Source organism: Pinus tabuliformis, chromosome 2_2, assembly GCF_031772625.1.
Source record: "Pinus tabuliformis cultivar Carrire ecotype Pingquan chromosome 2_2, CPIR1, whole genome shotgun sequence".
Taxonomy (NCBI): Eukaryota; Viridiplantae; Streptophyta; class Pinopsida; order Pinales; family Pinaceae; genus Pinus; species Pinus tabuliformis.
The window spans coordinates 752,619,101-752,763,279 of record NC_142300.1 but is presented as its reverse complement, the minus strand read 5'-3'; the positions used below and the strand labels follow the sequence as shown (position 1 = coordinate 752,763,279).

The 144,179-nt window shown below is 36.7% G+C and overlaps 1 protein-coding gene and 5 pseudogenes across 2 annotated transcripts; 5 read left to right on the top strand and 1 right to left on the bottom strand.

Annotated features, from left to right (window-relative positions):
• Positions 1-46,016: 46,016 nt before the first annotated feature.
• Positions 46,017-50,697, top strand: LOC149194885 (ABC transporter B family member 15-like; annotated as a pseudogene). Its single transcript, XR_016254570.1, has 7 exons — positions 46,017-46,352; positions 46,436-46,490; positions 46,607-46,785; positions 46,974-47,434; positions 47,532-48,072; positions 48,452-49,342; positions 49,863-50,697. The product of XR_016254570.1 is annotated as an ABC transporter B family member 15-like (transcript).
• LOC149194884 (putative multidrug resistance protein pseudogene) lies at positions 50,667-51,324 on the top strand (annotated as a pseudogene).
• A 21,441-nt stretch (positions 51,325-72,765) lies between these two features.
• LOC149194882 (ABC transporter B family member 15-like) lies at positions 72,766-114,181 on the top strand (annotated as a pseudogene).
• Positions 74,809-76,086, bottom strand: LOC149194883 (serine carboxypeptidase-like). The gene is made up of 4 exons (XM_089407955.1): positions 75,994-76,086; positions 75,594-75,852; positions 75,296-75,429; positions 74,809-75,209 (listed from the first exon to the last, which is right to left on the bottom strand). The coding sequence occupies exons 2-4, from the start codon at positions 75,703-75,705 to the stop codon at positions 75,060-75,062; spliced, it is 396 nt and encodes a 131-aa protein (XP_089264081.1). The 5' UTR covers positions 75,706-75,852; positions 75,994-76,086; the 3' UTR covers positions 74,809-75,059.
• Positions 114,182-118,345: 4,164 nt separating the features above from the next.
• LOC149194881 (floricaula/leafy-like protein FL1 pseudogene) lies at positions 118,346-120,251 on the top strand (annotated as a pseudogene).
• A 275-nt stretch (positions 120,252-120,526) lies between these two features.
• LOC149194880 (ABC transporter B family member 15-like) lies at positions 120,527-133,815 on the top strand (annotated as a pseudogene).
• The last annotated feature ends 10,364 nt before the right edge of the window (positions 133,816-144,179 follow it).

Here is a 144,179-nt window from a genome sequence, read left to right as displayed (position 1 = left end):
TGACATAATCAGTCTTTGATTGGAGGTTAACAAGGAGCATGTTGCGTAAAATCAAAGTAGACAGACAAAATTTTGGTGGAACCAAAAAAAATATTGTGTAATGTTCCAAAATTAAATAAATAGTTATATGCAAAGTAGAAATGATTTACAGCACAAAAATTTCAAAGAATCAACAAATGCTCATAAAAACTCTGGAATTAAGAACCAGCTGAGTCACTTTAATTATCAATGGAGCAAGTACAATAGTATGGAGAAATGCACCTGGGCTTTCCTCAATGGCAAGTGTGATAGAATTCAAGTGATAATACAATGATCTCAAATGTTGGAAATGATTGCTCCTCTAATGCTCTGGCTGCCCAAAAAACTTCACTGCTACCTGAAAATGGATTGCAAGAAACTCCTCCTCCAGTGCTGAGAAAATGATGAAACTTCGGCCACTAACTCCTTAGAAAAAACCCACAAAAACCCCTAAATGGTTTGTCCCAAATTGGACTTCCTACAATTGACCCCCAAAGGCATTATTCAATTCCTAGCAATTCTACACTGTCTACTGCAAAGATACGGCTTAAAACCCCACCTATGATGCTCAGAAAATTATGAAAATTTATATTTTGGATCCATGTCGAAAACCTAGAAATACTCAGAAAGGATTTTAGATGGTGTAGACTTCTGGAATTCGACCCCCTTAAAGCCCAACCTGAACTACAACTACAAAATAAGACCTGTTGGAAACTGCCTGTAAATCCTGCTGGAAATGCTCCCAAAGTGCTCAGTTGACCCTTACTATCCATTCCCTAACTTCCCGAGTGATATCTTACCCTAAGACACCTGCTCCTAAGCTCCACAAAAAAAAATTGAATGGCCTCTGCACTGACCCCTAGCCCGGAAATTTGAACTGTTATAATTTTGGCTCTGCTAGCCGTAAACTCAGCAATAATGTTGGTTCATTGATGCTATCTTAGGTCTCTAACTCTCTGAAAAACAATATGATCTATTATGGCCTCTATCTCCCTCTATGTATTCTCTGGCTACCTAGAAATATGCAATCCATCCTCTGCACTAGTTGGTGGTGTTATGTCACTGCCTTAGAACTCCTGAAATCCTTGTAGAACTACCTTTCTAGGGCGGGCATGGATGGTCCCATGAAGTAGAGGTTGAATCTCACACTTTAGAGATTTGTGGCTAAGCAGTCGGTTGACTCAGCTAAATAGTAGAGTGAGCAGTAAAGTGATTTTGTTTGCAAGATGTATGAATGAATCCAAAAATGAGAGCTACTCCCTCCTTATAACTCCTTGGGCATCCCTTGCTTCATGTGGGCCCCTCCAACCACCTATTCGAATTTACCTCCAAGTTATTCAAATGGACCAATTTGAATTCCAATGTGGGTGGCCCCCACATTCCACTAGCAACCAAATTAAATTAAGTCGAATTGCCTCCTAAGTCCTTAAGTAAAAAATGATGGGTTCTCTTCCCTAGCCAAAATTGTGCAAAATTGTGTAGCAGCACCCTATTACAAATTTGTTTGAGAAGGGACATGACAATCCTCCCCTCCTAGATGTTGCTTTCCCTTAATCAACTTCAAAGCTGGGTGCTCCAATATGTGCTCACCCTCCCAAGTGGAATCCTCATCTGACAAGTTCTTCCAACGCTCCAAAAATCGCTTGTCCTCAAGCAATGCATGAACGAGCATCCTCTCTAACTGGTTCTCCCCACTATCACTGTAACATATGGCAGGCTCCCATATGTGCCACTAAATCATCCTTGACCTCAGTATTGTCCTGATATGAAAGAATCCTTCAATACCAGGATTCTAGACCATCTTGTCCAACATGAATCTCCCCTCACTCGACTCACTATCTTGCCCGGTGCAAGTACCAGAAGTCCCTTGCTCCATCATTGACTCGTTAAAGCCCAATGGAAGATCTGTATGAACTCTCCCTATAGTAGTTGGCACATCCCTAAATGTTATTGAGTTGTGAAGAGCTGTGATGCCACAATTCCCTGCTAGTCCCAAAGTGGTGCCACCATGTTGATGCTACGCTACTCTGATTATGTCATACTCCCCATCATGTACAGACAGTATCCTCCTCTCTTAGAACTCGATTGTGGAATACTGAAAGAGGCGAGACACATCCTTCCTAGGCATCTCCATGGCACCAAGTTCTACCCATCCAAATCTAACTCCAAACTTATGCATCAATAGAGAATATCTGCCTCCCCATATGATGAAACCCTCTATGAACCCCCATGTGTCATCCCAAGAGTGAACTATATCACTCTCTGTCGCGACTCCTCTCATCACAAGTGATATAACCATCAACTGAATCCCTACATCCCGTAGGCAAACCTGCTGTGGAATAGCCCTAACAACTGATGGAATCCCTTTGGCCCTCATCTCTAGTCCCTGCATGCCACCCATATATAGGCTCCATACATCATGAATTAATCTAAGGCATGCTAAAATGTTTGGTGCCTACCATCGTGTAGTAATAATGACCACTGGAAACCACGGGTGCAAAATAAATACCCCCTGAATGCAACCAATATATGGGTATCTGATATGTGTAATTGACTTAGTGTATGCGGATCCATCCTGCTCCCCCCAACCATCGCCACTGGTTTGACTACCCACACCCTGGAGAATTTGTCGATACAATGTCGGGAACTTGGATACATACTGGACAACTATCTCAGACGTACATGTTATCCTTTGCTCATGCATGGTCCAGACATGCCCTCTGGATATAGTAAAACATGTCTCCCTTGTGACCAACTCCCGAGGCATAGGATCAATGATGAATGATATGCCATCCCTATCGGTGATCACCTCATCCCTCGACCTATGGCTATCAACTCACGCATCGAATCAATGTCCCCGCTGAGAAGTATCCCCTCTACCACTCCAAGTGTCATCCAAATATCTTGGGTGAGATCCTCATCCCCTGCTGCTCGTGCTGAAATGGCCAAAGGAAAACAACCAAATTTCTCATTCCTGTAAGTGATGTAGAAGAGGGTCGGGAGTGTGAGTCCCTGCGGATACCATCAAGTATTGCTCATCTGTGTCCCCATAGATCTTGGGTGAACTACACAAAAGTGAAGAACCCCCATCTCCATGCAAGGCATTGTCTAGTGGCCAGCTAATGCCTCCTCTAAAAAACTCCTGCCAGAGTATGTTGATCAACTAGTGATCCCGTCTACAAATGTCATACCAAGAAAACCAAAATAATTTGTCCATAAATTGTTCAGCCACTGGTGCTGACCGAGACTCCCCTAGCGAATTTTCATGCTCAACTGCTAGGTCAACTGCACCATCCTAGTTGTAGTCAATCGGCATACATGGGAAATGATAGGCAGTCCCTCCGAGATCCCAGTTCCAGTTGAGTCTTCCAGCATCCCTAGTGGCTGGAAACTCCTACAGCTCAAAATCTCTTGCCACCCAACCCATAAAGAGGGATCGAATGCACAAACTCCCGCACATAGAACAACCCCAGCATGCGGGTGTTGCACCCTATGAAAATCAGGTCATTACATCTTGCTATCCTAGTCAATACATACAATCTTACTAGGTATCTCTGTCTCCCTTTGTCCAATGGGCCAAGGTAACCTAACAGTCTTGCCAGCCCCGTCAATGTATGCCTGAACAGGGTTTCTCTCATGCTCCAATGTGCACTCTAGCTACACCAGTAGGGAATCCAACTACTCCCCAACGTGAGACAATTTTTCCATGGACTAGACATAAACTGATCTCATGCCCTCTAGCTCCAAGTTCTGCTGTAGAATTGCCTTTTGCACTAACGCGACCTTCCTTTTTAATGCTAGAAGGTCAGCCTGAAATGGATGGAATTTTCGTAGGCATCTATCACCTATAAACTCAGTCACGGCTCTAGATACCTCAACAAATTTTGGCATCTCGTCCCGGGATGGAACCCTCTCAACAAATGGCTCTATGCGAGTAGGATCTATCCTCTCCATTAGGGTGTCAACTAGGGCTATCAATGAGGTCTCTAATAAATGTGACTCCTATGCCACACATGGTATATTGATGTGCTCCTCACCATATTGTGGGCTCTCAGCATCATGCTCAACCTCCTCCTCAGACTCCTAAAATCTAAAGCCAGGTCTCCACCAGCAAAACCACCCCCTGGTCTCATCCTGTAACCAACTTTTTCTGATATGCTCCTTTTCAGGAGATCTGGTGCTCTGATCTGGTCAAATTTCCCCACATGATGTAGATGGATACACCCCCACAACCTAATCACCTATAACGTCTTTGTTGTAAGGGTGAGGATGGGTTTGGTCTATCACCCTCATCAACTAGGCCAACTTATCATCATCCTAATGAATTCTACCCCAAAATTTCTACATATTGGATTTCCCTTGAGCCATGGTTTTGTCTCTGGTTTCACCCGTCATTGTGCACACATAACCATTAAGATTCCATGATCTTATGGCTAATTTCGCGTATCTGGGTCAATATCATCCTCGTATACCAATGTAATGTTCCAAAATTAAATAAATAGTGATATGCAAGGCAAAAACGATTTACAACACAAAAATTTCAAAAAATCAGTGAATGCTCATAAAAACTCTGGAATTAAGAACCATCTGAGCCATTTTATTAATCAAGGGAGCAAGTACAACAGTATGGAGGAATGCACCTGGGCTTGCCTCAATGGAAAGAGTGAAAGAACCTAGGTGATAATACAATGATCTCAAATGTTGGAAATGGTTGCTCCTCTAATGCTTTGTGCTTACCAAAAAACTTCACTACTGCCTGAAAAGGGACTACAATAAACTCCTCCTCCGGTGCTCACAAAATGATGAAACTTCAGCCACAAACTCCTTGGCCAAAACCCACGAAATGCCTGAAATGGTTTGGCCTAATTTGGACTTCCCAAAATCGACCCCCAAAGGCACTATTCAATTCCCAACAATTCTACATTGTCTGCTGCAACTATACGGCTTAAAACCCCACCTCTGATGCTCATAAAATTATGAAACTTTATATTTGGGATCCTTGTCAAAATCCTAGAAAAATCCAGAAAGGATTTTCACTAGCTTAGTCCTCTGGAATTCGACCCCCTTGGAGCCCAACCTTAGCTACAACTGCAAAAGTCAGCCTGCTGGAAACTGCCTGTAAATCCTCCTGGAAATGCCCCCAAAGTGTTGGGTTGACCTTGCTATCCAATCCCTTACTTCTTAGGTGAGCTCTTGGCCTAAGACACCTAATCCTAAGCTCCACGAAAATCTGTTGAGTGGCCTTTGCGTTGTCCCCTAACCCAACAATTCGAAATGCTAGAATGTTGGATCTGTTGGCTGTAAAACTTAGCAATAATGCTAGTCCATTGCTGCTATCTCAGCTCTCTAACTCTCCGACAAACAATCTAATATTTGTTGGCCTTTATCCCCCTCTATGTATTCTTTGGTTGCCCAGAAATACACACTCCCTACTCTGCGCTAGTTGGTGGTGTTGTGTCACTATCCTGGAACTCCTGAAATCCTTGTAGAAATACCTCTCTAGGGCAGGCACGGATGGCCCCCTGAAGTAGAGGTTGAATCTCCCGCTTGAGATATTCATGGCTAAACAGCGGGTTGACTCAACTAAACAGCAGAGTGAACAGTCAAGTGATTTTGTTTGCAAGATGTATGGATGAATCCCAAAATGAGAGTTTCTCCCTCCTTGTAACTCCTTGGGCCTCCCTTGCCTCATGTGGGCCCCTCTATCCACCTATTTGACTTTCCCTCTAAGTTATTCGAATGGGCCAATTCAAATTCCCATGTGGGTGGCCCCCACATTCCACTAGGAACCAGATTAAGTCAAATTGCCTCCTAAGTCCCTAAGTCGAAAATGATGGGTTCTCTTCCTTAGCCAAAATTGTGCAAAATTATGTAGCTACACCCTGTTACAAATGTGTCTGAGTAGCCTCATTAGTGGGTGAAATAGGTTGTTGAACCTCCTTTAAGGTTCAACCTTACCAAGGAAATGCAAACATGTAACGAGGCAAAGATATATTTCTTCATAGCATAATGGGGTGTTTCAAGCTCAACAAGACATCCATAAGCGCCACCAATTTATGATGCTATGATAGTCTTTGATGAGCCATTACCTAAAGGGACTCTAAGGGAGGTAAGACCATCCAAAAAATATTGAGGAGTTATTGAGATCTGATAAAAAATGAATAAGCTATGGAAATACTACATAGGATGTTTGACCACTATGCACAAGAAACCACTCATGTCGATGTATAGGACCAGGAAGTTTCTTCCATGTAGGTGCCTCTCAGAATGCTAAATCACTTATTTCACGAAAGGCACAAAAATTTGAAATTTAGGTTCAGTGCTCAAATCATAGATTTTTATATGGACAATACTATACTAGATAATAGATTTTGGTTTAGATGTAACTATCCCAACTAGGAAGACCTAGGTGTTTATGGGAAATCCTAAGATTGTATGGCCACCAATCCAATTGTTCCTTGAAAATCAATATTTTTATATTGCCTATTGAACAATTAGCACATGTTGAAGTTAATATTAATGGAATGAAGATTTTGGGAAACTTTGAAGTCATTGAAATTTTAGATGATATAGACCCTTATCCCGCATTACATGGTATTGATTGGACATTCAATAACTAGATTATTATTAACTTCAAGAAGCAGTGGATGATTTTTGAAGCTAGATATATTTGGGTGGTCATGCCATTGGATCCTGTGGGGGACTTCTAAAATGAACCTTTCAGAGAGGACCTCGACATGGTCAACCTCAATAATTTCTATAGTATAACTACATAACGTGCCAATTATGTCCACCCAACTAGAAATGGTACATTGAGTTGGTGTAGTATGAATTCATGTTCATCAGATTCAGATGAGGAAATTGGAGAATTGGCAGCAATGCATCCACAAGGATTCCACCAAAAGATATTTTGATATTACTAGTTCTATGTAGTGGATTGACACAAAATTTGAGAGCCTCCCCATTTTGATGGGTAGATTGATGTCATTAATTTTTTTTAAAGAGTTTGAAATACAAGTACCAGACCATATCAGGTTGTCTGCAATATACACTTCTCTTAAGGCTAGTCCCAAGGAATGGTGGGCAAAAAACAAAGTGCACACTGAGATGTGGCAATAGTGCAAGCACCTACTGTAAATCAGATTTGGTTTGGATGTAGGAGAGTACACATAATGATATATTGGTGAGGAGTCCCCATGTAATATTCTAAAGGTGGAATTGGTGCACCATTTTATGCACACATTGGATATTGTACCACAAAATGGGGACATAATTTTACAGTTGGGATGAGGCACTACAAACTGGGAAGAAATGGAAGAATGTTTTATATTGGATTTTTAATCTAAGTTTGGTTATCCACTGATAGATGAGGCTCTATACATTGTCAAATCTAATATCTTTACACTAGAGCCAAGGATAACACTATGGGAGGTGTCATTTTTCATTTCACTAGAATTTCTAGACTTCCAATAAGTTGGTAGAGTGTTATGGCATGGAAAAAAAGGCTGAAGATGACAAAGATCCTATGGATATAAATATCCTACAACATAAGGGGGAGTGATAGGTGACTAGGCAACAACTAGACTCTATTGTGCCAAACTATATGAAGCCTCTCAAAACACATAAGGTAAATGTTAGTATCAAGGAAAACCCAGAGTTCATGGTGATCCAATATTATTGGGACTAAGATATTATCAAAAAAAAATCGACCTACTAAACATCAACATTTGTTACCCAATACTTTTTTAGAGATGAAGGGTATACTGGGCAAGCTAGTATGTCAAATACCCTATAAGATTAATCCCATTTATAAGTATAAAGTTAGGGAGGAGCTCAAAAGGAAGCTAAAAGTGGGTATCATAGAGCATGTTGAAGATTCATAGTGGATAAGTCCAATCCAATGGTTGTGCAGTTGAAAAAGGCAGGAGAAATTCAAATTTTTGTTGAATTAAGGAAGCTAAATGATGCATGTTCCATGATTCACTCCTACCTTATTTATGGATGTGGTCTTGGAGAATATTGGAGAAAAGTAATATTATTCATTTACAAATGGGTTGTCAAGGTACCACCAACTTAGAGTTTCTATTGACCATTATAATACAACATTTGCAATAGAGTGAAGCTTGTTTCAATATATAGTCATGTCATTCATGTTCGAGAATGCAACAACAATGTTTTCCCAAGTGTTGGTGGTGGCCTTTAAAAAATTTATTCATAATTTTTTGGAATTTTACCTTGACGATTAGAATATTTTTAGCCTTTACCAAAAACTTAAGAATGTTTTGTGACTTATTCTCAATAGGTGCATACCATTGAAGATTTCCTTGAACTTGAAGAAGTGTATTTTTGTTCACCAATGGGAATTATGCTCAGACATATAGTTTGTAAACAAGGGCTACTAGTATATATGATGAAGATCATTGTGATAGTGAACCTCCCACCTCCACTGAAAACGCATCAGTTGTACGTGACCCCAAGACATATTGGGTACTTAGATAGTTTATGTGTGGATAAGCATAGATCATTGCAACATTGGAGAGGCTATTGAAGAAGGATGCTAAGTTCAAATGGACCGAAGAGCATTAGGAATATTTTTATACAATAAAGGAAAAGTTAGTATCTACATAAATCCTAATGTTTCTATATTAGGAAAAATAATTTCATTTTCATGTGAATGCATCAACAGTAGCACTAGCTGTGGTATTGGCATAATTAGGGGAAGTTGACATAGACCATCAAATTTCATTTGCCAATAAAACATTTTCTACGATGGAGAAGACTTATACCACTATAGAGAACGAAGGTTAGGAAAATATTTACACACTATAAAAGTATACACACTATCTATTGGATTCAAATTTCAAGCTATATATAGACCACTCTACATTATGATACCTCGTGAACAAGCCATTGTTGGGGGGGAGGATACGAATATGGTTGTTTTTGTTTCAATAATTTGATTTTGAAGTGATTGTAAATCCTAGTAAGTTGGATTCAGGGTTGGATCATTTTTCAAGGATCAATTCAAGTGAGGAGTCAGGAAACGTTAAAGATGGCTTGCCAAACATGCAATTATTTCATGTAGAGATGGTGGAAAATAAATATGCTGAGATCATCTAAATTATTACCATAGGGATGCAACCACAAGAGTACACATTTCCACAAAAAAAGCAGTCGGTAGTCAAGGTTGCAAACAATCAGCTCATCATTTGATTTCTACAAAAATTGGGCACAAATGAAATCCTCTAGTGATGTGTATTGGAGAAGAGGAGGCCCACCATGCTAATCAAGGAACATGTAGGTGTGGCTGGAGGTAACTATGAAGGAAAATATATCATGTAGAAGATATTGTGCATGCATTTATTATGGATAACTATTCATTTTAATGTGAAGGATTTTTTTCATAGTTTCAATGTGTGTCAAAGGGTGGGTAAACCTTCGGGATGAGATATAATGTTTCTCCACCCGCAATTGACTTTACAACCATTTAAGAAGTGAGATATTGATTTCATTGGGTTGATAAATCTGCCAAAAAAGAGGACTGGAATGTGATACTTTATCCCTGCAGTGATCCGGATTTGAACAGGAACACAAAAAATTATATATATAACCATACATGTAGAGAAGCAGTGGAAATAATACTTCATTTCATTAATGTAAAATACTGAAATATGCTTACAAATAGAAATGGAAATAAACCAACTAAGGCGATGGTAACTTTATCTCTGAGAAGAGATGTGGTGGCTACATGCCTCTGAACTGAGTTACAATGAGGGTTTGAGGCCTATTTATTGTTGAAAAACAATGGAAAACCCTAAACATCAAAAAACCTAACCCTAGGAGATGAAACGCCAAACTGTGGGCCCTGTTTTGGGTAAATTGGTACATCAACTTCCTGGGGTCGTAACTTTGGCATACGATCTCTGTTTAACACGCACAATAGCTCGTTAGAAAGATCTATCCGAGAAATACAACTTTGGTAAGAGTAACATCGGTCCATGGACCCATTTTGCTCCCAAATTTCCCAAAAAACGTCATTTAGGGCCTCAAAACAGCTCCGAAAGTTCAGGACCCAAAAAACTGCTAAAAATAGTAAATTGTGCTACAAATAAGAAAACTGAAAAACTAACAGAGACAGTTGTGGGGTCCAAGTGGGATAGGTGGGTGGCCACCAACATCCACCTAGATCATTCCTCCCCCATTAGGAAGCAATGGTCCCCATTGCTTTGAGTTCCTCCTTGAGATGAGGAAACTTCTGCTGAGCTGGGTCCCTGGTGAGATGTTCTGCAATCTCTGATGTGTCCAATAATGGTGGGAAGCATGGATGAGGGCGGTACATATTGAACACTCAGTGCAAGCGAAGAAATGGGGGAATGATGTGCTCCAAAGCACTGTTTCCCACATCCTTGGTAATGGTGTAAGGACCATGTCAGAGTGGTCAGAAATTATGATGGGCTCTTGTAAGGCGTTCTCTCTGCAAATGTAACCAGACTGTTGCCCACCTAAAATTTGTGTGGTACCCCTGTGGGTGAGGAGAAGTTGTTCCTATGTTCTTTCATGACCGTATCCCTCTGCTACATGGAGGAACCCTTCGCGGGGGTCATGGATGTGACAACGATCTTCCCCTTACTTTGGGAGCGAACTAGACAGAGAATGAATTTCCTAGTCTGGGAGATGAGCTTGTTGTCTTTCTTGGTAGTGATCAAAGAGGTGGCGGTAGGTGGGGCTACCTCCTATATCCTGTATAATGAATTACACAAATAAATAATGACAACACGAGGCCTTGACTCATACACAGTATGTCGCCTCCACAAGTATGGATGGCCTGGTAATACATCACAAACATCAAGAGGTGCAACATCACACATTACCTCATTTGTAAAGGGCTTGATGTTGTAGTGAAGGTGGCACTGATGACAAACTCGGATATCTCGTCCTTAGTGAATCCACCTGATACTTTATAACTGCGGGTGTGGTGTAGTCAATATGCCCAACCGCTTCACGACCTCTGCTGAAATGAGGTTCTTTTGGCTCACACTGTCAATAATGAATTGCAGCGGCAAACCCTTCACCCACATCTGTGAGTGAAAAATACACTCCCCCTCCTCTGGATCTTCAGGCTCATTCTTCTGGATCTTGGCGATGGCAACAGTGGCGCTGGGCTCTGCGTCAGTGATCTGCTTCCCTTTGCCATTCCACTTGTCAGGTTCTGACTCAGGGTTGAAACATGCATGTAATTTAGAAGCCTTCATCTCGGCCACCAACGACTACTTGGTCTGACACTCACTTGTGTTGTGAGTGGGGCTCTTATGGAACTCAGACCACTTTCCTGTGTCCTTGTTTAACTTCGTGTTGTTGTTCTTTTCTTGCAGCTTCGATGGGTTGTCTTGGGTCACCCCGCCTTGGCTTTGTCCTTTGTTATTCAGATTCGCAGATCCAAAGTCTCACTTCTTTTGTTTAAACTTCTGATCGATTTCGACAATCTATCGATATGTCGTGCCGACCGAAGAGATGTTCAAGAACTCCATCTTGTCCTAGATGTACCTGTGTAGGCAGCTATGGTACTTGAGTACCAAATGCAGCTCAGAGTCCTTAATACTCAACTGTGCGAAGGGTATGAAAAAAGTTTTTGAACTCCAACACATCTTGGTCCCTTCCCTACAACAGTGTGGTCCACTTTATGTATTTGTCCTCATAGCTTTTTACAGGGTAGTATTGCTCCTTGATGGCATCCTGGAATGAATTCCAAGTGGGTGCAGTTGAAAATAGTGAGCTTGTACTTTCATCCTTCTATTCGCAGTAGGTTTCCCGCCAGTCCTTGACATGGGGGGATGCTTTGAGAAGAGCGAAAATAATCTTTTCCCGAATGGAAAAATCATGAACAGAAAAAACCCTTCTAGTAGATTTAACCATTTATCTACAGCATATGTATCTGTTCGACCCTCAGAGATGGGGATTTCAAAATTAACTTGTACCTTAAAGGGTGTGGCGTTTCCAGAGTAGCTATTGGAAGCCGATGCATCGCCTCCGCATAGCCATTGTAGGATCTGAGCAAAGTTGTCCATCATTGCATTCCTTTGCCACTCGAGGGCTTCTTCAAGCAAGATCTTGATAGGATCTCCTAGCCCCTCGTTCTTCTTGTCTTCCTTCATGGTAGGCCGTCAGGATTTGCGAGGCTGGTCTTGAAAAGGTTCGACCAGTTCATGTTCTAATTCCTTATATCCCAACCTCATTGGGGACATGCAAAGAAAAATAGAGAAAATGTAGACCGCCTCTGATACCACTGATCCATATTTAAACAAGAATGCAACAAATTATAGATATAACCATACATGTAGAGATGCAGCGGAAATAATACTTCATTTCATTAATGTAAAATACTGAAATATGCTTACAAATAGAAATGTAAATAGACCAACTAGGCCGATGGTAACTTTATCTCTGAGAAGAGATGTGGTGGCTACATTCCTCTGAACTGAGTTACAATGAGGCTCGAAGGCCTATTTATTGTTGAGAAACAATGAAAAACCCTAAATATCCAAAAACCTAACCCTAGGAGATGAAACACCAAACTGTGGGCCCTGTTTTGGGTAAATTGGTACATCAACTTCCCGGGGTCATAAATTTGGCATACGATCTCTGTTTGATGCACACAATAGCTCGTTAGAAAGATCTATCCGAGGACTACAACTTCGGGAAGAGAAACATGGGGCCATGGACCGACGTTCCTCCCAGATTTCCCAAAAAATGTCGTTTAGGGCCTCAAAATGGCTCCGAAAGTTCAGGACCCGAAAAATTGCTAAAAATAGTAAATTGGGCTACAAATAAGGAAACTAAAAAACTAAGAGAGACAATTGTGGGGGTCCAAGTGGGATAGGTGGGCGGCCACCAACATCCACCTGGATCATGCAATGGATTATCTAACTAGATGGGCTAAAGAAACACCTTTCAAACATTATGGTGTTGATACTACTACCAGATTTTTATTTGAGAACATCATCACTCACTTTGAATGCCCCAAAGTTTTGATTAGTTAGCAAGGATTTCATTTCTTTAACAAAAGCATTGAAGCTATGATAGAGAAGTTCCTGATAGACCGTCAAAAGAGAATTCCCTATCATCCATAATAAAATGACACCATTGTGGCCATGGACAAAATTTTGGAAATTCTGCTAACAAAGGTCTATAATGTGAATATAGATGATTGATAATTAAGGATTTTTTTAATTTTTATGCTCCTACTTGAACACATCCAAGAAGCCCATAGGTCAAACCCTTTTTGCTTAGTCTATCGATAGGGAGTGGTAATGCTACTGCGATTTATAGTCCTTAATTTATGCATTACTGTAGTGACAAGACCAATAGATTCTAGCGCAATCAAGAAAATACCGATGAAGCTATTTCAACTAGAGGAAGATCAATTTATAGAAGGATTCTAACAAAATGTGAAAAAGGACAAATAAAAGGCATGGTGTGATCACCATATTAAGTGAAAATAGTTCTAGTTTGGTGATCTTTTGTTGATGTATGAAAACAAGTTTTTGAAACACCCTAGGAAGTTCCAAATGCATTTGCTGGGACCTTATGTTATTTTCCATGTCATAGATGCAAGGGAGGTTTAATTGGAATAGTCAAATGGAGATCCCCTAGATGGATTTTTTAATGGAACAGGTTGAGGTTGTACAAAGACAACAACTCCTTGACCCAAGCATACTTTGTGTGTAAAAAAAATATTTAATTTTGTAATTTTATTTGTGTTTTTATGTTGTATCAATGTAATAGAGACCATGGGGAATGGTGTGATAAACCTCGCAAAGTAAATATTACCTTTTATAGTAAAAGTTTGGCACATTATGTGTTGGAACAAAATGCAATTAGGAGAACCAGTAGTCAAAGAAATGCATAGTATTGGTGATGACTAGAATAATGGATTACAACTAGCAGTTAGCAATAATAACATAGAATGGAAAATGTGTAGAAAGAAGCACCAACAAAAGCATCTGCCACCAGCTTGGATTGGACACCATGGAGCTCAATGATGAAAAAGGAAATAAAGTTAATTAAAGAAAAATATAATCTATATCAATAGCTTTGTCAGAAAAGCTTCTGACGTGACTTCAAACTTGGAAAAAACCACAAACAACATTCACCCTCAAAGGACCATGCTATGTTAATTTTGGCAAATCTATGGTGAGGTAAGGTGATGGATTCCTAAAATTTAATGTAGCTAAAGATGCATTCCAATAGTATAATTCATTAATATTTCTTTTGTTTTTAATTTCATTTTCACACATTTTCGAACTGTATGGCTAAGGTAAGAGTAGAGAGTCGAGCATGTTCCATAGACTACATATTGAATTGTAAAACATACTTCTCAATTTCCAAGCATTTCCACCATGGGATCCTTGTTAGTCCTAAATAAATAGAGAATGAGTGTCATTGGTAGCGTGCCATTTCCATAGATTGTGGCAAACTCAAAAATTCATTTGCCCAAGGAGCCTAAGTGTCAATTTATTATAGCCCCAATTCTAGAGGGAATTATAAAGGAAGGGTATACTTTTGGGATGGTATACAAGCTCAAATACAATGACCATGATGAGCAGGCTCTCAAGAAGTTCTCAGAATTCAACCTGGAACACTATGCATAGAAAACTGAATAGTTGGGTTAAGCAATGGTGATTGGAGTGTTGTAGTGGGTCGTCAGACAAAAAAAGTCTAAGATTTTGAACCTATTAGACATTCCAAATTTTGATTGAAGTCAAGAAGTAAACATTTGTGTGATTTTTGTTGATTTGAATACATGTATTTTTCTATTGGTCGATGAGACAATATAGATTGGCATTAAGTTGATTGTTAAAATTACAATACTCCTGATAGATGGTGAGGACCCAGAGCCATTATTTGACAAAATTCATGAGGAGATAATGGCTAAATAAGTCAAAGATAAGTTTTATATATAGCATGAGAAGTACAAAGTGGATATTTACAGAATTGAAATAGATTGTGTGTGGTTTTCCAATAAGATGATCACATGAAATTTGCTAAGAAAGTGCAAAAAGCATCAATTCCCAGTCAATGTAGCTGTAGCTACTATAAAGTGCATGGAAGGGGTACAAATGAAATGGGATATATTCCTATTGAACCTGTTCAAGTAGGATTTTATTGACATGTAGGACACGAATAGATACATCCAATACTCATGGTTATTGATCCTAATTGTCCTTACTATTTGGTATCTTCTTAAGGATGTCAGTTTTCCCTAATATTGACAAGATGAACTTTGTCACACCCAAGTTTGGATCCTTATGTTATGTTGCAAATAAGAAGAGGCAACATCATACAATTTTTATTGTTTTTATGTGGAAAGAAATAATTATCCATATTTTTAGGAAAGTACCGTGCATACCAGTACAAATTGTTATTTCTTATGGTGTAGTAGCACATTTCCATGCCACCCTACACTTCATGTACATCCAAGCCAATGTTGACTTAGACAAAATATGGCTAGAGTGTAGTTATAATATTGATGAGATTACTATGTCTCAAATCATAAATGAGTGGCCAGAAGAATGGCTGGTATCGGTGCATGATATATCAATGTCTGATGTTGTAGTTCTTAACACACAAAAACACATCGAAGATGTGAGCCAAAAAAAAATATAGCTTTAGAGGTTAAGTAGCTAAATGTCCAAGAAAGAGTTCTAATTATGCCCCAAAGAGTGACTCATCCAGAGCCCTAGCCATATAAATGAAGGTAGGAACATCCTACCATGCCACTCTGAGAGCTCAAGGAAGAGGAAACTGTACCAAAAAAATAAAAGAGGCCACTCACTAGCCAACAAAAGGATGTGAGAGAGAATATGAAATCTAGTATGACAATAGTGATTGAGCCAATTTTTTTCTGATGAATTCTTGGAGAGATTTGTGGCACAATTGAAGGAAGTGATGACGTAGGGGACTATGCCCCTTGTCACCACCACAAAGAAGGTCATTCAAGAGCAGAAGAAGTTGTAAGAAAGCATGGTGTAGTAGGTGGAATAGTTGTGTCTAATTATAGAGGCTTGTAAGGTGACATGAACTATGTTGCTAGAACCAACAATAAAAATAGAGGAATCTAACACACACACTATGCCAAAGACTCAACCGAAAGCATCGTAGCCCTCTAAAACACCCTCAAAAATCCACACATTAGTCATTCCACTTGTTGCAGTCCATTTCATGGACATTAAAGTGCAGTAGTGTTCCCATGTCATACCTTAAGTAGACATGATTATTTTACAATTACTAATGTTAATTTTACATCCTTTACAATATCATATTGCCAGGAGATTTAATTTCAAACACAAGCATCATCAACGAACCTAGTCAAAGTAACCTCTGGGCACTAAGCTTTAAAAGAAGCGAAACCTAACTAAAAGAGTAAGGCAAGAAAGGAAAGGAAAGAGAAGTGGTCCATCAATGGGATGTTAAAGTAGTATACATCAACATTCTAGGTGTTCCTATCACTACAACAAAACCAACGATTAGTGTCCCTTTTTACTTCTTTTTTTGCATCTAGAGCCCATTTTTGGTGCTATTTGCATCCATTTATCAAATATGGTGCAAAACTTGACACAAAATTTGCATCAAGTTTTGCACCAAATCTTACACCAAGTTTAGCACCTGGTATTCCGATAGGTTTTGCACCACGTTTTGCACCAAATTTTATGCCAAGTTTTGTGTCATCCTTTGCACCAGGTTTTGTTCTAGGTTTTGCATCAATTTTGGCATCTATTTTTGTTTGACATACTTTTGCATCCTCATTTGCATCCACTTTTTGCACCTACACTTGCATCAACTTTTGCATCGACTTTTGCATCCTTTTTTGCATCCTTTTTTAAATCATTTTTTGCATCCATTTTTTCATCCATTTGTGCATCACTTTTGCGCCAAGTTTTACATCGAGTTTTGTGTCTAGTTTTGCATATAATTTTGCATCTACTTTTGTTGCATCCACTTTTCCATCTTGTTTGGCATCCACATTTACATCCTATTTTGCATCTATTATTGTACCCACTATTGCATCTAATATTTTTGTGCCACAATTGGCGCCTAGTTTGGCACCTCCTTTTGCACCCACTTTTGATTATAATTTTGCATCCACGTTTGCATCCTCATTTTCATCTAGGTTTTCATCAACTACTACATCTATTTTTGCATCCCTTTTTGTATCCAATTTTGGACCAGGATTTGCATCGAGTTTTGTGTCTCGTTTTGCATCTACTTTTGCATCGACTTCTATTGCATACACTTTTGCATACAATTTTGCATCCACTGTTGCACCCATTTTAAATTTCACTTTTTGCATCCCTTTTTACATCTTCATTTGCATCATACTTTGATTCTTTTTTTTCATCTATCATTACATGCACTTTTGCTATGCCATAATTCGCACCATGTTTTGCACTCACTATTGTATCCACGTTTGCTTCCAATTTTGCATCCATGTTCACATCCTCTTTTGCATCAAATATTGCATCTATTTTTGCATCCACTTTTGTGTCAGGTTTATGCATTGGGTTTTGCATATCGTTGTGTATCTACTTTTGCATCTACTTCCATTGTATCCATTTTTTTCATCCAATTTTGTTTTTCCTATTGCATCAATGTTTGCTTCCACTTTTACATCCATTTTTGCATCTTATTTTGCATATTTTTTGTCTATTGTTACATCCACTTTTGTTGCACCATATCTTGCGCCTACCATTGCAACCACATTTGCTTCCACGTTTGCATCCACATTTGCATCCTCTTTTGTGTTCAAGTTTGCATCAGATATTGTGTATGTTTTTTCATCCCCTATTGTATCCACTTTTGTTTCATCCATTTTTGCATCTACTTTTGTGTCCGTTGTTGCATCCACATTTGTTTCACCACAGTTTGTGCCAAGTTTTAGACCTACCATTGGACCCATGTTTTCTTCCACTTTTGCCTTCATGTTTGCATCCAAGTTTGCATTGACAATTGCATCTACTTTTGCATCCACTTTTGTGTTAGGTTTTTCATGTTGTTGTGCATCTACTTATGTTGTATCCACTTTTCATCCAATTTTACTTCCATTGTTGCCCCCATTTCTATGTTCGCTTTTGCATCCCTTTTCCAACACTCATCATATTTTCTGCATTGATGATATTCCTTATGGCATTGATAATTATGAACAATTGATGACAATGTCAATAATATTGACAATGATGAAAATGAAGATGATGGCGATGACATGAATTGTGATTATGATGATAAAGACGATAGTGGTTACAATGACATTAATGATGATGATGGCAATGACTATGATGATGACGACGCTAATGACCTTGGCGAATCTTCCCAATTTTAGATGTTGTCATTGTCATAATCATAAGCATTAGCTTTGGTGTCATCATCATCATTTTCATCTAGGTCATCATCAAAAACAATAATGGCATGAATGATGATGATGATTACAACAATGTTGATAGAAATTGCATTAATGATGATGATGGGGATGATAAAAATGACAATGACGATGATAATGGTGGTGATGATGATGATCGTCGATCATCTCTCAAAAATAGAGTTGTTATTTCTCTTACGTATATCATTGTGTCCTAAACAACCCTTTTCTAGCACTGATCACATTTTTTGGGTTGATGATATTTCTTACAACGTCTATAATTATAAACAATTGCAAACAATGTCCATAATGATGATGATGATGGAGCTGATGATGATGGCATGAATGGTGATTATGATGATAATGTAATGATGGAAATAACGATGACAAGGATGATGGTGATGATGATGACAATGATTATGATAATGAGAATGAACAATTACTAGTTTCACTACCATCTTCTGGATACATATTACTATCATACTTTTTAAATTTTCTGTCTCTCTTGAGGTATCTTACTATAATGGTGTTGTCAACACTAGAAAGATATCTTGTTGTAATGGTGGTTCTAATGTTAGCACTAGCAAAGTTTTTGTTAAATTTTGGTTAAAAAAAATTGATTTATGCAATTATTTTGACAATCTATGTAAAAAAGTAAATAACATCCAATTATTTTGACTGTAGTCCCATTGATTATCATGAATTCACCAGTCTGAAGACCATCTTCTACATACATATTATTATTAAACTTTTTGCATTATATCCCTCTTATATCTTGTTGTAATGGTGATGTTAGTATTAGCACTAAAAAAATCACTAAATTTTGGTAAAAATAAGTTTATCATTTATTTATTTTTAATTTGGGAAATTTTTGTTTTTATTTTTTTTGTTTTTAATTCTATTTTTATGCAGTTATATTTTTTTTGGTTGAATTTTGGTAGTAACTAGTTTTTGGTCGAATCATATGTATTAACCATGTTCTTTATGCTACAAGTCTAATTGCTGGGACAAAATTGCTCTTTCAAATAAGTTTCAAAAGCTATTTTACATCCATTGTTGCATCCATGTTTACACCCACTTTTACATCCCTTTTTGCATCCTATTTTTCATCTTCATTTGCTTCTTTTTTTGCATCTATCATTACATCTACTTTTGTTGTGACAAAATTTGTTCCATGTTTTGCACATACTGTTGTACCCACGTTTGCTTCCAATTTTGCATCCATCTTCACATCATCTTTTGCATAAAATATTTCATCTATTTTTGCATCCACTTTTGTGTTGGGTTTTGCATCTCATTTTGTATCTTCTTTTGCATGTACTTCCATTTCATCCATATTTTGCATCCAATTTTGTTTCTCATGTTGCACTCGTGTTTGCATCCACTTTTACATCCCTTATAGCATCTTGTCTTGCATCTAAGTTTGCATATTTTTTTGTGTCTATTATTACATCCACCGTTTTGTGCTATTATTTGTGCCATATCTTATGCCTATCATTGCAACCCACATTTTCTTCCACTATTGCATCCATATTTGCATCCTCTTTTGTGTCCAAGTTTGCATCAAATATTGTTTATGTTTTTTGCATCCCATTTCGAATTTACTTTTACATCCACTTTTGATTTGTCTAGTTTTGCAACTAATTTTGTGTTCACTATTGCACCCATGTTTGGCCCATGTTTACATCCCTTTTTTCATCCAAGTTTTCCTCCTTTTTGCATTCAGGTTTGTGTCCCTTTTTTTTTACATTCATTGGAGTATCCACATTTGTTTCACCACAATTCATGCTAAGTTTTATGCCTACTATTTTGCCCATGTTTTCTTCCACTTTTTCATCCATGTTTGAGTCCTATTTTGTGTTCAAGTTTGTATGAACTATTGCATCTACTTTTTCATCCACTTTTGTTCAATTTTTCTGTCTTGTTCTGCATCTACTTATGTTGTGTCCACTCTTCATCCAAATTTACGTCTATTTTTACCGCCATTTTTTTGTTTACTTTTGCATCCATTTTCCAACACACATCATATCTTTTGCATTGATTATATTTCTTATGACATTGAAAATTATGAACAACTGATGACAATGTCAATAATTATAACGATGATGATAATGAAGATGATGACGATGACATGAATTTCGATTGTTATGGTAATGACAATGATGATAAAGAGGATGGGAGTTACAATGACAGTGATGACGATGCTAATGACCTTGGCCATTCCTCCCAATTTTTAAATGTTATCATGGTAAAAATCATAATAATTATCTTTGGCGTCATCTTCCAAGTCATCATCATCTGATCATCATTATCATTATTTTCATCTTGGTCATAATCGACAACAATAATGGCATGAATGATGATTATGATGTTCATGATGAAGATGACAAAAATTATGATAAAACTTATATTAGTTATGATGATGGGGATGATGACAATTATAATGACGATGATAATGGTAGTGATGTTGATGATCATCAATCATTTCTAAAAAATAAAGTGGTTATTTTTCTTTCATATATAATGTGTCCTAAGGTTCGTGATATTTCTTATGATACCTATAATTATGAACAATTGACGACAATATACAAAATCATGATGATGATCATGATCATGAAGAAGACATGAATGGTGATTATGATGATAATGAAATGATGACAATAATGATCACATTGATGGTGGTGATGATGGAAATAATGAAGATGATGACCCTCCCTCTAAACTAGCGAGGTACTCATAATGAGACAAAAAAGTACTCTCAAGTTGAAATATTCATATAAGAAGGGATCTAGATTGATAAGCATCAATGATGATTTACATCATCATAGCCAAAATTTTCAAAATAGTAAGGCCTTGACTAACAAGTTTATCTCTCCATTAGATCAGAGCACAATGTTGGGAGGCATAAATTTGGACACCACTGCCTTTCAAGGCACTTACCCCACCAAGATGTTTACCAGGTATGTCCTCACATGATCATTTCCTAATCCACTATCATAATATTTGACACCAGAAAATGTCAATCCTCATGACTATTCTTATCTTGGATTAATGTACTTGACTTATGGTGATTAGTCCTAGTCAATGTCCAAATTCTCAAAGAATATTGGTCCCAAATGTTTATCCAATCCACCATTATCCCTACTAGTGCCTTTACTAGGCTTACGATTGTTAATCCTAGCCATAGTACATGACACATGGATAACATGGTGTCTACCCTCACTCCCTCTCAACCAGGGAGGAAACATCCACAAGCATAAGATTTTCTCAAGAATACCCATCATTTTCGTAGAGAATAACATCATTAATTTGTTTTCATCACATGACGACTTTATGATTAAGCATTCATAGATTTGTGGCAAAATATTTCCCCTTTTGTATTTGTGATGGAATACAATAAAAAAGTGAAAGCCAAAATCATTAAACATACACTATATTGATTTATCTAAGTCTAAACTCTAAGGTTGAAGTGAAAATTCATGTAAATCTTATATCTATGAGTTGTGCCAAACTTATGAAAACCTTATTCCCTAAGTCCTATATATAAGAAAATGAAAAATAAAGAAAAATAAGGGCCAATAAATGGTAACTCATGTATTCACTCCCTCTCTGGAAAATATATGAATATATACACTCCTAGTCACACTTGATCACATGTATGTGATGGTTAAGTCATGAATTCTTCTTTTCTCCTTGCATTTTCACTTCATCATTTAAGCACCTAATTGAGGATCTATGGAATGTTTGTTTCCTAAGGCTTTCATGTCTGCTCTTGGTTTACTTATGTCACACTACTGTCAATTTATTTGACAGAGTGAAATACATAAGTTTGTGGAGTTATTATAGAGGTGTATTGAGTTCGTAACCACACACACATGTATTACATCTCATTGATCCACATGTGTGGGTTGGAGAATCATTTCTTGACAACTTTAATGGAGACTACTTTGTGGCTTTAATGGTATAGCTTACAAAATATCTTGTTAAACATTTCGATTCATTCTTTCTTTTCCTCGAGACACTTATAATATTGAAGTCACTCCCAACAATCCATGGAGATAGGGAGTATAAATTACTTGTGCTAGAAATGGAATTGAGAAATAGAGGTTTTCCATTTGCGATATTGGAGTCATAGACATTGGATACATGGTAGTAGTCCTCAATGTCAATTAACTAAAATTGTATTGTCATAATGCGAAAACAGGTAAACATATTGGTAACCTTGATGTCTTAATCATTTCAAATAATAACCATTCCACCCAAGTATCTCTAAGCATCAATCACTACTACTTGGAAATTCCTCCCCCATTTTCTAATTATATGAGGTTGAACCTCACTTAATATTTTTTCTTCTTATATCAACATTATTTATGGGTGCTTTGCATACCATTTTTTTTTTAGGAGTTTGTTTTCGCTTACTATTGATTCCCCTCATGTTCCAAGACTATTTTCATCAAAAATTTACATAGAAAGAAAGTATAAAGTGACTAAAAAGAAACATGTCTCAAGATTTAAGTGCTTGGACAATTCCACTTCATGACTCCTATATTTCCTTAACCTGGGACCAAATGGTGAACTTGATGGCCTTAAGGGAAATTGATCAATGAAAATCTAAAAAAGAGGTGATTTTTGACTTTATCACATATAATTTAATATACTAAAAAAATATCCATAACAATTTCATCAATCAATGAATCATTAAAAAAAATATCCAAAACAATTTCATCAAGCAAAGAATAATTGCATTATAAAATACAATCTATAAACATTTTGGGAAAGTTTTTCTAAAACATGCTTAAAAATCAGCATATTTAATATTAATATTTAACAATAATATGGACAATAACACATTTTGATAAATTAAATAACATATTATCAAGCCTAAAACTGTCACTAACTGAAAACTACAAAGCATGCAACTAATGGAAGTGACCACTCAAGGCCACCACAAGACAATTAATCTATTAAGACCAAGATTAATGGGGACAAAGATCTATAAGGGACAAAGGAAAGCCTATTTTAACTTTATTGTTTTATTAGCCTGGTTCAAGATGAACATTTCAAGATATCATGAAGAACGTAATTAGTTTTATTGCATTAAGAAAACCCAAGCACATTCTATAACTTAGCAAGAAAGAGATGTATAACACCCATCTCAGCAACACGACATATGACATTAAGTTACTTTACTATATATAATTTAAACTCCTATCATAAAATCACAAATTTAGCATGAATGGAATGTTTAAAATCCATTTTTATAAAAACAAAATATAATTTTTCTTATAGAAAAGTATACCAAAAACTAAATATATTTTTCTAGAAAAAAAAATACTAAAACTAAATATATATTTAAAAAAAAACTAAAACATAAGCAAACTAGAATTTGAATTTGACATTCTTGGTCACTTTCGGAAACATATGGTGGAATGTAATCTCTTTATCCTCATCTTTAGCTTTTTCCTAAAAAATAAAAGCATACAAAAGTGGGAAAGAGCCATAAAGCATGGGGAAGCTTTTTCCTAAGCACAAAAGCATCTAAAAAGTGGAAAATTCCTTTTTTATATGAGGAAACATTATTCACCCAAAAGATTTTTCCCAAATTGAACTAATGAGGAATTTTGGAAATCTTCATAGCCTCCACTTTCCTATATATTAGAGGCTTGGCCATTGAAAAAATGATGGGAATTTTGTATTGTCACGCTCTTGAGATCTGTCTTGAGAGGGAGAGTTTTGGAGCTATGAGTTGGGGGAGGTGATGTTGCAACTATATCTGATTGTTGTAACTTTCCTCCAACTCCTTTATTCATATAGATCAGGGAAAATTTTAGGGGCTAATATTCGCCCATGGGCTAATTTTCTATACTTTTTCCAAAAAAAAGATTCTCTAATTTCCATTTTTTGTAAAAATGATTCGCCCAAATTTTATAGAATGAAATTCGTTTACCCTAAAAATCTCCAAAATTATATATAAACTATGTAAAAATATTATAAATTTAAACATTTTTACAAATATCTCCAAACATTTTATAGATTTCATATTATGGACTAGTGGGATTCGCCAAGGTTTCTAAACTTTAAGATAAATTTCCATCCATAAAATTTTCCCTGATATAGATCAATTGTTCTTCCTTCCATATGTTTCTATTCATTCTTTACTTCTTCTATTTAACTAATGTATGCATGGGTTTTTGGTTTATATTTATTTATTCAATAATATTTATATGTTTTTTATAGTTTTGATTATTAAGATATTATGTTGTGAAGGTTGCTTTATTCTCTCTCTTTTGTGTAGGACCAAGCTTTGGTGCTAGCTAGGAGCGCTTCTTGGCTATACGAAAAACTCCAAGAAGACCTGCATGTGAGGACTCACAAGGATTCATTCTCTTTTTCTTAATCTATACTCTACATCTTGATCTACTAAGAATCCTAAGCCTTAGAACAACCTTTCTCTTAATTGGTTTGTCCTAGGTTTTTGAGATAAACTAAGAGGGTTTTGTTTTCATTTAACCATGCATTAAATCCTACAGCAAAATGATATTTAGAAAATTTAATGTATTTCACTATGTAAATGAACTTAGTAAAATGAACCCATAGAGGTGGTCATAAATGGAAATAAAAGTAAAACTCTAAACAAGAAGCCAAAAGTGGATTTAACCATGGATGAAAAATTGGGAGTAGAATTGGATGTTAAACTAGCCATCAAAACAATATGCAAACAATGACACAAAAAGGTTTTTAAAGTAAAATTAAAAAAGGGTGCAACACTAGACACAAAGAAGGGAACAAAATAGGGCATATGAAAGGATACCGAATTGGGTGCAAACAAAGATGCAAAGAATGGTGTAAAATATGCAAAAAGGATGTAAGAAAAGACACAAAACAAGATGCAAAATGTGACTAAAAAATGGTCAAACCAAGGATGTCAAAGATGATGCATAACTAGATGAAAATTCCAACTAAAATCTAGGTGCAAAATGAGATGCAAATGTGGACACAAAATGTGGCAGAAAAAAGGATGCAAATTTGGAAGCCAAAAATGATGAAAAACTAGATACCAAAAAGGATGCAAATTTGGACATAAAAAATGGTGCAAAATTGGACACAAAAGAAGAAAAAATGGTGCAAAAATGGGCATAAAAATGGCTCAATTTTGGATGCAAATTGAGATGCAACATTGGATGTAAAATGATGCAACAAATCATTCAAAACTTGGTGCAAAAACAAATGCAAAAGTAGACGAAAAAATGGCTCAAAAGTGAATGTAACAATAGACACAAAATGGGATGCAAAGGTGGATGCAATATATGGTTCAACATAGGATGCAAATTTAGATGCTCAAAAGGATGAAAAATTGGATGCAAGAAATGGTGTTAAAAATGATGCTAAATTGGATACAACAAATGATGCAAAATTAAATGCAAAATATGGTGCAAAATAGGATGCAAAAAAGGGAGATAAATAAAATACAAAAGTGGATGCAAAAAATGGTGCAAAAATGTATGCGAAATTTGGCACTAAATCAGATTCAACATATGGTGCAAAATTGGATGGAAAAGATGGTGTAAAAAAAGGCACAAAAATTGGCACAAAAATAGATGTAAAAATAAGTACAAAATTAGAAGCAAAAGATGGCATAAGACCAGATGCAAAAATTGACACAAATTGGATGTAAAAAAATGCGCTAAATAAGATGTCAAAGATGGTGTAAAAATCGATGCAAATTATGACACAAAAATAGAAGCAAAGAATTCCACAAAAGAGGAAGCAAAAAATGATGCAAAAATAGATGCAAAAAAAGGCACAAAACTAGAAGCAAAACCTATTGTAAAACCAAATGAAAATCTTGGTGCAAAATATGATGCAGAAAATGATGGAAAATTTGGCGTTAAAAAGATGCAAAATTTGGTGCAAAAAAGGACGCTTTAAAAATTGTACAATAGAGTCAGATTTAGCGCCGGGTTGCTCATCCCAATTGTGAAAAAATGCACTAAAATCTGGTGCTAAATCTGGCGCAAATTTCCTGTTTTGTTGTAGTGTATGGAAGTGGATGTTCTACGTAAAGAGAATTTGTTAAAGATAGAAGCAATCATTCATGGCCTAGAAGAAATTTTGGATGAGTTAAAACTACAAATTAAACCAACTACCCCAATAGAGGAAACTAATAGGAGGGAGAAAGTGCATGTAGATTCAAATCATTTGAAAGTTCATAGAACAAAGAACAAAAGTGTGAAAAACTCTATGAATCTTGCGTTGAGCTCTTGAACAAGCTGCCACATAGTGTTGAGATATTATCGTCTCCCCAGAGTCACACCACATTGTGTTGTGGTGTATAGCTTAGGAATATCTAGATTGGCTTTATTTGTTGTTTATTTGATGGAAGATTTCAAAATGAAGCTTAAGTTTTGGTCATCCCACATCTAGAAATAATATTTTCGCTTAACATTCTTATGATGTTAATTGTGTTTCATTCTTTGACTAACAACTCTTTATGTAAGATTACATTACAACAAATAAGTAACCATGTATTAATTTTTCTCTGAAATTATATATGACTGTGAAATTCAAAATTAAAAATTAGTGAGAAATCCCATGTCTCACATTTAAGACACATATATTTCATTTTCCCCTTTGGGTGTCACAAGAAAAGAAATAACATGTCGAATTTTGATTATAGTCATTATGTTAAACCACATATGAATGCACATTCTGTGCTCTTTCCACAATTAATCACTATTAGAAAATCAACAAAATTGCACTACATGTAATACAAAATTCATTAACACTAATTAATATTGAATGGTTTGCATGGGTGTATGGTGCACATAGTAAAGCTTCAAGTCTTTATAAAATATGTTTAAAAATTGTTGTAATTTGAGAGTGGTTTGGGATAATGGATTTGGGGGAAACACCATTACATTAGATCATTTATTGAGCTACATTTATGATGATATTGGGTAGGAGCATTCATAACCCTTGTGTTTGACATGAAATTTGAAAAATAAAAGGTGGATGAAAATGGAGAATCAAGTTTTACCCAAATTAAAGGAGAAACTAAGAATTCCTTTAAGCCAAATAAACCTTCATGGATGGTTAAGCAATTACTCATTCAATCATTAGAAAACATATAGTTCTGAAATTTACTTGTTGCTTTAAAACCCTTGCAAGAAATATCAAGATAGCCAAGATACTCTTCAATCTAGCTTGATAGACCTTAAAAATTTGAAAAAAACCATCATACTAATGCCATAATTCATTTCAGCCAAGATTTTAAAACAATTTTACACAATTCACACAACAAATCAGGTTATCAATCAAAGTTCCATGAAAATTGCATAAACTTGCTTCATATTAGTAGTAAACTTCAAAATAAAAGGTGAGATGAACACATACACGATGAGAAATTATAGAAAACCCAAGAGTTATTTAAGAATTCTTCCCCAAAATTGCTTCAAGACTTCCAAATAATTCACCAAAAATTTTAGTAGAGTTTCCCAACAATAGAGATTCTCCCCTCACATTTCAAAATAAGACCTATATATAGGAATTCCAAGAGCTTGGCCCTACTTTAAGCTACTAGTGTTATATGAAAAAACTCTCAATTTTTTTACAAAACTACCCACTGTATTGTAACTAGCATCTTCTAGAAATTTCCTTTGGTATTTGTTGGTCGTAAAGTGGGCCCCTTCAGATTTTCTTTAATTCACGTTCTCTCTCCTTGCTAGGCGTAGAGTTGCCTCATACCGTTGTGGCCTTTGTGTATATAACCAGTCAGTATACCTCACACATGCGATCCCACTATTCCTCGGTTGGGACTTCAATATCTACGATGGGTTTTTAGCAGTGTTCCACAGGCACGCATCCCCCAAGGTGGGGTGCGAGGGGGTGTTCGCACCCATGCACCCAGGACGGGGAGACTTTCGGGGGTGTGTTTTTTATCAGTGTGGGAGACTCGACTCCCCGAAAGGGGTACTTATGGGCGTCCCCCGAAAATAGGGTTCTTCTAGGCATCCTCTTCATTTTTGTCTAATAACCCTTTATATATAAAAAAATGAAAATTAATTTAATAAAAAAAAACTAAACTAAAAATGAAAATTAATTTAATAAAAAAAAACTAAACTAACAAATAAAAATAACATGAAAAGTTAGGTTTCCTTTTCATTCTAACGCCATTTCATTCTGCTCCCACTTCTAGCTCTGTTGCCACAGCTGAGCGCATTTTTTCTTCCGCCATTTCACTCTGAGTCTGCTCCCACTGCGCCCACAAGAGCTCACGCCTTATCCTCCCTCTGTTGCTCGACCTGTCCACGCAGCGGTTGCTGCTCCACCAGCCCTCCACGCAGCATTGCTGCTCCACACGTGACGCATCTGCAGACTGCTCGCAGCTCCACTACCCGTCCACGAAGCTCCACGCAGCAGACTGCTCCACGACCCATCGGACCTGTCCATGCAAGCAGACTACTCCACGACACATAGCGCTGCTGCTCGAGACTCCCGCCGGACCTATCCATGCAGCGCTGCTACTCGAGACTCTAGGCAGTTGCTGCTCCAGACTCCATGCAGCGCTAAGCCATTGCTTCGCTGCTCCACACAACACTACTACTCCAGTCTCTAGACTCCACGCTGCTCCAGTCTCCAGACTCCACGCAGTTGCTCATGACCCGTCTAGACTCCACGCAGTTGCTCCAGACAGTGTACAGTGAGTTTTGCTGCAATTTTTTTTTCATGTTTCAGTGTTAAAGTTTTATCATTTATGTGGCATTAAAAAACTCAGAACTGTAAATTGTTTGTCAAATTCACGATTTAAATTTTTTTGAAGCAATATCAGTAGTAATAAAAAATAAAAATTAAGAATTTTAATTTCTGTGAACTTAGAAGTTAGAACTATACAATTTGGAAACCAGTTGGCACTAGGCAGTAATCACTTAGAGTTAGAATAGTTTCTGTTTAATAATTTTAAATTTATAATTTATTCAATTATCAATTTTATAAATTGGTTACTCAATTTTATAAATTATCAGTAGTTTTAAATTTTAGATTTTATGTATTCGTATTACTATTACTAATTATTTTATTTAATACGCTTTCATTATTGAACAATGAATATGAACATGAAAATTTCAAAATTATATATATATATATATATATATATATATATAATTAAAAATTATATTGTATATATCCGGAAGTCCCCGTCCCCCTAAATTTCCTTAAAATTTGAGGGTACTCCCACACGTCTCCTTTGTGCGTCTCCCCCCACCCGCGTCTCCCCTTACCGGAGACTTGGTGGAACATTGGTTTTTAGTTGATTTCACCTTTACCATTGGATAGCCTCTTCAATGTTAGCAGTTGTTGATGTTGGAATTTTCTGATAAATTCCATAACAGACAGACAAAAATCGCACTCTGTTTTTACACAGAAAAACAGAAAAATCGCTTGCTGGAAACGGTGTTTCAGCAACACAGTTTTTTTTTCAGTCGCTGAAACAGGTGTTTCAGCAACGCTGATCGTGGTGTTTCAGCAACGTAAATTTTTGACGTCAAGTATTTTTTAAGTTACGGTGTAACAGCAACAGGAAAATAACTTGCGTTTAATAAAAGTAAACTAATTGTTACAGGAATTTCATAAGAGATTGTGCTTAAAAAAAAACGTTGCTGTTTTACACAAATAAGATCTGTGTTCTTTCTTAGTAAACAAACATAAAACAAATTACATACAAATCTGCACTGCTGTGCATTTTTGCCTTTCCGCTCTCTGCTACACTGTTGCGTTTACACTGCTGTGCACTGCCGTGCCTTTCTGGAAGAATTTATCTTCACGCTGCTGCGTGCTCTTCTCTGCTGTGTATCACTCTGCTGCTACAGCTGCTAACTTTAAAACAGAACTGCTGTGCGGTATTTATATGCTGAAAGATATTTGATTAAAACAATAAAATATTACAAAATATCTTCTAATGTTTATCTCAGAATTTATTGCAGCAAGGCGGTGATGCCTTTATCAAAAACAAGTCGGCTGTCTGCAGGGGAAATCAACTGAAACTTTAATGCATATTAATGTGCAGAAATATCAAAGGTGACTTGGCTGCACCGAACAACTTGTAACATTTACTGCAAATCAAATTCCTGTGCAGTTGTTCATTGTTGCAGTTGGAATTAAATTCCAACACTCCCCCTTAATTTCAACTGCTGCATACCCAGACATTTTCTGAAATGATCAAAACCTTTCTTTGCTAATGGTTTTGTCAAGATGTCTGCAAGCTGATCCTCTGTTCTGCAGTGCTGCAAAACAATCTCACCATTGTTAACCAATTCACGTATGAAGTGATATTTGGTGTCTATGTGCTTTGTTCTTTTATGAAAAACAGAGTTTTTAGACAATGCTATTGCTGAGCTATTGTCACAGTAAATGGTTGTGCCATTTTCTTGTTCATGACACAAATCTTTGAGAACTCTTCTCAGCCATACTGCTTGGCATGCTGCTGCTGTTGCTGCCACATACTCTGCCTCTGCTGTTGACAAAGCCACAACTGGTTGCTTCTTGGAAGCCCATGAGATGGCTCCCGATCCCATATGAAACACATATCCCGATGTGCTTTTCCTATCATCAACACTTCCAGCCCAATCACTGTCAGTGTAACCTGTCAACATGAAACTTTCAGAAGAGGAGTATAAAATACCAAACCCCTTCGTTCCATTCACATACCTTAGAATTCTCTTGGCTGCCTGCCAATGAGTCTCTTTCGGTCTTTCCATAAATCTGGAGATTAAACTCACAGCGTGCATAATGTCCGGCCTAGTTGCAGTCAAGTACATAAGGCTGCCAACTATGCTCTTGTACAATTTTGGATCAAAATATTTGTTGCTGTCTTCTTTGGTTAATTTCAGCCCCACTACTGTTGGAGTCACAGCAGCCTTGCTGTTCTGCATGTTAAATCTCTTCAAAACAGCTTCTACATATTTATCTTGAGAAATGAAAACACCATTTTCACTTTGGTCTACTTCAATTCCAAGAAAATATCTTAAGAAGCGTAAGTCAGTCATTTCAAATTCACTCTTCATGACTGCTTTAAAATCAGCAATGAGAGAAGCATCATTGCTAGTAAAAATCAGATCATCTACATATAAAACAAAAATAATAATCTTACCGTCATTCTGCTTTATGTAGAGTGTGGGTTCACCATCACACTTAGCAAGCCCATTCTCAATCAGATAAGCATCAATTCTGCTGTACCATGCTCTTGGAGCTTGCTTCAGCCCATAAAGAGCCTTCTTCAGTTTACAAACTTTATGCTCTTGTCCTTCAACTTCATAGCCCAGAGGTTGATCAACATAAACCTCTTCTTTTAACACTCCATTCAGGAATGCAGATTTAACATCCATCTGATAAATCTTCCATTTGTGTTGTGCTGCAATAGACAACACTGTTCTGACTGTTTCCATCCTTGCTACTGGTGCAAAGGTTTCATCATAGTCTCTGCCTTGTTGCTGCTTGTAGCCTTTCACAACAAGTCTTGCTTTGTGCCTGTCAATCTTACCTTCAGCATTGCTCTTGGTCTTATAAACCCACTTAACTCCAATGGCATCTTTGCCTTTAGGGAGATCCACTAACTCCCATGTTTTACTCTTCTCAATTGCACCAATTTCTTCATTCATTGCTTCAATCCATTTATCTTCATTTACAGCATCTTCAAAATGGATTGGGTCATCAATATGACAATACAAAGCAAATAATGAATTCAGACCGGTATTGTTACTTACCTCTCCTTGTTCATAAATCTCATTCAGATTTCTGAATCTTGGTCTTCTTGGTGTACTTGGAGATCCATCCGAACTTGAGGGTGTATTTGATCCCTGTGGTGTTTCAGCAGTAGCTGTTTGTGGTGTAACAACAACTGTTCTTCCTTGACTTCTCAAGGCTGTTCGGATTCCAGCTTGTGGCGTGGTTTGTTGTACTTGCTGTGGTGTAGGAGGAGCCACCAAGGAAGGATTATTTGCTGCTGTCCCTTCCTCTTCTTCTTCATGAGACACTATTGTCTTCACATTCACTGTTTTTTCCAAGCTTCCATCCCAAGCTTCATCTTCAATGAACTGCACATCTCTGCTTACTATTAACTTCTTGGTGGATGGATTATAGAGTTTGTATGCTTTTGACTCATCACAATAGCCAATAAAGACACACTTCTCCCCCTTACTATCAAGCTTTTTTCTTAGCTGATCTGGTACATGTGCATATGCCACACAACCGAATACTCTCATGTGAGTGACAGTTTGCTTTTGACCACTCCATGCCTCTTCTGGTATTCTGTTCATGACAGCTTTAGTTGGGCATCTATTCAAGATGTAGACTGCGCAAGTAACAGCTTCTGCCCAATACTCATACGGCAAGTGTTTTGCCTTCAGCATACTTCTGACCATGTCAAGAATGGTCCTATTCTTTCTTTCAGCAACACCGTTTTGCTGAGGTGTATACCTTGCTGTGAACTGCTTTTGTATGCCATTCTCTCTGCAAAAACGCAGAAATTCTTGGGAGATGTACTCTCCTCCTCTATCTGTTCTGAGCACTTTGATATAATGTCCACTCTGCTTTTCAACAAGAGTTTTGAAGTGGCGGAATTTCTCAAACACTTCACTCTTCTGTTTCAGCATATACACCCATGTCTTTCTGGTGTAATCATCAATAAAAGTTAAAACATATCTATTTCCAGCAAATGATGGTATTTGCATCGGTCCACACACATCAGAGTGAACAATTTCCAAGGGTGCTTTTGCCCTTATACTCTTTCCTGCTGGAAAGCTTTCTTTGTGTTGCTTGCCCAAGATGCAGCCTTCACAAAGGCTGTCCGGTTTCTCAATCAACGACAATCCCTTTACCATGCCCTTTCTGTGCAACAGATTCAGGCCTCCGAAATTGAGATGTCCAAATCTCAAATGCCACAACCAATTCACATCTTTCACATGTTCTTGAAAGACTTCTTGTGTTACAGCCGCAATAGTTCTGCCTTCCTTCAAATCTGCCCTGAGTTTGAGAGGAAACATTCTATTGCTGGTCATCTACACCTGTGCAATGATCTTCTTACTTGGAGGTATGTCTCTGATAGTACACAAATCATGTTTGAAGAACACGTTGTAACCTTTGTTCATGAGCTGTCCAATGCTCAAAAGATTACATTTCAGACCAGGTACATAGTATACAGCTTGCACAGTCATCTGTTCTCCATTTTTTGCTCGGATATTGACACTGCCCTTACCCTTGACAGTTATCTTATCATCAGTCCCTGTTGTTACCTCAGATTTCACATTTTCATCCAGATTGGCAAACATTGCAATATTTCCAGTCATGTGATTACTACAACCTGAGTCTAAGAACCAAAAATCATCTTGTTTGTCTTGTGCTATGTTACATGTTAACAGCACATTCTTTGGGTTCTTATCTTCTTCATTTGCAAAATTAACATTCTGCCTATTGTTCATGTCATTTTGTTTTTTCTTGCATTCATTGGCATAGTGCCCAAATTTTTTACAATAATGACATTGGACTTGGGATTTGTCATACCTTTGTCCATGAGCTTGCTGTTTGCTTGAACCTTCAGCTTGGTTCTGATTGCAGCTCCTTCCGCTTGTGCTAGCTGGATAATTTCTGCCTCTGTTTTGGCTTCTTCCACGACCTCTGTAATTTGCTCTGCTTCCACCTCTTCTTTGGCCAAAAGACATCTGAGTCTTGAATGCTTGCTCAAAAGAGGAATCTGTTCCTCTACTCAGTCTGTGTTCATGAGACAACAGAGAAGCACTCAGCTCATCTACCGTGAACTGTGAGAGATCTTTTGTTTCTTCTATTGCCACCACAATAGATTCAAACCTTGAGGGTAAACATCTCAAGATTTTCTCTACAACCCTTCTATCTTCAAGAATCTCACCATGAGATCTTATCTGGGTTATCAAGCCAATAACCTGGGTGAAGAATGAATCTATCGTATCAGATTCCTTCATGCTGAGATTTTCAAAGTCTCTCCTCAACATCTGCAACTTTGCAGTCTTCACCTTCTCCATACCTTGGTAGGCAATTTGGAGAATATCCCATGCCTCCTTAGATTTTGTTGCTGCTGCAATCCGCGGAAAAACACTTTCATGTACTGATTGGAAGAGGAAAAAGAGGGCTTTGGCATCCTTCTTCGTGTCACTCTTCAACTGGTCTCTTTCTGCTGCTGTCAAAGCAGCCAGTGCTGTTGCATCTGCAGGTTCAGCATAACCTGTTTCAACCAGCTCCCATATTCCTTGAGAAGCAAACAATGCTTTCATTGTTATGGACCAATAACTGTAATTTTTCACATTAAACTGAGGCAGTTAGGGATTTGTCAAACCTGTTCCAGCATCTGCCATCTTAACCTGTACTGGTAAAGAAAAGGTACTGACTGTATTTTGAAAAACAAGCAAAAACTTTCTCTGCTGAAAAAATCTGCTCAACAAACTTCTTACAGCTCCTACAGTGAAAAACAAGCTCTGTTTTTGACTCACTGAGTGCCTAGACTAGCTCCGATACCATGTTGGAATTTTCCGATAAATTCCATAACAGACAGAAAAAAATCGCACTCTGTTTTTACACAGAAAAACAGAAAAATCGCTTGCTGGAAACGGTGTTTCAGCAACACAGTTTTTTTTTCAGTTGCTGAAACAGGTGTTTCAGCAACGCTGATCGTGGTGTTTCAGCAACGTAAATTTTTGACGTCAAGTATTTTTTAAGTTACGGTGTAACAGCAACAGGAAAATAACTTGCGTTTAATAAAAGTAAACTAACTGTTACAGGAATTTCATAAGAGATTGTGCTTAAAAAAAACGGTGCTGTTTTACACAAATAAGATCTGTGTTCTTTCTTAGTAAACAAACATAAAACAAATTACATACAAATCTGCACTGCTGTGCATTTTTGCCTTTCCGCTCTCTGCTACACTGTTGCGTTTACACACTGCCGTGCCTTTCTGGAAGAATTTATCTTCACGCTGCTGCGTGCTCTTCTCTGCTATGTATCACTCTGCTGCTACAGCTGCTAACTTTAAAACAGAACTACTGTGCAGTATTTATATGCTGAAAGATATTTGATTAAAACAATAAAATATTACAAAATATCTTCTAATGTTTATCTCAGAATTTATTGCAGCAAGGCGGTGATGCCTTTATCAAAAACAAGTCGGCTGTCTGCAGGGGAAATCAACTGAAACTTTAATGCATATTAATGTGCAGAAATATCAAAGGCGACTTGGCTGCACCGAACAGCTTGTAACATTTACTGCAAATCAGATTCCTGTGCACCTGTTCATTGTTGCAGTTGGAATTAAATTCCAACAGTTGAAAGTTTGTCTTGTAAAAATCTACAAGGATCTCCTCTAACGGAATGTGCTCCCCATCTGTATCACTTCGACTATCCTTGGCAAGACATAGGGTATATACGATAAATTCCTTGGGAAAGGGATCTCCTTGTTCATCGATGAATTGCGGTAGACCCTTCTCACGTAACCCTTCCCACTCCTCAAATTTTTTCACCTCCTCTGCAATGATGTTGTCATTTCCTCCAGTTCAACTATCACCCTATGCTTACTTTTTAGATGAACCACTTTGATGGCCAAGCGGGCACGATCGAACCTCTCCTTCATGACCTCCTCTTTCGTCATTTGATTTAAGAAATCGGCTATTACTTTGACCTTGCGTGAGTTCGTTCCAATATGTTCTTTGACCATCTCTATTTCTTTGTGAGTTGTCTTTACCATCTTGATCTTGTCTTGCGTTAATTCCAGCTGCTCCCATTCTTTACTAATTAGCTTAATAACTTCCTCCGAGACCAAGTCTTTAACTCTTTTGGCCAAGACATTGTCAGCATTATCCTTCACCTGTAGGTATGAATGAACTTCCAATCTTTAAATGCGCTATTTCGCTCTACAAAGCTCTGCTTCTGTTTTATTTGGACTTTGCCTCAGCTCTAGGGATGATGGTTGGCCCCCTTGAATTCTTCACCTTTAGTTCTGTTACAATTCTCATCGAGAGGATAAAATTCCATGGAGTGTATCAACCTCAAGACTTGGAGGCCACAAACAAAGTACCATGTGTCTTGGTTCGTGAATTAATACGCCAATTCGTAGTTTGGTTTATAGGGAGAGCACAATAGTTTTCTACGTGGCCCATCTGCTTCGCAAGCCTTATTTATTATGTTATAGATTAAATACGCGGGGCAATATATATCCACTATTAAATCGATAGAAATAATGTACAACAATGACTATATACTGTACCGCACATTTATGGATTCGATAACATAGTAAATAAGGCTCTCCCATCTGCTCTGCATACATCAAATTGCATACGGTGACCCATTAAAATTGCTTAGAGTTTTCCATTAATGAACGTAGGTACGGGATATTCCGGTTTACAAGGAGAGACGAGCATGTTTCCAGTCAGAATTATCGATTTTTTGTGGTCGTCTGTTCTTTAAAAACCCTTTTGATCAACCCCTTTTCGATCTATGAGATGGTAGGTTACGTATAACGAATGGCGATCAACCCCTTTTCGATCTATGAGATGGTAGGTTACGTATAACGAATGGCAAAGCTAGTTGATTCCTTATCCAATCAGATTTTCCAAGTTAATTTTTTAATACTAATACAATTAGATTTTTCAATTGAATTTTTTAATTAGGTTGTTAAAGAAATGTGTAAAAAATTATGGTTTATGATGATATGGTGTACCGTGGAAACAAAAGAATAGAGGATAAATAATATGGGGTAGGCAAGTAATAAATTTATAATTGTTATATATGTGTTTTATACTTATTGAGTTTTAATTAGGAATATTTTTGGTAAAAATTTTATGAATCGTTTTTAGGGTAGATGTATTTTATTGGAAATTTGAATAAATATTGAATTATAATAAAGTTTGGTATTTTACATAGACAAATACCTAATGTCACTATTGATTGTTATAATGTATAATTTGGTTTGATTAGATCAATAAATCATTCGTATCTAAAAAAATGTATGTTTTACTAATTATTATAAAGTAAAATTTTAGTTGTTCCAGACAATGAAAATATAAATCTATATTTAAGAGAATGTTTGCATATTCTTCCTATATGACTCTATTTAATGTGGAATTTATATAGTTTAGTCTACTCTTTAATTTGAATATTTGCAAGAATGTTTGCATATACTTCATATATGACTACATTTAATGTGGAATCTATATAGTTTACTCTGCTCTGTAATTTGAATGAAAATTCAGTTTATATTACACATCATATAATACATAGCCTAATTGTGTATATGGATGAATACAAAGATTCTCACAACATGCTATTCTAATGTAAAACTATGCATCTTATTTTGCTATATTACAACAATTTTTGAAAACGTTTTTGAGATTTTCAATATTATATCGTAAATTTCAACTTTTTAAAATATTGGAAAAATAATATATTCAAGTCTTTACAATATGTCTACACCAAAATCCTTTCCATACTGGATTTTAAGCAATCGAATTTCTTTCGTATAGAGTCTAATTCAAATTCAAATTCGAACTCCAACTTGGTAACTATGGTTTGATTAAATTTTAATTTAAGGAACATATATCCATCTTAAATGGAAATCTAACATGAGCCTAGAGGGATCCAATTTATTCACCTGCAAATTTTTTTATGAGCGACTTTATTTAAATATTTTGTATAGTTTATTAATTTATTTTTATTTTTAAAATTTTATTTGGGTAGGCAGGAGTAAAAATCAACTTTGATGACAATGGCGAACAAGGTTACACATCATACTGGGATGTAGAATGAGCCTCTTGGTTCGAAAGGTCAAATAATCTAAATAAGTTAGATTTTAATTTTAGTTCATTTGATTATTATTTATTGTGATTCATATAAATTTGGTCCCCTAGATTATGTAAGGAATCCATATAAATTTGGTCCCCTGGATTATATGTCAGAATGGTTCTGATAAAATAATAAACTAAATTTTCCCTTCCACTTTGACATACCACGATGTGTTTTTATGATTTCAAAGTTAGGATAAATTTTCTTTTAATATTTAAAAATTAATGGATTTTTAAAGCTAATTCTATATTATTTGTTATTGTAAAATTTTAATTTTATGATTTCAAAGTTAGGATAAATTTTCTTTTAATATTTAAAAATTAGTGGATTTTTAAAGCTAATTCTATATTATTTGTTATTGTGAAATTTTAATATATTAAAAATTACATTTGTAATGGTATTCTATTTGATTTCCTCACCTAATATTCTTTGTCTTTATTTTTTTGAGAATGCATATCACAATTTAGTTCCATAGGTAATATTTATAGTTTTCTTGAAATTCTTCTATTTTCTTTTTTGTTTAACTTATTTATAGAATTTTGAGAATGCATATCACAATTTAGTTCCATAGGTAATATTTATCGTTTTTTTTTAAATTCTTTTATTTTCTTTTTTATGAACTTATTTATAGATAAGGGAACTTTGAGAAAATATGTATGTGTATATTAAGTTTTTTTTTTTTGTTTTTGTTTTTTCTTTTTTCTTTTGTAAGGTTTTATGTTAAAATTTCAAATCTATGTTAAAAATAAGTAGGCGCTACTTATAATTTTATAAATATGTAGTGAAAATATATTTTTCTTGTACCATATAATAACAATGGTATAAAAGAGCCCATGGGGCTTTGGATTGATGGTGAATGGGTGCATTGTTAAGGCACTCCTTGTGATAGATCATTGGTTCAAATCCCCTGTGGCAAAAAAAAAACAATGGTATAAAAGTATTCATTATTAAATATATTTGATCATTTATTATATTTATTATTTATAAATTATATTAAAGAAGGTGAACAATTGAATATCTATAGAAATTGAAACTATTAAATTTTAATTAAGATCGATGATTAATTAAAAGTGATGTTTTATCTTATATGGTTGGAGAAAACAAAAACATGTGTGAATGTTCATTAGAATATGTTGTGAGTGTTCTCTAGATTTTTCTTTTCCAGGGAAAAAAAAATTATTTTTTAATATTTATAAATATATTTAAAAAAATATATTCTTTTACACATTTAATAAATACAAACATTTTAAAACTTTTATTCAACCCATATATAACCAATAATAATTTAATATTAATAGTGTATTCAAACATTTTATAAAACATATATATATATATATATATTTTAAAATTTACAATTTATTGAAATATTTTATATCTTTAAATCTTATTGTTTAGGATTTATTTTTTAAATATATTAAATAATATATTATAGAACATCTAAAATATAATTTTTATTTTATTTATAATTTACATATGAACATATTAATTTGAGGGAACATGGATCATATTTTTAAATTTTAGCCCAGAAAAACGTAAAAAAATCATACAAGGCCATTTCAAACTCTACAGGATCTTAAAACAATTATTAAAATTCCATGCTCTTGTGCATATATCTATATTGGCAAAATTGGTAGATCCTTTAAGCTATAAAAACACATATTTCCCAATGATCATTTCGATTCATGGTGGGCCTTGGGGTTTATTAAATTACATGCTTTTGTGGATATTTTTATATTGGCCAAATTGGTAGATCCATACATATCATTTTGAAAATTAGTTTTTGTTGAACATACTTATAAATCCAACCACCTCATATTCTTTGGTAAGCTAAAACCCTTACCCCTTGCTCCCTTCCATTCCACCCAGATCATCCACTAAGCCCTCAAACTTTGGATAGCTTTAATCATAAAGATGGATACTGTTAGATTAGAGCATACATAACACACAGCAGATTTACAATCAGAGACTTAGACGATAATAACAGAGAATAATTCATAGAGACATAAAAATGGAGAAACGACAAGATTACTCAATCAAAAACAACAGAATAGATAAAACAATCATCGGACAATAGAAATCACTTAGCGTTACATAACAGGCTTGGGCCTTACTTTCCTTGGCCAAAGAAATTACAAATTTATAGAGGCAGAAGAAGGATCTAGAATCTTGTATGTGATTCAAATGGAGATCTGGAATGATCTAGAAACTAATGGCAGTGTAGAAAGATCTAGAATCCTAGAGATCTAGAAAGATCTGTTCTAGAAGGATCTAGAATCCTGCGTGAATTTGGCTTCACACTTAACATTCTCCCACTTGAAGCCAAATAAGAGTCATCAAGTCACATTGAGTCCTACCATGCCTCTACATAACTCATGTTTATTTCGTGGTAGAATCTTAGTGAGCATATCAGCAGGGTTCCTATCTGTGTGGATCTTTTCTAAGGGTAACTGTTCTTCCTCCAACACATGCCGGATCCAATTGTACCTTAAGTCAATGTGCTTGGTTTTTGAATGAAATGTTGGGTTTTTCACCAAGTGAATGGCACTCTGACTATCACAATATAACACATACTTGTCCTGCTTTATTCCTATCTCTCCTAGGAATCGTTGCATCCACAACATCTCTTTACAAGCTTCTATTGCAGCTATGTACTCTGCTTCTGTTGTAGAGAGGGCTACTATTCTTTGTAGCCTTGACACCCAAGATACTGCTGCACCTGCAAATGTATACAAATAACCTGTAGTGGACTTTCTGGTATCCATATCTCCAGCCATATCCGCATCTGTAAATCCTTCAAGCACAATCTCATCATGACCAAAACATAAACAATAATGACTAATACCCTTGAGATACCTCAAAATCCATTTTACTGCTTGCCAATGTTGTTTGCCTGGATTGGCAAGGAACCTACTCACTACTCCCATTGAATATGCAATGTCTGGTCATGTGCATACCATGGCATACATCAAACTGCCAACTACTGAAGCATAAGGAATCTTGCTCATCTCTTCTTTCTCCTTGTCATCACTAGGACATAATTCAGTACTCAGCTTGAAGTGGGCTGCAAGGGGTGTACCAACTAGCTTGGCATCCTTCATATTAAACCTATCAAGCACCTTCTTCATATATTTTTCTTGTGACAACCACAACCTTTTGTTTTTCCTGTCATGGATAATCTGCATGCCCAATATCTGTTGTGTTGGTCCCAAATCCTTCATTGCAAATTTGCTACCCAAATCTTTCTTCAACCTATTGATCTTATTCTTATCATGCCCAACAATCAACATGTCATCCAAATATAGCAATAATATGATATACTTTCCTTGATCATACCTCTTAATATAGACACATTGGTCAGCTTCCAACCTCTGAAAACCACGTTCCAACATAAATGAATCAAATTTCTTGTACCACTGTCGAGGTGCCTGTTTCAACCCATAAAGACTCTTCTTCAACCTACACACAAGGCCTTCTTTGCCTTTTTCTATGAAGCCTTCTGGCTGCTCCATATAAATTTCTTCCTCCAATTCACCATGAAGGAATGCAATTTTTACATCTAAATGTTCACATTCTAGGTCTAAAGTAGCAACTAGACCAAGAATGACTCTAATGAATGACATTTTAACAACAAGTGAGAAAATTTCAGTGAAGTCAATACCTTCTTTTCGGGCAAAACCTTTCACCATCAGCCTTGCTTTATACCTCTCCTTTTTTCCGTCACCTTCATGCTTAATCATGTACACCCATTTGTTTTGTAGAGCCTTTCTACCTTTTGGGAGGTTTACCAACTCCCAAGTTTTATTTTCCTGCAAAGAGTTCATTTCTTCTTCCATTGCTTTCTTCCATTCTTTATTGTGCTCGACTTTACAAGCTTCTTGAAAACAATTAGGTTCACCTTCATCAGTCAACAAAATATAGTCTCACCTTTGTGAAGGCTTATGAGGCCTAGAAGATCTGCGAACCAACTCTGGTGGTGCATTATCAGGTTGAATCTTCGGTAAAGGTTCCTACAAGATCCCTTCTTCTTGTTGTTCATACTTTTCCACTTGTTTTTCTTCATGCTCCTGAATTTGATGTTCATTTTCTTGTATTGGTGGTATGTTTTCCCGTTGCTCTTCAAACCTGTCAATAATGTTCTTGACCTCCAACTCACCTACAGTCCGCTTGAACATTTCTGACTCATTAAATATAACATCCCTGCTTCTAATAATTTTATGTTTGACTGGATCCCATAGACGATAACCAAAATATTCATCTACATATCCCAAAAAAATGCATTTCATAGATTTATCATCTAGCTTAGTTCTATTTTCTTTGGGAATATGCACGAATGCTTCACATCCAAAGATTTTCGAGTGAGAATAATTCAAATTCTTACCAGTCCAAACTTCTTCAAGGATACCACCATCCAAGGTTGTAGTTGGAGATCTATTTATGAGGTAGCAAGTAGTCCTAACTGCTTCAGCCCAAAAATTCTTCTCCAAACCGGAATTGGACAACATACTTCGCACCTTTTCCATACTGGTGCGATTCATCCTTTCTGCAACACCATTTTGTTGAAGATACCAGGCACAGTCTTCTCATGCTTTATGCCAAACTTGTTACAATATTTCTTAAATGCATTTGAGAAATATTCTCCACCATGATTTGTTCTTAAACACTTCAACAATTTGTTAGTCTCTCTTTCAACAACAACATGGAATTTTTGAAATATTCCAAACACTTCACTTTTATTTTTCATAGGATATGCCCAAACCTTCCTGGATGCATCATCTATAAATGTTACAACATATGATGCTCCTCCTAATGATTTGATGTTAACAGGCCCAAACATATCTGAGTGTACCAATTTTGACTCATTTTTCTTTCTGTCATGGCCACCTCTAAGGAATGAAACCCTTCTTTGTCTACCATATACACAATGCTCACAAAAATCAAGATTGTAGGATTTCAAACCTGGCAATAAATTTTTATCAACAAGGATTTTTAAACCCTTCTCACTCATGTGACCGAAATGCTTATGCCACAGATCTATTAAATTTCCTTCTTTTGTGACAACAACCAAATCTGATTTTTCTATCATTGTCTTCAATGTGTATAATGTTCTTTTCATGGGTCCTTTGGCCACAACCAATGCACCTTTGCTAATTTTCCAGCCTCCTTTTCCAAAGCTTGTCAAATAGCCTTCATCATCCAGTCGTCCTATAGAGATTAAACTCATGCACATTTCTGGTACATGCCTGACCTGTTTCAACAATATATCTTGTCCATCTTTCATATTGATCTGGACATCTCCCACTCCAACAATACTGCAAAAATGACTATTCCCCAAATGCACTCTACCATAATCATTAGGATGATATGAAACAAAATTATCTTTGCATGGGGTTACATGGTGAGATGCCCCAGAGTCAAGGATCCAATCAAAGCTACTGCTAGATGTATATCCACATGCATCCTCTACTGAAACAGTGAAAAACTCATCACCATTTGTGGCTACAACAGTAGTCTCACCTTCATTTGTGTTGGATGACTTTTGATTTGTACTAGACAGTCTCTGATCCTTTTGTCCTTTCTTCCAGAATCGACATTCTTTCTTCATGTGCTCGGGTTTGCCACAATGAAAGTAGATGATTCTACCTCTCCTTGATTTTGATCAGCCTCTCGATCTTGATCGCCCTTGCCGGCCTCGATCCATTCTCCTACCACGATTAGCTAGAGCTAGAGCCTCTCCTCCCTGGCTTTCCGCAATTGATATGCGTCGCAGCTCCTCATTCATTAAACTGGAACACCACGTTTCAACTCTAATCTCCACGGATCTCCACTTTTCAAACTCTAGCAACACGTACAGATCTCCATGTTTCAAAATCCAGCAACACGTATGGATCTCCATGTTTCAAACTCTAGCAACACGTTTCAACATAGGTCCACGACCTTGTTTTTCTTGCAGCAACTATCTTTTAGTTCCAGCGTTCCTCAGCTATTTCCTGGATAGATCCTTCAACAGCTCCAGGGGTAACAACCAACGTTTTAACGAACGCTGCCAGAGCAAGGGGATGGCACTAAGCGGCTTGCACAGTGGATATTCGACCCTAGCTCTAATACCACTTGTTGGAATCACGATTGCCGTTACACCAAAACCCACAGGTGTTAGTAAACAAACACATCTCTAGTGTTAAGCACATGCCACGAAACACACGGGGAGCGTTGAATTATCCTTCTACACCACCATTAACGGGGAGCATTGGATTATCCAATTCCCAACAATCTCCCCACCCCCAACGCGAGCCAGGTGTGTTTCAAACTCGAGACCTTTGGCTCTGATACTACTTGTTAAATCAGAGCATACATAACACACAACAAGTTTATACCCAGAGACTTAGATGGCAATAGCAGAGAATAATTCACAGAGAAAAATAAATGGAGAAACAACAATATCACTCAATCAGAAACAATGGAATAGACAAAACAATCACCGGAGAACAAAAATCACTTAGCATTACATAATGGGCTTGGGCCTTGGCTTGCTTTCCTTGGCTAAAGAAATTACAAATTTATAGAGGTAGAAGAAGGATCTAGAATCCTATATGTGATTTAGATGGAAATCTGGAATGATCTAGAAACTAATGGCGGTGTAGAAAGATCTAGAATCCTGGAGATCTAGAAAGATCTGATCTAGAAAGAACTAGAATCCTGCATGAATTTGGCTTCACACGTAATAGATACAAGTTAAGCCATTCTTTGAAGTCTCTCATTTAAATGCTTAATCTTTAATATTTAACCTCAAACCCTCCACTCTCATTAATTTCTCAAATTAATTTCCTCTTCCTCTCCTTTCAAGAAATTATTGCATGCCATGTTAAAAAACCCCAAAAAAAATTAAACTCCTCTCTTATTTACTTGTACTTACAAACACTGCCATTGTTATGACACATTTATATTATTATAACTTTTTTCTTATTTTTTAAAATTTTAATTATATTTTATTACATTCCACATTCTCCTAATAAATCTCTCTATGGAGGTTCTTTGCACCTCTTCGTACTATTGAGGTTCTTTGCACCTCTTCGTAGAATTGCTAGTATACATTAACCTCTAGTTCAAATTAACAAAACAAAACGAATTTTGAACGGTAGATCAATACATCACAAATTGTACTCCTCTTCGTAGTATTTTTAAATTTAACAAAGTCCCCTTTTTCCTCATAGTATTTGAGGAGGTATCAAAGATGTCCAATAAACTTTCGGCTCACTTTAAGATTGATAAGACATCAAGAGTTATCGGATCTCACTACGACGAGTGGTATGCACATTCAATCTACCTGTCCAATGTTTATTCCCGCCGTACAAAATCTCCTTTGTCTCAAGACTGTCTGCTATCATCCAGTTTTGATCCTGCTCGCCGTTCAACTCGTCTTATATAGCACGGGCCATGATCTGGCCACTGCCGTTTTGCTATTAACTTTTAAACAATAGTTGTATGCGTGTAACCAATCGGATTCATTTTTTATGTTTTTTGTCGTTGGTAATTGATTCCTTGTCGTCCATGTACAGACCATGAGAATCATACTGCATCAGTGATTTGGAAAATTAATAACCGTAAATAGTATTAGAATGAGACTATCAATGACATCTCTAAAAAAAGATGTGTTACAAAAGGAAACAACAATCATATCGCACTACTGAAAAGGAAGATTAATACATGTAAATAATCATGGAATGAATCTATAAATAACATCTCTCAAGAATGATGTATTACACCATTGCCGGCAAACAATCTGCGAAAAACGCCTATTGCCCTCATGTCTGTCGTTGCCCTGATGGCTGGCCGTGTTAATACCCACCAGGAAGGAAGTTCAGGGAATTCTACAGGCAGCTGCTTGTCATTATTGAAGATTTTCAAATATGCGGATTGTGCAGATGTTTTCATGATGGTTTTAGGCACCTTGGGTTCAATTGCTGACGGATCCCTAGCCGGCGCTGGAGTCTTGATTATCTTGAGTAGATTAATAAATAGTCTCGGATCTGATCCACCAGCTCTGAAACATGGTGATTTCGTGAATACAACGAACAAGGTAAAACATCTGCAGATTATTTATATGTAAGCTTTGGGTTCTCTGTGTTCAAATTTAATAAAACTGTTGTGATCATGATGCAGCAAATAGTGCCTTTTCTGTATTTGGCAGCTGGAGTATGGCTTGCAGCGTTTTTAGGTGATGTCTACAATACCTTCAAAGAGTTTGTGCAGTTCAATTTTCTATGTGACATAATATTGTGTCATAGGGTTTAAGGTTAGAATAATATATTGAACATTGGCCTTGCGTTTCAGAGGGTTACTGCTGGACAAGGATTGGAGAAAGACAGTCATCTGTGCTGCGCAGAAAGTATTTGAAAGCTGTTCTTAGGCAGGACGTTGGATTTTTCGACACCAGAGGCACGCATGTTGCTGAGATAGTTAACAGTGTTTACAATGACATCCTCGTCATACAGGACGCCTTTAGTGAAAAGGTTTGATTTCATTATTCCATACATATAAAAAATATAGTTCAAGTAGCAATATGTATTACAAGTTTGTTCTTGTGCATTTAAGAAAAAATCAGTGATTCTTTGTTAGAAATTTAATTACGCGGATTAATGTGCATTCAATGGTTGTAACTGGGTGGATTCTAATACATCTCTTGTGGGAGAGTTTTCAGCTTCCCAATTTCGTCATGAATTTGTCAATTTTCATCTCTTGCTATGCGACTGGTTTTTATTTGTCATCGGGGTTAGCGTTGATGACATTGCCCCTAGCCAGTTTATTGATCGTAGCAGGGCTGGTTTACGGTCGAACGCTGATAATTATAGCGAGAAAGATCCACGCAGAACACACAAAGTCTAGTATAATTGCAGAGCAAGCGGTTTCTTCTATCAGAACCGTATATTCATTCGTTGGAGAAGCAAAGGCCATGGCTGACTTTTCATCAGCACTTGATGTAACAGTAAAACTTGGGCTTAAACAAGGACTTGCCAAAGGGATTGCCATAGGTGGCAACGGATCATTAAGTTATTGTTTATGGGCGTTCATTTCATGGTATGGAAGCCGGTTGGTGATGAATCACGAAGTTACCGGGGGAAAGATTTTTGGTGTAGGATACTGCATAATCCTTGGTGGACTGTAAGACTTACAACATATATCCCTTTTTAATTGTCTTATTTATTTATGCCTCCTTTATCCGTTTGCTGGAAAACATAATAATTAGTCTCAATTTCAGGTCTCTGGTGAGCGCGCTTCCAAATCTCAAATACTTCTCCGAGGCAGGCGTTGCTGCTATTCGCATATTTGAGATGATTGACAGAGTACCAGAGATAGATTCAGAGGATGGGAAAGGAAAAGTTTTGGAAATTGTCTTCGGTGAGGTCGAGTATCGCAACGTTCAATTTGCGTATCCATCAAGACCAAATAACATGATATTTCAAAAATTTTGTCTCACTATTACGGCACGCGAAACATTGGCTTTAGTGGGTAGCAGTGGATCCGGAAAATCGACAGCCATTTCATTATTAGAACGGTTCTACGATCCAATTAAAGGCGAGGTTCTTCTGGACGGAGAGAATATCAAAGGCCTGCAACTGAAATGGCTGCGTAGCCAAATCGGGCTAGTTAGTCAAGAACCTACTCTGTTCGTCGCTTCCATTCGAGACAATATTTTGTTTGGAAAGGAGGATGCGACAATGGATGAAATTGTTAGTGTTGCAAAAGCTTCTAACGCCCACAACTTCATTATCCAACTTCCAAACGGCTATGACACACAGGTTTGTCTTCAAGTTTTGTAAAAGCACAATTCATGACCATAGTTATATTTGGTCAATGTAGAATAACGAGTATTTACCTCCCAACGAATCAAATTGCAGGTAGGAGTGTTGGAAAAGCATGAATTTTCATCCCATACTTGTTTTATAAAATTTAATGCTAAAATATCACATATTTTATTATATGGGTTATTAGGTTATATGGGTTATTAGGTTCTTACTCTTTAGCTCGAAAAAAAGTCAAGATAGCTCAATAAAATATTCACCATAGTTTTATTTTGTCAATGTAGAATAATGAGTATTTACCATAGTTATATTTACCATAGTTATATTTGTCAATGTAGAATAACGAGTATTTACCTCCCGACGAATCAAATTGCAGGTGGGAGAAGGTGGTGTGCAGATGTCCGGAGGGCAAAAACAGAGAATAGCCATCGCTAGAGCGTTGCTGAAAAACCCTTCCATTTTACTTTTAGACGAGGCCACCAGTGCTCTAGACGCAGAATCAGAGAAGATCGTTCAAGATGCGCTTGGTAAAGCCTCTATTGGACGCACTACGGTGATTGTGGCTCATCGTCTCTGCACTGTTAAAGGCGCTGAGAAAATTGCAGTGATGCAAAATGGTCAAGTCATCGAATTCGGTGCACAGCACGAGCTCATTAAGAAACCAAATGGGGCATATACAGCTTTAGTGCAACTACAGCAGAGGGCCACATCACATGATACTATTGCTCTTAAAGATGCAGCAGATGCTTTAATGACATCCAGAATAATTAGCGAAAGCTTAGAAAACGGATCACCTGCTTCAAATCAATTTCATAGTTGCATATCGAGCCTCCAACAAGAACAACTACTCACTGATACAGAGTTGAGATGTAGAACATCATCTTCCTTTTTGAGTTTGATTGCATTGAATCTTCTGGAATGGAAGAATTCCCTCATGGGCTGTGTAGCTGCGTTTGGATATGCTGCAACGCAAATAGCGTATTCCCTCACTGTGGCAAGCATGATTTCTGTGCTCTTTCTCAAAGACCGAGACGAGATCAGATCTAAAGTAAGAATTTATTGCATTCTTTTTGCAGCCCTTGCAGTGCTTGTTTTCACAGTGAATTTGGTTCAACATTATAACTTCGCAGTGGTGGGCGAACTTCTAGCAACAAGGATCCGCCAAAGAATGCTTTCAAAAATTCTTACATTCGAAGTTGGCTGGTTCGATATTGACCAACATTCCAGTGGAATTGTTTGCTCAAAGCTGACCAAGGAAGTTAATCTGGCAAGTATTCACTTATTCATGTATTTCTTGATATATTCTTTTTTGTTAATTGTTAGGTGTGATGGTCAGCGACTCAGCTTGAGTTCCGTTCAGTTCTTTGAGTTTTAGTTTAGTTTACTTTAATAATTTATTACTACTGGTCTGTAGGAAGTTCGCTTCACTTCTCTTTTCGAGTTCATTTTCAGTCTTCTTTCTCGGCCTCTCAATCCTTGTCATGGTATCAAAGCTCTGAGGTTGAGTAAGACTCAAACATTGAAAATTTGAGATGGCAAGGTTGAAGTTAGTATCTTGTATAGTTAGTTTAAGTTCAGTTCATCTAATCCAATTTATTTGAGTGATTAATCATTTATTAAATCTGTAATCTATTTAACTATTACTGATTAATCTGAAGAAAAGCTCGTTCCACCTCTATTTCTATTTTAGAGCTCATTCTCAGTCCTCTTTCTCAACGTCTCAATCCTTGTCATTATTTCTGTCAAATCCATCTTCAAACGCTTAACTCTGTCAACTTGCTGTGCAGATAAGAGCCTTGGTCGGCGATCGTGTTTCGCTTCTAGTGGAGTGTGTCTCTGGACTTATTATAACTGTTACTCTAGGAATCTTTGTAGCGTGGCAACTTGCTATTGTGTTGATAGTTGTGCAGCCCCTGATGGTGCTTTGTTTCTACGCTCGAAAAGTCGTCCTTAAGAGCGTTTCGGCTAAGTCTATTAAAGCGCAGGCTCACGGTAGCCAGGCCGCATTTGAATGCGTTACGCATCACAAAACCATAGCCGCTTTTTCCTCTCAACAGAAAATCATAGATATGTTAGACTCTGCACAAGCAGCTCCACGTAGGGAGATCAATAAACAATCATGGTGCGCAGGTTTGGCTCTTGGAACTTCCAAGGTCATCGAAATATGCTACTGGCCGCTTGTGTTTTGGTACGGAGGGATTCTGATAGGGCACGGAGTCATCAGTTTCCATGCCTTTTTATTGAACCATTTTATTTTTGCAAGAATGGGTCGAATGATAGCGGATGCTGGAAGTATGACATCAGACCTGGCCAAGGGATCTGATGCTGTCACGTCTGTTTTTGAAATTTTGAACAGAAATAGCCTTATAAACCCGGACGACCATGACAAGATGAACCCAGAGAAAGTGGTAGGCACTTTAGAGCTGAATAGTGTGGACTTTGCTTATCCAGCTCGTCCAAATGCCATGATCTTGAGAAATTTCAGCCTTAAGATCAATGCGGGGAGCAGTTTTGCTCTAGTTGGAAAAAGTGGGTGTGGTAAGTCCACCATCATTGGATTAATAGAGAGGTTCTATGATCCGCTGAAGGGGATGGTACTCATAGATGGCCAAGACATCAAAAACTTCAATTTGCGGTGCATGAGACAACACGTAGCTCTTGTAGGGCAAGAGCCAACCCTGTTTGCTAGGAGCATCCGCGACAACATTGCGTATGGTAAAGAGAATGCAAGTGAGGCGGAGATAGTAGAGGCAGCCAAGGCTGCCAATGCCCATGAATTCATCTCGTAAGTGGACTGAAATAAATCATGTTAACTAAATTAGACTGCAAGATTATCTATGCAACTTTTATTAATGGATTGTGTGCATTTTGAATATATATTTCAGGTGCTTGAAGGATGGATATGAAACATACGCGGGGAACATGGGAACGCAGATGTCTGGTGGGCAGAAGCAGAGAATAGCCATAGCAAGGGCAATTATAAAGAATCCAAGAATCTTGCTGTTGGACGAGGCAACGAGTGCATTGGATGCTCACTCGGAGAATGCGGTTCAGGAGGCGTTAGATAGAGTAACGGTTGGACGAACAACCGTCGTTGTAGCTCATCGGTTGACCTCAATTCGAAACTCTGATTGTATAGCTGTTATTGACGGAGGGAGGGTTGTTGAGCAGGGAAATCACTCCCATCTCTTGACCAAAGGCGAAGGTGGTATATATTTTGGATTTATAAAACTGCAGCAACAGCGTTAGGCAATCAATATTTAAAGTTTGAGACGAAGTTGTAACTACAATAATTAAGACAATGGGTCCTATTTCCATGGTTTGGATGGTAGGATGATATGCATGTATCATTACCTCAGGGCTGGGCAATTTTTGATGTTGAGCAACAACCAGTAACTTCCACGCCATTAACTAGAATCATGTCATGTGATTGATGCAAAACCATGCCATGTGAGTGATGCAATAGAAGTGATCGTATTTTAAATAAGATTGGGACCCTCGAATCTTTATATTATTAATACACACTAATAGCTACACTAATACTTACAAATCCCTAGTGTAAAGAAAACTGCTCGCCTCACAGTGCACTATGGTTGTTCCTTGTCAGTGTACAATGTCTATGTACCAAACATTTTTGAGAGAACTGTCGAATGCTCATATGCTGTTATCTTTAAATCATAAGACGTGGATGTAATCGAAAATCTTACTATTTTAAAATGTCGCTCACACATGTTAATGTGTAAAATTGCGTCCTCGATGGGCCAGTGTCTTCCGAAGTCATCTCGGACAGCATAGAACCCTGGATTTTAAAAATAAAATGTATAAACTGATTCTTTTAGGAATGGTAATTATCCATTCAAGGAAGGAAGGTTAGACAGCTTAAATTTCCTGCAGCGACTGTTTCTTGGGCTCTTCTTTTAGTTTGTCAGGTTGAAGTGCCAAACAGAGGTAGTTTCATAATCAAGTACTCGTTGAAGTACTAAATAAGGTAGTTAGCGAGTCGAATGGGTGACCCCATTATTATTAAATTTTTATTCTCTTGATATCGGTAACAAAATAACTCTCAAATACAATTAATGATTAAATAAAAAAATTAAATATTAAGTAATTAATTTATCATTTTTAATATTAGCAAATTTATTATTGTATATATAAATTTGAAAAAAATAAAATTGTGGGAATAAGTTTTTAATGATGATGATGATGATGATGATGGTTAACGTCCACTCAGACCAAATTGGTCTATCGGACCTACAATTTTCTTAATTTTTACTTGTCTGGCTCCTCGTCTTTCTTGGCGAGATTGGTGTTGTAGCTTTCTTTCTTTTCTCTACGGTCTTCCAACTTCCTTTGTCTTGCATCTCCTTCATCTCTTCTGGTTCTTGGGACATTGGTGTCTTAGCTTCGCGATCTATTGTGTTCGTTCTTTTGAAAATAGTCGGAGAAGAAGTTTGGTTTAGGAGATCTGCTTTGTTGTTAAATGAAGATTTATTTTCTGCGGTATTCAAATCCTCATAACTGTTGATTTTTTGGGGCGGGCTTTCTCCTTGCTTGTTTTGAGAGTTGTTTCCTTCTTCCTTGATTTCTTGTGACTCATTTTCTCTAGAATATTCTTCTTCTTTGATGACAGTGTAGTGTTCTTTTTGTGCTCCTTCCCACCATGTAGATCTGTGGTGGTTTTTTCTAGCAAAATTTTTCTCAGAGGCTTTTGGGCAATTTTTGGCTAGATGCCCCGTCTCAAAGCACGATCGACATCTGAAGAGGACACTTTCATAATCAAGCTTCTGGTTCCACACATAGTCTTTACTTGTTAGGTTTATTTCAGCTGGGAATTCGGCGCTGAAATCCATTTCCACACAGATGCGTGCATAGGTGGTTCTGGCATATTCCTCTGTTTCTGGGCACCTGCAGTAAAATTTCCCAATTGCATTTCCGATGGCTTTTAGCGAGGAGAGATTCCAGAGATGCAAGGGTAGGCTTGGCAATCTCACCCAAACTGGTGCTGAGGTTATTACTGCTGTAGAGGGATCGAATGATGGGTTCCATGGCTTCATGAATAGGCCTGATTTTTCCCAAAACCAAGGGCCGGAATCTAGAATACATTGTCTGCTTTCAGGATTTTCAAAAACTACTATAAAGAAACCTCTAGCACAGGGGTAGATATTAATTTCATCAGAAATGATAGGCTTCCATACCTCCGAGATCCAATTGTGGAGTGCTATCAGCGGCGGCCAAAAACCATTGAACCGGCAAATTAGGGCACTTTCGGAGAACTTCAAAGCTTCATCGAGTGAGTCCTGGACCACTTGGATAGTGGGAGTTGGGGCTTCACTCACGATATGGGCAGGAGATTGCCCTTCAGAGGCGGATGAGCCACCAGATATTTTTGCGAAGCTCGGAGCCATATTTTACTTGCTCGTAGAACGCAGCCGCAGACAAATAAGACAGAAGATAAGATTAGATCTAGATCTGACCGCATAAATTAGCTGCCTAGATCTAGCCTCAGATCTAAAACCTAGCCGTGAAATAAACTGTAAATGCGAGCAGGCCCCAGATCTATACCGCAGATCTGCACCAGATCTATACTGCAGATTCAATTCAATGCCGCAGATCTATATCGAAAGCTAAAGAAAGATCTCTTCCTAATCGTGGGAGAAGGTATTAATTTAATTTAGGATTCTTTTCATCATAAAAACTATACCGAAAGCCGAGCAAGAATTTGCAGATCTATACCGAAAGCCTAGCAAGATCTGCGTGCTAGTTGGTTTATATGTTTTCCAATAAATCGCAGATATATATATAAGAGGAGATCTGCGAAAGAGATCTCAGAAAGCCCGATCTGCGGAAGAGGAGATAGGAAATCTGAGAAAGCCCGATACTTCCCACCGAGACTTCTGGAATCCCACCGAGACTTCTGAAATCGTATTTGAGACTATCAAGTCTTCTGAGATCTGCGGAAGAGGAGATAGGAGATCTGAGCCACCGAGACTTCTGGAATCCCACCGAGACTTGTGAAATACTTCTGGAATCTCACCGAGACTTCTGAAATCGTATTTGAGACTTATCAAGACTTCTGAGATCCGCAGAAGAGGAGATAGGAGATCTGAGCCACCGAGACTTCTGAGATCCACAGAAGAGGAGATAGGAGATCTGAGCCACCGAGACTTCTGAGATCCGCGGAAGAGGAGATAGGAGATCTGAGCCACCGAGACTTCTGAGATCCGCGGAAGAGGAGATAGGAGATCTGAGCCACCGAGACTTAGATAAAGGAATGCACAATGTATTTAGCAATTATAAACAAGTTTTACATAGTAGCTAGTATTTATGGCTTGTTTTAGATATAGCTAAATTAAAGTAAAAATATTGATTATATAGTACCTATTACTTGTAGCTTGGTTTAAATATAACTAAATTAAAATAAAACTATTAAATTTAAGTTAATGTTAAAATTTAGAATTTAATCAATTTAAATTTTACTCATTGGTAAATTAAAATATTTTATTAATTGTTTTTCTACATTCTAATGGTGAATAATACAGTGCTGCCTAAAATATTTTTTTTTAAATAATTTCTATATATTAAATATACTTATTTAAAAATATTTGATATGAATTATTCAATGCTTTAAAATCTTGATATTTTAAAATTCTGAAGTATCAAATTTTATTTAAAAAAAAAAAAAAAACATTTTAATATTTTTTCTCGAATTGTCGTGGTGGTTCCATAAATACATACTTTAAATGATGCTTCGAAAAAGAAATACATTTTAAAAACTTGTCTTACATTCTCATATTTCTAGGAGTTCCATAATTACATAAAAACATATTTTAAAAGTGTTAAAATATATATTAGCTCACGATTTTAATATTTCCCAAAATTCAATGGATTTCAGAGATTTGTGTGAAATTCTCATAATTCGAGAAATGCATAATTATATGAAAACCACATGTTTAAGCTGCCAGCCTGCTTTAATTCACAATTTTAATTTTACCCTTTTATGGACATCTGTTCCCCATTACCGCCGATTGGACCAAATGGATCTGTACTGGTAATAAGGTAAAGATAATAAAAACTTCAAATACGAGTCGATGTTTGTAAGTCTTAAGAAGGAAAAAGAGACACTGAACACATTAACACCGAGGAAATGAATGTCCTATCAATGTGAAGAGAAATACTAGATATCGATCGGTATGATATCGATAGATACCGAAAATAAGGTAGACGACAAGGTGCTTGATACAATCAAACATTATCGAAAATGGGGTTGACAACAATTTCATATTACTTCCACTAACATTGAACGATTCATATAACTTCCACTAACAACTCACAAATCTCCAATTCGTATGAACCTTTCACCAGTCTTATTACAGATATGAAGGAACATTTTTTAACTCACAAATCTCCAAAGCAAGATTCTTATGAACCTTTCACCAGTTTTATTACAGATATGAAGGAACACTTTTCTTTTATCCCTTGAGACAAGTTTTCTCATTAAAACTTTGTCGATCTTTTTATAAAAGTATGTAATTATATAAAATTTTGAATAAATATTTTATTATTTTAATAATTAATGTTAAATTGTTGTGATAAAGTATTATAATTATCATATATATATATATATATATATTTTAAGACTGATCACTTTTATTATTTTATATAGATAAGGTTTGTGGTTGTGGTATATCTATAGAATCATGGAGGAAGATTGAGCTGATCCAAAAGCAATTTATAACCTAAAACATCAAGATTAAAGGAAATAGTCCCCACTTTATCTGCTTGATTGAAGCTAGCCTTTCTCGTATTGAAAGCATCACCATGTTTTGGTATATGATGTATAAGAAGAAGCTTTACAACATGGAAGTCAAGAGGTTCCCCAAAATTGCTTCGAACTCTAGCTAGATCCCCCACCTTTGGCTCAAGCGAGGCTAACATAAGGATGCCTGGTCTTGGCTCAACCATTGCGAGGTAAATGATGAAATGATCTTGGATAATAAGGATAATATTAAAAGTACCATTACTTCTAAATTTAAGTATAAGTTGTGGGATGATAAGGAGATAAAGCAAAAATGGAAGCTAAGGTATTATAAGGAGGTGATTGACCCTAATCTTGATAATGAGAATTATCATTTTGTTTTGACTAGTGCTAAGAAGAAAATGAACATTACGAAGATAAGAACTACTTCTCATGAAATTTGAAGGGAAACTAGATGTTAGTCAATTCCCAAAAGAACTTGGGACGAAAGAGACTCTCCCCCTTGCAATACTAAGATGGTTGAACAATTTAAAAGAAACACATTCTCTTGGATTGTCCAGCTCTTACTCACATCTGTTCTCATTTCCAAAACCTTTTCCAGACTACTAAGCTTCGCTTCTTGACTTGTTAAGACAACAAAGCTATAGTGATCTAGGAATGCTTCTACCCCTTCTTTTTGGACATATAAAAAAATATTAAAGAGTATCAACTAATATCTTACTTTCTTAAGGTAGACCATATTGGTCTTGGTGGTGGTGGTCATCGTCAATTAATTTAAAAAGTGTAATCAATATATCTGCTACGGAAAATATCTCTATTATCACACATATAAGGATTTCATGTCTCTACAATTTCATGTATGGTTAAGTCATAATTTTAAAAATGTATTAATTTTGAAAATATTTTGATATTAAGATTTAATGTAAGCGTATGGAGAATACTACAAGTAAATATAAATTATTATTATTATTATAAAAAATATAAAAACATATAATAGATTTTGAATGTAAGTATGAATGTCTCAATACCCTATTTCTTTGAAAATGTATTATTTTTAAAATAGTGATTATATTTAAACTAGCTATAATAAACACAATATTGATCTTTTTCTATACGCGAACACCCACGGGGATTTGAACCCATGACTTATAACAAGGAGTGCCTTAACAATGATGATGATGACGATTAATGTTCACTGAGACTAATGAGGTCTTTCGCACCTTAAGAAAGAAAGAAATTAATTCAAACTTTTTAAAATTGTATTTTTATGATTGAAGAGAAGGGAGAGAAGAGTTACTAGATCACTATAGTTTCGTTCACTGAACAAGTCAACCAGGTTGGTAGTGTGGTAGACGTTTTGGAAATGTGAACGGATGTGAGTAAGAACCGAGCAATCTAAGAGAAAGTGTTTTTCATCTTCAACCATCTTAGTTTTGCACAGTTTACAGATTCTTTTATCCCACAATTTTTTAGGATAGACCAACTATGAGTTTCACTTTGAAACTCATAGGAGTTAGTTCTTACCTTTGCAATGTTCATTTTCTTCTTAGCACTAATCAAAACACCCATTTATTATCAATTAAAAGCTTTATAAATTATATTATTAATATTTTAAATAGTTATAATATTTTAATTTTTTAATAACTTTATATATTTATATTATCATATGTTTTCCAAAATATGATAATATTTTTAATAATATAAATATCTTATAAGATGATTTTTCCACTCTAATTTAATAATACAATTAAAATTGAACATTTATTTTTGGGTTAATTATCATATATTTATATGTTAAATATATTTATAACATTATATATAAAATATAATTAGAAATATAACCAGAAGGATTTAATGTACAATATTTAAAAATTTTCTATTTTTTAATTTATTTATTACCATTAAAAAATAAATTATAAATTAGTATTAAATTTTCATATTTTAAAAAGTGATTATGAATATATAAAAGTGAACATTTTTTAAAATATTAATATATATTAATTAATACCTTTAACATTTTGTGTTACATATAGTGTAAAAATTATTATAATTTAGTTGTTAAATTAGTAGCAAGGACAATCTCTAATGTAAATTGACTTATTATTATTCAAGAGAAAGCATGCCAAAGCATGTAGAAAAATAATTTGTTAGTTTTCAATAAAAATATGTTTTCTTTTAATTTTGGTTCATCAACTTATTTCTTTATTTTCAAGAAAACAAACTTTTAACTAAATCTAGATAATTTTAAAATATTTTAAAAATATATATAAATATTAATATTAATATATTTTCAAATATTAATATACATTACCTTTTAATTTTAATATTTTCCCATTTATTTTATAGGATTTTAGAGAAGTTTCATGTTTATTAAAAAAGGAAAGATGCTTTCCGTTAAAATTCCATATTTTGCAAAATGAATAAATCTTTTTGTTAAAATGATAAAAGACAAAATTTATATCTTTTTGAGAAACATAAACACAAGAACACACAACATATTTTCAAAATGTCAATATAATTAAGTCACAATTTTAATAGTGTACACATTCAAGACATTTTATAAATTTGTGTTCAACTGTCATATTTCGATAAGGGCCCATGAGGACGTAAATCGTTGAATTCTCATATTCTAAGTGGAGCCACATTCTAAAAATGTTAGATATACGATAACTCATGATTTTTAATATTAGTTAAAAAAGTGATTTTTATTGACCTATGCTATATTCTCATAATTTCCCCTTTCCTCACTTTGTTGGTATTGACGGTAATAATAACAAGGTCAACTGGTGTAGCAGCAGTCCCTGTCGATGTGCAATTTCAAAATAAAAATGCAATTTGAAAACAAAAATGGAATTTCAAAACATAATTTTTTGGTGCTTGAATGTAGCCATGAAATTGATAAACAAATAATTTGGTAAATTATTTGAAATGTTTTGTTGTTGGGATGTAGAGATGAAATTGATAAATAAATAAGTTGGTAAATCAATGTTCAAAACAGTTTTAAGTTGATTTCTTTAATTTGTATTTAGGATTTAAATTTCAATGTGCTTTATATATACGTCGCACACAACTTAATGGTACCACATTAACGTTTCAAAATAATAATAAGTACACTTTACCTTTACCTTGTATTAAATATTGAACAACGTTTCAAAAAAATAATAAATATGTTGTCGTTTTCCATATTACGAAATATGACTCATATATTATATGAGGCAGTGTCAGCAGAAAATCATAATTATGATTAACCTTACATTGGAAAATGTCTATGAACGCAGGTCCATACGTGAAGAAAAAGATAACCACGTGGTCGTTCATTTGTATGTACCCAACAATTGTCTTCGCATGGCACATACATGAAACAAACAATGTTCTCGCATTGCACTTACATGAAACAAACAATGTTGTCAAATGCCATTTCCATGAAATGAGAAGAATGAAGATAACAACATCCATTATTATTGACAATCTTTTTCTCTCGGCCTTTTGAATCTTTTTCTCTCGGCGTTTCCTCTTTGTGTGCAGCGGCCATTATTGACGATCGTTTATGGCTATGTTCCCTTCACCTCTATGCGTGTCTGGTGTTCATCGTTCACCTCTCTACACCATTGAAGTTCGTGTTTATGTTACAATTAGTGTTCTGTACCCATGATTTTCATATTGTCCTAGTGTTTCAAATTTTGTTTCATTTTATTCACTCTGATGAATACAATTATCATAAATGCCTCCAAGATTGACAACTTGTAGCCTAGGCTTAAACATGTAAATTTCATCAATCTTTTTGAGGTTTTCATGTTTATTTTGGCTTGTTAATGCATTATTTTTGTACCACTGGAATTTCCTGATAAATAGTTTGAAAGGATTTGATGGTCAGATGATAAATAGTTTGAAAGGATTTGATGGTCAGATGGTAAATAGTTTGAAAGGATTTGATGGTTAGATGTCTCTAAGAACTTATTCTCTTGCAGATTTTAAGGACATTAAGCTTTTGCTCTTGCATATTTTAAGGACATTGAGATTTAAGAACACTGAGCAGCATATAATGACTTTTAGTTTTAAAAGCAATTTGAATACAAGTTGCCCTTCAATGGATCTTGGAAGAAAGATCTTGATATTTCTTCTAGCAACAACATTTCTGGACATGTACACCTTCCTTAGCTTAGTGTTCTTAGTTGAACACTAAAATCCTGGGCATGACTGATTCATTCTGCAAAAAAACCCATTTATAAACTTAATTACATGTGATAGAATAAGAATGAAATTATCTCCAGTGGGTCCATGGTTCTGTCATCTATAATTTTCTTTTGAGAATGTTACCGTCAAGAAACTTAATTTGCTTTATTATGGATTATGGTTAAAGCTACGAGTGACAGAAGAAAAATGTGAAATTATGATATTTTATAAATTATGTTCTTGACTCTATGGTCTGAAGATCTTACCTCTGCTCTGCTGGATCTTTCCTGCCCTATGCGTTGCTAGATATGTTATGCTTTGTTGGATATGTCTTTCCTGAGTTGGTTGATCTACTCTAACTGATTGATAGACCAAATTGCCTTATTTGCCTGAGGTGAGTGACCTACGTTACACACTAGACTTGAAATCCACCAAGCAAAGGGGTGTTGTTGCTTTATGAGAAAGCTTCATTCTCCCTTGCTTCTAGTGTTTGAACAAGGGGGTGCTTACATTAACACTTGAACAGAATATGCTACAGAATCTCTTCAAATTCCAACTTGGTTTGCTACTACTAGCTATTGAACTGGAAGAGAGGCTTCAGGCTTTGCTCGGTAAATTGAATCAATAGGTGATGCAACCACCTTAGTTACTTACTATGCTTCTAGTTATTATGCTAGTAATTATGCGCCATGCGAAGCTAGTTGTAGACCCACCAATTGAAAAAGGAATCCCTAGGATGGATGATCCCCAGTGGTTTACTCTTGGGATTCCCAAGCTATGTGGATCCGCAACTCTCGCCTTCACTTTGGAGTATAGTTTCCCATAAAAAGTGAGAGCTTATACTACCCAGCCCTCTCTTCTCCTTTCTTTTAAACAAACCTTTGAGCGAGTTGAGCTACAACAGGAGAAGGAAAAGGAGAGGCAACTTTGTGCCCAAACTCAAATGAAATTAGGCCTTTTTATGGATTTGCGCTGATGATATAAGCCATAGTAGAATATTGGAGGTATTCAAATACAAGCAAGGTGTTGAGGTGACAAGCGAGGAAGGTTAAGGTGTTGAGAGGTAGGCGAGGCAGGTGCAAGTTAAGGTGTTGAGCGGTAGGCGAGGCAGGTGTTGAGGCAGCAGGGGATGCCTGCAGCTGTAGGCATAAGTCTGTATATAAAAGAAAAAAATAAAAAGAATCATATTAAATGTTTCAAAGTAATGCTAACTTTCAAGTTAGCATTAGTTCAATTTCGTAAAGGTTTAAACTCAAATTAATGTGGGTTCTCCTAAGTTTTAATAAAAATCACAAAAACCATACATTATGGTCAGTAATAAGAGGTCCAAACTAAAACTTTGCCTTAAATTTTGTTTTATAGAATCATTTTGTTAAAACTTAGGTTAAAATATTGAACATGTCAGTTGTCAACATGAATTAATGTTGGGTCAACCATTACTGATCGCTATAGTCCCTGCTATGCCAAAGGAAGGGACTAATAAGGTATATATATATATATGTGTGTGTGTGTGTGTGTGGGGGGGGGTGTGGGGGGGGGGGGGGGGGGGTGTTGAATGATGAATATATATGGTTGCATGAATTTGTTCCTGCAATTGGTAGGGTAACAAAACCGTGACACTTTGTATGACATAAGGAAATGGGATATACGAAACCTTTCGACAAAGAATTTACTAACTCAATTTTTATGTAACTTTGACCATCTTGAACATGTTTCACATGGGACCTCAGGCTAGGTATTCAAATTTCCTTTAGTAACATTGTTTATGTTTTATTTAATATTTTTAATTAATCAATGCCCAATATTATAAATAAAAAACATTTACTTAGGTTGACTCTTATAAAAAAGCAAATGAGCTTTGTAAAATTAAAAATTAATTTAATTTTCTCGAGTCTTATAGTAAAATTAGCAATGTCCAAGTGAATAGATATTCATGATTAGGGTCTAGCTCGATAACATGATCTCTTCCAATTTAAAATTTTATGGGAGGAAAGATGAATAATATTTTCTCTTGTATTTTTTATTTATATTTACATTTAATTTGACTTTTAAAATATTTGTTACATTATTAATTTTCTAAATTTCTTTATTAAAAAAAAATTAATAACTGTATAGTGAAAATTAATCATCATCATAATTATAATTAATCTCTTCAATTATCATAATTATAATTAATCTCTTCAATTATTTTTAAAAATAATGTAATAATAAAAATACATAACAATTTTTATATTTTAAATATAATTTTATTATTATATAAATTATTAATTAATTTTCATTATAATACTTTGTATTTAACTTTTTTATGATATATTCTATTTACATATGAGACATAATACGATGTCATAATAATTCAACTATAAAATAATTTTATTTGTGAGTGATTAGAAACTTCCACAATTTGACATATTGTTAAAGATTTCCAAAATAAAATTATGCAACATGTGTCATTTGTCCAATAATTTTATTTACTTTATTTTTATAATATATTTTAAAACTTTCAAATAATATTTGTTTTAAATAATAATAATTTTTCTTAACTTTAAAAAATTAAAAAATAAATTAAATAACATAAAAATAAATTTTTATACACATCTATTAAAATAAAAAAAATGTACTCAAATCACACAGTTGAAAATTATCAAATTTAAAAATAAATTAAATAATATAAAACTAAAGTTTTGCACACATCCATTAAAATAAAATGTACTCAAATCACACAGTTGAAAATTATCAAATTTAAAATCATTCAAACTAAAAATTCTCAAATTTACATAAATGTAAAATTAACATAACAAATTTAATATATATATTTATAAATTATTATAAAAGAAAAATAAAGCTTATTATAAAAGAAATTAAAATAAATTGCATATAATTTTAAAAACAAATCTCTTATATTTAAAATTAAAATTTATTTTTGAAACAAATAAATAAATAAATTTCATATTTATACAAATATAAATTTTTAAAAATAATCTAATAATTTAGTTTTTAAACGCACAAATTTAATTATTAGTGATTTATCTTAAATTATTATAATTTTTTTAGTATGTTTTTTTAATATTTATTTCGACTAATTTAAGGGAGACCTAGAATCAACTTTTGTTAATATCAGTATAACACCAAAGGTGTATCTAACAACATACAAACTAAACCAGATATAGCTCAATCATATTATTTTGACAAGAACCAAAATCTTATAATTTAAAAAAATCTGCTCCTTGAACTAAAATTTTAACAAAACAATATGACAATACTGTTGGAATAATCACCGCACCTCTATAGAATCCGTAATTTCCACCCTGGGGATCCTAGTTACTGGCTTGTAATGTTTACCAATCACCTGCGGGTTTTGGTGTAACGGCAAACCTCCACATGGTATCAGAGCCTGGACCCAGGTTTGATTCCCCCGAGTTGCGTTTGAGGGGAGGTGTTGGAAGAATCACCGCACCTCTATGGAATCCGTAATTTCCACCCTGGGTGTCACGCCCCCAATTCTTTTTTCGTTAAATTGGTCAGGTGCGGCACCGCCTAAGTAATTAACATCTTCCATTGCTACTTAATTTACGAATTACGCCTTAACATTCATCTTAAACATGAATAACATATTAATGTGCGAAAACCATTAAGATAACAACATCATAGAACAACAGCATGAACACAATCATATGCAAGAGAATTCTTTTATTATATATGAAGAATTTTTACAAGTGACCGAGAGCTTGGCTCCACCGGCATTTTACCCAAGTCAGGCGCCCACCCGTGCAAGAGCGCACGGTGGTCTCACCACGACTTAACCAGAATATAATACAAGTCTCCTTGCCGAGTTGGGCGGGCGCGCCCGTGCACAACCCACCGCCCAAACGTAGTCCAAACTCGCCTTAATCTTTTGGCGGGCGGGCGCCTTAGAACGCCCTCCAGCCACACTTCGACTGAACCATAACTCGTGCCAAAACTCATGTAGCATGCCCGGCGGGCGGGTGCATTAGCGCTGCCCTTGCTGCAGCGCTACTCCCTTTTGCGCACTTCTTCCTTGTTCGACCGAACCAAGTGCGATGTCCACAATGCCATTCTTCATCGTTTGTTTATACGCTAATGAGCGTGGAGGTCGCGCCCTTGGCTGACCCTCCGTTCGCTCCACCAACCATGCGTTCACCAAATGGTTCGAGTGCCTTTGTTAGGTCGGCCCGCCCATGGTGCGGGACCACCCCACAATTCTCCTTCGTTTGCTTCACTCTTCCCCGGTTGGCTTATGAATGAGCCCCTCCTAGCTCGCCCCTATAAAATATGGAGCGCCAACATCGCCTATGCCTTATCCATTTCGTCCTTGGTCGCCCACGCGGTTCTGTCATGCCTTAGTTGCTTCGTGGAGCGGGTGGAGCGTGTGCCTAGTTGCCCACCAACCGCAGGGTGTTACATCCTCCCCCACTCGAAATCATTGTTTCCCTCGACAATCCCGACTGCCTCAGTAACTTCCATTCATACTTCGCAATCTTCTTCTTCCATCTCCAAAGAGAGTCCTCCGATTCCTAGCTTTCTTCCTCCGGTGCATTCTTCCATCTGACAAGATACTCCCGTTTCATGTGGCAACCAATCCCCGTAGTTCTGTAACTCAAAATCTTATCCAAATCCAGTCCTGGCTTGTCCACAATCTCGGCTAGTCCTCTCGGTAGTTCAACCCTCTCTGGATGACCAGCATCAAGTCTGCATCTCTTCAACTGACTCATGTGAAAAACTGGATGCTTCATGTGCATATGGTGCGGAAGCTCCAGCTCATAAGCAACTTCCCCCACTCTCTTCTTCACTTGGAATGGTCCCTCATACTTCCGTGTCAATTTGCTCGCAATCCCCTTGGTTGGCTAAAACTGGTCCCCGGTAATCCTGAGAAACACCATATCTCCCACACTGAAGTGCGCATCTCGTCTTCCTCGATCAGCCCATTTCTTCATTCTCCTTGCAGCTTCGTGCAAGTGCAACCAAGCCAACTCCAAGGTCTCATCCCAAGCCTTCATGAAATTCTTCGCATGAGGACTCCTCAAGAAACCTCCTGTCACTATGGTATGCGATGCAACCGACATCTGCCCATTTACCAACTCAAATGGACTATACCCCGTCGCAGAACTCTTTTGAATATTGTAGTTGAACTGAGCAATATCCAAGAGTTCATGCCAATTCTTCTGATCAGCCGTCACATAATGTCGCAAGTAGTCCTCTAGCAATGCGTTGATCCTCTCGGTCTGCCCATCTGTCTGCAGATGGTAACTCAAACTCATCAACAACTCTATCTTGATAAGTTGAACAATGTCGTCCAAAATCTGCCTGTAAAACGTGGATCTCTATCCGACACGATGCTTAATGACATCCCCCAATACTTTACTATGTTCTTAAAGAACAATTCCGCAGTCCGCTCGGCTCCATAAGGTATCTTTGTTGGAACAAAGACAACATACTTGGAAAAACGATCAACCACGACCATTATCCCATTATACCCCTGAACCTGTGGCAACTAAGTGATGAAGTCCATCGAAGCACTCATCCATGGTCTCTCAAGAATCAATAAAGGTTGCAATAGTCCTCCTTGCCTCTAATTATGCAATTTGTCCTGCTGACAAATGATGCACGTATGTACACACTCCTCTACATCCCCTCGCATCTTCTCCCAAAAGAATCCTCTCTCCAACAATGCCAAAGAACGACGCATCCCTGGGTAGCCGGCCCATGGTGAGTTGTGGCACTCCTTCAAAAGGTGTCTCCTGATTCCAGATGACTTTGGAACATAGAGTCGGTTTCCAAAGAACAAGAACCCATCTCATAGAAAGAACTTTCATGTCTTCCCCTCCTTTATCTGCTTCACCATATTCTGCACCAAAGTATTGGTTTCAACACTTTCATTGATCTTATTATGCATCTCTTCTGACATTTGAAATTGACTCCTACTCCTAGCAGCCCGGTCTTCTCCTTCCAATGCTGCAAGTTGTCCCTTCCTGCTAAGGGCATCTTCTACCGCATTGTGTCTTCCTGGTCTATACTCGATAGTCATGTTGAACTCTGCCAAGAAGTCCTGCCAACGAGCTTGCTTTGCAGAAAGCTTCGGTTTTGATGCAAAATAACTTACTGCAACATTATCAGTATTCACAACAAACGGCTTCCCAATCAGGTAATGCCTCCGCACATGAAGACAGTGAATGATTGCAGTCATCTCCTTCTCATGGACCGGATACCTTCGTTCTCTATCCTGCAACTTCCGACTCTCGTACGCCACCGGATGCCCATCCTGCATAAGAACCCCTCCTATGGAAAAATCTGAAGCATCTGTGTGTACCTCAAACGGTCTCTCGAAGTCAGGCAACTTCAGTATTGGTGTTGTAACCATCCTCTTCTTCAAGTCATCAAATGCCTTCTGACATTTATCCGTCCAACTCCACCTCTTGTATTTCTTCAATAGGTCTGTGAGTGATGATGTTACCTTGGAGTACCCCTCTACAAACTTCCATTGGTAGTTGGTCATGCCCAAAAACACCCTCATCTCATGGACATTCTTTGGTTCAACCCAGTCCTCAATCGCCTTCACTCTGCTCGGCTCCATCTATATGTACCCTTGACCAAAAATATGCCCAAGGAACGGAATCTCGGTCTAAGCGAACACACACTTAGACTTCTTCAAGAACAACTGATTTTCCCTCAGTGCCTCGAACACCATCACCAAGTGCTTCTTATGATCCTCCATGTTGTCACTGTACACCACTATATCGTCCAAGTACACTACTATGAACGAATCCAAGTATGGTCGTAGGACATCATTCATCAAAGTGCAAAACGTAGCAGGAGCATTACACAACCCGAATGGCATAACAAGGAACTCAAAGCTACCATACCTTGTTACTATCATGGTCTTCTTCTCATCTCCTTCAGCTATCTACACTTGATAATACCCATGCCTCAAGTCCAGCTTGGAAAACACTCGAGCTTTTGCAAGCTTGTCAAAGAAATCAGCAGCCAATGGCAAAGGATACATGTTCCTTACCGTCTGCTTGTTGAATGCACGGTAATCATAGGAAATCCCTAGCTCATTCAAATCCTTCTTCCACTGGAACAATACCGGAGCTCCATAAGGGGACCTTGAAGGTCTGATGAAACATGCATCAACTAACTCCTTTAGCTGTCATTTCAATTCCTCCAACTCAGGCCTTGACAACCGATAAGGTACTTTAGCCAGGGGTTGCTTCCCTGGCTCAAGCTCAATGCTATGGTCCACTACACGCCTTGGTGGAAGCTTCTTTGGTAGCTCATCAGGCATCAAATCCGCATATTTGGTTAGCACCTCATATATCTCGGCTGGAATAGGTGTCCCCACTCCATCACCTTCGACTCCCTTGAACATTACTGCATATGTCTCCATATCTGACTCCTTCATAGCCTTATCCAAACTCAGTGCCGAAACATGGTGCACCTTGACTTCCCTCCTTTGCCTATGAGTGGGCAAAGTCCAAGTTTGTGACTGTCCAACCAGCACCACCTGATCACATAAGGGGACAACAATTGCCTTCTTGCCCTTCAAGAAATCCTATTCGAGTATCATATCAAAGTCGTTCATCTCGATCACTGTGAAGTCCAACTGACCCTTCCAGTCTTTTATCTGCACAGGCACTTCGTGTGCCAAACCTGCCACATTAGCTCTAGAGTTCACTGCCTTGACTTCCACATTCGAAGGGAAGATCATCAGTCCAACCTCTTTTGCCAATCGTGTCGTCATGAAGTTATGAGTGGCCCCTGTCTCCACCAGAGCTTGAATGGTCCTTCCATGAACCATCAAGTCCACGAAACCCAGACAGTTAATCCATGATTTCTCCATAACTTTTCCCTGCATACATGTTTTTTCTCTATGTTCATCAAGCAATGGCTTCACTCCCTGTGAACCTGCTCTGATACCACCTGTCACGCCCCCAATTCTTTTTTCGTTAAATTGGCCGGGTGCGGCACTGCCTAAGTAATTAACATCTTCCATTGTTACTTACTTTACGAACTACACCTTAACATTCATCTTAAACATGAATAACATATTAATGTGCAGAAACCATTAATATAACAACATCATAGAACAGCAGCATGAACACATTCATATGCAAGAGAATTCTTTTATTATATATGAAGAATTTTTACAAGTGACCGGGAGCTTGTTTCCACCGACGTTTTACCCAAGTCGGGCGCCCACCCATACAAGAGCGCACGGTGGTCTCACCACGACTTAACCAAAATATAATACAAGTCTCCTTGCCGAGTTGGGCGGGCGCGCCCGTGCACAACCCATCGCCCAAACACAGTCCAAACTCGCCTTAATCTTTCGACGGGCGAGCGCCTTAGAACGCCCTCCACCCACACTTCGATCGAACCATAACTCGTGCCAAAATGCATGTAGCATGCCCGACGAGCGGGCGCCTTAGCTCTTCCCTTGCTGCGGCTCTACTCCCTTTTGCGCACTTCTTCCTTGTTTGACCGAGCCAAGTGCGATGTCCAAAATGCCATTCTTCATCGATTATTTATATGCTAATGAGCATGGAGGTCGCGCCCTTGGCCGACCCTTCGTTCGTTCCACCAACCATGCGTTCACCAAACGGTTCGAGCGCCTTTGTTAGGTCGGCCCGCCCATGGTGCGGGACCGCCCCACAATTCTCCTTAGTTTGCTTCACACTTCCCCGATTGGCTTATGAACAAGCTCCTCCTAGCTCGCCCCTATAAACTATGGAGCGCCAACATCGCCTATGCCTTATGCATTTCGTCCTTGGTCGCCCACGCGATTCTGTCATGCCTTAGTTGCTTCACGGAGCGGGTGGAGCGTGCACCCGGTTGCCCACCAACCGTAGGGCGTTACACTCGAAATCCTAGTTACTAATTTGTAACGTTTACCAACACCTGCGAGTTTACTAACACCTTTATAACTCAATGAAACTACAAACTAATGCATTCTGGCATAAACACAATACGCATGTGCCCTTATACCTAACTGAAACTGCAAACTAATGCATTTTGCCTGTTATGCCAACGTGCATGCTTCTCGGCTTTCAAAATGATAAAGAAATTAGAGAGATATCCGACGGAAATAATCCAACCCTGCGGCCAACATGAGATTCATAACAATCACGTTTCACAAGCCATTAAAATCGTGATAATTTTATGAAAAGCGGGTAGCATGATTAAGGTCTGTATTAATGCAACGAAAATATAAATAAGGTCCATGTAGACGTATGTGCACAAGTTCGATGGTAGTCTAGTTTTAAGAACCTGAATTTTACTGAATATATCTCGTTGGGATGATGGGCGCAGTGTTAAGACTCACTAGAATGGGAGCTCAAAAATCTCAAAAGACAACACCATGTTAGTGTCGAAAACACCATGTTAGTGTGGAAAATTTTCAGATATGTTGATAGGGCAAATGTTTTCATGGTGTTAGGCACTTTGGGTTTTATTGGTGATGGATCTCTAGTAGGTGTGTTAGAGTGCTGATTATTTTGATTAGATCAATGGTTGGAAAGCAAAGAAGCTAAAACACAAATTCACCCAAAACACACTAGTTGTGGCTCTTCTATTGATCAACAAAATTTGATTATTACAATGAACTCGGTGAAGGGTATTTAACCTTTTCCAACTAGTGACTCGCCTAAAATATCTTGACATGCAACCACACATTATAAGTTCCAATATGAATTAACTTGACTTGAGTCAACACTCAGTTAACTGACTCTCTAACTTTAGCCAACTCCTCATGCGGAGTAATTAGCATATTTTAACACTCCCCCTTAATTACAACTGCTAAACTAAGACATGACTCATGACAACTCAAAAATGCCTGCTGGTCTATGTCTAATCTATGATTACAACACCCAAGTTTCTTCTATGAAACTCAAACACATCTTTTGCTAATGAATTAGTAAATATATCAGCCATTTGATCACTAGATTTACAAAGCTTCAACTGAACTTCTCTATTGCTCACAAGTTCTCTAATAAAGTGATATCTAGTATCAATATGCTTTCTCTTTTGATGAAACACGCTATTCTTGGATAGTGCAATCGCTAAGGTGTTGTCACAGTAAGGTTGATCCTTGTTGTTTTTGCTTGAGTCCATCAAATACTCTTCTTAACCAGACTGCTTGGCATGCTATTGATGTTGCTGCTACATATTCTTCTTCTGCTGACGGAAGTATCACAATGGGTTGTTTCTTAAATGCCCATGAAATCACACCTAAACCAAGATGGAACACAAAACCATAAGTGATCTTTCTATCATCCAAATTACTTGCAAAATCACTATCTGTGTATCCAATGAAATCCTTCTTTCCTATGTTTGCATGCATTATGCCACAATCTCTAGTTCCTGCTATGTATCTCAAAATTCGTTTTCCTGCACTCCAATGTGTGTCTTTTGGAGTATCCATAAATCTAGAAATCAAACTAACTCCTTGCATGATACATGGTCTTGTAGCTATGAGATACATGAGGTTGCCAACCAATCTTTTGAATATAGTTAGATTGGCATATGATCCTTCATCATCCTTGCTTAGCTTTGTACCTGTTGCCACTGGTGTTGGGATAGGTTTGCAATTTTACAGTCTTGTGAGTCCCCAAATTTACTTTTGTCTTCAAATTAAAATTGATGTTTTATCTTATATGGTTGGAGAAAACAAAAACATATGTGCATGTTCATTAGAATATGTTGTGAGTGTTCTCTAGATTTTTCTTTTCCAACAAAAAAATAAATAAATTATCTTTTAATATTTATAAATATATTTAAAAAAATATATTCTTTTACACATTTAATAAATATAAACATTTTAAAGCTTTTATTCAACCCATATATACCCAATAATAATTTAATATAAATATTGTATTCAAACATTTTATATTATATATATATATATATATATATATAATTTAAAATTTACAATTTATTCAAATATTTTATATCTTTAAATCTTATCGTTTAGGATTTATTTTTTAAATATATTAAATAAGATATTATAAAACATCTAAAATATAAATTTTATTTTATTTATAATTTTCATATGAACATATTAATTTAAGGGAACATGGATCATATTTTTAAATTTTAGCCAAGAAAAACCTAAAAAATCATACAAGGTCGTTTCAAACTCTACAGGATCTTAAAACAATTATTCAAATTCCATCCGTTTCAAACTCTACACGATCTTAAAACAATTATTCAAATTCCATGCTCTTGTGGATATCTTTATATTGGCAAAATTGGTAGATCCTTTAAGCTAGAAAAACACATATTTCCCGATGACCATTTGGATTCATTGGTGGGCCTTGGGGTTTATTAAATTACATGCTTTTGTGGATATTTTTATATTGGCCAAATTGGTAGATCCATGCATATCATTTTCAAAATCAGTTTTTGTTGAACATACTTATAAATCCAACCAACTCATATTCTTTGGTCAAGCTAAAACCCTTGCCCCTTGCTCCCTTCCATTTCACCCAAATCATCCACTAAGCCCTCAAACTTTGGATAGCTTTAATCATAAAGATGGATACAAGTTAAGCCACTCTTTAAAGTCTCTCATTTAAATGCTTAATCTTTGATATTTAACCTCAAACCCTCCATTCTCATTAATTTCTCAAATTAATTTCCTCTTCCTCTCTTTTCAAGAAATTATTTCATGCCATGTTAAAAAAGCCCAAAAAAATTGAACTTCTCTCTTATTTACTTGTGCTTACAAAGACTGCCATTGTTATGAGACATTTATATTATTATAACTTTTTTCATAGCTTTATAAAAAAATTTAATTATATTTTATTACATTCCACATTCTCCTAATAAATCTCTCTATTGAGGTTCTTTGCACCTCTTGCACCTCTTCGTATTATTGAGGTTCTTTGCACCTCTTCGTACAATTGCTGGTATAAATTAACCTCCAGTTCAAATTAACAAAACAAAACGAATTTTGAACGGTAGATCAATACGTCACAAGTTGTACTCCTCTTCGTAGTATTTTAAAATTTAACAAAGTCCCCTTTCTCCTCATAGTATTTGAGGAGGTATCAAAGATGCCCAATAAACTTTCGGCTCACTTTAAGATTGATAAGACATCAAGAGTTATCGGATCTCAGTACGACGAGTGGTATGCACATTCAATCGAAATAAACATAATGGAAGGAAGAGAAATAGTGCACACAGCCATAGATAATTCCAGAGGTTGATAATCCTCGCCATCCCAAGTGTCATAACCCCGTCTGCTACCTGTCCAATGTTTATTCCCGCCGTACAAAATCTCCTTTGTCTTAAGACTGTCTGCTATCATCCAGTTTTGATCCTGCTCGCCGTTCAACTCGTCTTATATAGCACGGGCCATGATCTGGCCACTGCTGTTTTGCTATTAACTTTTAAGCAATAGTTGTATGCGTGTAACCAATCGGATTCATTTTTTATGTTTTTTTGTCGTCGGTAATTGATTCCTTATCGTCCATGTACAGACCATGAGAATCATACTGCAGCAGTGATTTGGAAAATTAATAACTGTAAATAGTATTAGAATGAGACTATCAATGACATCTCTAAAAAAAGATGTGTTACAAAAGGAAACAACAATCATATCGCACTTACCGAAAAGGAAGATTAATACATGTAAATAATCATGGAATGAATCTATAAATAACATCTCTCAAGAATGATGTATTACACCATTGCCGGGAAACAATCTGCGAAAAACGGTTATTGCCCTAATGCCTGTCGTTGCCCTGATGGCTGGCCGTGTTAATACCCACCAGGAAGGAAGTTCAGGGAATTCTACAGGCAGCTGCTTGTCATTATTGAAGATTTTCAAATATGCGGATTGTGCAGATGTTTTCATGATGGTGTTAGGCACCTTGGGTTCAATTGCTGACGGATCCCTAGCCGGCGCTGGAGTCTTGATTATCTTGAGTAGATTAATAAATAGTCTCGGATCTGATCCACCAGCTCTGAAACATGGTTATTTCCTGAATACAACGAACAAGGTAAAACATCTGCAGATTATTTATATGTAAGCTTTGGGTTATCTGTGTTCAAATTTAATAATCTGTTCTGATCATGATGCAGCAAATACTGCCTTTTCTGTATTTGGCAGCTGGAGTATCGCTTGCAGCGTTTTTAGGTGATGTCTACAATACTCTCAAAGAGTTTGTACAGTTCAATTTTCTAGGATGACATAATATTGTGTGATAGGGTTTAAGGTTAGAATAATATATTGAACATTGGCCTTGCGTTTCAGAGGGTTACTGCTGGACACGGATCGGAGAAAGACGGTTATCTGTGCTGCGCAGAAAGTATTTGAAAGCTGTTCTTAGGCAGGACGTTGGATTTTTTGACACCAGAGGCACGCATGTTGCTGACATAGTTAACCGTGTTTACAATGACATCCTCGTCATACACACTACTACATCTAGGGGGTTTTAAGACAATATTTGAGTCAATTACCTTAATTTAAGACAAAAAGAAACTCAAATATTGTCTTAAATATTGTCTCTAAGCGGGTGTCTCAAAATATAATGTCTCAAAAATTTGTCCCTATAAAGACAATATAGAACACATATTATTATTGTCTCTATAAAGACAATTTGATTTGTCGAGAAAATTTCATTTGTGTCTCTTTAGAGACAATTACATTTTGTCTTTTTAGAGACAATTCCATAATTCAAACTGTTGTCTCTCTAGAGGCAATATAAAAAATTATTTTCAAAAAAATAAATGTCCATAATTCAAACTATTGGCTCTCTAGAGACAATATAAAAAATTATTTAAAAAAAGATAAATGTCCATAATTCAAACTATTGTCTCTCTAGAGACAATATAAAAAATTATTTAAAAAAAAATAAATGTCCATAATTCAAACTATTGTCTCTCTAGAGACAATATAAAAAATTATTTAAAAAAAAAATAAATAAAATCATTTTGAATGTCTGCTGGCCCGTATCGTTCTCACCTGGAACAGTTTCGTAAGATAATAAGTAGGAATCTTCCACACAATACAGAGTTAACAAAATGTGCGTACGCCCCCAGACGCTTAGTATGCGCGTTAGTATTAGATAAAGATTCAATTCAGACAGGGTGTTAGTAGCTGAGTTCCAACATATAATTGATCAAGACACAATGTTCTGGCCGTAGCTGATCAACAATGCCTGCCTGTAATTGATGAAGAAATCTAAAATGTCCAGGAGTAGGATTTCTTTATAAGGGTAAAATCACTAAAAGCATGATGCTTTAAAAATTGTAAGGCTTACTTCAGGTCTGCTTCAGAGTAGCCTGTATGAAGGGTAAGTGTTTTGTTCCAACATGGATCCTTCCTCAAAGTGCATCGAGTAGTGTAGACAGCAGTAGCAGCAAGCATTGATGGACCGTAGATAGTCCATGCGCTTTATGGACATATCTTGCTATGCCAAGCACTTAATGTCCAAGAGGCTTATAGAGGGATAAGAGGCAAAAAGAGGAAACATGCATATTCAACAATAAAATAATAGAACGAACGAGAAGTGAAACAAAGCCAAACCACATAGCCTCCAATTCAAATATAAGTAGACAATACTGGCATCCGTTGTATTATTGCAAACAACATAAATGTTTTCATGTCATTGTCAATAAAATTGAATGTAGGCTAAGAGCATCATGCTTTGAATTCCCCGAGACTCCCTCAACCAAATATTTTTGTTGAATTTACAATTTCTTTCATCCAATTTACAATTTCTTTCATCCATTAGGACATTAGAACATGCTGGAATAAGAACACAGGATATACTAATCATGTTCTTGAATATAACTTTAACACCATGTATAATCATAATTCCACAAGGCTTGGTAAGCAATAAGAAGCACTATTTCTATACAGTTAAAAAGTGGCCATAAAAAGATTTGACACAAGTTAGCAAGACTGATGGTCCCAAAGCACAATTATTTTGCCAAATCAGAAAATACACATCTTTGGGAATGCACACTACTGCAAATCTAGAAATATTTACATTAATCTAGGTGAAGAGAGCAATTCTCCTAGTTAAGCAGATAACTAACTCTCGAAATTCTTCTCTGGCATCTTCGTCACTGTCTTTAAAATTTGAGAATTGTCGTCAGTAATACTTCCTTGTGTCCAGCGTTTTAACATCTCCAAGGCTGATTTCGGCTGATCCATTGGGACCATATGACCTGCATCATGAACCTGGTGCAGCAAAATAGAAGATTTCGTAAGGAAGAAATTATCTACTTGTACAACGAAATCAAAGATGATCATCGAGTGCCTTTTACCTTGAGAAAACTGAGTGGTCCATAACTGGTTATTAAACCTACTTCCTTATCGTCTACAAGGAAGGATTTTGTAGGTGCCTTCTTGAAATTCTCACTTCCAGACCAATCCATGGAATTCACCCATCTTGAATTGCCTGAAAGACACATAATTTGAACAATTAACTTTTCAATTTTGAAGATTAGACTGACAAGCCTGAAAAACACAACTGCAAATAATTTAATAATAGACATAACACCTAAATCATAAAGTCATTGTCCAAAACAAAAACAATATGTTATATGTATACAATATCATTACCTAACCAATTGCAAATGAGATCATATTCTCCTGCATAAACTAGCAACTTAACACCATCCTCCAAGAGTGTAGGAATGCCAACTTCCATATTCCGCATCCAGTCAGTAAGCATAGCTTCATAAACCAAGGGGCTACAGGAGACAAATTTTTGGCTGCCAACCCCCAGGGCATCGCTAACAGAACCCTAGTTTAAGTAATTCTCCATATTTGAAAAATCATAGCACAGGCCACCATTGCACTCCTTCCGAACATCATAGTACTGCAAAATATAAAACAAAATAATGAAAACTAATATCGTAAGATATATAAAACAAAGATGACAAACTACATTTTAAGATACAAAATGCTGATAAAATAAACATAATGTCTGGTTGCCCAGTATTTAGAATTTAAGTCTTACATTGATATTCCCAGCTAATGCCATAATGGAATTGAAAATTGAGGTGCACACCAAGTATGATGCAAATCATGTGACAATCCCTTTGGTACCTGGCAAGTTATCACACCGGCTATAATCAGAACCTACATTAAGAACCTTCGATAAAGGATCCAGCATAAGATCAGCCATAACTAGTTACTTAAAACACTTCACAAATGGTAACTAAGGATCATAAAGAAAACAACATTTAGCCATCAAGCTTCTCACAATTTAAAACATAGTAACAAGATTTCAATATGAACACATACAAATCTAGTTCAGTAAACAAAGTATACATCTCATAAATATGAAAATATGCATTTAGTTCCAAATTTTAATAGGATTTTAGCCCCATGAAAAAATGTTCCTTGAAATTTGATGACTAGTTTATATTTATAGGTGTCTATTTCAGAGATTTTTGGGCTGTTTTTTACGGATTAAAGGCCTACAAGCATCAAATACATGAGATATATTATCAAAAATGATAAAAAGTGGACCATACTGCAAAATGTTTGTAAAAACACACAATAAACAAGAATGAACTAACTAGAGGAGGGAAAAGCATCACCTATGCACAATATTTTGAGATCCAGATAAGCCTTCACTACTGTTATGGAAAACGATTGCACAAACAACTTAAAAAATACATTGAATATTTCAAAAACCACATCAACAAACAAGCCTTCCATAGCGGCTAAGTGTTCAAAGCCCTTAACACAAATTTTATGGATTGTACTTGCTCATTATGTACTGAAGCAAACACAGTTCAACCAAGAAGAATGCTAGATTTTCCATCTGAATAATAGATAGTACGACTTGTCAGTACAACAGGGTATTATTAGGAATACAATAAAGAAAAGTAATTTAAAACATGAATGCTAGATTTTATGAGGCATTTTCGAAAGTAGATTTGATCAATGCCACACAGGCTGCTTTCAACAATATAAAAAGTGGTGTCATTCAAAACTTTACCACTTTGTTGGAATTAGCTGCCTTTAGAAACCTGAGGAGGAATACATATGGCTGAGTGGGAACTGTAAGCTTGAAGTTCAGTTGCTTTAATATCATAGACTCCTGCTAAGAGTTATTATCAATTGATTAGTCAATCTGAATGTTTGGAGACTATGTTGCAATCAATGACAAAGAATTATCAGTTAGAGCTAATTACCATGGCCACTATCTATTCTGACGTGCATTCATTTGGGAAGATGCGGATGAAGTCATTGACCTGTAGCCAAGTATAAACCAGCTCTTATCAATATTGTGTTACCTATTATAATATAATTTTTGTGTGCTGATTCCAGCATAAAGCGTAATCTTCTGTAGGAGTAGATATTGCTGGTGTATGTACTTTTATACAGCCAACAAAGTGTTCTTTTAATTAGATATAAACACATCCTTTCTTACAGATGTCAGCAAGTCATCCTACATGTGGAGGACAAAATTCTTCATATTTACTAGCTATAAACATTGCAACGATAGCAAGTAATGGCAAATTCTTCCTTGCAATACTCTGAATAGAAAGGTATCTGTCAATGATGTTCACAGTGAGATACAACGTCTCTGGCATTAATTTGTAAATTTAGAAAAGTCAAAAACGCATGTGAAGAATGTAAATTTGTAAATTTGTCAAAGAAATAATGAAATTACAATTAATTTAAATAAATATAAAAAAACCAAAACACAACTTTTTTGGGTGCTAGCACACTAAGATCCTGATTCCTTATTCATAAGATGGATACATTAAAAATTGAGAACTTAGATGCTTTACAACCTAAAAAATTAATGAAAATCGTACTTCCTGCTTAATAAATCTAAGGTTAAAAAGGATCTGTGTTGAATATCAATCCCAATTATCACTTGTGTTAGCTCTGTAGTTTTCCATCAAACCCAATGATTTTGTTAGTGTATAGGCTTTAAGCGAAACCATAATTTTCCATCTTTGGAAGAACCAATAATTTTATTTAGACCCTAGGGAAGAAACCACCAAAGCCATAGAGATCAGAGATCTGAATCCATCAAATTGATTTCAGTAGCTTAGATTCATCTTGATTCTTAAACCATAAAAAAATTCTACAAAGTTCATTTTTGTTTGAAGGTGCAAGCACTTCAAATTTGCAACTTGAGGTTTTTCATCATCTTGACACGTGATATATTAGAAATTGTTAAAATGGATCTATGTTAATTTATTTATTTTTCTTCGAACACAACATTACACATCCCCAAACCACCTGGACTATACAATGTGCTACTCTAGACAATAAAATCAACATTGTTGAAAATATATCCTACTCAGAAGTTAAAGAGAGATGCCTAAATAGTTTGCCAAGATAGCAATTCTGCAATAAAATAAATGTCAAATTACAAATCCATTATCAGTAATTTTTAGAGGTGTAGATAGTCTTCATGTATAGTCAACAGAGATATGCTATCCCTCTTGATTACAGCAGTCAGGGGGCTAATGTACAGATATCCTAAGTCTCCCGCTTACAGTAGGCAGGGGACTTACACATACATATGCTAGCCCTCTTCCTCGTTGTAGGGCTTATATATAATTGCTTTTCTAATAAATTCATTTGTTAGTAACATATATGGAATTTTCCAAAACAAAAAGGAAAAGGAAAACACCAGCATACAACGTAACCTTTTTTCCTCAGTAACATACAACAAAACATGCCAGAAGAAACTTTGAATAAACTGTCCAATGGAATTTTTCTAAATGCTGTAAAGAACCAAAATTCTGCAAATATTCGAAAATGTTTACAAGTATTTATAGGCACACTCCCATACCTCAAGTTTTTTGGTTTCAGCTTCAGCTTTAGCAGTCTGGAGATTTATCCAAGCTTCAATTCTTGCTTCTTCTCGCTGATATCTGAAATTTACAGATAACCTGAATGCTCAGACATTTTATTGCAAAATTATATATAACAAATGCTAGTAATCTCTTAAAAGGCCATTTCATACTATTGTAAGCTAATTTTGATCATGAGTTTGTGGAAAAATAAATTGAAATAATTTGAAATTGTTTAAAGCAAATTGTGACTTATGTTAGAGATTTGCATCAAATGAACTTCTTCTGGATTAACGGAGTTTCTCATCCTAGAACCATTTTACACAGAATGAAACTAGAAATCAAGAAAGGTTTAGCTTCAATATGTATTTTGTGGAAAAATAAATTGAAGTAATTTGAAATTTTTAAGGCAGGATGTGATCTACATTATAGTATGCCAAAACTCAGCTTCTTCTGAATCAACTTAGTTTTTAGAGCCATTTTATAGAGAATGAAATTACAGATCACAAAAGTTCTGGCCAAATAATTTAAGGCAACGTTATATAAATTTCCTATAATTAGGAGCTACTGTAAGGAATCACTGATTTTCGATGAATATAAGGAGAATCAATAACAAATGGCCCTTATTCTTCTAGTCCATCCAAAAATTTCCCTGATAAAGGTTATGTACTTGAACTCAAACATGATGTTAAATATGTGCATGCTCGGTTTCTATCTCAAGTTTCAACTAATTGTGCATTCTCAAAAGTTTAATCTCCGAAGTGGTATAAAAGCAAGTACTAGTAAACTTTTTGATCAGAGTTATTTGTCTAAAATTCAAATCAGAGATACTTGTCTAAAATTGAAACACAATCTTTGAACTTTGGGCTATGCATCCTCAAAATATATGCTATCCAATTTGAAACGAGGTGACTCGTATCAATGAAGCCTTTTCCATTGTGGTTCAGTTGAATTTTCTATTGCCTTATTCTATCACATTATGGATCTACACTTGTTAGGCTATGGTCCCATGGTGTGGCTTCCATCTATTGATGTAGTAAACTAGGAAAATTGTTACCCACAACTGCTGAATTGCTAGGAAAAATGGTCCTAAACAACAGGGGATGACTGTTTTTAGCACAAGGTTCCACTCAATCCCGCAACTTCTTTGCTTCTCCTTCAAATAGGGATACGTCACTGTGATTTAGCAGGTTTTCCATATTAATGTGAACGTTTGCAAATAGGAATGCAGCACTGTGATTTAGTACGTTTGCATTTAAGAAGGCATCACAAAGACAACGATCAGAAGCCAGGGAACCCAGAAAACGCATGAACACCACCAAATAATTTTAGTACTGAAGTGAGGGAGAGACTATCACATCAATCCAGAGACCTATTAGCAAATCTCTTGGTTGGTGTAGTATTCCATGAACCCCACCCTTGGCAAAGCAGCAGACCATTAGCTTATTTCCAATTGGTCTCTGCACGCTATCTATATAGTCCTACATCTATCTGAGAAATACCCCACAAGAAACCAGTTTCTTTCTCACTTGCATGAAATGAATAATAGAACGAGAATAACTAGATTAAAACATAGTATGCAGAAGTAACCACAGGATTAAGTTGGCTAGGTCTTTCTAATCCCCCTTCTTGTGCACTTGAGTTGATGTTATCACTAATACAAATGACAACGACATTGCTGGTGGTGCAACTGTCATCATTGGGTAAGTTGGCAAGGCATAAAAAAGAAACATAGCCATGACATGGATCTGATACTTCTCATGAACATATCTCAGCTCATTTCTTCCTGCACTTAAGTGGAAGTCAACCATGAAGTTTGCACATTCCCTGGAACAAGTAAATCAAATGTTATTCCTTAACAATGCACAGGGTTAACTAAATGTGCACACACCCCAGACAGTTTGATGTGCACATTTGTCAATCTTTCCCATATGTAGAATTATATACAATTTCAGACAGGTTGCCAGTAAATTAGTGTTGTAGCAGGTCCACTAGGTTTTGGATATATAATCTACAGATTGCATAATACATGGAAATTCCTAAGATATTTAGGAGTAAGTATCCTTTGGAAGGTTAAACTCATTAAAAGCATGGTGCCTTGAGAACTAGAAGACTTACTTGAGATCTTCTTTTGAGTAGCCTGTGTGATAAAGCTGTGGTAGTTGAATAGATGCAGTGGATCTAGATTGGGGCACTCTACATATTTTAACCCCTTCTCTATTGACATTACAAGTTTATAATTGTGCGATTTTCCTCACCCGTCCAGTGTTATTGGCCAGAATATTCTTGGCATGATCTATGTCTTCCTTTGAGTGCTACAGGTCCAGAATAGTGGAAATTGAGGCACCTCTTAACCAATATTACAGGCCTGTATCTTTTGAGGCCTAATGATTCAACACCAGAAACTATTCCATAGTAAACCTGCTTTCACAATCCTCGATCCAGAACTAGTGTGATTTACACATGAATTGGAGTTTAGCTACAATGTGCTCAAAATAGTTTCTTTTTGGCATCATATTTATCCAGATTCTAATCTATCGCCAGGAAATTCGTCCAAATTGTTGACTATCACCCAAAGAATCAGCGATGTGAATCAAAACAATCAGGAGATTGTCGTGGAGTTAGCTTCCTCAATAGTAATAGCACCATAATCTTCTCTTCATGAAAGGTGTGCGTAATCTTCCGCAAATAATAATGCAACGACTATGAATGTAAGAATGCTCGCATTCAGGGTTCAGAATCTGAAGATAGATAAGGTTGCATATTAACATGAACAATAGCAGGTAAAGGATATGCCATTGTTTTTCCAGAGCCTATATCAAAAATACTAAACAAATTTCGTTCTTTGAAAGCCATGGGCTGCAAATATTGTTCCATTGTAAGGATATCAACACCCACAGCACATGTGTCATTCATTGTTTGCTTTATCTCTTTATCAGATTCTTCAAGACCCAACATTATGGAAGATTTGGTCACCATTTCTCCCTTGAATCCCTTCACATGCTTCAATATAAGTAAGCTATGGTCATACCCTCATCAACATATCTACATTGATGAATTTGAGCAACAATGGCCCTCCAACCTTACGGTTGTCAACATCTTGATGTCGGATTAGCTAAACACTTGCACACCTTTTAGGATCACGATGAATAAGTTGGGCTATTTCTGGTTGACCACATGGATTTACAACTTCCTGTCCTCCTTGAGTTGTAACAGCTATATGTTGAAACCACAAGCTGTTAGCGGAGGGGAGTATTGGCTGTAAGTGGTTTTTATGAAGGGGCCTCTGCTGTTTACCATGTGTTGTTTACTAAATACTAATCAGTACAGATAGGTGTCCATGAGGTATGTATAATAATTTTCTTTTAAAGGATCCATCATAAGATGTAGTAGGGTTGAATTTATGGGTTTATATTTTAAGAAATACCCTAGTATTTAGAAACCTTAATCTTAAGTATTTGTTCCATATGATTTGATTTCTATGGCATGGGATAAACTCTAGAATGACATAAAGGGAAAAGAGTATGATCTAAGGTTTGAATTTAAGAAACCCTAAAAAGGCCTCTTGATTACATAAAAACCCTAGAAAAGTAACTTGACATCATGTTTTGGAATAATATATTGCTTGGGTTACTTGTTAAAATAGTATTGTATTTCCAAGAAGAAAAAAATGGATGGGGTGATCCATTTGAAGGAATGATGTAGCTCTTCGTAACACCTCATAAATCATGGAGTCGTTGTGCAAAAACTTTATTAAATATATGCCCTAGATTTCTCAACAAATAACATAATCAAACTCACACAAATAAATGGTTGAATCTTACATTTTGCATAACATTAGATGTATATGGGACATTAATGATCCCTGCATGCCAACATTGGTTGTATTGAGGGGCATAAATGAATCCTGCATGCCAACAAAATGCACGCTTAGTAAAAACACAAATATTAATAAATATATATAGTGAAATAAGTTAACTAAATGCACAAAAATATTGATCAAGTTTTACCACTATCATTACCTTAGATGTATTATAAGGTGTTATAGGGGTTGGAATGACTTTAGCGATTGCCTGCATTCCACAGACATAAATTAGATAAGGAATATAACATAATTGAACATATAAAAGACAATATTCAAGCTTACCTCATGCATCATCATAGCAGCGTCCTGCCCTCGTGCATTTGTTAACATTTCCATAAAAGTAGTGAATATCATTGAGTCCCCCATAGTAGCATCAGTAACACCCATGGGTACATTCTTAAGAAAACACATAATAACATAAAAATAAGAATGGGGGATTCAATTATATTCACTACTTTTATGGAAATATCATTAGAATATTTCCATAGAAGTAGTGAATATCATTGAATCCCCCATTCTTATTTTTATGATATTATGTTATTATGTGTTTTATTCCTATCTGTGTCTTGAGTCCTGTGTCTATTAGGTCCAATGAGAATATTTTCCTTGTAGTTGATTAGGTAAATAATTCACTCAAACAAAATCCATTTCGTGGCAGCCAAGAAGAAGCCTCAGTTTCGAATTAAGACACAGGTAAAAATAAGAAAACTTTAATCAAAAAACCGATAAGAAAATAGAATCGGTAACACCAAATATATATGTCTTTCAAGTAAAACCTTAAACATTCAAATTACTTGATGTTCATTACAATTAAAAACTCAATACTTAACTTGTAAAGAAAAATTATATTGCAGTGAATCCTTATAACCATCTTAAAGTAAACATAGTGATCGAAAAATGTCATCCTCACAAGTAAAACATTAAACATTCAAATTACTTAATGTTCATTACAATTAAAAACTCATATGTCTAACTTGTAAAGAAAAATTATATTGTAGTGAATCCTTAAAACTATCTTAAAGTATACATAGTGATCATAAAATGTCATTCTCGGATGAAATCTCCTCATCTGATGGCATATATACCCCATCATTAATAGACCCTAAATCCACAAATAAATTAATACCATCATTTTCATAGTCTTCATCACCTTCAACTACAGGTAAATTAAAATCAATGAATTCATCATCTTCATGGATTTGATGCCCATGTGGTTGCTCATGTCCTTCAAAAACTTCAATAAACTCATCTTGGTCTTCATCTTGGTGATATGCATCATTGACAATAAATTCTTCATCATCTCCATCTTGGCCATCTATGTCTTCAGGGGGAACTTCTGCATCTTCAAGTAAATCATGGTCCTCTACATCTTGAACAAATGTTACTCTTCGTCCTCTTGGATCATAATCAATCACAAATGACCAACCAGGTTGTTCTAAATTTGGAATGAGAAAATTTTGGTCACATTGACTTGGAAACACATAAGGTTCAGAAGTGGCTTCAAACCTAGATGTATTGATCATGTGGAATCCATTATCATGGAGCAAGATAGTTTTTTCTTCTCCCACTTCAATAAGATTGTACCATTCAACATGAAAAATAACTTTCTTGAAAGACATAAAATCAAGCTCAATAATGTCCTCCAACACTCCATAGTAGCGAAGTATTCTTGTGATTGGTTGTCTATCATTTGCATGTGAACTACATTCCACCTCAAATGATGCTGAAACTCCACAATCATAAGTTTTTCCCTTTTCATCAACTTTTCTGACGTGAAAATGATGACCAAAATTCCACATTCCTTTGTAATATCTTACCTAAATTCATATAAATATCAACTAATTAGATTCAAGGATATGAAATCTAACAAAAAATTTATTAAATATATGCAATATATTAATATATATCACCTCCCCATTTATGGATCCTTTAATGAAATTCAATTGTTGTTGTGTTACTCTATTATTCCCTTTTGTTGCCTCATGTTCAATATTGGCCTTTAGCCAATTCCACGAGCATCTCTCTGGCCACTTTCTTTTATGGCTTGCAGGCAATGCTCGAGTAGTGTTTTGACCATGTCTATTATATATATTGGCCCATGCATTTTCATCTTCTAATTTCTTTTTTTTCCGCGTACTTCTCCATCCATTCCAACATAAAGTCAGAATTGTATGCAACATACAAATGTAATGCCTCCCACTCCTTTGCATCTACAATGAAAAAAATTTCGTTCAATGAATTAATAATTATTTAAGGCCATGTAAAATAAAACTTAAGATACAAATAACTCCTAACATTTTTTTATACCTTTTATCCTATTTGAAGTCCCTTCTCCCTCTAATTTTTCTCCTTCAAATGATTGAGATTGGTTATAATTCCATAATTGCGGAGCTTCAAGATGCAATTGAGGTAAGTACTCACTCAAATGAACCATGGCCTATAAAACCATGTACCCCTCAACTATGGACCCTTCTGGTCGAGCCTTTTGCCTCACAAATTGTTTCAAGACCTTCATATATCTCTCCACGAGCCACATTGTTCAAATATGAATAGGACCACACTGTTCAATCTCTTCTACTAGGTGTACAAGGTAGTGTTCTTGAGAATTAAAGAAGCTTGGAGGGAAGCACATTTGAATATCACACATCAAAAGTGAAACATTCCTCTTCCAATACTTCAAGTCATCCTGATGTATCTCTTTAGATGAGACCCACCTACAAGTATTACAATGAAGACTTGTTATTTCTTGTAAACCAAAAGTAGAAACTCATATAAAGGCATAATCAATGTTGCACTTCAAATGATAAGAGTAATGGAAGAGTATGCATGATGGATTGAAAAATACCTCAGATATTTACATAATTTGTAAATAGTCAAAGTGACAGTGTGGTCAAAAGTACTTGGTATTGCTGCAGGCAACACATACTGCATGACCATTAACAAATAACCATGTTCAAATATGCATGAACTAATTTCATCACTATACTAGCATGTCTATTAACAAATAAACATGTTCAAATATGCATGAACTGATATTATCACTAGGATATACAATTTTATAATTAAGTTTCCAACAAATATAACATGTGACAATGTTACCTTTATCCAATTGTGCCAATCATGTGTTTTTAGGCCTGAGAACTCTGATCCATCTCTTGTGAATAAGTTTTTTAATGTTGCACCAAAGCCAGAAGGAAATCTTATGCTTTTCATAGTAGAAATTATGTTTTCTTTCTCATTTGATGTAAATGTCCATGGAGCATGAACATATGAGTTGTCTTCGTGCAACCACATGTTCGGCATGATATTGGCAACTCGAAGGTCCTTTCTTAACTTTATTTGTGCTTCAATGTTATTTCCATTTAGATGTTTCCACAAGCACTCTGCCACATTTTTCCCGATGTGCATAGTATCAAATAGGTGGGCTATTGGCAAGCTCTCATAATATTCTAATTTGTAGAAAATAGAGAGTCTTTTCATTCCTAGGGGAAAGCCTGTCCCTTTTTTTTTTTCATACATCGCTTTCCACCTAGCAGGGTTCATCTTTATTGGCTTCCTCATTTCCACTTCCTTTCCATTGAACATATGTTTATCACGCACTCGATAGCGATGATTTTGTGGTAAGAATTGTCGATACTCATCATAGACAGCTTTATTGAGATCCCTTGACTGCCTATGCAACAATTTTGGCCCACATGATGGACAACCATGTTTCCCCTTTGTTTGTAGTCCTAAAATAAGATTGGAACCCATATTTAGTAAATGCTAAAATGAACATAATAATTATAAATGTAATTTATATTATATTACCAAAACAAATAGAGAGCCCCGGGGCATCATGAATTGTCCAGATAAGAATCACATGAAATAGGAAGTTTCTATCATTGATAGGTCTTGATACATCAAACATATTTACACCATCCCATAATTCACGAAGCTCATCAATGAGGGGCTCCATGTATACATCCATATCCTTTACCTGATATTTCCCTAAGTGAACAAAGAGTTATTTATTAGGATTAACTGAATTGAAATATTTTTATATAATCTTCAAGAAAACATTGCATTCACATGTTCTAGTACCTGGTATGATAAGAGTTAACATTGCATGTTCCTTTTTCATTGCCATCCAAGGGGGGAGATTGTTGTTTATAATTAACATTGGCCAAAAAGAATATGTTGTTCTAAGATCTCCAAAAGGATTTACGCCATCCATTGCTAGAGAAATTCTTGCATTCCTTGGCTCATTTTTGAAATGTGGCCATTTTACCTCAATATCTTTCCAACATTTACTATCCGCAACCATACGCATGACACCATCTTGGCTCCTCCCTTGTGCATGATGATCCATATATTTTTCCAACTCCTTGCATTTGAACATTCTCTCAAACCTTGGCTTTAGTGGAATGTGTCGTAATACTTTATAAGGAACCTTCTTGGATAATTGATCTTGACGATACCTATTTGTGTGACACTTTGGGCATTGTTGTAAATTTGCATTATTTCCATAGTACAATATATGGTCATTTGGACATGCATCATATGTCTTGTACTCCATTCCAATGTCTTTCATTATTGAAGATACTTCTCTATGAGAATGAGGCAACTTATTGTCCTTTGGAAGTATTTTGTTTGCCAAAAGTCTGCATAGTGCAACAAATGATTTTTATAAGTATACACAATATTCAAAACTTTTAAGACATCTAGAGAATTAATTTATAGGAATATCAATCCAACCTTAATATATCAGTAAAGCATGTGTTTGTCAGTCCATGTGTAACCTTCAAGTTCAACAACAACATAAGTGTCGCCAATATAGAAGATTCAGCATTTGCATAAAGAGGTGTCCTAGCCAAATGAGCTAGGGGTGAATCAACAACTTCTTCAAAAGATGTGTAGAAGTCTTGGATAAATTCATTGACACCAGCCTCATTTATCTGCGAAGTGGCTTCTTCCATAAATGTGTCTTGTCCTTCATCTTGAGAGTCAATGTTATCAATATCATCCATTGGTTCTTCACGAATATTGGGAACTAGAAGCGGCTTTTCATAAATAAAAAAATCGAATGAAATGATCAATAATAATGTATTAAATAATGTGCATATTTATTTATTATAAGAATAACAATTTGTTACTTATAATGTACCTCTTTTATATAAACTCCATGTTCCAATCTATGGATACCAACAAGCCTTCGCTTCTTTAGTTTCCTATTTTGGCACATTTTGCAACTGCAATATATCATTTCATTGAAGTATTCATCTGTACCTGGAGTAGGTCTTGTTTCCTGTTCATCTGAATATTCGGATGACGATGTGCTATTTCCCTAAATGCACCACGTTTTTTAAACAATAAGACTGCAATTTTTAACTTGGGTATTACTTATTTTTCAAGAGAACATGACCAATGAATAAACATAGGGAGTGAATCTATGAATATGTAGTTTTTCAATGCATTTTTTGGCTCTTTGATCACTTGATTGTTTGTACTTTTGTTTTTTTGTTGTTTCAAGGTAGTGTTTAGTGCTTCTGTAGGAATTAGATATGAAAAAAAATTGAGAACTAGGTACAAAACCCTGAACAAAACTCTACCAATGTGTTGAGTGAGCATTGAAGATCTGTCCAACACTTTGAGGCAAGCTTATCAGAGTGTTCCAACAAGCATTTAACTAGTCACAAACAAACTTTTGAAGTATCATTTTAAAGTTATTTCTAAAAACAAATCCAACCTCTAACTAAATCAACAACATAAATAATACAAATACCAAAAGCAACATAAATACCTGGTCTGCCATTTTGTATAGAATAATGTAATAGAAATCTGCAAAGAAAAGTTTGTGGACACTAGTTAGGATCATTGCTTATGCTATAGGAATAAATTGCTGCATTCATGGACATCTGAATTGGATTGTTTAGTGATCCTGGTGGATCTTAACTGCAAACAAAAAAACATCAAATGAAGACCATCTCGAAGCCAAAGGATTTATTTTCAATGGAATTTGTATTAGGTGTTTCAATTTGTATTTTTCAATTCATTTGGACAGGACGGTACACAATGGATAAATGTACCACAGAAACAAATGGAAAGGTTGTCGGTTATAGCAAATTTTTTCAAAGACCCTAGTCATCGTTTATGGCTGAAGATAGTCCATACTTTATTAAGTACACTCTCCATTTTGCAGGTAGAGCCTACTATCAAATAATTGTGAGACAACATGATCATTTTCTTTTAAAAACCATTACCATTAAATGGGAAAAACATTGTAATTGTTTAACAAGTAAGAAAGTTAAGGTCAACAAGATTGTAAAGTTCATTCCTGTGTTATGTTTTTGGAGGATGGAACCTGAAGAAATTAAGTTCTCTTCTACTATTTATAATTTCACTTGACAGTGGTGATAACAGATTTTTGTTATGCCTGTCACTCAAAACCGAGAACAAACTGAAAGTTGATGTTACTGCAATTCAAGAGCATGTCCACAACGTGGAATTATTAATAGTAAACTACTTGTGTTGAATTTAACCTAAATTCATTGAAGGTAATAATTCTGGAGTTTGATTTAAGTGGGAAGTCAAAAGGAGTAACCCATCTAGCTCAGTAGTTAAAGCCCAAGGTTCCTAATCTTGTAGTCGTGGGTTCGAACCCTACGTTTGGCGTGTTGTGTTCATTTAATGCATATTTTGAAATGAAATATTTCTGTCTCTGGATTTCTTATTCTCTGAGCTCCTGTTTGTTAGAACCGTCGGGATTTATTATTCTCAAGCCCCTGTTTTGGAAAAATACTAAACAACCATCGCTAAGTTTAACAGACAACAATCATCTCGTGTAGTGGGTTCAAACCCCACGCTAGGCGGGTGTTGTTGTCTATCAATCAATTTCTAGTTTGGGAAAAATTCAAAAAAAGCATCGTAGGGTGTGGATTCGAATCCCATGGTATGCGGGTGTTCGTTGATCATTTAGATTTATCCTCATCCAAGATCCCTGATTCGAACCCTAGGTAGGCGGGTGGTCTTAACTATCAAGTTTCTGTTTTTGAAAAATACAAAACGAGCACAAAACAAACATCAGCTAAAGCCAAATCAAAGGTGTTAATAATGCTCTATAGGATATAAACATTATTCTCCAAAATTACCACCAAAACCATAAACCCTCACTAAAAACCCTAGAGCTTGTAAACATTATTCTACAAAATTACCACCAAAACCATAAAACCTCACTAAAAACCCTAGAGCTTGTAAAATTACATTTACAATCAGCAACATCCAAGAGATTTTGAAAGCTGTAGCAAAGACAAGGCGAAAACCTAGATACCCTATGCATACTGGGAAGCAGTAGGGACTGACACACCAAATACAGGATTTACTTGAACAAAATGCCTAGGATATAAAACATATTGGCAAAGAAGGTCACCGATTTATACACCAAACCTATACAGGGACATATATCAAAATATCAAAAAAACAGAGCACACCTGTAAATTTTCAGAGCATTAAAACCCAGGCCGAAAGGAGAAATAGAATCAAGCTCCGACAAGGAAGTGGAGGATAATTTTGATTCAAAGAATTCTTACCTTGAACTGAGGTAATGGGATTCGATCCCTCTGAAGTCTGCGCGCTATTGGAGTGTGGTAATGGGATTCGATCCCTCCGAAGTCTTCTCACTATTGGAATGCGCAGAATGCTCCGGAAGAAAGAGATTTGTTCTTGAAACTTAAAAGGCAGGGTAGGATGGGAGGCATAAGACCCCCTCCGCGGAATGTGCAGGCTCACTATTGGAATGCGTGGAATGCTCCGGAAGAAAGAGATTTGTTCTTGAAACTGAAAAGGTAGGGTAGGATGGGAGGCATAAGACCCCCTCCGCGGAATGTGGCTCTATCTAGAACCTACAGCGCAAAAACTTACGCTAATGTAATTACGTAAGTCTTTAACCATAAAATCCATTGATATTATATTGTTAACTGTGTTCTCATCGGTATGAGTGTCTTTTACATTTATTGCTTCTTTACACCTTGAGTACTATTATTTCTGATATTTTTTGTTTGTTTGTTTTTTGTTGGAAGAGTTTGGTAATACAAATTTTTTAATTTTAAGTTAATAAAAGTTTTATTTTAATGAAAAAATGAGTTTATTATAAATATTTCATTTATAATGCTAGTAATTTTATAAATTTAAAATTATTTTTCTCAAATTTCAAAGTGAATGGTACAAATACATAGTCTTAAGGGTCAACCTAGTTAGTTGAGTTCCCATTGTTAAAAAACCTTTTCTATTAAAAGGTCACTTGTTTAATTATCTTGACGTTATTGGAGTAAGACTTCATGGTCGAGCTTATAGGTTATGATCCTTTCAAGTAGATTTGCTTGGTACAAATTGATACATATTTTATATGTTTTATAATGTTGATAATATAATTATGTTGGAGTGGAAGAACATGAAGAATTGTCCATGTTCTCTTGATGGTTTCAGTGCACTCGTGGTTTTTCTACAACCGGAAAATGGATCATGGATTCAAATTCGGCTACCACAGTTAACCCTGAGATTAGATCAGCTAAATCAATAAATCGAGTTGTCACAGCTAGCCATGAGACAAAGGATCGATACATCAGCTCAATTAATCAAAGTATCAGTCACATTAGGGATTCAGGGCACTAAGCTAGGATTTTGGATAATAGATCCTACTTTCTTTTACCAACTTGATACCGCCAGTGGTTTTTCTGACTCGAGAAGGAATCAAAAACTTAGACTTCGAGTAAATTTTATTAAATCTCAATACCATTTATGTGGGTAGTTTAGTATTGAGCATATTTTGTTTTGTTCAAAGCGAAATTCGACGATTTTTAAGGATGAACGATGGATTGTTCTTTTAGGGCCTCATCAAGGTTCATGCGTTATTTTCATTGAGGATATTTAGTGAGTGGCCTCATCCCAAAATGGAAAACAAATCAATAGTAAATGTTAAAAATGGCAAGGAAATCTCACATTTTGTGTAAACAAATCATTTGGGCCAAGTCAAAATTGCCTCAACAAACACAACAGGGAAGTGGATTTGGGTAACTGCAAAACAATATCAGGGCATTTTAAAGAGGAGACTTGCCCAATTTAAATGGGAACAAGGAAGAAGAAAAAATTCCTAGAGAAACTAGTAGACATATAATAAAAGTAAAAAAAATCTTTGAAATGCAAATTTCATCCATGGAACAATGCCTCCCTGAAGATAACATCAAACAACTTCGAAAAATCTACAAAGTAAAGGAATAATTTTGAAGAGAAATGTCTCCCATCCTCCATGATGGCACAAGTGTTGAAGATATAGTTGATGGTTTGATATTGAAGTCAAAATCCTTCCTGAACCCTTGAGCCAAAGAGGTCTCTCCTCTAGTATCTCTAAAAATATCCTATGAAGAGTCACAGCATTTAGCTTAGAAAGTATGACCCACCATGATCATATTAATAAATGACAACCACTAAACTAATGTGATAATGTATTCAGAATTTCCTTGCAAAAAAAATTAACTTCTTGTTTGCCCCTTTTTTGTAGTGAAAGTAGATTTCCTGATTGTCTCCATCATATTATGCCCCAACACTAGCTAACCAACATGACAACCCATTCACAATAAATGTCATCGACAATGATGTCAAAATGCGCAAATGAATTTGTTAGTTACCCCTTGTTGTGTATATCTCTTGCCAAAGAAGAGGAGTCTAATCTACTCTTCCTTGTCAAAGAACAATTGCCATTGTCCTTTCCACCTGCCAGAACGAACCTCGCAACCTTTAGCATCTTCATGACATCCAAACATACAACTGAATCCACCTCCTCTGATCACCTTGCATTGGATAAATCGTCCTCATTCCACCATTTTGATCAACTATCAAAGCCTATAAACCCTTGACCCTTGCAAAAAAACCTTTGCAAAGTCCTCTCCATTCACATCTGATTTGGAACATTGCAAAAAAGTACTACTAGCGTATAATCTTCTCCCTCATGTGGTTCATTGAACTCATAACATCCTTTCAAGTGGTGAGATAAACAACCATTAGTGTGTTCACGATTTAGAATACCCTTTTCTTTCTATTACTAAATAGTCAATACTACATCATGCCTAGTTTAGTACATATCCCCTAGTTTTACCAAATACTTATTTTAATACCTCCAAAACCTATAACCCTCTACCCAAAATCCCCACCCTTTACAACAACATTGCTTCATGAAAGGCATTCTACATTGCTTCGTAATTTTGCCTTTGTATATGAGAAATATACTAAATGTTACTTCTCCCTTATCAAATATAATGCTCTTGATTACAAATTGAACAATGTATCATGATATTTCCTTTCTCTCTTCGTGTGAACTTGCTCAATTAGCATCTAAATACCTTGTGAGATAAAAATCAATGCATGTATTGTATTTGGTATTGTGTCAATTATTCATTTTTAATGTCTTAATAATGTGTTAATTGCCTTCCAATGCATGGTCAGTCTCGAATTAAAATTTTGACATGGAAAATCCCAATTTTGCAATTTTGGGAATCAGAGGCACATTGCAGGGACAATGTGTATCCATCTTGGTGGATAGTGGGGCAACCCAAAATTTTATTGATGCACAATTGGTGGAGTGTAGAGGCATTCATAGATTTATATATATCCTGAACAACGTGGGCGATAGAGGATGCCCATGCTTCACCTCAGTTATCTTCTTGGTTGTTGGTTCGATATGTTGAGGATATGGTTGATGGGAAAAATGTTGAGGATATGGTTGATGGTTCGATATTGAAGTCAAAATCTTTAACCCTTTAGCCAAAGAGGTGTCTCCTCAAGTATCTCCAATAATATCCTATGAAGAGTCATAACATTTAACTTGGAATTATGGCCCACCATGATCATCTAATAATTAATTGAAATAGCACTAGACCCCAATTTAGGGACTGGGTGGATCATATTGTGAGACTATGCTAGTGGCAACCCTAAAAAAATGACTTGAAAACCCCTTGATTTTCTACCTTGATGGAATTCATATCCCAAATTCCTTGTTGGATACGCAAGTCCTAGAAAACGTGACAAGGAAGATGAGAGGGAGTTGACTGGGTAGTCAAGGGACAAAACTACACAATTTCTTGAGACAGTGGGTTCCGGCTAAAGGAAGGAGATTGGAGGAAATCACTTTGTAGTTTTGAATGCTAAGGGAGGTTGGAATTTCTGCACATTTCACAATTCCAACAATCAAGGGAAAGCCTTGAGGGTTACATATGTGAAGTGCAGAGTTCAGGAAAGTTGGATGAGGCTAGGTTGCTAAGGAAACTCCAAAATTTGGCGAAGTGTGGGATTAATGAAACTGATGTGAACAGTGATAAAACTTGACTATAATCACACACTTGAAAACTTAGAGATACAACATAGACCATCCAGAACATATAACGCATACTTCTCTTAATGTAACAACCTTTGTGGCAGCTTACGATAAGTGTGACTCTGATGATAGACTTTGGGAGAATAAAGGAAACACTTGTGTAAGAGTGTGTGAAATGAGTGTGAAACACATCTATGTGGTGAGGACAACCCATTCTCATAAATATTTCCCCTTGAAGAAAAGCAAACCTCCCTTTGCATGACAAGCGATAACTCCCATGCCCAAAGATGACACATTCTATGTAAATATAAAATCATGAACGACTCTTAAGATCGAAAAGGGGAGCTTGAGATCATAAACTTACCAATAACTGACTAAGAAAGAATCGATCACAATATCCATAGTAGGTTCCGATATTTAAGTGCAGGCCAAAATTTTGGAGGGTGTTGCAGTTGCTACAATAGAGCCTTCACCTTCTTGCTAGCTTCTTTTTTAACCAGTGCCTTGAATTATACGAACTTGGATAATGTGTCATCTTTCTTCCACATGAAGAAGATCCAACACTTCCGTGAGAAGTCATCAATAAAAATGACAAAATATTTGTATATGGCAGTGGAGGTTGTCGAGAAAGGTCCATAAACCTGACAGTGGATCCTTTCTAGGACTGCATGTGCTTTGTTGTCACGATCATGGAATGTGGATTTTATGTACTTCCGCATTGTACATCCTTTGCATACTGTTGGGTTGTGTTATATTCTTTCCACGACTAGCCCACATAGTTAACTGGGGGGTTAGAGGGAGGGAGGAGCCCGCCTTCGTTGCATCGATTGTGTAGTGGGGGGGGGGGAGTCACAGGGGGTTTGAGGCATACCTGTAACTCCACTTTATGGGGTCCGGGGCAACGCCCCGGAAAATTTTGGTTTTGGACCCTATATTAGGATGGGCGGACCCACATATGGTTTTGTGCATGATTTTCGCACATGTTTTTGGACGTGATGGTTTTCGGTCCATGGTATTAGACGCGATGGTTTTCGGTCCATGGTATTAGACGCGATGGTTTTTGATCCATGGTATTGGATGCTTCGGCATGTAGAAATATGTATTATAACATTGAAAGGAACATAATGAAAAAATCAAGCTGGTAGTCCATCTCATGGGCTATCAGAAACAAGGCCCCCTATGAAATGTGGTATGGCAACATTCCTTCAGTGAGGCATCTCAGGGTTTTTGGTTCCTCCTGTTATGCCTTGATACCTAAGGAACAGATAAAAAAACTTAGTGCAAGGAGTCACAAATGTATCTTCTTTGGATACTCATACCTCCAAAGAATACCATCTCTACGATAAAGTGAATAAGAAGTTTATAATATCTAGAGATGTGATCTTTCTTGAGTCTTCCAAGATTGACAATGTTGTTGAGTGGCAGCGTAATCGTTTGGATAGATTTGAACATGCAAAGTATTTTCAAGAGTTTTATAATGAGATTCTACATCTCCTTCTCTTAGCTCTATACTTTCTATGAAGAGCCTCGAATAAATCAGGTTGAAGGAAATTCCTTCCCCTGCTTTGTCAGGAAAGAGCTAAGACACTGCTGGCAGCAGGTAGCCAAATCTGACAAGTAGTGAGGGTACATGTAAGATACAAAGCAAGGATTAATGCAAAGGAGTGTACTGACTATATACATATCATAAAAGATATTTCATCCCACTTAGGATTCCTTGCATCATGCCTGGTTAGTCATAAGATCATGTTGGTCACAACCTCCGTAGCTTAAATAAACAAATGGTAATACTCTTCATCTTCTAAGTTATGTAATAAACAAGTGAAAGGGAGCAAGACATTAAGAGGAAACACATGGAATGACTTTCATTTCTTTCAACCATGCATGTCATTGAAGACAAAATGATTCGACAATGATAAGAAACATTTTAAGCTACACTAAGAGGTGTATTTCAAAAGATGTGCTTTGTTTTCCATACCTAGCCTCCAAAGGGTTATGCATCAGATGGATTCTTCATGCGGTACTGATATTCTCTCATACCTTCGGTTTCTCGGTCTTCTTATTTTTCTCCTTAGCTCCTTGAGAGTCATCTATCATGTCATCATTGTTCATGGCCCCTGAGAGACATAAATGTGTAGTTTCAGCGGGCAATGACTGTTGCGGGAGTATCATCATTAATATAGTTGGTTTACACTTGGCACCACTGCACTAGGTGTTTGCTTGCTATTTTTTGCTCTTTTTCTCCTATCATCACTATTTAGTCCTTAAGGTCATCATTGTCTTGACATCATTGTGCCCCCGAGGCATTTGTCACAGAGAATTTGAGGCCTTCACCCTCAGTTTCTATTAGGACATATTACTCCTCCTCGTCAAGTTAAAGTACATCTTCTGAGTCCTCCATTGAGTCCTCATTTTGACTCTAGTTCTACTAATTCTTCCAATTCTTCCTTTCATTCCGCATCTTCTCAATGTTATACCATCACCATGTCAAGCACCAATGCGGGTGTGGGAAACCAAGGTGGTAACCCAAGTACTAACTAGGGTAACCCCATGAGCGTAACCTTCACTAATATGGGCACTCCTACTCCATTGCCTCCTTTTATGGCTACTTTGAGTCTCCCTAATTCAGCCAACTCATCAACGACCCCCTTCTTCATGACCCAAATTGGCCAGTTATGCCTACCAAGATTCCTTCCAACATCCCCAATTTTGAAGGTAATCCTAGAGAAGATCCCACAAATCATGTTCTCTCATTCCATATGTGGTGTTCATCCAATTCTATCATATAAGACTCCATTTGTCTTTGCCTTTTCTACTGCACTCTTACTGGAGCTACTGCTAAGTGGTATGTCGACCAAACTAGATCCACTCATTCCACTTTTGTGACTCTTGCCAAAGATTTTATAGCCTATTTCAAGTTACCTTTCTGTTATGACACTAGTAACAAAATTTTCACTTCTTTTTGTCAAACTTTTTCCATTGGCCTATCTGATCATGTTCAAGAATGACATAGAAGGAGGAGCATATGTAAAGTTCCTGAATTCTAAGAATGTGTCTATATGGATTGGTACCTTAAATCTCTTTTGGCCCCCATTGCTAAAGAAGTCAATTCTCACTTACCTTAATCTGAGGAATATTCAAACCTTTTCTATAAAGAAATAAGTTTTTTTTCTTTAGAAAACATACAGTTTGAGGTTAAAAAACTTGTAAAGGGAAAATTTAAGAACATCAAAAGCTACCAAACAAAAATCTTAAAAATTGCTTTGCATGTCCTTTTTTATTTAACAATCAAGCAAGACTTCCCTAAACCCTGGACTCAAAGCTTTATTGTACCTACTTTTAAAAGTGGGGATTGTAGAAATTAATGTGCAAATTCTAACTGCTCATGAAATTTTCTAAATCACAAGACTAGAAGCTACTCTACTGATCTGCAGAAGTAAATTCACGATCGAGAACTCATATCATCAACACGCATCAAGATTCAACACACATACACAGAGATTTATCTAAGGAAAAGCAACTTGCCCTGAGAGACAAACAGTTCCCCATCTCCTTTCCATACTTCCAACCCAAGGAGAGTACACACGATAGTTGTGAGTTGTGTCTGTGTACCTGTTGAAGGCTCGAAATTCTTTGCCTCAACATTATAAGGAAGACCACCTAGCCAGGAACATAAAGCAGCTCATTTTCCGTTGAAATGGTGGTTCTAACTGGTTAAACTAGGTCCAGTTACCTTCTTTCTATCGCTAATGGCTTAAAGAAGAGACGTCATATCAACTCTCTTACTGATCACACAAGAAAGTGATCCTTAAGATGATTTGGGGCTCAGCCAAGCCACAACTAAATTTTGACCCTTTCATAAGAGGACTTCTGGGAATGTAGAATTAAATCTAAATGCAAGCAAAATGAAAGAAATCCTAAGCCTATCTATAGAAAGTCCCGATAGTGATCTGTAACAACTCTTCGAATGGCTTCCTAAGTCCTTTGTCTATCACCTTCTGCATCTAGGATGGAGCTAATGTTATTCCTTATCTTTCTGGCTGTTGTTTACTTGTGAAAAAAAACTAAGTTCTTGTCACCCCCTTGTAACCATAATTGTCTCGACTTGAGCCTCCATTTTGTTTCCTCTTCTTTATTAACTTGGTATAGCTGTAAGTAGAGTTCATTTTCCTATTGTTTGTTCTCTTGGGAAAGGCCATTATCCTCTATTGGTCTTTGGATACTCTCCAGATTGTTCTTAATTTCTTTTTTTACCTTCTCTGGTTGTTGATACTTTGTTTTATCCCATTCTTTGATGGCTTGTTTTATTTTCTGTATTTTTGTTTCCCAAATGAAACCGGGAGAGCCTTCCACGTGTTGGATCTAAGAGCTGTAAACAATTCCTGCAACTGCTGGTATATCATTCCAGAGAGAATTGTATCTGAATGGAATGGGCCCAAGTGGCCTATGATTTTCCAGCATTAGAGTTATTGGGAAGTGGTCGGAGGTAGAGCACGTTAGAATGTTAGCATATCTGATGGAGAAAGCAGAGAGAAGTGTAATATTGATGAGAATTCTGTCCAACCGCTCTATGATGTTACCAGCACCTACCCTGTGGTTGTTCCAGGTGTATCTATGGTTTTTTGGAGGGACATCCATAAGATCATGCTCCTACATGATATTTTCCAACTGTATTCTATATGGATCAGGCATAAAACTGCCTCCCCTTTTCTCATTGGCGTGGAGGATTAAATTAAAGTCACCTCCTAGAATAATGTTAGTGTTCTCTTCTGCGTCCAGACTATCTTTTAGATCATGCCAAAAACTATCCTTATCTCTGCAGTGATCCGGCACATAGATGTTGTAGATGATAATGGCTTGCTGATCTGCTTTATTTTCCAGAGTTGTTTTGATCCAGTGTTGATTTATTGTTTCCGAAATACAGTTCCATATACCTTGATTCCAAATTGTTGCTATTCCTCCTGAGGCTCCACTTGCCTCACTAATGCTTCCTCTATACTGTCTCTGCTGCTCAATGACTTTATTCATTTCCTTGTGGTTTTGTTTTGTTTCTTGTAACATAATAATTCCTGGCGTCTCAGAAATGATAAGATCCCTTAGGGATGCTACCTTAGATGGGTGCCCAAGTCCCCTGATGTTCCAAGATAATATTTTCATCATTGGATATGTGGTATGCGGGGAGGTGCTCGCCCCCCTTGGTCCTTGCTGATTGCTTTTTTGTCATGCTGCCCCAGGATATAAGTTTTTATGGGTGTGTGCGTTCCCATTGCTATGTCCTTTTGTGCATTCTCATCCCTGTGCTGCTTAGCAGATTTCTTGCCTGGGCCAAGTTTCTTGGAGGGTTCACTAGAACCCCCGTGATCTTTAGATGAGCTTCTGGTGATTCTGTTGAGGGGAGGATCAAGAAGAGGCTGAGAGGAAATAGTAAGAGGCAATGAGGATTCGATAGTGTCTTGGCATTGGCTTTCAGGGAGAGGGGGCTCCTGGAGAACAGGAGGAGAGTGGGGGGATGAGGGGTCTTCTTCCTCCAAAGATTCGAAGGGGTTTGATGTAGAGGGTAATGGCTGAGTCAAGATGGGAGGGGAGGAGAAGGATGCAGCTTGGATTTCTGGGCGAGGCTTTGGTTTTGGGCCAGACTGTTTGGGGTTTGCTTTCTTTTTTTTTACTTGTTCCCATGTGTCTTCACTAGCTTCAACATTTTCATTCATTTCATTTTCTTTTAGTTTACTACACCTATTAGCAAAATGACCATATTCATGGCATACCTTACATTTGAACGGGATTTGTTCGTAGTCTAGCTGTTGAATATGGGTCCATTGGTCCACTTTGATCTTGATTTCTTCTGCAAGGCCCTTTCGTAAGTTTGATGGATTGTTTATCTCAGATACATTGAGATTGGTTAAATTCAGCTTATCGGGTTCATGAGGGTAGGAGAGGGAGGCGAAATAGAGATGGGAAGCTTAACAGTCATCCAAAAGGAAAATATATGCCTGCATGTAAAGGTAAAGGGAATGCTGGGGGGTAATTTGATTCAAACAAAGGGTGAATTATGCTTCCCTGAATGGACATCATGAGACTGTGTTTAAGATTCACCATTCCGAAGTTGCGAGAAGACTAGAGTGTAAGCACAAGAGAGAAGCTAAACATATTGTGGGTTGTGAAGAGGGCCAAGAAGGCCCTTTCTGGTTCTTCCTCTTTTATATTGGAGACACAAGATTTAAGAGTGTTTATAAGATAGCAATAAAGATGAGATGGATTGTCAAGCATATGCTGGCAGGGGTGTTGTTGGACTGTCACAGTGGAAGAAATGATCTGATGGATAAAATGAATGTCTACTGAAAAAGAAAATTTCAATGTTGAGGTGCAACTTGGGAGGGGTAGTTGATGGTTCCCTAAGCTAGGTCAAGTGCTTGCAATGGATTAAAGATCAACTTCTACTGCAAAGTCTCATGAGGAATATGATTATGCAATAACTGCACCTAAAAAATTAGAAGTCAAAGTCTAGGACTCATTATAAAGAAGCGGTTCAATCAATAACCACTAAGTTTTGAATGGGATCTAAAATTTGACTTTCTCAAAATTGAATGAAGTTGGAACCACTCTAAAACAACTCGAAACAATTAAGAAAGGGATTTTGGGAACACTTGCCACGTTATGTTTCCAGGATAACATTTCACATGCCACTACCACCACTGCCATCTTTCTTGGTCCAAGTAAAGGGCCCCCACATGTAGTTTAGTTTGATAATCGCGGATATCATTCAGGGTGAAATATTGTTCTATTTGTGCTACCCATACTGCCCGATTAGAGCCATCAAATTTATACATGTCCAACTTGGGTGGCTGAGGGTGGGAATGTTGGTGATTTCCATGGAAGTGAATATGATGGCTATATTCTCCTTCGAGGTGTTCATCAATACTATGCACCTCCTGATGATACCCTGTCATGCTCTTGGTGACTAGTTGAAGCGATTTTGAAATTTCTTCCAGTGGTTCCTTGAACGAATCTAACCTTGATTCAAGGCACTTGATCTTCTAATTGGCCATGACTTGAGCTCTGGTTTCTACCATACACAAATCTTGGTCACTTGAAGTCACTCCGAAAAAATTTGGGACCGCCCGAAAAATGAGGCTGACTAGTGAATGGAACCACTGTGATCAGCTCCTTGTCCTGAATCTTATGGGCTAAGTCTCTTGTAAGCATCCTGGGGAGGACCTAGATCTGAATTGTATTGCTACGGTAGAACCTCAACTGGTGGATCTAATCTGGCATATAAGATAATGGGCGATCTTTAGAGAGCTGAGGGAACTATGGTCACAAAGGATTGTCAGGTGTTATAGATTGCATTATACATAAGGTTCCAACAATAATACTCGGCCCAATATTTCAGGGAATTAACTAAGGAGGATCAACTTTACCCTTAGCCATACTACCTAAATACGTTATCGTACGCACAAGTAATCTCCTCGAGTACTATTCTCGATGTACTGTAGCAGCAAGACAACTGATGGCTTATCTAAGGCCAGGTCTCAATTGAGCCTAGGGGGCTTTCGATATACCCAGAGGGTACGTGGAAGTGTAGTCCATGTGTGGTTCTATCTAATGTAGTACTACTCGAAGGGGTACCCACAGGGGTGACAAGGGAGTCCAACAAGCGTGGCCACCTCTTGTATTTCCTGCATGCATGCCTCCCCAAATCCACATGTTTATGTGCTCAACGACAAATCCCGTGGTTTAAAGATGCTAGAACACGTCTCTAGCGTAATTTTTTTTTTTTTCAAAAATGGAGGTACCACGAACCTAGAAAGTGCTCTGATACTGCTTGTTATGCTCTTGACCTGCGATAAATTCTAGAATACCAAATATGCAAAGAAATACAACCCAGAACACATAATAAAATGAGAAATATAGCAAGTATTTTATTATTCAGAGATAAAAGCAATGTTCACTTGCCTCTTCAAGGGGGCAACCTCCAACAGAGCATAGCTCGATTACAAAATAAGACTCGATGATCTTTCCCTTATAACTACGACTATTTATAGCTAAATGACATTCAACAACCTAACGACTAGTGGTCCTTTGCATAACATGGGTTAACCACTTTATTTATTAATTATGGCCTGTTTGCAACTAACTGTGGTAACTTTCTTAAATGAGGGTTAACCACTTACAATTATTAATATGGGCTTTATTGACTCTTTAACTAACTATGACTATGACTCGACCCTATTGGGTTTATTACATAAATAAAGGGGTTAGGGTTGGACCCTAACACGTAGGGTCAGATCATTAACTAATATGTATAGAGTTATACATAAAATCCACCCCTAAGAATCATCCTTTCATATTTGAAAGTATTTTTCTCGAAAACCCTGTGACATCCCCAACCATGGTTCTCAAGTAAAAGACATTGTATACATGTTTACAAAAATTAAATATTAAAAAGGGATCTGAGTAAAGGACATAGATTAAAGAGCTGAGAGGGGGTTGCTTTCTTGGGATATCAATGGGTTTCTTGTGCAGAAATCTAAATTATTTTTGGTACACTCATTAAACAGATAGCTGGTGAGCCTTAATGGACTAGTCAAGAAATTAATTTGGGTTGGAAGGAAGTAGGCAGACCATGTTTTCTTGAGAAACATTTACAAGGAAATAATAACTAAATTAACGAAGTTGTTTGTGCTAGTAGTAATGAAAAAAATCATTCCCAATACAGAAGAGAAGATAACAGATAAATGAGAGGGGTTCAATCTCATTTTTTAGATACACCCTCTCTCATTCAATCAGGAAGAGACAGAATTATCCACTCACTCGCTCAACATATAAGATTCAAAATTGAACAAGAAGAGGGAGGAATGGCAATAAACTATGTTTTTGGTTTGAAATATTGGTGAACAGGTGGTTGTCCTTGGTGAGGAACAATGCCTCTCGAGTCCCTGTAAAGCCATAGGATGGAGATGACTTTCTCTGGATTCCCTCAGTGGTGTAGATGGAGGATTGTGTCCTTCGATTCCTAGATGGAGAGACTCTCAGAACTTCCTGCTATTGATTTACATTGGGCTCTGGATTCCCTTAAGTGAGTGGAACCACTATGTTTTGTTTAAGGGTGGATATTTACTCTCAAGATTCCTTTCGTATGTTTTGAGTGAAGGTATTGGCCATTTCAAATCCCTGTGTTTCCATTTGATTGCTGAGTGGCCGGAGGGTGTAGGAGGGAGGTCCTCTAGAGTCCCTGTTTCAACTGAAAGTTGGTGTTTTATCCTTGAACCAAGCCCCTCATTCTCTAAAATCTGGCTCAAGGATGATAGTTGCAAGTGACCTTAGCTATAATTGGCTAAGGTTGGGTGGAGAGTCCTCATCCCAAACTCAATTTCCCAAAGCATCATGACATAAGTGCTCTTATGCATTGCAACGCCATTAATCATGTGTTACACTCTTGGATTGAAATCACATGTATATGAGAAATGAATATGTATTGTGTTCTAGACTGAATGGTACTCATGATTGTGTTGAACATGGTATACTTCTTCTCTAATTTAAATTATTATACCTTTGAAATATGTGATAGTACCATTTCTAAACATGACTAATTAACCTGCTAAGAAAAAGGTTAAAGAACTGGAAATAGTACCTATACAACTGAACCAGATTATCACATAATAAACGATAAAATGGTGCACAGAGTAAACGCATATAAATTTCCCATAAGAACCAAATTCTACCATCATAATATTTAGTATACAAATCCTTTTATTGCAGAATAACAGTTACATCGAAGAGAAATTGTTGACATGGTCTTTGCATACATATAAATGGATGTACATGCGTTTATGAGGCATGAGTTGATGCCAAGGATGTCATCCTCTGTCGACGTTAGATTAGAGGCTCTTGTAGCCTTGCATTTTCAATAGTCATGGAGGTCTTTGCCAAGCTTCATAGTGCTTCTAGTTATGGAATTACAACCCTGAGGGTATGCCTTGGCCCATAGATCATTGAGGAGTGTTGATCTCCTCAAGCCCCTTTTGGTATTTTACAACTTCAGTGGGCTTTGGAAGATAAGTTTGATCGTAAGCTCAGGAGGGGTAGAACTAGTAAGGGATAACGACCCATAGAGGCCATGAAAAAATGTTGGTGTGGATGTCCTATATTGCAGAACCTATGAAACAAATGAAAAAATGAACCCATGCTTAAAGGGCCAGGTTGGCGCAGAGAATTGCAACAAAGTGGACCAACATATAAATTAATTAGACATGTTGATTCCCTTGGTAGGAGGAAAGACCTAGACATGGAGGATTCTAATTAGCACGCTCATATCACACCATATTATGATTGGGAAAGGGAAGGGTGACTTTACCAAAATAGGCACCCTAGACCATCCCTCATGGACCAATCAGTGGCAGGGTGGGCGAAGATATGGCCCACAACCCACATGTTGCGACACCCCTCCCTTGTGACATCACCGGGAAGGGAAGTGGTGGTGGAACAATTCTCTTGATCCATTGGATCTGATAGAGGAGATGAGGGCTGCTCAATGTGGGGGGTAGAGCCACGAGCTTGAACCCTGATTTCACTGATCCCTGCTAGAATTATTGGTCGTTCAAGTTTCATCGACACAACACATGGAACAAGGCATCGATGAACAAGAACCATCAAATTAGCGGGGAGATAGTTGGTAGTGAATAGTGACGTGATGTGAAAAGTGATGTGACAATCATAAATATTATTTATATGTTGATAAATAAATGTTTAGATAAATACACACACACACCCATTTTCCTATGCAAAAATAAAATAATGAATACTATCAAACCAATATCCCAGTCCTCTAGTTGAACCAGAGGGGTTGGAATTTCAGTAACAACCCGTTCCACTGGAGAAAAGGGTAGGATGGGGTTGCATAAGTGGTATTTGAACATCCAGGTTCAACACTTGGACTGGATCATTATGAGCAAGTGATGATTTTTAGAAATTACCTAAGCGAGATGTTAGGTGTTAAAAGATAGTCTAAATAAATTAATAACATACCTAAATGGGAATTATTCACTATGTGACATGCTGGAACAACAAAAAGTTTAGCAATCAACATGACTAAACATATTTCTAGTTGTAATAAATTATGAATTTGGCTGGCCTGCAAACTTTACATGGTAAATTGGTATAGTTATGTGCTAATATGGTTATTTTGTTGTAGGTATATTGTTATGGCAACTCTATAAGGGTAGGAACCTATATATAATTGGTTATTTATTTTAATGATTATGCACTAACAACTTAAATTACTTGAATTGTAATTGATGCATGTGAGATATTGAACATCACGAGTATGTTAATTTGGTTTCCTTGTTACAGCAGGGATTACCATGGAAACTCCATGAGCATCAAATTCATGGCCATAACTATGTATTTATTTATCTATTTTTGTTGTCTAATAGCGTGTGTGATTGAAAACACATCATAAGTAGCATAAGACAAAGCCTAAATAGAAATGAGGATTGGAATGGTCCAGTATAGTTCTTAGTAGTCTCATTATGGAAGTGAAGAGGTCAGGGTCAATGAAGAGGAAATATCAGTTAACCAAGGGGTAGGGATTCACTCTTTAGATTGGATGGATACCCTAAGAAGCCTAAGGGCTAAAGTTAGAAGCTTCAAGGACGATAATAAGAGGCTAATGAGAGTTGAAGAGAAGTAAGCTAAGATAAATGCAGTCATTATGAAAAGTCTTTTAGATTTGCAGAGGTAGAGGCAATCTGAGATGAGGGTCGGTTATAGAGATAGAAGGAGCCTTCAGAGATGAGAGGAGTATGCCAATGAGTCAGATGGTGGAAGTTCTAGGAAGAGGATTAAGCCTGAAAGCTAGGACACCTTGAAGGGAGATGCACCAATGAGCACCCCAAGAGGAGGAGCCAACATTGATGTGCATCATGCTAAAAAGCCATCTAGTTCTACTACTAGGAGGAACTATCATTGTTCTAATCATCACCATCATCATCATCATCCAGGAAGAAAGGAAAATGATTACACACCTAAGGAGTTTAAAAAAGCCAAGCCACTCACATTTGATTGGGATATGACGAAGGTAGAGGATGAAAAATCTTGGTTGTTGGGCATGAAGAAGTTTTTTAGAATACATAACTATTCTAAAAATATGAAAGATAGAGTTGTCACCTACAACTTGAAGGGAAAAACAAATATATGGTGGGAAGATCTAAAGAATTTAGAGTGATTGTTGAGAGGGAGTTGACTTGGACAAAATTTGAAAAGTTATTCACAAAGAAATATCTTTCTGAACACTATTATGATGGAAATGAAAAGGAGTTCTATGAACTCAAGATGGGGCCATTATTAGATGAGGAATACATCACGAAGTTCCTATGGCTATTGAGGTATATACCATATCTCAATCATGAGAAAGCAAAGATTCAAAGGTTCATTAGTGGCTTTCATGTGGCTTTCATGTGGCATTCAAAGATAAAATTAAGTTTCTGGAACCACTAAATTTGAAGGATGCCATAAAAACGCTGAAGCACTATTATGAGCAAGAAAAATGTAGGCCAGAGATTGAGGGAAAATGGTAGGAAAAGGACAATGCCAGAAATAAGAGAAATTAGCCCAAGAAAATCTCAAAAGATAGGGAAGGTAAGCAACCAACCCCTATAAACCAATTTCAACAAAAAATATAACGTTGCTGTTAAGGAAAATGTTCAACAACTAGCACTAGAGTAGACCAAGTTTGAGGGATGAGAGCCACTAAAATGTTGGATTTCTGGTGAACATCATAGAATAAGGGATTATCCACATCAACGAAATGTTGGCCCAAAGATCTATAGTGCTCAAGAAGCTTGGACAATAGGTGATATAGCTCAGAACATGCCGAGAGTTTATGTAGTAGTGGACAACTACCAAGAAGACCAGTAGACATCCATTATTAAGAGGGAAGGTAAGTTGCATGACCAAGTTATTTCCATTTTAGTTGATCTAGGTTCTAGTTATAGTTATGTCAACCTAAATATTGTTGGTATATGAAATCTACTTAGGGAATTGAATGAAGATCCATGGTTGGTTCAGTTAGTAACTAGAACAAAAAGGAAAATTTGTCATTGGGTAAGGTCGTGTGTATTTGAGCCTAGTGGCATGCCTATGAAATCTCACTTGAATGTATTTCCATTGGTTGCATATGGCGTACTATTGGGCACAGACTGATTACCCCCATGCCGAAAGATGACACATTCTATGTAAAGATAAAAGCATAAACATAGGTTTGATCTAAAGTGGTCATTGTATTAAATATAAAGTTTTGTCTTAAAATATTTTTGTCTCAAAATGCTTTTGTCTTAAATATAAAGTTTTGTCTTAAACTAATTTTGTCTTAAATTGTTTTTGTCTTAAAATCATTTTGTCTTAAATTGTTATTGTCTTAAAATAATTTTGTCTTAAACTATTTTAGTCTTTAAATTTTTGTCTCAAACTACTTTTGTCTTAAATATAAAGTTTTGTCTCAAAATATTTTCATCTTAAATTATTTTTGTCTTAAATATAAAGTTTTGTCTTAAAATATTTTTGTCTCAAACTACTTTTGTCTTAAAATATTTTTGTCTTAAACTATTTTTGTCTTAAACATAATGTTTTGTCTTAAAATATTTTTGTCTCAACCTATTTTTGTCTTAAACCTTATATTTGAGACAAATCAATTAATATTAATTTTTAATGTAAAATAAAAAATGAGTTTTTGAGACAAAAGACTTTTTTTGAGACAAAAGATTTGTTTTGTCTCAAAAGTCTCAAAAGTGCCCTTGGTGTAGTAGGGACAGGACGCCTTTAGTGAAAAGGTCTAATTTCATCATTCCATACATATAAAAAATATAGTTCAAGTAGCAATATATATTAGAAGTTTATTCCTGTGCATTTAAGAAAAAATCAGTGATTCTTTCTTAGAAATTTAATTACGCGAATTAATGTGCATTCAATGGTTGTAACTGGGTGGATTCTAATACATCTCTTGTGGGAGGGTTTTCAGCTTCCCAATTTCGTCATGAATTTGTCAGTTTTCATATCTTGCTATACAACTGGTTTTTATTTGTCATCGAGCTTAGCGTTGACGACATTGCCCCTAGCCAGTTTATTGATCGTAGCAGGGCTGGTTTACGGTCAAACGCTGATAATTATAGTGAGAAAGATCCATGAAGAACACACAAAGTCTAGTACAATTGCAGAGCAAGCGGTTTCTTCTATCAGAACCGTATATTCATTCGTTGGAGAAGCAAAGGCCATGGCCGACTTTTCATCAGCACTTGATGCAACAGTAAAACTTGGGCTTAAACAAGGACTTGCCAAAGGGATTGCCATAGGTGGCAACGGATCATTAAGTTATTGTTTATGTGCATTCATTTCATGGTATGGAAGCCGGTTTGTAAGGACCTGTAGTCCTTGCACGTGCTCTGGGTGAAGTGCGATGACAAATAACAAAGGAACGAGCTCGGACCATCAACGCGGAGGTGTTATGCGATGCGTAAGAGGGCAGAGCGATGGGTATATGTATGTGTGGGAGCGTGGATGAACCACCCACGGGCCGACCAACAAGTGGAGCATTTGGAGGAAGGCTGACTCACGTTTAGTAGCATATGCAATGGAGTTTAAGGGCGTGAGCAGGTCGGCTAGGCAGCCACGACCTTGCGTTACCGCCCGTATAAACTAGAAAGGCACAGAGCTCATTTGGACACAACAGCCATCGCTCAACAACTTCACTCATGTGAAGAAGTGCGCAGATCAAAGGGGTGGACGCAGCGAGTAGGAAGGCGCAGAACTTGGGTGATGCGCCCATTCTTGGGCAAGGCCACACGAAGGTAAACACACATCTTGGTTTTGGGTGAAGGGTGCGGGTAGAGGTCGCCCACCGGTTGGAGAAGGGCATGCATGGGTGTGGCGCCCAGGTTGTGCGAAGGAGCGACCGACAGTGAAACGAAGGCGTGGGCACCCGGTTTGTGCGACGACTTGGCACAGGTTCTTGGATGACTCGGGTGAGTGCCCAACCATCGTGCAAGTGTGCATGGTGTGACTTTTGGTTAAGTGTTGAGATTGTGAACAGAGGTGTGACTCGTGCAGAGGCGCCCGTGTGTGGCGACTTGGTTACGACGAGGCGTGCCCAAGTTGAGCAAACAACATGATCATGCGACGAGATGAACAAAGGGTTGGTGAGTCGTGCGGAGGTGCCAACGGGCTGGGCAACCGAGTTTGCTGAAGTTGAAAATTGGTTAAGTGTAAATTTGGGGTTTCCCAAGATTTAACATGTACTTTGTAAAAGTGAAGATTGTATAATATATTGATTCGGGCAGACTCATATTGTAGGGAGTTGCCCCTCCCTTTATATTGTTGTGCATTTCTCTTGTGTAATGCTATTTATGTGAATGTTATGGGTTTTCACTGTATAAAGGAACGCATTAATAATACTTGGTTGTGAAACACAAACTAAGTAGGATAAATGGAATGTTAGGGGTAGTCTACAATCGTAAGTATTGGCGAAAAGAAAATGATTAGTAGTGCCGCACCTCGCTATAAGCGGTTGAAAGACTACCGCAGGTGTAGGGGTGTGACAGGTGGTATCAGAGCTGGTGAACTGAATCAAGGAGCTGATTCTACGAAGACCGAAGACTTGGTAGGAAGCTCAAGTTTTGCAGGTGACAGGTGGTATCAGAGCTAGTCTGAAGACTTGGAGAAGTCTTGCAGGAAGCTGGGTGAAGTAGGTGTGTAAACACTTGACAGTTGATGACAATGGAAGCAGGTACTTGCAGGTGAAAGAAGCTGGATTCACATACAAGTGGAACAAGAGCTGGTTCATTGTTGCAGGGAACTTGGTGAAGCTGGTGAATGGTGAAACAGGTTTGGCAGAGGAGAAGCTTTGTGCTTGGACCAAGCTAAACAACAAGGCATGGCAGGTTTGGAAGAATGCGAAGGGAAGCTCTTGCTTACCTTATACAGGTTGAAGCGGATGAAAGAAGAGAACCCCCAGATTCGAAAGGACCTTGAAGTCTTGGAAAATAATGTTGAAGACAAACTTCTTCAACTTGGTTGGACAATGGAGCAAGATGAAGTTGTAGATTGTGCTAACAAGGAAGAGGAAGCCGTGATGATTGAAGATGTTGCAGATGTGACAAAGATGGAAGATGAACTTGAAATTGATCAAGTTGGATCAGGATCGTGCAGTTTGCAAACATGGATGGATGAGGATACTCATATGGAGGAGCCTCATGACGATGATGATGATGATGTAAGTATTATTGATACTTGTGTTTTAGTTGAGCATTTGGTAGATGAACCGTATGCAGGGAAGGGAAAATCAGTTTGTCGATGCAAGGAAGGATCTTACCATGGATGTCTATTATGAGACCTTGTATGGAGAAGTAAGGATTGTTGATTGTTGCAGGACTTGTTGGGGTTGTTTGTGACCTTGTGGCAGAAGTAACAAAGGCCCGTGACAAGGGAGGAACATGATGATCGTTACGGAGGATTGAGTCATGCTTTAGCCACATGGAGAATTGGCTAAGTGCCTGACATGACTCATGGACAGATTAAAGAGCATACACTTGGGTATGATGATGCTTGGGTGGACTTCCCATGGCCAAGACCAAGAGCAAGTCTTGGTGGAACCTTTAGTGGGGGAGCTCTGATGGAAGGGACTCATGATACGATGATGATATGGTTGGGTGACCAAGTTCACTAGACTGAAGATTGCAGACTTGGATGAAGATGACCGATTGTTGTGATGGGTCTACTTGGTTGAACTACATGGGAAATTTAGTCATGGACATCAGGCTGGAGACATGGAGAATGGCAGTCTTATGCAGGGACATTATGCAGGAGCACTTGTAGAGGTGTCACTTATGGGCATCAAATGAGGAGTGCCAAGGCAGGGATGTTGTGCAGGTAGGTTCGCTAGTGTGACATGGAGACTTATTATTTATGAGCCAATGGAGAGGTTGTGCACTCTTCTACAACAAGGCCATGGACATGGATGGATTTGTGTGCAGACTATGGAGCATTCCTACTACATGGAAAGTTGAGGAATCTTCCAGAGACCTTTGGGTCGAGACTTGTATGCTTGCTAGAGTGTTGGTTGGAGAAGACTCATGGAGCATATGATGACATGAGGTTGTTACTTTTAGGGACTTCATATATGATGGACTTGGAGGATCTAATGCATTGAGGAGCTGAGGTCAGAGACTTTGATGCAGGATGGGGTGCATACTTTCAAGTACATCTATGGGTGTGGCTTGAAATAGTGACTTGATGTGGAGGATCGATATGAGACACTTTGGAGTGATGGAGTTACAACGATAATGATGCCTTGGTGGCAACACTTGGGCATGGGTTGAGCCGAGACTTAACAACTTTTGACACATGGGAGCTGATTGATCTATGATCATGGGCAACTCATGGATAGATGAGACAGGTCTATACTTGTTTCTATGGTAGACTTGAGGGATGGCACATACAGAGATGATGGAGGTTGCTTCATGGACTCGGATGTGGCACATCGAGAGTCGAAGATGATCTCTTCAATTTGAGGAGATGGGTGTTTTATAGATGAATGATGTTGGGATAGATGGGACTGATTTTATGCAGCACATTAGTATCAAACATCATGGACAACATGTTGCAGATGATATGGAGACTACTTCATGGACCTGAGAATGGGTTAAACTTGTATGGAAATGGATTCTTGATCGAGTTGAGGATGTGACGTGATGTTCAGAGAAACAACTGATGATGGCATGAGGATGTGCATTCTCATGGTTTGGGCGTGATAGTTGGATTAGCTACCGAACTAGTTCAAACATGAGGGAGCTCAATGTACAGAGATGTGTTAGCATTGTGTTGGAGTATCATGACAACATTTCACATGAGGACGACATATGATGAGGTCAACATGGGAGGTTGCAGGAAGCATGTAGCCTGAGATGGAGGGGCTAGCCTTCCACGATGGAGAGCAGCATGTGGAGATTGTGACAGGGTGGTCGATGGTCATGGATTGAGATGATTTCTGATGTATAACATACCGATGGGGTGTATACCTTGGTATGGTGATCTTGGTGACAGATGGTTGCCGGGATGAGACATGATGGAGACAGTGGTTCTACATATGTTGTAGGGATGTTTGCAGTATGTGGAGGAGTTGACATCATGGATGAGATGGATATTGATGATCTTGGTGGATGACTACCAAGATGGTATGTTGTCGAGGACGACAACGAATTTAGGTGGAGGAGGATGTAAGGACCTACAGTCCTTGCACGAGCTCTGGGTGAAGTGCGATGACAAATAACAAAGGAACGAACTCGGACCATCAACGTGGAGGTGTTATGCGATGCGTAGGAGGGGAGAGAGATGGGTATATGTATGCATGGGAGCATGGATGAAACACCCACGGGGCGAACAACAAGTGGAGCGTTTGGAGGAAGGCCGACTCACGTTTAGTAGCATATGCGATGGAGTTTGAGAGTGTGGGCAAGTCGGCTGGGCAGCCACGACCTTGCCTTACCGCCTGTATAAACTAGCAAGGTGCAGAGCTCATTTGGACACAACAACCATCCCTTAACAACTTCTCTCATGTGAAGAAGTGCGCAGATCAAAGGATTGGACGCAGCAAGTAGGAGGGCACAGAACTTGGGTGATGTGCCCGTTCTTGGGCAAGGCCACACGGAGGTAAACACACATCTTGGTTTTGGGTGAAGGGCGCGGGTAGAGGTCGCCCGTCGGTTGGAGAAGGGCGTGCACGAGTGTGGCGCCCAGGTTGTGCGAAGGAGCGCCCGATGGTGAAACGAAGGCGTGGGCGCCCAGTTTGTTCGACGACTTAGCATGAGTTCTTGGGTGGCTCGGGTGAGTGCCCGCCCGCTGTGCAAGTGTGCACGGTGTGAGTTTTGGTTAAGTGTTGAGATTTTGAATGGAGGTGTGACTCGTGCGGAGGTGCCCGTGTGTGGCGACTTGGTTACGACGAGGTGCGCCCAAGTTGGGAAACAACACGATCGTGCGACAAGGTGAATGAAGGGTTGGTGAGTCGTGCAGCGACCGTGCGGAGGTGCCGACGAGCTGGGCAACCGAGTTTGCTAAAGTTGAAAATCAGCTAAGTGTAAATTTGGGGTTTCCCAAGATTTAACTTGTACTTTGTAAAAGTGAAGATTCTATAATATATTGATTCGGGCAGACTCATATTGCAGGGAGTTGCCCCTCCCTTTATACTGTTGTGCATTTCTCTTTTATAATGTTGTTTATGTGAATGTTATGGGTTTTCACTTGTATAAAGGAACACATTAATAATACTTGGTTGCGAAACACAAACTAAGTAGGATAAATGGAATGTTAGGCATAGTCTACAAAGTATTGGTGAAAAGTAAACGATGGGTAGTGCCGCACCTCGCTATAAGCGGTTGAAAGACTACCACAAGTGTATGGGCGTGACACGGTTGGTGATGAATCACGAAGTTACCAGGGGAAATATTTTTGGTGTAGAATACTGCATAATCCTTGGTGGACTGTAAGTCCCTTTTTAATTGTCTTATTTATTTATGCCTCGTTTATCCGTTTGCTGGAAAACATAATAGTTAATCTCAAATTCAGGTCTCTGGTGAGTGCGCTTCCAAATCTCAAATACTTCTCTGACGCATGCATTGCTACCATTCGCATATTTGAGATGATTGACATAGTACCAGAGATAGATGCAGAGGAAGGGAAAGGAAAAGTTTTGGAAATTTTCTTCGGTGACGTCAAGTATCGCAACGTTCAATTTGCGTATCCATCAAGACTAGATAACATGATATTTCACAATTTTTGTCTCACTACTACTGCATGCGAAACATTGGCTTTAGTGGGTAGCAGTGGATCCAGAAAATCGACAGCCATTTCATTATTAGAATGGTTCTACAATCCAATTAAAGGCAAGGTTCTTCTGGATGGAGAGAATATCAAAAGCCTGCAACTGAAATGGCTGCGTAGCCAAATCGGGCTAGTTAGTCAAGAGCCTACATTGTTCGCCACTTCCATTTGCGACAATATTTTGTTTGGAAAGGAGGATGCGACAATGGATGAAATTATTAGTGCTTCAAAAGCTTCTAATGCCCATAACTTCATTATCCAACTTCCAAACGGCTATGACACACAGGTTTGTCTTCAAGTTTCGTAAAAGCACAATTCATGACCGTAGTTATATTTTGTCAATGTAGAATAACGAGTATTTACCTCCCAACGAATCAAATTGCAGGCATGAGTGTTGGAAAAGCATGGATTTTTATAAAATTTAATGTTAAAATATCACATATTTCATTATATGGGTTCTTAGGTTATTATATTCTTATTATATGGGTTATCAAGTTATTATATTCTTACTCTTTAGCTCGAAAAAGGTTAACATTTTGATAAATCAATAATCAAAATATTCACCATAATTATGTTTTGTCAATATAGAATAATGAGTATTTACCATAGTTATGTTGAAATACTAATTTCACCTGCAGCATTTAATTCAGGAAAACCGCCAGTGTTTATCGCACCACTTTTCATGAGACGGTGGTATTTTCCGAAGGGGCAGCGATAACACCCAGCAGCAGACACGTGGACAACAGTTTTGCCAAATCAGTTTTTTCCCGGAGCATAAACTTCAGTAGAAATGTCCGTGCGATATTGACTGTGAGCCGTTCAATTAAATCAATGGTTGTGTACAGGCCTGCAACATGAAGTCATTTAGGATTTAACGTGAAGTGAAAGTTTTCATTTTGACCGCCAGGTTTAACAGTAAAGTAATTAATGTATTTACTCCGATTGGTAAACGTAGGTAAAACCTTTAATTTTAATGTTTTTTATTTTACGGGAGTATGGCTCGAGTAATATGCAATATCATATGTTGTTTTTGTTTTTTGTTGCAATGAAACGCAAGGGAAGCACGCAGTAGCGCGCATGTGAAATATACACAGTAGTGTAAATGTAAATAGTTGTTCGTTCAATATGAAATGTAATATGCCCAGCAGCGCGAATGTAGTGGCTTTGTTGAGAGAACGAATATGAAGTGAAAAACGTAGCAGCGTATATGTAATTTTTACACAGTAGTGTGTTTATTTTTTTTCATTAGAGACAACCTTTTTTTAATGGAATATGCAGTAGCGTGAATGAGATTTTTACACACAGCAAAGACAGTGTAATTTTTAGGAGAGACAGAGTAATTTTTCTTTTGGAACTGGAACTGAAGTGTCCTGTGTAAACCCTATGTTAAGAGGAAGATCTTCTTGTTGTAACAGCAATTGTTTTATTAATGAATACAAAGTTTGTTTTGTGTATGTGAAAAACTCCATTCTTCTCAGAAAACAATTTTAGCTTCCCTGTGTTAAGATCCTGTGTTAAAAAAGACCATTTTTCCTCTGTTCAGTTTTGTTTGGAATTATTAGAAATTCCCATCATGGTATCAGAGCTTGTCCAGGCTCTTTGAAAGTGTCAAAGAAGCTGAAGGAAGGATTTCTTGCTGTAGCAGCTTCTCCAGCAGAGTGAAGACTCAGTCAAGAAAGAACCCAAGGTATTTCTCAAATTAGTTTTTTTTATGTTACTGTTGAGGACAGTCAGCTATTTTAAATACACAGTCAAGTATTTTGAAGCATAGTTAAGAAGTGCAAAGATCGGTGGAGCCAGCACTAGCATGGGTATCTTTAATACTCAGGTCCCACAATTTAATGGGAAAGACTATGACTATTGGGCAATAACTATGAAAGCTTTGCTTGCTTCCCAAGACTTATGGGAATTTGTTGAGGATGGTTTTGAAGAACCAGCAGATGAAAATGAGTTTAATAATTTAACTCAGGCAGAGAAAGATCTGTTGAAGAGCAATAAGAAGAAAGATTCTAAAGCCATCTACTTCTTGTATCAAGCAGTACATGAGAGTGTGTTTCCAAGGATAGCAGAAGCTAAGAGATCCAAAGAAGCATGGGAAACTCTCAAGATAGCCTATCAAGGCATGGAGAAAGTGAAGACAACAAAACTACAGTTGCTGAGGAGAGATTTTGAGAATCTTTGCATGAAGGAGTCAAATAATATTGACTCATTCTTCACACATGTGATTGGTTTGGTCACACAAATAAGGTCTCATGGAGAGATTCTTGAAGAAAGGAGGATTGTGGAGAAACTATTGAGAATCCCACCCTCAAGGTTTGATGTGATTTTCACCACCATAGAAGAGACAAAGGGTCTCTCAAATTTCTCAGTTGATGAACTACATGCATCACTGATAACACATGAGCAGAGGTTGAGTAGAAATGAAAACTCATCTCTAGAACATGCCTTTAAGACGCAGATGTTCTTTGGAAGAGGAAGAGGTCAAGGCAGAGGAAGCAAGAGAGGAAAAGGCAGAAGCCAAAACAGAGATGGAAGAAACAGTCCAGCAAATGCTCAAGGAAGAGGCAGCAATCCAAATCAGAACCAAGGCCAAGGCAGCAGCCAAAAAAGTGGACAACATCATGCTCAAGGACAAAGGTATGATAAATCCAATGTCCAATGTCATTATTGTAAAATTTATGGGCATTATGCAAATGAATGTAGGAAGAAGCAGCATGATATGAGTAATAGAACTAGTGCAAATTTCACTAGAGAAAATATCAACCAAAATAATTTGTTTTTAGCTTGTAATATGTCTGAAGAAAAGAGTGAAGATGTATGGTTTCTAGACTCCTATTGTAGTAACCATATGACATGAAACATAGCCCTGTTTTCTATGTTAGATCAGAATGTGAAGTCACAAGTCACACTAGGGACTGATAATAAAGTTTCTGTTATGGGAAAAGGAGAAGTAAAAGTCTTAACAAAGAAAGGTGAAAAGAAAACCATAGAAGATGTTTAGTATGTTCCTGGAATGAAATGTAACCTCTTAAGTATTGGACAACTTGTTCAAAAGGGGTAGAATGTTTTCTTTATGAATGATGTATGCACCATCATGGATAGAGCACCCAGTAAACGATGTATTGCTGAAGTGAATATGACAAGGAATAGGATGTTCCCTCTCAAGATGAAAGCAGATTTGAAAAATAAAGAAATAGCAGTAGTGACACAAGAGGCTTTCCAAAGCAAACCAAAAGATGAAAATTGGTTGCGGCACTTGAGACTTGGACATCTCAACTTTGGAGGTCATAATTTGTTGTATAGAAAAGGAATGGTGAGAGGATTACCATTGATAGAGAAACCAGACAGCCTTTGTGAAGGTTGTATCTTGGGGAAACAACACAGAGAAAGTTTTCCATCTGGGAAAAGCATAAGGGCAAAAGCACCCTTAGAGATTGTCCACTCATATTTATGTGGACCGATGCAAACTCCATCACTTGCAGGCAGCCACTATATACTAACATTTATTGATGATTTTACCATAAAAACTTGGGTTTATTTCCTTAAGAACAAAAGTGAAGTGTTTGAAAGATTTTGCAATTTTAAAGAACTTGTAGAAAACCAAAGCGGGTTGCATATCAAAGTTCTAAGAATTGATAGAGGAGGTGAGTATATCTCCAAGGAATTTCTACGGTTTTGTAGAGAAAATGGAATTCATAAGCAGTTTACCACTAGGTACACTCCACAGAAAAATGGTGTTGCCGAAAGGAAGAATAGGACAATCATGGATATGGCGAGGAGTATGTTAAAGGCAAAGCATTTGCCAAATGATTATTGGGCTGAAGTTGTACATTGTGCAGCATACATTTTGAATAGATGCCCTACAAAAGCAATAATGAACAGAGTGTCGGAAGAAGCATGGAGTGGGACAAAGCAAGGAGTCACCCACATGAAAGTTTTTGGATGTGTGGCTTATGCACACATTCCAGATCAACTAAGGAAGAAGTTGGACAGTAAAGGGGAGAAATGTATTTTCATTGGATATAGTGAGGAATCCAAATCTTACAGGTTGTATAACCCATCCACCAAAAAGTTTATTGTGAGTAGAGATGTTCAGTTCATTGAGGAGGAAACTTGGGATGGAAGCATAGAGAAAACAGTGAATGTTAAAAACCCCTTGCCACATGATGAAGATGATAAGGAGATGGCTGAAATACATCCCCAAACAACAGCACCAACACAAGGACATCAAGGGACACTCTTGAGGAGAAATGAAAGTGCTTCTCCAAGCACATCACAAGGAGGAAATTCAAGTGCTTCTTTAAGCACTTGCACACCAAATGAAAGAGGTAAGAAGTTCAGAAATTTAAGTGACATTTATGAACAAGAGACAACAAATGAAGGTATGAACTCTTTGTTTGCTTTATATTGTCATTTTGATGACCCTGTTCATTTCAAAGAAGCAATTAAGGATAGGAAATGGATAGAAGCTATGAATGGGAGAAAGGAATTGAAGTCCCTTGAAGTTCTGTTTAAAGAGTATGGAGTTCGATACATAACTCTTGCCAAGATGACCGAGATAAGCTTCACTGCCAACACCCTTGTCAATATGACAGAGGAAGAGATTGAAGATTTGATGAAGACCCTGGTAGAACTCTATCATATGGATCTTCTTATAGGGGAGAGATATGGAATTAAATCTGCCATAAGATCAGAGAAGAAAAGGTTGCAGGATAGCTTGAAGATGCAAATGTTGGAAATCTTGTCTGAGGCAGAGAGAAAGAGGATATTACATGATGATCAGAATACTTTTGCAGCTGCTGTGGCATCTGAAGGAACATCTAAGGAACTGAGAGCAAATGACCCACAGATTTTCCCAGAAAGTACTAGTGAAAATCATGTCCAAATGGATATAGCCAGGTGAAAAGACAGTACTCTTATTCTCCAGAACAGTAACCAGGCACAGTTTTGTAGCTCGCGATTGATTGGAGTGCCTGAGCACAGCAGTGAGAGCGATGAAAGGAAAGCTGATATGAATAGACAGAAAAGTTTTGAGTTTTTGACGAAATGTTTGGGTATGACTGATAACCCAGTAGTTGAAATTAAAGGGCAGTGTTGAAATACTAATTTCACCTGCAGCATTTAATTCAAGAAAACCGTCAGTGTTTATCGCACCGCTTTTTGTGATACGGTGGTATTTTCCGGAGGGGCAGTGATAACACCCATCAGCAGACACGTGGACAGCAGTTTTTCCAAAGCAGTTTTTTCCCGGAGCGTAAACTTTAGCAGAAATGTCCGTGCGATATTGACTGTGAGCCGTTCGATCAAATCAACGATTGTGTACAGGCCCGCAACATGAAGTCATTTAGGATTTAACGTGAAGTGAAAGTTTTCATTTTGACCGCCAGTTTTAACAGTAAAGTAATTAATGTATTTACTCCGGTTGGTAAACGTAGGTAAAACCTTTAATTTTAATGTTTTTTATTTTACTACAGTATGGCTCGAGTAATATGCAATATCATATGTTGTTTTTGTTTTTTGTTGCAATGAAATGCAAGGGAAGCACGCACTAGTGCGCATGTGAAATATACACAGCAGTGTAAATGTAAATAGTTGTTTGTTCAATATGAAATGTAATATGCGCAGTAGCGCGAATGTAGTGGCATTTTTGAGAGAACGAATATGAAGTGAAAAACGCAACAAGGTATATATAATTTTTACACAGTAGTGTGTTGATTTTTTTTTTCAACAGAGACAGAGATTTTTTTTTAATGGAATATGCAACAGCGTGAATGAGATTTTTACACACAGCAAAGGCAGTGTAATTTTTAGGAGAGACAGTAATTTTTCTTTTGGAACTGGAACTGAAGTGTCCTATGTAATCCCTGTGTTAAGAGGAAGATCTTCTTGTTGTAACATCAGTTGTTTTATTAATGAATACAAATTTTGTTTTGTGTGTGTGAAAAACTCTGTTCTTCTCATATTTTAGCTTCCCTGTGTTAAGAACCTGTGTTAAAACAGAGCATTTTTCCTCTGTTTAGTTTTGTTTGGAATTATCAGAAATTCCCATCAAGTTATATTTTGTCAATGTAGAATAACGAGTATTTAACTCCTGACGAATCAAATTGCAGGTAGGAGAAGGTGGTGTGCAGATGTCCGGAGGGCAAAAATAGAGAATAGCCATTGCTAGAGCATTGCTGAAAAGCCCTTCAATTTTACTTTTAGACGAGGCCACCAGTGCTCTAGATGCAGACTCAGAGAATATCGTTCAAGATGCACTTGGTAAAGCCTCTATTGGACGCACTACGGTGATTGTGGCTCATCGTCTCTGCACTGTTAAAGGCACTCAGAAAATTGCAGTGATGCAAAATGGTGAAGTCATCGAATTCAGTGCATAACATGAGATTATTAAGAAACCAAATGGGTCATATATAACTTTAGTGCAACTACAGCAGAGGGTCACATCACATGATACTATTGCTCTTAAAGATGTAGCAGATACTTTAATGACATCCAGAATAATTAGCGAAAGCTTAGAAAATAGATCACCGACTTCAAATCAATTTCATAGTTGCATATCCAGCCTCCAACCAGAACAACTACTCACTGATACAGAGTTTAGATCTAGAACATCATCTTCCTTTTTGAGTTTGATTGCAATGAATCTTCTGGAATGGAAGAATTCCTCATGGGCTGTGTAGGTGCGTTTGGATATGCTGCAACGCAAATAACGTATCCCCTCACTGTGGCAAGCATGATTTTTGTGCTCTTTCTCAAAGACCGAGACGAGATCAGATCTAAAGTAAGAATTTATTGCATTCTTTTTGCAGCCTTTGCAGTGCTTGTTTTCACAGTGAATTTGGTTCAACATTATAACTTCGCAGTGGTAGGCAAACTTCTAGCAACAAGGGTCCACCAAAGAATGCTTTCAAAAATTCTTACATTTGAAGTTGGCTAGTTTGATATTGACCAACATTCCAGTGGAATTGTTTGCTCAAAGCTGACCAAGGAAGTTAATCTGGCAAGTATTCACTTATTCATGTATTTCTTGATATATTCTTTTTTGTTGATTGTTAGGTGTGATAGTCAGCTTGAGTCTAGTTCATTTCGTTGAGTTTAGTTTAGTTTACTTTAGTAATTTATTACTACTGGTCTGTAGGAAGTTCGCTTCACTTCTATTTTCAAGTTCATTTTCAGTCTTCTTTCTCGGCCTCTCAATCCTTGTCATGGTATCAAAGCTTTGAGGTTGAGTAAGACTCAAGCATTGAAAATTTGAGATGGCAAGGTTGAAGTTAGTATATTGTAGAGTCAGTTTAATTTCAGTTCAGTTAATTAAATTCTAATCCAATTTATTTGAGTGATTAGTGTTGGGAATTTCTAGTAATTCCAAACAAAATAACTGAACAGAGAGTAATACTCTGTTTTGCCACAGGATCAAAAACTGAACAAACAATGCTTTGTTTTAGCACAGCAGAAATAAAAATCGTTTGCTGAATGCAATGTTTCAGCAACAGAGTTTTGTCAACTGAGTTTCAGCAACGGTGTTTCAGCAACGCTGGAACTGGTGTTTCAGCAACACTCTATTTTTAACACCAAGAAACTATTTTCTGAATACGGTGTTTCAACAACGCTCAACAACAAAAAAAACTTGTATTAATTAACAAGACTGCTGTTACAAAATTCTTCCTCTCACGGAGGGATTACAGTAGGAAAGCTTCAGATGTTGTTCCAAAGATTTCACTCTGTCTATGCTGAAAATTAACACTGTTGTGTCTGCACTTCTGTGCATTATAAACAAAAGCAAAATACTCTGTCTCCGTTTTGAAATTTTACACTGCTGTGTGTAAAAATTTCTTCATTCGCGCTACTCTTCACAATGGCGCTCAGGTTGCAATATCTCTGCACTACTGTGCATTAAAAAATTTGTCTTTCAACAAAACATTACATTCACTTAGCACATACGTGCTACTGCGTATTGCCTTTTGTTTTCTCAACAAAACAACCACACAAAAAAACTTCATGTTACTGCGTGCTTCCCGTTGCATATGCAATTCTACGCTGCTACGTATTCTTTGTATTACATCCACACTGCTGTGTGTATTACATTCAACCTGCTGGAAGAATTCTCCTTACATTCGCTGCGGCGAGTTTCTCTTTGCATTACATTCACAAAAACTAGACATTCACGCTCTGCTGCATTTTGCCCTCTTTTTCATTCACGCTCAGCTGTGCTTCACTTACATTTCTCAACGGACAACAACAAACATTATATTCACACTGCTGCATGGTCCCTTTCATTTTCTTCAACAAACAGAAACATTACATTTCAATCTCTGCACTGTTGTGCATAAAAGTTTCATTCATATGAGCTTGCGTTGCTACACATTACGTTTCAACACAACAGAAAACTACATACATATTACTTTGAAAAAAATTTACTCTCGTGAATTAAAGCTTCACCTACATTTACTGACCCCAGTACATTTCACTTAATTTCTTTAATTACTTCAGCATGGCGGTAAATTGATTCAGTCAGCATTGCATACGGTTTTGTCAGTCATATGGAAGTCAAACAAAAATTCCATTTCACTTCATGCAATGTGGTGTAGACCTGTACAACAACTTTGGTTTCAATCGGATGGTTGTGAAACCATATTGTGCGGACCTTCTTGCCAATCTTTATGCTCCGAGGAAAACTGCTCTGACAAAACCTCTCAGCCACATGTCAATCGATGATCGTAATCGCTGCCATTTGAGAAATACCACCGTCTCTTGAAAAGCGGTGCGGGGAAGTCTGGCTGGTTTTTTGGAAACAGTACACAGCAGGGGAAATTAACATTTCAACACTCCCCTTTAATTTTCACTGTTGGGTTATCAGTCGTACCCAGACATTTCCTCAAAAATTCAAAGAATGACTGTTAATATAGTTCAGCAAGGATTTCATAAGAACCCGTTCACTAATAGCTTCAGCGATAATGATCAAGAATTACAGGCTCCCCTTAACTGTATGCATCATCTCCTCTTGGCAGAGTCTTTTCAAAAAAAACTTAGATTGGTTGGAGAGCTCAAGGGACTTTCGGACTGTATTTCCTTCCTTCTCCATACTTGTGTAACTTTCTTCTTTTGCATGGTTCTATCTTGTGTAAGAGCCCATGTTAAGTTACAATCACGTGCCATATGACCAATGTTATGACACTTGAAGCATTCTACATTGTTCATGAATAAGATTTCATGATTTCTTCTTGTAAAATTGTTTCTTGGAGGTTGTCGGAGACTATAACATCTATCTCTATTAGATACTTTACAGTGTTTTGCCATATGACCAAAGTTTGAACAAGAATAACAATAACCAAAAAATGAACTTTGGTACCTGGGAGATGGAGGTATCCTTGATGTACTTCTGAAGCCTTTCTGCCTTGAGATCTTTTGATGATAACCATTGCCTCTTGCCTCTTTGACATCATCTACATTTCTTTTTGGAGCTGGTTTTCTACTTGGAGCAAGATTTCTTCTTAGAATAGCATTTCTTCTATTGTAGCCTTGATTTTTGTCCTTGCCTTTGCTGGAACTAGGAGCATCACAATTTCTTTCTGGCTTCTTCACATCTCTTTTGCTCAAAGCATTTTCATTCTTGTTTGAGGGTTCACCTGCATACCCGAGTCCTGATTTATCATATGGACATCTGTGATAACTGAGCATGTCATCCAAGGCTTGAGAGCTCTTCATGATTTTGTTCATCCCTTCAACCTTTTTTCTAAGGAGGACAGTCTCTTCTTGCAATCTTTCACACTCATTATTCTTCTTTGCAACTTGTTCCTCAGTTTCTTCCTTGTTGCGAGTAGCTTCAGCTGCTACTATTTTAAGGGAGATGATATCTAACTTCATTTTGAAGATTTCTTCATTCTTTGCTTGACTGCTCTCCATTTTCTTCTCAGCTTCTTGTGCCTGTTTCTTGGCTTCTTGTAATTGAGACCTAAGGGAGGAAACATCTACCTTGTACTGACCAATCTCTTCTTCAAGTTTGTTCATGCTCTTGTGCCTTTGTTCAAGTTGACTTGACAAGGTATTTTCTTGCTTCTTTGTTTTATTCAATTGATTTGTCATGGATATGACTTCTTCATGATGCTTCCTTTTGCTTTGATGAAGTTCCTTCTTAAGGTTTGCAAGCTCTTCATCTCTTTCTTGTACTTGAAGCTTGATGAGGTCAACTTTCTTCCTTGTTGATCTTGGTTACCAACTAGAGCTATCTTCTTAAGTGCCTCATTTTCCTCTTTCAAATTGTTAATCTCTTCCATGGCAGTCATAAGTTGACCGAGGAGTTCTTCTACAAAGTCCTTTTCATTCTTTTCATCTTCTAGGTCTACTTCAGCCTTGATGTCATCATTCTCATTTTCAGCTTCTATGATGTGATCAGGATCTCCTTCTTGATTGATGGTCATGGTCAGTGCTCCTTTTGAGTGAAGGTCATGAAGTTTGTCCCATATATCCTTTGTTGATGAATGTTTTCCTAGATTCTTCTTTATAGAATCAGGTAGCCCCTTCAAGATTGCCTTTGCTACTTTTGCATTGTACTCCTTGGATTCTCTATCCATCCTGCTATCATCAATCACTGATTCCCAAATTTCAATCCCTTGAGACTGTAAGAAAGTCCTCATTCTTGCTTCCCATATATTAAAGTTCCCATTGAGCCTTGGAGCCTCATCAAATTGATTGTCTTCTATTTTAGTAGTAGAGGGAGACACATCCTTAGGAGGATTGGAGACTTTCTTCCTTGACCTCGCCATTTGTGTTCTAAATGTCGACCTTCAAGCTGTTAAGCTTTGAATGAAGGAACCGGGCTCCAGCCATTCTTGCACTCTTAACTGTGCTTCAAAATACTTGACTGTGTATTTAAAATAACTCACTGTCTTCAACAGTAACACAAAAACTGACTTGAGAAATACCTTGGATTCTTTCTTGACTGAGTCTTCACTCTGCTGTAGAAGCTCCTACAGCAAGAATCCTTTCTTCAACTTCTTTGACACCTTCAAAGAGCCTAGACAAGCTCTAATACCATGTTGGGAATTTTTGGTAATTCCAAACAAAATAATTGAACAGAGAGTAATACTCTGTTTTGCCACAGGACCAAAAACTGAACAGAACAATGCTTTGTTTTAACACAGCGGAAATAAAAATTGTTTGCTGAATGCAATGTTTCAGCAACAAAGTTTCGTAAACTGAGTTTTAGCAACGGCGTTTCAGCAACGCTGAAATTGGTGTTTCAACAACACTCTGTTTTTGACATCGAGAAACTATTTTTTGAATACGGTGTTTCAGCAACACTCAACAAAAAAAAAAACTTGTATTAATTAACAAGTCTGCTGTTACAAAATTCTTCCTCTCACGGAGGGATTACAGTAGGAACACTTCAGATGCTGTTCCAAAGATTTCACTCTGTCTATGCTGAAAATTAACACTATTGTGTCTGCACTTCTGTGCATTATAAAAAAAAAGCAAAATACTCTGTCTCTGTTTTGAAATTTTACACTGCTGTGTGTAAAAATCTCTTCATTCGTGCTGCTCTTCACAATGGTGCTCAGGCTGTGATATCTCTGCACTGCTGTGCATTACAAACTCTTCCTTTCAACAAAACATTACATTCGCTTAGCACATACGGGCTGCTGCGTATTGCCTTTTGTTTTCTCAACAAAACAACCACACAAAAAAAGCTTCATGCTGCTGCGTGCTTCCCCTTGCATATGCAATTCTACGCTGCTACGTATTCTTTGTATTACATCCACACTGCTGTGTGTATTACATTCAACCTGCTGGAAGAATTCTCTTTACGTTCGCTGCAGCGATTTTCTCTTTGCATTACATTCATAAAAACTGGACATTCACGCTCTGCTGCATTTTGCCCTCTTTTTCATTCGCGCTCAGGTGTGCTTCACTTACATTTCTCAACGGACAACAACAAACATTACATTCACGCTGCTACGTGCTCCCTGTCGTTTTCTTCAACAAATAGAAACATTACATTTCAATCTCTACACTACTGTGCATAAAAGTTTCATTCATATGAGCTTGCATTGCTACGCATTACGTTTCAACACAACAGAAAACTACATACATATTACTTTGAAAAAAAATTTACTACCGTGAATTAAAGCTTCACCTACATTTACTGACACCAGTACATTTCACTTAATTTCTTTAATTAATTCAGCATGGCGGTAAATTGACTCAGTCAGCCTTACATACAGTATTATCAGTCATACAGAAGTCAAACAAAAATTCCATTTCACTTCACGCAATGTGGTGTAGACCTGTACAACAACTTTGGTTTCAATCGGACGGTTGTGAAACCATATCGCGTGGACCTTCTTGCCGATCTTTATGCTCCAGGGAAAACTGCTCTGACAAAACCTCTCAGCCACGTGTCAGTCGATGATCGTAATCGCTGCCATTTGATAAATACCATCGTCTCTTGAAAAGTGGTGCGGGGAAGTCTGGCTGGTTTTCTGGAAATAGTAGGCAGCAGGGGAAATTAACATTTCAACAATTAATCATTTATTAAATCTGTGATCTATTTAACTATTACTAATTAATCTGAAGAAAAGCTTGTTCCACCTCTATTTTATATTTCAGAGTTCATTCTCAGTCCTCTTTCTCAACGTCTCAATCCTTGTCATTATTTCTGTCAAATCCATTTTCAAATGCTTAACTCTGTCAACTTGCTGTGCAGATAAGAGCCTTAGTCGGCGATCGTGTTTCGCTTCTAGTGGAGTGTGTCTCTGGACTTATTTTAACTGTAACCCTAGGAATATTTGTAGCGTGGCAACTTGCTATTGTGTTGATAGTTGTGTAGCCCCTGATGGTGTTTTGTTTCTACACTCGAAAAGTCGTCCTTAAGAACGTTTCGGCTAAGTCTATTAAAGCGCAGGATGAGGGTATCCAGGCGACATTTGAATGCGTTACGCATCACAAAACCATAGCCATTTTTTCCTGTCAACAGAAAATCATAGATATGTTTAACTCTGGACAAGCAGCTCCACGTAGGGAGATCAATAAACAATCATGGTGCGCAGGTTTGGCTCTTGGAACTTCCAAGCTCATCGAAATATGCTACTGGTCGCTTGTGTTTTGGTACGGAGGAATTCTGATAGGGCACAGATGTTGGGAATTTCTGATAATTTCGAACAAAACAGAGGAAGCAAAGTTCCTCAACTCAACACAAAAAAATGAGAGAAATCTGGACAAAGAAGATATGGAGAAAAGCTCTGTTTTTTATTAACCATAAAAATGACAATAAAAATTACAAACTTCTTCAGAACTACAGTTCTGGAATAACTAAAAACTCCATACTCTGTTTTGTAACACAGATTTGTGTTTCAGCATCTAGCAGACAGTTGCTGAAACACCACACAGTGTGTTGCTGAAACACATAGACAGTTGCTGAAACAGCCTGTAGAATGCATTGCTGCTCCAAAACACAGTGACTCTGTTTTCTTGTTGTTTTCTCTGCTTTGCCTTCTTCTCTGTCTTTTTCTATTTCTCAAACTCTCTAACATCCTTCTAACATCAAAAAAGAACTGTTGTTCATTACATTTATATGTTAAAAACATATTTGACTTTAAACAATAAGATAATAAAAATATCTTCTAAAGCTTATCTACGTATTGAATGCAGCAAGCGGTGATGCCTTTTGAAGAAATAAAATCGGCTTTTGCAGGGGAATTTAATTCTGAAAATTTAATGCACAGTAATGTGCAAAATATCAAGCACGACTTTGAGGCATCCAACAGTCTAGAATATCTACAGCAAATCGGATTTCTGTCCAGCTGTTTATGTTGTAGTTGGAATTAAATTCCAACACTCCCCCTTAATTTTAACTGTTGGGTTTTTCTGCATACCCAAGCATTTCCTGAAATGATCAAAACTTTTCTTTCCCAATTGTTTTGTCAAGATGTCAGCTAACTGATCCTCTGTTCTGCAGTGCTGCAAAACAATCTCACCATTGTTAACCAATTCACGTATGAAGTGAAATTTGGTGTCTATGTGCTTTGTCCTTTTATGAAAAACAGAGTTTTTAGACAATGTTATTGCTGAGCCATTGTCGCAGTAAATGGTTGTGCCCTTTTCTTGTTCATGACACAAATCTCTGAGAACTCTTCTCAGCCACACTGCTTGGCATGTTGCTACTGTTGCTGCCACATACTCTGCCTCTGCTGTTGACAAAGACACAACTGGTTGCTTCTTGGAAGCCCATGAGATGGCTCCCGATCTCATATGAAACACATATCTCGATTTGCTTTTCCTATCATCAACACTTCCAGCCCAATCACTGTTAGTGTAACCTGTCAACATGAAACTTTCAGAAGAGGAGTATAAAATACCAAACCCCTTCGTTCCATTCACATACCTTAGAATCCTCTTGGCTGCCTGCCAATGAGTCTCTTTTGGTCTTTCCATAAATCTGGAGATTAAACTCACAGCATGCATAATGTCCGACCTAGTTGCAGTCAAATACACAAGGCTGCCAACTATGCTCTTGTACAATTTTGGATCAAAATCCTTGCTGCTGTCTTCTTTGGTCAATTTCAACCCCATTACAGTTGGAGTCACAGCTGCCTTGCTGTTCTGCATGTTAAATCTCTTCAACACTGCTTCTACATATTTAATTTGAGAAATGAAAACACCATTTTCACTTTGGTCTACTTCAATTTGAAGAAAATATCTTAAGAAGCCCAAGTTAGTCATTTCAGATTCACTTTTCATGACTGCTTTAAAATCAGAAATGAGAGAAGCATCATTGCTAGTAAAAATCAAATCATCTACATATAAAACAACAATAAGAATCTTAGCGTCATTCTCCTTTATGTAGAGTGTGGGTTCACCATCACACTTATCAAACCCATTCTCAATCAGATAAGCATCTATTCTGCTGTACCATGCTCTTGGAGCTTGCTTCAGCCCATAAAGAGACTTCTTCAGTTTGCAGACTTTATGCTCTTGGCCTTCAACTTCATAGCCTGGAGGTTGTTCAACATAAACCTCTTCTTTTAACACTCCATTCAGGAATTCAAATTTAACATCCATCTGATAAATCTTCCATTTGTGTTGTGCCACAATAGACAACACTGTTCTGACTGTTTCCATCTTTGCTACTGGTGCAAAGGTTTCATCATAGTCTTTGCCTTGTTGCTGCTTGTAGCCTTTCACAACAAGTCTTGCTTTGTGCCTGTCAATCTTGCCTTCAGCATTGCTTTTGGTCTTATAGACCCACTTAACTCCAATGGCATCTTTGCCTTCACGGAGGTCCACTAACTCCCATGTTTTACTCTTCTCAATTACACCAATTTCTTCGTTCATTGCTTCAATCCATTTATCTTCATTTACAGCATCTTCAAAATGAACTGGGTCATCAACATGACAATACAAAGTGAATAATGAATCCAGACCGGTATTGTTACTTACCTCTCCTTGTTCATAAATCTCATTCAGATTTCTGAATCTTGGTCTTCTTGGTGTGCTTGGAGTTCCATCTGAACTTGAGGGTATTTTTGATCCCTATGGTGTGCTTGGACAAGCACTTCCTTGACTTCTCAAGGCTGTTCGAATTCCAGCTTGTGGTGTGGTTTGTTGTAATTTCTGTGGTGGAGGAGGAGCCACCAAGGAAGGATTATTTGTTGTTGTCCCTTCCTCTTTTTCTTCGTGAGACACAATTGTCTTCACATTCACTGTCTTCTCTAAGCTTCCATCCCAAGCTTCATCTTCAATGAACTGCACATCTATGCTTACTATCAATTTCTTGGTGGATGGATTATAGAGTTTGTATGCTTTTGACTCATCACAATAGCCAATAAAGACACACTTCTCCCCCTTACTGTCAAGCTTCTTCCTTAGCTGATCCGGTACATGTGCATATGCTACACAACCGAATATTCTCATGTGAGTGACAGTTTGCTTTTGACCACTCTATGCTTCTTCTGGTATTTTGTTCATGACAGCTTTAGTTGGGCATCTATTCAAGATGTAAACTGTGCAAGTGACAGCTTCTGCCCAATACTCATGCGGCAAGTGTTTTTCCTTCAGCATACTTCTGACCATGTCAAGAATGGTCCTATTCTTCCTTTCGGCAACACCGTTTTGCTAAGGTGTATACCTTGCGGTGAACTGCTTTTATATTCCATTCTCTCTGCAAAAACACAGAAAGTCTTTGGAGATGTACTCTCCTCCTCTATCTGTTTTGAGAACTTTGATATAATGCCCACACTACTTCTCAACAAGAGTTTTGAAGTGGCAGAATTTCTCAAACACTTTACTCTTTTGTTTCAGCATATACACCCATGTCTTTCTGGTGTAATCATCAATGAAAGTTAAAACATATTTATTTCCGGCAAATGATGGTATTTTCATCGGTCCACACACATCAGAGTGAAAAATTTCCAAGGGCGCTTTTGCCCTTATACTCTTTCCTGCTGGAAAGCCTTTTTTGTGTTGCTTGCCCAAGATGCAGCCTTCACAAAGGATGTCCGGTTTCTCGATCAATGGCAATCCTTTTACCATTCCCTTTCTGTGCAACAGATTCAAGCCTCCAAAATTGAGATGTCCAAATCTCAAGTGCCACAACCAATTCTCATCTTTTACTTGTTCCTGAAAGGCTTCTTGTGTTACAGCTGCAATAGTTCTTCCTTCCTTCAAATCTGCCCTGAGTTTGAGAGGAAACATTCTATTGTTGGTCATCTGCACCTGTGCAATGATCTTCTTACTTGGAGGTATGTCTCTGATTGTACACATATCATCTTTTAAGAACACATTGTAACCTTTGTTAATGAGCTGTCCAATGCTCAAAAGATTACATTTCAGACCAGGTACATAGTATACCTTTGGCACAATCATCTGTTCTTCGTTTCTTGCTTGGATACTGACTCTGCCCTTACCCCTGACAGATATCTTACTATCAGTTCCTGTTGTTACCTCAGATTTCACATTTTCATCCAGATTGGCAAACATTGCAATATTTCCAGTCATGTGATTACTACAATCTGAGTCTAAGAACCAAAAATCTTCTTGTTTGTCTTATGCAATGTTACATGTTAACAGCACAATCTTCGGATTCTTATCTTCTTCATTTGCAAAATTAGCATTTTGCCTACTATTCATGTCATTTTGTTTTTTCCTACATTCATTGGCGTAGTGCCCATATTTCTTACAATAATAACATTGGACTTGGGATTTGTCATACCTTTGTCCATGAGCTTGTTGTTTGCTTGAACCTTCATCTTGGTTCTGATTGCAGCTCCTTCCGCTTGTGCTTGCAGGATTATTTCTGCTTTTGTTTTGGCTTCTTCCACGACCTCTGTTATTTGCTCTACCTCGACCTTTTCCTTGGCCAAAAGACATCTTAGTCTTGAATTCTTGCTCAAAAGAGGAATTTGTTCCTCTACTCAGTCTGTGTTCATGAGACATAAGAGAAGCACTCAGTTCATCTACTGTGAATTGTGAGAGATCCTTTGTTTCTTCTATTGCTACCACAATAGCTTCAAACCTTGAGGGTAAACTTCTCAAGATCTTCTCTACAATCCTTCTTTCTTCAAGAATCTCACCATGAGATCTTATCTGGGTTATCAATCTAATAACCTGAGTGAAGAATGAATCTACTGTATCATATTCTTTCATGCTGAGTGTTTCAAAGTCTCTCCTCAACATCTGCAACTTTGCAGTCTTCACCTTCTCCATGCCTTGATAGGCAGTTTTGAGAATATCCCATGCCTCCTTGGATTTTGTTGCTGCTGCAATCCGTGGAAAAACACTTTCATGTACTAATTGGAAGAGAAAAAAGAGGGCTTTGGCATCCTTCTTCCTGTCGCTCTTCAACTGGTCTCTTTCTACTACTGTCAAAGCAGCCAATGCTGTTGCATCTGCAGGTTCAGCATAGCCAGTTTCAACCAGCTCCCATATTCCTTGAGAAGCAAACAATGCTTTCATTGTTATGGACCAATAACTGTGATTTTTCCCATTAAACTGTGGCAGTTGGGAATTTGTCAAACCAGTTCCAGCATCTGCCATCTTAACCTGTATAAGTAAAGAAGAGATACTGACTGTATAATTAAAAACAAGCAAAAAACTTTCTCTGCTGGAGAAAATCTGCTCAATAAGCTTCTTACAGCTCCTACAGTGAAAAAACAAACTCTGTTTTTGACTCATTGAGTGCCTAGACCAGCTCTGATACCATGTTGGGAATTTCTGATAATTTCGAACAAAACAGAGGAAGCAAAGTTCCTCAACTCAACACAAAGAAATGAGAGAAATCTGGACAAGGAAGATATGGAGAAATGCTCTATTTTTATTAACCATAAAAATGACAATAAAAATTACAAACTTCTTCAGAACTACAGTTCTGGAATAACCAAAAACTCCATACTCTATTTTTTAACACAGATTCGTGTTTCAGCATCTAGCAGACAGTTGCTAAAACACCACACAGTATGTTGCTGAAACACACAGATAGTTGCTGAAACAACCTGTAGAATGCATCGCTGCTCCAAAACACAGTGACTCTGTTTTCTTGTTGTTTTCTCTGCTCTGCCTTCTTCTCTGTCTTTTTCTATTTCTCAAACTCTCTAACATTCTTCTAACATCAAAAAAGAACTGTTGTTCATTGCATTTATATGTTAAAAACATATTTGACTTTAAACAATAAGATAATAAAAATATCTTCTAAAACTTATCTGCGTATTGAATGCAGCAAGCGGTGATGCCTTTTGAAGAAATGAAGTTGGCTATTGCATGGAATTTAATTCTGAAAATTTAATGCACAGTGGTGGGAAAAATATCAAGCACGACTTTGAGGCATCCAACAGTCTCGAATATCTACAGCAAATCGGATTTTGCTATTTATGTTGCAGTTGGAATTAAATTCCAACAACGGAATCATCAGTTTCCATGCATTTTTATTGAACCATTTTATTTTTGCAAGAATGGGTCGAATGATAGCGGACGCTGGAAGTATGACATCAGATCTGGCCAAGGGATCTGATGCTGTCACGTCTGTTTTTGAAATTTTGAACAGAAGTAGCCTTATAAACCCAGCCGACAATGACAAGATAAACCCAGAGAAAGTGGTAGGCACTTTAGAGCTGAATAGTCTGGACTTTGCTTATCCAGCTCGTCCAAATGCCATGATCTTGAGAAATTTCAGCCTTAAGATCAATGCGGGGAGCAGTTTTTCTCTAGTTGGAAAAAGTGGGTGTGGTAAGTCCACCATCATTGGATTAATAGAGAGGTTCTATGATCCACTGAAAGGGATGGTACTCATAGATGGCCAAGACATCAAAAAGTTCAATTTGCGGTGCATGAGGCAACACGTAGCTCTTGTAGGGCAAGAGCCAACCCTATTTGCTAGGAGCATCCGCAATAACATTGCGTATGGTAAAGAGAATGCAAGTGAGGCGGAGATAGTAGAGGCAGCCAAGGCTGCCAATGCCCATGAATTCATCTCGTAAGTGGACTGAAATAAATCATATTAACTAAATTAGACTGCAAGATTATCTATGCAACTTTTATGAATGAATTGTGTGCATTTTGAATATATATTTCAGGTGCTTGAAGGATGGATATGAAACATACGCGGGAAACATGGGAACGCAGATGTCTGGCGGGCAGAAACAGAGAATAGCCACAACAAGGGAAATTATAAAGAATCCAAGAATCTTGCTGTTGGAAGAGGCAACGAGTGCACTGGATGCTCACTCCGAGAATGCTGTTCAGGAGGCATTAGATAGAGTAACGGTTGGACGAACAACCGTCGTTGTAGCTCATCGGTTGACCTCAATTCGAAACTCTGATTGTAGAGCTGTTATTGAGGGAGGGAGGGTTGTTGAGCAGGGAAATCACTCCCATCTCTTGACCAAAGGCGAAGGTGGTATATATTTTTGACTTATAAAACTCCAGCAACAGCGTTACGCAATCAATATTTAAAGTTTGAGACGAAGTTGTAACTACAATAATTAAGACAATGGGTTCTATTTCAATGATTTGGATGGTAGGATGATATGCATGTATCATTACCTCAGGGCTGGGCAATTTGTGATGTTGAGCAACAACCAGTAACTTCCACGCCATTAACTATGGTTAATACAAACGTTTGGTCACCACTTCGTTTTCGTTTTAAATATTTAGGTAATAATATGTTAGATACTTGTGATTTGATGAATGAAATAGTCTCTTTTTCTGAGTGAACGGGTCCTATTTCACCAATGGGCAAGGAAGATAGATTGTTGTGGATGATCAAAAGATTGAATAATTGTCCATATGTAAAATTATTCCTTTTTATATAAAATCTTTTCATATCAGAAGGTAATCTATTCCTATAATTTGGCCGAGTATGATGCAAGCACCTAAAGGTCCTTAACAGTCGAGCCTGCTTACGCATCCTAACCGGTTGGTTCAGAGAGGGATAAAAGCGTGGGGAGTGGATCCAGTTGGTTCCGCGCCCTAATCTTATCAGCGCATCGATCAAGTCGGTTCAGAGAGAAAGAGCGAAGCCCTCTCCTTATCAGTCGAGCCCCTGCCGGTCCTAACCAGCGCATCATGGGAGTGGATCCAGTCGGTTCAGAGAAAAGCGCGGGGAGTGGATCCAGTTAGGCTGAGAGAGAGAAAGGGGAATGGATCCTGATCAGTGGACCCGTATCCGTCCTCCGTCTCATCTCCGTCCTCCGTATCCATCCTCTCCTCTCCCTCTCCCTTATGATCGAGTACCTAAAGGTCCTAATGGTCGAGCCCCCTAAAGGGACGAAGTCACTCACTATTCATATGGTGAGGGTTTTAACGCTCACTCATCATATGGGTGAGGGCCCTTACTTTTTCATAGGGGTCACTCACTATTCATATGGTGAGGGTCCTCTCCTCTCCCTCTCCTTAACAGTCGAGCCCCTCCGGTCCTTGATTGCTTATTGGGTACAACTCATTCATGGAACCCGTAAAGCTACCAGTCCAATGAATCTGATTTTAGACTCTTTCTTCCACAAATCGATCGTAGGTGGCTACACAATTTTTAGCATACCCCAGACTATATATTGGGTACAACTCATTCATGGAACCCGTAAAGCTACTAGTCCAATGAATCTGATTTTATAGTCTTTATTCCACAAATCGATCGTAGGTGGCTACACAATTTTTAGCATACCCCAGACTATATATTGGGTGTGACTTCCTGCTATACCTGTGGGTACAACTTGATTTCATCGTCAGACATAACTCATTCATGGAACCCGTAAAGAGACATAGAATCCAATTTTATGATGTTATGATTGTGACTACCCACTGTAGAGTTTAAAGCATGATGTTAGAATGTCAAGACACATTACAGCTTGACCCTTCCTAAATAGGTTGCCACAAAAAGACTCTCCATGATCTATGTGGTCCTAGGGGAGCTGACATGACACCCAACCACACGGCTGTCCAAATGAGTTAAACTGTACCGGTTTTCCATCAAGGTGTAGTATACAGATTTAGGTAAATGCTCAGTTAAAGGAAGACTCTAGAATGATGAAATTACATCGTTTTTGGCACTCTAAAATTTTATGTAGATAGATTATACCTTTTTAAAAAATATAATCTAATTTGGTCATTCTAGAGTCTTCCTTTAACCTTCGTAGTTTAGTTGGAGTTCGGTGCAGTCGTGGTGTGTAAATTTAATACAAGTGGGATTTTTCAACAAAGCGTCCCACAAGAAGAATAAGAGATTTTCTTCAACATTTAAAATTGATGTCTGACCTGCCCATACCCTGCCCTTGTCCGGATATTTAGGTTGTCTCGATCTTGAATACCCTAAAGGCTGCTAACTTTGATATATGTCAAAACCATGTCATATGAGTGATGCAATAGAAGTGATCGTATTTTAAATAAGATTGGGACCCTCGAATCTTTATATTATTAATACACACTAATAGCTACACTAATACTTACAAATCCCTAGTGTAAAGAAAACTGCTCGCCTCACAGTCCACTATGGTTGTTCCTTGTCAGTGTACCATGTCTATATACCAAACATTTTTGAGAGAACTGTCGAATGCTCATATGCTGTTATCTTTAAATCATAAGACGTGGATGTAATTGAAAATCTTACTATTTTAAAATGTCGCTCACACATGTTAATGTGTAAAATTGCTTCCTCGATGGGCCAGTGTCTTCCGATGTCATCTCGGACAGCATAGAACCCTGGATTTTAAAAATAAAATGTATAAACTGATTCCTTTAGGAATGGTAATTATGATAATTATCCATTCAAGGGAGGAAGGTTACACAGCTTAAATTTCCTGCAGCGACTGTTTTTTGGGCTCGTCTTTTAGTTTGTCAGGTTGTAGTGCCAAACAAAGGTAGTTTCATAATCAAGTAAGTTAGTTTCATGATCAAGTACTTGTTGAAGTACTAAATATGGTAGGTAGCGAATGGAATGGGTGACCCCATTATTAAATTTTTATACTCTTGATATGTAACATTACACGGGTAACAAAATAACTCTCAAATACAATTAATGATTAAATAAAAAATAAAATATTAAGTAATTAATTTACCATTTTTAATATTAGCAAATTTATTATTGTATATATAAATTTGAAAAGAAGTATAATTGAGAATAAGTTTCTTATATTTTTAAGATAAAAGAATGTACAATGTATTTAGCAATTATAAACAAGTTTTACATAATAGCTAGTACTTGTGGCTTGTTTTAGATAGAGCTAAATTAACATAAAAATATTGATTACATAGTAACTATTACTTGTGGCTTGGTTTAAATATACCTAAATTAAAATAAAGATATTGAATTTAAATTAATGTTAAAATTTAAAATTTAATCAACTTACATTTTACTCATTGATAAATTAAAATATTTTATTAATTATTTTTCTACATTCTAATGGTGAAGAATCCAATATTGCCTAAAATATTTTAGTAAAATAATTTCTATATATTAAATATACTTATTTAAAAATATTTGATATGAATTATTCAAGATATTTTAAAATTCTGAAGTATCAAATTCTGAAGTATCAAATTTTATTTAAAAAGAAAACATTTTAATATTTATTCTCGAATTGTCGTGGAGGTTCCATAAATACATATTTTAAATGATGCTGCGAAAAAGAAACACATTTTAAAAACTTGTCTTACATTCTCATATTTCTAGAAGTTCCATAATTACATAAAAACATATTTTAAAAGTGTTAAAATATATATTAACTGACAATTTTAATATTTCCCAAAATTCAATGGATTTCAGAGATTTCTGTGAAATTCTCGTAATTCGAGAAATGCATAATTATATGAAAAACACATTTTTAAGATGCCAGACTGCTTTCATTCACAATTTTAATATTCTCCTTTTATGGACATCTGTTCCCCATACCGCCGATTGGACCAAATGGATCTGTACTGGTAATAAGGTAAAGATAATAAAAACATAAAATACGAGTCGATGTTCGTAAGTCTTCAGAAGGAAAAAGAGACACTTAACAAATCAACTCCGAGGAAATGAATGTACTATCAATGTGAAGAGAAATACTAGATATCGATCGGTATGATATCGACAGATACCGAAAATAAGGTAGACGACAAGGTGCTTGATACAATCAAACATTGTCGAAAATGGGGTTGACAATATTTTCATATATCTTCCACTAACATTAAAGGGATCAAACATTATCGAAAATGGGGTTGACAATATTTTCATATATCTTCCACTAACATTAAAGGGATGCTTTACAACTCACTAATCTCCAAAGCAGGATTCTTATGAACATTTCACCAGTCTTATTACAGATATGAAGGAAAATTTTTAAACTCACAAATCTCCAAAGCAGGATTCTTATGAACATTTCACCAGTCTTATTACAGATATGAAGGAAAATTTTTAAACTCACAAATCTCCCAACCATGATTCTTATGAACCTTTCACCAATTTTATTATAGATATGAAGGAACATTTTTTTTTATCCCTTGAGACAAGTTTTCTCATTAAAACTTTGTCGATTTTTTTATAAAAGTATGTAATTATATAAAATTTTGAATAAATATTTTATTATTTTAATAATTAATGTTAAATTGTTGTCATAAATTATTATAATTATCTCATATATATATATATATATATATATATATATATATATATATATATTTTAAGACTGATCACTTTTATTATTTTATATGGATGTAAGGTTTGGGGTTGTCGTATATCTATAGAATCATGGAGGAAGATTGAGCTGATCCAAAAGCAATTTATAACCTACAACATCAAGATTAAAGGAAATACTCCCTACTTTATCTTCTCTATTCAAGCTAGCCTTTCTCATATTGAAAGCATCACTATGTTTTAGTATATGATGTATAAGAAGAAACTTTACAACATGGAAGTCAAGAGGTTCCCCAAAATTGCTTCGAACTCTAGCTAGATCCCCCACCTTTGGATCAAGCGAGGCTAACATAAGGATGCCTGGTCTTGGCTCAACCATTGGGAGATAAAGGATGAAATGATCTTGGATAATAAGGATAATATTAAAAGTACCATTACTTCCAAATTTAAGTATAAGTTGTGGGATGATAAGGAGATAGAGCTAAAATGGAAGCTAAGGTATTATAAGGAGGTGATCGAACCTAATCTTGATAACGAGAATTATCATTTTGTTTTGACTAGTGCTAAGAAGAAAATGAACATTACGAAGATAAGAACTACTTCTCATGAAATTTGAAGGGAAACTAAATGTTAGTCAATTCGCAAAATAACTTAGGACGAAAGAGACTCTCCGCCTTGTGATACTAAGATGGTTGAATAAGAAAAACAATTTAAAAGAAACACATTCTCTTGGATTGTCCAGCTCTTACTCACATCTGTTCTCATTTCCAAAACCTTTTCCAAACTACCAAGCTTCGCTTCTTGACTTGTTAAGCCAACAAAACTATAGCCATCTAGGAATGCTTCTCCCCTTCTTTTTGGACATATAAAAAAATATTAAAGAGTATCGACTAATATCTTACTTTCTTAAGGTAGACCATATTGGTCTTGGTGGTGGTGGTGGTCATCGTCAATTAATTTAAAAAGTGTAATCAATATATCTGCTATGGAAAATATCTCTATTATCACACATATAAGGATTTCATGTATCTACAATTTCATGTATGGTTAAGTCATAATTTTAAAAATGTATTAATTTTGAAAATATTTTGACATTAAGATTTAATGTAAGCATATGGAGAATACTACATGTAAATATAAATTATTATTATTATTATAAAAAATATAAAAACATATAATACATTTTGAATGTAAGTATGAATGTTTCAATACCCTATTTCTTGGAAAATGTAGTATTTTTAAAATAGTGATTACATTTAAACTAGTTATAATAAAAACAATATTGATCCTTTTCTATACGCAAACATCCATGGGGATTTGAACCCATGACTTATAACAAGGAGTGCCTTAACAATGATGATGATGATGATGATTAACATTCACCGAGACTAATGAGGTCTTTCACACTTTAAGAAAGAAAGAAATTAATTCAAACTTTTTAAAATTGTATTTTTATGATTGAAGAGAAGGGAGAGAAGAGTTACTAGATCACTATAGTTTCGTTCACTGAAAAAGTCAACAAGGTTGTTAGTGTGGTAGACGTTTTGGAGATGTGAACGGATGTGAGTAAGAACCGAGCAATCTAAGAGATTTTTTTTCATCTTCAACCATAAGAACCAAGCAATCCAAGAAAAAGTGTTTTTCATCTTCAACCATCTTAGTTTTGCACAGTTTACAGATTCTTTTATCCCACAATTTTTTAGGATAAACCAACTATGAGTTTCACTTTGAAACTCATAGGAGTTAGTTCTTATCTTTGCAATGCTCATTTTCTTCTTAGCACTAATCAAAATACCCATTTATTATCAATCAAAAGCTTTATAAACTATATTATTAACTAGAAGGATTTAATGTACAATATTTAACACTTTTAACATTTTCTAAATTTCTTAATTTATTTATTACCATTAAAAATATAAATTATAAATTAATATTAAATTTTCATATTTTAAAATGTGATTATGAATATATAAAAGTGAACATTTTTAAAAATATTAATATATATTAATTAATACCTTTAATATTTTGTGTTACATATAGTGTAAAAATTATTATAATTTAGTTGTTAAATTAGTAGCAAGGACAATCTCTAATGTAAATTGATTTATTATTATTTAAGAGAAAGCATGCCAAAGCATGTAGGAAAATAATTTGTTGGTTTTCAATAAAAAATGCTTTCTCTGAATTTTGGTTCATTAACTTATTTCTTTCTATTCAAAGAAAACAAACTCTTAACTAAATCTAAATAATTTTAAAATATTTTAAAAATATATATAAATATTAATATTAATATATTTTCAAATATTAATATACATTACCTTCTAATTTTAATATTTTCCCATTTTGGAGAAGTTTCATGTTTATTAAAAAAGGAAAGATGCTTTTTGTTAAAATTCCATATTTTGCAAAATAAATAAATCTTTTTGTTAAAATGATAAAAGACAAAATTTATATCTTTTTTGAGAAACATAAACACAAGAACATACAGAATATTTTCAAAATGTTAATATAATTAAGTCACAATTTTAATAGTTTACACATTCAAGACATTTTATAAATTTGTGTTCAACTGTCATATTTCGAGAAGGGCCCATCAGGACGTAAATCGTTGAATTCTCATATTCTAAGTGGAGCCACATTCTAAAACTGTTAGATATACGATAACTCATGATTTTTAATATTAATTAAAAAAGAGATTTTTATTGACGGTAATAATAACAAGGTTTACTGGTGTAGCTGCAGTCTCTGCCGATTGCAAGATGTGCAATTTCAAAAAAAAAATGCAATTTGAAAACAAAAATGCAATTTGAAAACATATTTTTTTGTTGCTTGAATGTAGCGATGAAATTGATAAACAAATAATTTGGTAAATTATTTGAAATGTTTTGTTGGTCGGAAGAAGAGATGAAATTGATAAATAAATAAGTTGATAAATCAATGTTCAAAACAGTTTTAAGTTGATTTTTTTAATTTGTATTTAAGATTTAAATTTCAATGTGCTTTATATATACGTTGCACACAGCTTAATGGTACGAAATTAACGTTTCAAAATAATAATAAGTACACTTTACCTTTACCTTGTATTAAATATTAAAAAATGTTTCAAAACAATAATAAATATGTTGTCATTTTCCATATTACGAAATATGAGTCATATATTATATGAGGCAGTGTCAGCAGAAAATCATAATTATGATTAACCTTACATTGGAAAATGTCTATGAACGTGGGTCCATATGTGAAGAAAAAGATAACCATGTGGTCGTTCTTTTGCATGTACCCAACAATTGTCTTCGCATGGCACTTACATGAAACAAACAATGTTCTCACATGGCACTTACATGAAACAAATAGTGTTGTCGAATGCCATTTCCATGAAATGGCAAGAATGAAGATAACAACATCCATTATTATTGACAATCTTTTTCTCTCTGCCTTTTGAATCTTTTTCTCTTGGCGTTTCGTCTCTATGTGCATTGGCCATTATTGACGATGCTTTATAGCTATGTGCCCTTCACCTCTATACGTGTCTGGTGTTCATCTTTCACCTCTCTACACCATTGAAGTTTGTGTTTAGGTTACAGTTAGCATTCTGTACCCAAGATTTTCATATTGTCCTAGTGTTTCAAATTTTGTTTCATTTTATTCAGTGTGATGAATACAATTATCATAAATGCCTCCAAGATTGACAGCTTGTAGCCTAGGCTTAAACATGTAAATTTCTTTAATATTTTCAAGGTTTTCATGTTCATTTTGGCTTGTTAATGCCTTATTTTTGTACCACTAGAATTTCCTAGTAAATAGTTTGAAAGGATTTGATGGTCAGATGGTAAATAGTTTGAAAGGATTTGTAAATAGTTTGAAAGGATTTGATGGTCAGATGGTAAATAGTTTGAAAGGATTTGATGGTCAGATGTCTCTAAAAACTTCTTCTCTTGCAGATTTTAAGGACATTAAGGTTTTGCTCTTGCATATTTTAAGGACATTGAGATTTAAGAACATTGAGCAGCATACAATGACTTTTAGTTTTAAAAACAATTTCAATACAAGTTGCCCTTCAATGGATCTTGGAAGAAAGATCTTGATATTTCTTCCAGCAACAACATTTCTGGACATGTACACCTTCCTTAGCTTAGTGTTCTTAGTTGAACACTAAAATCCTGGGCATGACTGATTCATTCTGCAAAAAAACCCATTTATAAACTTAATTATGTGTGATAGAATAAGAATGAAATTATCTCCAGCGGGTCCATGGTTCTGTCATCTATAATTTTCTTTTGAGAATGTTACCGTCAAGAAACTCAATTTGCTTTATTATGGATTATGGTTAAAGCTATGAGTGACAGAAGAAAAATCTGAAATTATGATAGTTTATAAATTATGTTCTTGACTTTATGGTTTGAAGATCTTACCTCTGCTTTGCTGGATCTTTCCTGCCCTGTGCGTTGCTAGATATGTTATGCTTTGTTGGATATGTCTTTCCTGAGTTGGTTGATCTACTCTAACTGATTGATAGACCGAACTGCCTTATTTTCCTGAGGTGAGTGACCTACGTTACCCACCAGACTTGACATCCGCCAAGGAAAGGGGTGTCGTTGCTTTATGAGAAAGCTTCATTCTCCCTTGCTTCTAGTGTTTGAACAAGGGGGTGCTTACATTAACACTTGAACTGAATATGCTATAGAATCTCTTCAAATTCCAACTTGGACTGCTACTAGTAGCTATTGAACTGGAAGAGAGGCTTCAGGCTTTGCTCGGTAAATTGAATCAATAGGTGATGCAACCACCTTAGTTACTTACTATGCTGCTAGTAATTATGCGCCATGCGAAGCTAGTTGTAGAGCGACGAATTGAAAAAGGAATCCCTAGGATGGATGACCCCCAGTGGTTTACTCTTGGGGTTCCCAAGCTATGTGGATCCGTAACTCTCGCAACTCTCGCCTTCACTTTGGAGTATAGTTTGCCATAAAAAGTGAGAGCTTATACTACCCAGCCCTCTCTTCTCCTTTCTTTTAAACAAGCCTTTAAGCGAGTTGAGCTACAGCAGGAGAAGGAAAAGGAGAGGCAATTTTGTGCCCAAACTCAAATGAAATCAGGCCTTTTTCTGGATTTGCGTTGATGATATAAGCCATAGTAGAATATTGGAGGTATTCAAATACAAGCAAGGTGTTGAGGCGACAAGCGAGGAAGGTTAAGGTGTTGAGCGGTAGGCGAGGCAAGTGTTGAGGCGGCATGGGACGGCTACAGCTGTAGGCATAAGTCAGTATATAAAAGAAAAAATAAAAACAATCACATTAAATGTTTCAAAGTAATGCTAACTTTCAAGTTAGCATTAGTTCAATTTCGTAAAGTTTAAACTCAAATTAATGTGGGTTCTCCTAAGTTTTAATAAAAATCACAAAAACCGTACATTAGGGTCGGTAATAAGAGGTCCAAACTAAAACTTTGCCTTAAATTTTGTTTCATAGAATCATTTTGTTAAAACTTAGGTTAAAATATTGAACATGTCAGTTGTCAACATGAATTAATGTTGGGTCAACCATTACTGATCGCTATAGTCCCTGCTATGCCAAAGGCAGGGACTAATAAGGTCTATATATATGTGTGTGTGGAGGCGGGGGGGGCGGGGGGTGTTGAATGATGAATATATATGGTTGTGTGAATTTGTTCCTGCGATTTGTAGGGTAACAAAACTGTGACACTTTGTATGACATAAGGAAATGGGATATACGAAACCCTTCAACAAAGAATTTACTAACTCAATTTTTATGTAACTTTGACCATCTTGAACATGTTTCACATGGGACCTCAGTCTAGGTATTCAAATTTCCTTTAGAAACATTGTTTATGTTTTATTTAATATTTTTAATTAATCAATGCCCAATCTTATAAATAAAAAACATTTACTTAGGTTCACTCTTATAAAAAAGCAAATGAGCTTTGTAAAATTAAAAATTAATTTAATTTTCTCGAGTCTTATAGTAAAATTAGCAATGTCCAAGTGAATAGATATTCATGATCACAGTCTAGCTCGATAACATGATCTCTTCCAATTTAAAATTTTATGGGAGGAAAGATTAATAATATTTTCTCTTGTATTTTTTATTTATATTTACGTTTAATTTAATTTTTAAAATATTTGTTACATTATTAATTTTTTAAATTTCTTTATTAAAAAAAATTAATAACCTTATAGTGAAAATTAATCATC

What these genes read in the sequence shown, in the direction of transcription:
- LOC149194883 (XM_089407955.1), bottom strand. Translation starts at nt 75,705, where the DNA reads ATGCTTACTGACTGGATGCGGAATATGGAAGTTGGCATTCCTACACTC. An exon ending in TCTCATTTGCAATTGGTTAG is followed by an intron (nt 75,430 to 75,593) that starts GTAATGATATTG and finishes TGTGTCTTTCAG; the next exon opens with GCAATTCAAGATGGGTGAAT. An exon ending in GACCACTCAGTTTTCTCAAG is followed by an intron (nt 75,210 to 75,295) that starts GTAAAAGGCACT and finishes TTGCTGCACCAG; the next exon opens with GTTCATGATGCAGGTCATAT.